A 110545-nucleotide genomic window follows, 5' to 3' on the forward strand; every position below is an offset into this window, starting at 1 on the left:
TTCTTGTTCACTTGTAAAGAAATAATGCGCTGCTTTTACTTTCATTTCACCATGCTGTGTTCTTCTCCTTATTAAAAACGAAGAGAATACGGTAACAACAAGAGAAAAAAATGACGGTCAACCTTGGTGGCCTGAAGCACGCTGAGGTCCGAGCGTAATCGGAGCTGGAAGAATGACGAATTACGGGAAAGGCAAAAGAACAGCCAAATGTTCTGTCAGTGATGTATCTGTAAGGACATGAGATGATGAAAAATGTGAATGATGGAATGATTTGAACACCAACTTTTTTCCTCAAATGCACACACCCTGTATATGGAGATGATGTTTATAGATTTAGTCATGCAGTAATGCATGTCTGAAATAATTTTATTAAACCATTACCCTGACTGTGTAAACACACACTTGCACAAGAGATCAAACAACGTATCAGTTTCATACTAAGTTTTTCCTTTATCCAATGACCTATCATATGCTTAGCATTAGCTTAAAATTCTGTATAATATTTCCAGACAATATAACAAAGCATTCTGGCCTGACTTCTAAGTACTTTGTAAGGGATTTTACTGCAAAATGATGTTTTAAATCTTAAAAACAATATTAGAGAGGCGTTTCAGTCTTAGCAGTGGAGTTAGTTCTAAATGCATTAATTTATTTCCTAAATATGTTGGTGATGAATGTACACCACACCATCTTTTGATTTCTCTAGTCTACAGCCACCTTAAATTACAAACCTGCATTTGTTTGGCTGTGGCCACGGGCGCTGAATGTGACATTTGCTTTGAACACGAGCGTGACCGTTCTTCAGCTGAACTGACAGGTGGGCGGGGTCTGCCCCGCCCGTCTTGCATCCTATTGGCTACGGGCATGCAAATTACAAGGGCTCGGAAAGGATTCGCGCAACCTGATTGGACTAGAACACGTCAGTCACTTGGGGTGACGTCATTCTGAAGTTAGATACAAGGCACACACGTGTGAGCTACTAGTGCTTTGAAAGTTATCAGAATTTCACAAATCATTTGATGCAAACGCTGGATTATAATATGCATTTTTCAATTTTGGACAAAAGGGGCTCAGATATTTTCTTTCTATAAACGTGGATTAAAACTGTTAAATAATTCAAATTAACTCGTATAGTAGGTAATTTAAAATTCGCACTGAACTAATTCTCAGACTAGCAACTGTTTACATAACGACAAGGAGCTTTACATATGCGCAAGGATTTTTGGAGAGCTGCGAGTGCGAACTCTAATCCACCTTTGATGCACTCCAGCTCCAAACTCTGCCTTATTTTTGATGGCAAGACTGAATAATGCCAGTCTAGCATGGCTGTCTTTCCATCTCATGCCACCCGTGGACCGACATGGCATATAGCCGCGTCTTTTCGGACCCTCCGTCCAAGAGCATCTTTAAGACCTTCGCGGTCATGTTGCTGTCTATACTCGCGTCTTTATACTTTCTCCACTGCCTCACGGAGCGATGCGGGACCTGTATACCCACAGAGAAAAGAAACACGGGTCCGGTGGAGGGATTTTACGCCTCGAAACTTAAAGATTTTGAGTCCCTGAGGAGAAAGAGACTTCTTCAGAAATGGACCTCGACGAGACCTCTGGTGATGAGGCACCACAGCTTAATCCGCCGGCTCGAAGAGGATTTACCTGGAATTGAGGCTGACGGACACATTTTCCAGGCAGACGTGAAGCTGTCAAACTCTTTGGATGTAGATTTGGAGACGGGAGGCTCGTATTTTGATACAGGTAAACTGAGTGCGTTAGGTGAGGGCAGTAAGAAGCTGCCTCAGGCGATCATCATCGGCGTGAAAAAAGGCGGGACGCGCGCGTTGCTGGAGTTTCTGCGCGTGCATCCAGATATTCGCGCGGTGGGAGCGGAGCCGCACTTCTTCGACCGTAACTATGACAACGGAATGGACTGGTACAGGTAAGTTACCTATGATCTACTTTTGATGTTGATGATGTGCCCTGCAATAAGACAGCTTGAAAAGACGTGCGTTATGATTATTAGATATCTAAAATGTATATATTCATATACATTTTTTAATATATTAATATTAACATAATCTCAATTAATTATCTTTAAATATAATTTAGTTTAATGTAAAATATATAATTTTGTTCAATAAAATTAATAAAAATAATTTATTAGAAGTAGTATAATTAGTAGTGTTAATTAGTAGTGTTTATTTATTTATTTTGTAGCGCCGGTGTATAGTTTTGTCAGTTGTTGTGGAAGGTCAACAAGTGTTTTCCAAAAATAAAAATTAAATTAAAAAACCAAAAGCAAACACAAGCCAAATCTAACAGTTACTGTGTAAATATTGTAGTATTTATAATAAAATATATTTGATAAGATTAATAATACGTTTATTTTAGTAGAAGAAAAAACTATTTGTGGAGTTCACTGTTGTGTTCATTTAAATAAATGTAAATTTATGTTATATATATATATATAAAACATGCAAATTAAACCATCTCTTAAAATTATATAATCCTGTATTAACAGTATTATCATTAATAATTAGTGCTCTCATATGATTAATCTCGATTAATCCTATCCAAAATAAAAGTTTTTATTTACATAATATATGTGTGTACATAAACACATACACACACACACACACACACACACACACACACACATTTAAGTAAAATATGTTGTTTATATATTCAAATATTTATATCAATTATATGAATTTAAATATATACATATAAATACATATAAATATTTTTTTAAATAAATACTGTATGTGTGTGTACTTATATATACATAATAAATTTACAGAGTATACGCGCATATATTATGTAAATAAAACTTTTATTTTGAATGCGATTAATTGCGATTAATCATTTGACGGCAGTAATAATAATCTAAATATTTTTAAAATAAATACTGTATGTGTGTGTACTTATATATACATAATAAATTTATAGAGTATACACACATATATTATGTAAATAAAACTTTTATTTTGGATGCGATTAATTGCGATTAATCATTTGACAGCACTATTAATAATATAAATGCTTCATACCTATCCCCATATCTTTTTCCTAACAAATTGGTAGATCAGATTAAATATGTAAAAACAACCTAGATTTAATTTGTTCATTTTCTTATCCATAAAAATCTAATACACAGTGTCATTAGGAAACCTTCTCATGAAACTTTTTAGTATTTTGAACATGAATTTAAAGAGAGAACATAAGCTAAAATGCATACTCACAATATTATAATGCACAGAGCTGTTTGAGGTCAATATTTTTATTAATTATAAAAATTAAATAAAAAGTGCTCACTAGAGCGTTAAAGAAATATATGCTTTTTATAATTGTTTTATGATTTTATCAGCTTATCCTAACTTTTTAACTAAGAGATTAAGATTTAATGAGACTGGAAGTGTGAGACACTAAGGGAAAGTGTATTTTGTGGTATTTTATTACACTTATACTTACTAAAACAATATAAGAGAAAATGTTTTCTTGTATTTTTGTTGTGCTTTTATATGCATCTGTATATTTTCTGCAGCTATATGGTGAGTGTGTGTGTAGTTCATTCACATATCTTCAGGCTGCTGTTAGAGTTTAACAGCAGCTTGTCTTTTGCTGCTCAGTGTAATGGGGCATATCAGACATCACAGCTCTGTTATTAAGAGGGATTACGGCCGTAATGAAAGGTTACCTGTCTGTCTCCGCAGGTATATTTCACCACCAGATTTAGTTAACATACCGGGTCATGCAAAAGTGCAAAAGTGCAAAAATCTTTCCCACCCCTTTCTTTTCCTCTGATGGATTTCTGGACTGCCTTTTGCTGAAAGTACAGATAAAAAGAAACACATAAATACAGTAATCCTTTAAAAACACTTACAAGGAGTCTCTTTTTTCAGCATCACTCTTTCACACCATTCTATTCATTCTTTGTGCTTTGTTATATCCATGAGGATCCCATCCATCCAAAAGAGTTGCCAGGATTCTTGGGAATGCAACACGAGGGTTGAAAAACAAGCCTGGTAGTCGTAAACCCCCTGTTTTTTAGAAAATAAAGGCCCTTAATTTAAAATGACACAAGAAAATACAATAACTGCTTTGCAACATCAAAATTATTTGGTTGAATAACAGAATGTGTCAGATTACTCATCCATTTACAGTAAGTAGGCGTGTTTACTTTTTTAAACACGGCAAATGAACAAAAAATGAGTGGAATAACTAAGCTGGCAGAAGATGTTAGTAAATGTGCTTTATTTAAACTAAATCACAACTGTGGAAGGGTGTCAACTTTCTAGAAGACAGGAAAAAATAAAGAAATAAACTAAGCGGCCAATGTTTTTCTCTCACTCTCTTTTCTCAAATGAGCTGAAAGACATTTCCTGAATATATGCACGAGGCGTGACAGTTTGATGGATCTGTGCAAATGTCTTAAAAATAAAGAAAACAAACATAAAATTACTTTTGCGGCATAAATTCTCACCCTTTGTCAAACCCTTTGGGAATAATTGCGTTTCTCCCGACCGCTGAAGTTATGAATGGGCTCTGTTTTTTTCTCTCCCTGCACTAATCACTGTGTCCAATTTGCTGGAATTATGTGACTCTTTTCAGGCTAGGCTGTGAATGTTTAAACGCAGAGACTTCCATCTGCAGGAATGAAGGTCTTTTGTATATCGTAATGGCTGATATGGAGACTGTGAAGGAATCACACAACTTTGCTTCTCTGTGGGAATGTGAGACGTGTGTGTGTTTTGTCAATTAAGTTGCTCGTGTCCAGTTGGTCACACTGGTGGTGCAAAAAGTCAAAGCCCATATATGCTGAGCATTTTCTATACTGTTTTCGGCAGTTTGTCAAAGAACAAAATGAAGAAGTAATTGTGGTGTTGCCAGACTGCATCTGTGCTACTACAAATATCCGTGTTGTGGTTGCTTGTCAAAACATTACTCACCCATCTGCAGTCAACATCGCAACAGTGAAATCAGACACGTAGCCAGAACATCTGTGAGAGGTAAAACACAGAGTATTAGATTATATAATATTATGAAAAGCAGGCTTTTATTTGGGCTACCAATAAAACCCTTCTTTTAAATTATTGACAGTTCATCGGCTCACTGTCAGCTTGAACAAAAAGTTTCTCTGTTTTGTGCTGAGACAATGCCACTTAAACCCCATTGCTTTTCTTATGGAAATCTGTTTCTGAGTCCAAAAACAGATCGTTTAAAAGGCTTGATGTAATGAGAGGCCTTTGCTTAAATGAAAGTCTGAAATGAAAATTAGCCTTCCAGAAACTTCTTGTGTCAGTGGTGTGTTTTATTGATTACGCTGTTAGTTGCAGTACATCTCAGAATTGGACGGTCATCTGCCATAAAAACATGAGACTTATCTAGTAGATTCACTCTAAAAAAATGCTGGGCCCAACCCAGCTCTGGGTGAAATATGGACAAACTCAGTGATTTGGTTGTTTTGACACAGCAGTTGGGTTAAATGTTTAACCCAACCTTCTGGGTAGTTTTATTTAACTCAACTATTGCTTTAAAAATGTGCTTAAAAAACTACATTTCTTGCGTAAAATAAACCCAAAATAGGTTGGATCTAAACATTAATTAATATGTTCAATAAATTAACATTTGTTAATAAGTTAACAACTAAATAATAAACTTTTTTTTTATTGCTTATTAATAAATGTTCACCTTTCGATTATTGCTGATGCCTCTAGTACTTATGTGCCTGATTTGTAATTTACAACCTATTTTGGGTTCATTTTAAGAAGCCATATAATAATTTTTAAACAATAGTTGAATTAAATAAAACTACCCAGAAGTTTGGGTTAAACATTTACCCCAACCACTAGGTTAAAACAACCCAATTGCTGTCTTTGTCCATATTTCACCCAACGCTGGGTTGTTTTTAACCCAGTATTTTTTAGAGTGTACTGTATCCCATAATTCCTGTGAGTGGTAGAGGAGACACTTTAAAGAGTGTGTGTAATATAGTAAACTTTCCGGTCACATTTTACCTTAGTGTGCCCTTTAAAAGTTTTAGGTTGGTAAGATTTTTCAGAATTTTTAGAAAGAATATCTTTTATGCTCACCAAGGCTGCATTTATTTGAACAAAAAGAGTAATATTGTGAAATGTATTATTCAAATCTAAATGAACAGTTTTCTATTTGAATATATTTAAAAATGTCATTTATTCCTGTGATGGAATTTTCTGTAACCAATTTTTATCAGTGTTGTGCTACTTAATATTTTCAATGGAAACTGATAATTTTTAAGGATTCTTTGAGAAATAGAAAGTAACAAAACAGTAACATCATGTAAAAGTCTTTACTGCCATTTTTGATAAACTGAATCCATCCTTTCTAAATAAATGTATTAAAAAAAAAAAAAACTTTTGAATGGTAGTGCATTTATTGAGCTTTTCAGTGTATTGACAACTAATGCAAGGCCCAAAACCATATGTGACCCTGGACCAAAAAAACAGTCATAAGGGTCAATTTTTTGAAATTGAGATTTTTACATCATCAGGCATAATAAATAAAGAATAAATACGCTTTCCATTGATGTATGGTTTGATAGGATAGGACAATATTTGGCTGAGATACAGCTATTTGAAAATCTAGAATCTAAGCGTGCAAAAAAATAAAATATTGAGAAAATCGCCTTTAAAGTTGTTCAAATTAAGTTCTTAGCACTGCATATTACTCATCAAAAATTAAGTTTTGATATATTTATGGTAGGAAATTTACAAAATATCTTCATGGAACATGATCTTTGCTTAATATCCTAATGATTTTTGGCATAAAATAAAAATCTATCATTTTGATCTATACGGTGTACATTTTGCTATTGCTACAAATACACCCGTGCTACTTAAGACTGGTTTTGTGGTCCAGGGTCACATATGAACAATTACACCACATTCAAAGTGTGCAAGATGCATTGCAACATCACCAAATAAAATGGTGATGCAACATCTTTAATATTATTTTGTTTTTGGCTGGCGTTAATAGTCATACGCACTGAATTAGTTTTGTTCATAAATTATTCAGGCCACTTTACTTGTGGTAAATTGCATACTTCCTTTTAATTATAGCATTGTTTTATATGCAAGGAAATTAAGTAATTACACATCTGGCAAGCCTGTGCACTTATGTTTCTTTGCACTCTTCCCCCTTGGTAGCCCCTGCGGTGAGGGCTTCTCTCAAGTGGATTCAAGGAACGCATATCAAAGCGCAGCCACTCAAACTACATTAAAACCTCTTTAAAATTCAGGTTAGAAAATGTGGAAAAAACACATCTGAAGAAGTGTCTTCTTGCTTTTTCACCTTAAACTATCCTAAGCTGAAGTTTGCATTGTACAAATAAGGTAGTTAGCAAAAGATCCAAATGTCTCTGAACTTTAATAGTATTCAAAGCAACAGAGTTTGACTTGTAAAGCTAGTTTGTGATTAAGCAGGCTCTAAAACATGGCTCTATTTGGAGCTGGTAGACACATCTTTCATCACAGGTGTTGTGGAGAAGTTTTTGGAGGACCTGTGGAGACGCTGGCTGGCCATTTGGCAGATGGTAGTGTGAACTTCGTTGGAATAAGGGGAATGTTCTTGAGCGGTGCATGGCACAGACCCCGTTTCTTGTACACAGGACATGGTGTTCGCTTCACACTGGCAGACGCAGCCTGTGGTTTATAGTGGAGTGGCAAAGTTCCTGGGAAAATAAAACCCCTGTGTTAGTGAAAATACGGACAGATTCACATGAGTACAGTAAAAACTGACAGTCAGTAACATCTATTTCACATTTGTGAGCCCGGACCACAAAACCAGTCATAAGGGTCAATTTTGTGAAATTGAGATTTACACATCAACTGAACGTTGAGTAAACAGACCTTCCTTTGATGTATGGTTTGTTAGGATAGGACAATATTTGACTGAGACAACTATTTGAAAATCTGTAATCTGAGGATACAAAAAAAAAATCAAAACACTGAGAAAATAGCCCTTAAAGTTGTCCAAATGAAGATCTTAGCAATGCATGTAACTAATCAAAAATTACGTTTTGATATATTTACAGTGGGAAATTTACAAAAAATCTTCATGGAGTACAATGATTTTTAGCATAAAAGAAAAATTGCTCATTTTGACCCATACAGTGTATTTTTGCCTATTGCTACAAATATATCCGTGCTACTCTTGACTGTTTTTGTCGTCCAGGGTCACATTTGGGCTGGTGGTTTGAATATATCAAAGAGTTGTCTGAACTCAGCATATTAGCATTCAGATATCTGTATGTAAACCTTTATTAAAAAATAAAAAGGTTTATTGGTGTTTATTGGCCTCAAAGCTTTGTGCTTTGTTACTTTTGATGAAACAATAAATGCAGTTTTGGAGCTGGTTATTATGGAGTGAAAGACTCAGGAAAAGCATGAATAAACATGAATGAACATCCAAAGATATGGTAAAAGAAAGAGTACAACTTACCAAAATCGTATACTGTCTCATGTAATCACTCAATCAGTGTTTCAACTGTGCAAAGATGCTTGTAAAGAATGTCACATAATGTCACATTTACCTCAGAAAACATATTTGGTGACCACAAACATGTTAGTCAGCTAAAAAAAATGAGCTCTAGAGATGAGCATTTTACTAAATATATGCACCATTTAACATATTCATTAGAATCTTGTACTGTTCTTCAATGTTTAATTTATGTTTAAATAAACAGCCACCATTTAAATGTTTATATTTAAAAAAATGAACTGAGGAAGAAATAAAATTATGTCATTTATTATTATAAAAACTTCATTGAGTGTAATTTAGGCATTTAGGCAAATAAGTTCATTTTAAACTTCAGTATCATAGTAATGTAATACCAATTGATCATGTATTACATGTATTACAGCAATAGTTGAGAGATTTTTTATTCCTTGAGAAGATTTGGCATGTACTTTGCCTTCTATATATCCAAAATCAGATCAAATTGAATCAAAAATCAAATTGCATTGCAAGCTTGTGAATCAGAATCGAATCGTGAAATTTGTGTCAAAACCCAGCCCTAATGATAACTACTGAAAAAATATTGGCTAAATATCAATATGCTACTAATATATTTCTAAAAAATGTATTAAAAATGAAATCAAGAGTCATTGTTTGCAAGGAATTTAATTATCATTAAAACCTAACAAGTGAATGATAATTAAATAATTTAACTGTATAAATTCTATATCTAATAACCCAAATAGAACATTAATTTGAAACACTGATAAGTTGGCCAAAAGTTGTATGGATGTAAGAAGGTTAAAAATACATAAATGAAAAAATGCACACACTCAAATCTGCTAGTGTGCTAGTTCTGCACTTTATATACTAATGAGATCAAAAATGTTTTTCGCTGAACTTACGATGCGAGAAAAACACAATGGGCCTTTATTATTAGAACCTTTATTATTAGGAATCCTATGCAGAGCTCGCTCACCTGCTCGCGCACACACCTGCATGTGCTTTAATAGACCATTATACTGTTTTCTACCTGAGCCAGCCTTGGGGCAGGTTGTACTGTAATGTTGTAGCACTAGGATGACATAAGCCAGCTGGGACATGAGATCACACCGAACAAAGAGACCCCTGTGCGTGTGTAGAGGCCTTTGATCTGGTTTGGCTAGGGGCACGGCTGTGACATGTTCGCTCAAGTTACCGCAAATACACTGAGAAACACTATCATCTCTTTGCAATTCTTACTTAGTAGACAGTTAAACAGCATTATTACAATCTTCTTGAACACTTTTCGATAACTGCAGGTATGCCGATCACATTTCGCTTAAAGCGTTTATGACTTTTCCTCGATAACGACACTGTACAATTGCGTGTGTAATCATACTCCTTGACTAAAATGGACTAAAAGTGGCCTTTGTAGAGCAAGATGCCAAGGACTAAAGCTCAAGCCAAGTTAGAGCCTTGTGATTTACAACAAGACGCTGAGAGTATAAATGTGCTTGTTTGCGTGTGTACGGACGTGGGTCACAGGAGGGTTCAGACCTTTTATGTAGGTCATGTTTGGAGGTGAGAGAGGTCAGTAACTGGATCTGTAAAGTGAAGGACTTCAGGAGGGTGAAAATTAACGTCGGTGTGAGGGAACTCGAGAGGTCTCTTAACTCTTGTTGAAGGAATGTGTGAGCATGCAATCTGATAGACTATGGCTGGGTACGGCCAACTACCTCATGATGCAATAGACATTGCGATATATATGTCACAGTGAATCATAATGTCATAATTGGGCTGTGATTAAAACTGCCAAGCGAGAGAAAGCCTCTCATGCATTTTGCTTCAACTTTTGTATGCTAATTACAATATGGACACTTGATGAGATGATTCTTTATTAGCTGAACTGTAGGAAAATATTTATTTAAAAATTGTTTCAAACTAAAAAACAACCATATTTACATGAGACTGTGAAATTGAGATTTTGGGTTTTTTCCTCACAGACATAAACATATTGAAAAGACATGATAAAAATGTTTGCAAGCCAAGTGAAGTCTTGGAAATGGACAAAAATGAGTAAGTGGGTTTTGTTTAAATTGTAAAAAAACTTTTCACTAATTACACAGAAGAATTTAAGAGGTTTAATTAAAAACTGTTGCCCATTAAGCATAAACGGCATAAGGTTGTTCGTGTTTACACACTTCTTAACAAATATTTTACTTTATTATTATAATACGTAGTTTTGTCATTACTTGAACTCTAGAAAATTATATAAAATAAAATATACAATTATATATAATTATATATCGTGTTTATATTATATTATGTTGGAAACTATCAAGGTAATATAGGTCAGAAAATAAAAATAAGAAATAAAATACAACATAATTACTTAATAAGTTAGATCCTTTGTGTGTGTTTTATTTTTTGTACATTGTACACACATATATTATAATATATAATAATTAAAAATGTAATAATATAATATAATATACACTACCAGTCAAAAGTTTTTGAACAGTAAGATTTTTAATGTTTTTAAAGTTCTCTCTTCTGCTCACCAAGCCTGCATTTATTTGATCCAAAGTACAGAAAAAACTGTAAAAATTTGAAATATTTTTAATATTTAAAATAACTGTTTTCTATTTGAATATATTTTAAAATGTAATTTATTTCTGTAATCAAATGTAAATTTTCAGCATCATTTCAGTCACATGATTCTTCAGAAATCATTTGCTGATTTGCCGTTCAAGAAACATTTTTTATTACTATTATTATCAAAATTTGCTACATTTTTAAGGATTCTTTGATGAATAGAAAGATCCAAAGATCAGCATTTATCTGAAATAAAAAACTTTGGAACATTATACACAATACCATTCAAAAGCTTGGAGTCAAAAAGTGATCAAAAGTAATGATAAAGACATTTATAATGTTATAGAAGATTTCTATTTTAGATAAATGCTGTTCTTTTGAACTTTATAATCATCAAAGAAACCTGATAATTTGATATTCGAATGATTTCTTAAGGATCATGTAACTGGAGTAATGATGCTTTGAAGTCACAGGAATAAATTACATTTTAAAATATATTAAAATAGAAAACAGTTCTTTAAAATAGTAAAAACATTTTTCTTACTGTTTTTTTTTTTTTATTGAAATTGTTTTCTTACAAAAACTTTTGACTGGTAGTGTATAATATAAAATACTATACTATATGTTAATGTACACAAAAATATAAACATACAGATACAAATACCTAAAGTATAAATGAAATTAAAAAATACACACACATTGCCTTATATGTATTTTTTACGATAGTCCTAATACACAAAGTATAGACACATATTTCATACCCTCACGCACACAAACATGGAAATTTGTAATAGAAATATAATTATGTAATTATAACTTATTTATTATTATAAAAACTTCATTAAGTGTAATTTAAGCATTTGTATACAAATCAGTTCACTTTAACTTTCAGTATCATATGTAAAAACCAATTGACTCTCATGTATATTTTACAGCATTAGTTGAGAGAGAGAAAATTTGGCATGTACTGTAGCTGATATATATCCAAAACAATTGGTATTGAACTGAATCGCAAATCAAATGGAATCACAAGCTCGGACACTTACATGCACACAAACAAGGACACTACATACTTACAAACAAGTGTCTTATGACTTTCTCTTCAGAACACACATTGTGTTAACCCCCTCAAACACACACACGCAAACACTCTTAAGCAGCTGATCCCCAGAGCCGTTTGGGGGGCCAGGGCACAGTGCTGGCTGTCAACAGCTGCCTGAAAGGCATTCTGGGAATCCAGCCCCCAGTGGGCACTGAAGAGAGCGAGCAGGTGTAGACTGCTCCCCAGACACCTTCATACACACACAAACACACACACACACATACCCACCTGATGCCATTATCTGCTACAGCTCCCTCACAACCTGAACACAGCTCAGCAGGACACACATTTCCAACTTTGGCACTGAGATGAGAGCAAGCAGGTTTTGATGAGGAGTGGGAAATGGGATTGACGATTTGCAAGTTACAGGTCACAGAGAGCAAGTCTAAAAGGCGAGAGATGTCAGCCGTGAGAGTGACCCGCGTGCAGACACAGATGGGAATGCAAGGGATCGGTTACTCACAAGTCGGGTGTCACCACTTGTTTATGTTGTTCGATTCGTGCAAGCTTTGATCCCGAGAAAACAGTTAGGGACTATTTTTAACTACAGAGATGGTGTCTTGGCGATTTTTTTTGCTGTATGTAAGTCCATAAAGATGCTTACATGTCTAAAAGCTTCATCCATGTCACCTCAAGACCAGCCTGTAACAAGTGACTAATCTTTTAGAAGAAAACTTTGGGATAGTTGACACAAATGAAAAAGAATCATTATTTACCCACCCTCAAGTCATTTTTAACCCTACTGACTTTAATTATTCTGTGAAGAACAAAAGGTGATTTTTAATATTCTGGTCATTCTTTTCAATATAATAAAAGTGAATTAGGACTAAGGCTGTCAAACTGCAATGTGACAAAGAAAAAGCATCATAAAGTATCTTAAGCCTTTTATTAAGCTAGTGGATTCAATAAAATACACCAAAAATCAATCTAAAAATAATTAGGTAAAAACAAAAGAAGATATGATTTAAAACTGCATTTGATTTTTTTTATTGTATAAATATATATACATATATATATATATATATATATATATATATATATATATATAAAATATTATTATTATTATTATTTATTTATTTATTTTTTTTACAAATTAAACAGAAGTAGTGTGGAAAAACACTTCTTCTGCATGCAGTAAAGTGGCACTTTAAGGCATCTAAACCATCTTTATTTCTCAGTTTCATTCAGATGGTTTTTGAGAAACTGAGAAATAAAGTACATAAAACAAGCTTTTATTTAGAGTCTGTGCTGCTGCCTATAACCGTGAAAGTATGTGGATCAAATTAACCTGCAAACATTGAAACTGTAATAGATTTTTTGTGAACACAACACATTAGTGTGTCGACAATTCATGTGCATTTTTATAACCCTAAATGTGGAAAAGGTCACACAATTTTAAGGAGAACATTATAGTTTTCCCCACTAAATAAAAAATAAAAATGGTAATTGCAAGTTTTTATCTCGCAATTCTGATTTTTTTTTCTCACAATTGCAAGTTTACATTCTCAGAACTGTGTGATAGAAACTCACAGTTCTGACTTTTTTTCTCAAAATTGTGATATAAACTCGCAATTGCAAGTTATAAAGTCAGAACTGCAGTTCTGACTTTTTTCCAAAAGCTGCATTATATAAACTTGCAGTTGCAAGTTATAATGTCAGTATTGTGTGATATAAACTCACAATTCTGAGAAAGACAGTTGCAATTCTGACTTTTTTTCTCAGAATTGTGTGATACAAACTCACAATTCTATTTTTTTTCTCAGAATTGATATAAACTCGCAATTCTAAATAAGAAAGTCGCAATTCTGACTTTTTTTCTCAAAATTGTGTGATACAAACTCACAATTCTGTTTTCTCAGAATTGATATAAACCTGCAATTGCAAGTCATAAAGTCAGAATTGTGAGATATAAACTCGCAATTCTGAGTAAGAAAGTCGCAATTCTGACTTTTTTTTCTCAGAATTGATAAAAACTCCCAATAGTGTGTCATAAAGTCAGAATTGTGAGATATAAACTTGCAATTCTGAGTAAGAAAGTTGCAATTCTGAGATAATAAAGTCAGAGTTGCAAGTTATAAACTCGCAGTTCTGACTTTTTTTCTAAGAATTGTGCAATATATATACGCAGTTGTGAGTTATAAAGTCAGTATTGTGTGAAATAAGCTCGCAATTCTGAGAAAGAAGTCAGAATTACAAGATATAAACTCTATATATATCACAATGCCTGAGAAAAGTCAGAATTGCAAGAAAAAAGTCAGTATTGTGAGATATAATCTCTGAATTGTGAGAAAAAAGTCAGAATTGCGTTTTTTCTTTATTTCTCGCAACTGCAAGCTTATATCCTGCTATTTTGACCTAATAACTCGCAATTCTGAGTTTATATCACACAATTTCTGACTTTTTTTTTGCAAGTTTATATCTCATAATTCTGAGAAAAAAGTCAGAATTGCGAGTTTATATCACGCAACACTGACTTTATAACTCACAAGTGCAAGTTTATGTCACAGTTTTGAGAAAAAACGTCAGAACTGTTCTGACTTTATTTCTCAGAATTGCAATTTTATTTCTCAGAATTGAGTTTATATCTCGTAAGTCTGACTAGCTTGCAGTTACAAGTTTAAATATCACAGTGGCAGAAACAGGCTTCCATACTACACAGTATTTCAAATAACTCAAAAAAAAACAAAAATCGAAATCGCAATGGGTCAAACAGACTTACAAACTAATGTAAGGGTTAAAAGTGGTTCATATCACTCATGCACTATATTCTACGTCTTCTAAAGTGGTACAGGTTTGGAACAGCATGAGACTGAGTAAATGACAATAGAAATTTAAATCTGGGGTAAATCATCTGTTTAAGTGTTTACATCTGCAGTGATTCAACATTTCACAGTGACTGTTTTCAGTAAAAGATGGTCGTTTTATGTGACTTACTCATGTGATCTACCTTCTAAAAACAGTTGGATACAGAGAAACCTGTAGCCAGCTAAAACAACTAAAAGACAAACACCTGTACTGATTCTTCAACACATGCAAATTACTGCATTGCCATTCAAAAGCTACAGGAAAAAACAAGTCTTGATAGCGTACGTTAACAGCAACTGTCTTTGCTCAATCTTGTTTTGCCAATAAAGAGGTCCCTTGAATATTTTCATCTAAGTGGAGGCGTTTTATTGCCACAAAATCATGAAAACCTCCACAGATAAACACAGCAATTTATTCAACAAGCTCTTAAGGCCATGTCTGTGAATGTAAATTTTTGTTTATTCGCTCTGGGCATTGTGGAACTACACTGGTTGATGTTTTTGTATATTTTAAAGCAAACTAACCCAGGGCGGTTCTCAATGCATCAACCGAAGCAGCTCAAAACTTTAACGCTCGCAGCAATTTAGTGTCATTTCACCTTCCTTTTCATGGATTCCTCGCTCTTTCCCTAGAAAAACCTCGAAAGTGGTAGCAAAGTGTTATCCTGTCATAAAAAAGTTGAAATAGTACACCAAGCACTTGGCAGTAGAAGTGCATGTGGGTTTATGTCCGTGCAGAGCCTGCAGGAACAATGCAAAAGGAGTCTGACAATATAAAGAAGCCGCTGATGTCTGTGAACTAGACCCAACAGCGCTGAACAAAACTACCCGCAAAAAACAACAACTACAATAGATCAATCCTGCATGTGAGCAAAGCTGTCGCTACAGCGAGCCAAAAGACGGTACAGAGAGCCGACACAAAGATGGGTGTTGTGGGTAAATGATGCATGGCAAGAGCACATACGTGTTACGGGCCTCAATGGGGCGGAATGGTGGAATAAACCCTCTCCGTCGCATGATGGATTTCACTTTCCCGGCGCACGGGCAACAGCTTTATCACAGGAAACGGAGACAGCAATTTTCCACCCTAAGATAGACATGAGAGAGACAAACTGTAAAATAGAGCAGGACTTGCTCTTTCATTCTGAAAAAAACTGATTTTAAATGAGCAAAATCAACACTTTTCAAGCATTAATTTGTAACTTATTATTTATCAACTTAATCGTCTGCTGAAAATGAACTGGAAACCCATTATAAGCACTTATTCCATTCATGAATCCTGTTTTAAAATACACAAGTCTTGCGTTTTTGGCATACTTTGTTCACTTTTGAAATATTACAAGAGCTCTTTTAAATTATACGTTTGCACTAGTGTTGATGTGGTTCCTATTGTTAGGTCTTTAACGCTGTGGGTGTCCTGAGAGCTGCTGTGTGTAATGTGTGTGTTATCTTTCCATGTGACCCATGCCAGCAGTATAAACCATGCCAGTCCTGTGGTGTCCCTATGCCACTGTGAATCAGAGAGAAAACAAGACAGAGAGAGGGGGAGAGAGAAATGCCAAGTGAAAAATGTAATTGTGTGTGTGTCAGCCTAGTTTAACCCATTCTGTCTTCTTGTGTGCTTCTGCCAGGCCTGCAAGCTGCAAGAAAATTTGAGAAACCAAACACATCTAGAACAATCTATTCACAGCTTCTTTGTGGTTCATATAATATCAGAATTACTGTAATTATGACTTTCCAAACCATACAAAAAAGGTAACACTTTACAATAAGGTCTTATTTGTCAACATTAGTTGATGCTTTAAATAACATTAACTAACAATGAACAATACATGTGACCCTGGACCACAAAACCAGTCATAAGTAGCACAGGTATATTTGTAGCAATAGCCAATAATACATTATATAGGTCAAAATTATCAATTTTTCTTTTATGCCAAAATCATTAGGATATTATGTAAAGATCATGTTCCATGAAGATTTCTTGTAAATTTCCTACCGTAAATATATCAAAACTTAAATTGCTTAGAACTTTATTTGGACAACTTTAAAGGCGATTTTCTTAATATTTAGGTTTTTTGCACCCTCAGATTCCAAATTTTCAAATAGTTTCAAATAGAAATCTCAATTTAAAAAAAAAAAAAAAAAGACCTTATGACTGGTTTCATGGTCCATGGTCACATATTTTTACTGCATTTAGTTCTTTTTTTTTTTTTAATTTTAGTTAATAAAAATGAAATAAAAGCCACATTAACTAATGTTAACAGATACAACTTTAAATTTTAATAATGTAGTGGTAGGTTTTGAACTTAATATACACTAAGATTAAGAAATGCTATAAAAATATGTTAACAAATGAAACCTTATTGTAAAGTGTTACCAAAAAAAAAAAAAAAAAAAAAAAAAAAAAAAATCTTTAATGTTTTCTGTAATTTTCTACTTCACAGTTTATCATATAAACAATTAAAATTGCAGCAGTTTTAAAAGATGAAGAAAGATATGTAGCAACCTCTACATTTATTATAATATTTTATTATAGCTTCTTAGTTCTTCAATATTTTAAAAGTGAATATATCTCTGTGCCAGTAGCCTCACGGTTAGTGCAACTGCACTTACGGCAACCGAGTTCGAATCCCGGCCCGTGGTCCTTTGCCGATCTCAGTCCCCTCTCTCTTTACCCAATGCTCTACACTGTCCTGTCCAAATAAAGGCATAAAAAGCCCATAAATAAATCTTAAAAAAAAGTGAATATATCTAATTAATGTTTTTATTTTTAATTAATTTATTTATTTTCATTTATATATTTAGCAGACATTTTAACAGAGTGACTAATAAAAGAAAAACCCAAGTCATTCATCTCAAAGGCAACAATGCTTCTTGTATACAATGCCAGATTTACAAAAAAAAAAAAAAAGCTAGATTAGGAAACACTGAAATAAAATAAAATTAATTTAAATTATTATTATTATTATTATTATTATTTATTTTTTTTATTTTTTTTTTATAAAATAAATCTCTCTTAATTTAAGGTTTATTAGTTTTTATTAAAAAGCATTTGTGACCCTGGACTACAAAACCAGTCATAAGGGTCAATGTTTCAATCAAAATATTGAGAAAAAAAAGTTGTCCAAATGAAATTCTTAGCAATGCATATTACTAATCAAACATTAGGTTTTGATATATTTACAGTAGGAAATTTACAAAATATCTTCATGGAACATGATCTTTACTTAATGTCCATAATGAATTTTAGCATTAAAAAAATCTATAATTTTGAACCCTACAATGTATTTTTGGCTATTGCTACAAATATATCCATGCTACTTAAGACTGTTTTTGTGGTCCAGGGTCACATTTAGTGATTAAGTTCCCATAATTCTGACAAGCTTTGAACACTGAATTCAGTAGTAGACAGTGCTATCAAATAACACAAGTTTGCTAAGTCTGACCTCCGTAAGTCAAGCCTTGTCATAATTTTACTGTATTTCCCAATCACAGGCTATGTGCACATTTTAGTTTTATTCTTAGCCGCTGGTGTGTTCGTGTACAAGGCATATTGTTTTGACTTCAGAAATGAATTTGGGAAATGTATCATGGCATTTGCTGTCTAATCCAGTGTTACAGAAACATGCAAGAAGACCCGCGTACACCACAGCCCCAGTAACAGACACTTGAGGGTTGGCAGTCTTCGCACAACTGGGCTGATCTCCCACACAAACACACAAAACAGAGAAAAAGAGAGATGTCTGTGGTAAAGAAAGACATCATACCTCACATACGAATGCTAGACTCTCCATATTAATCCTTATTCTTGCAGTTAAATCTCTCAGGTGGCCACAGTCACTGTAAACATACAAGCGTTGTTAAAGACTGCACATAGCGTTTACGTGTTTAAGGTGTTAGTCTGAATATCTTATAATCCTTACCACAATATCCGTAGATTTATGACACTAAATTAGCAGGTTGGGATGTTCCAACATTCTTTCCTTTGTTCTTGCGTATTTCAAAAGACGATCCCTGTTGTGATTTAAAGTCTTATAATTCCCTACACACTTTTTGCTGGACTTGATTCAGAATTCAGTAGATGTTCTTTTGTGTGTAATTCACCATCTAGACATATAACATGAGCCGTCTATGTGCTTAGCATATGTTTGTTGAATTCATTCATCCTCTATATGCGTTCAGCCAGATGTAAGCTCGCCCTTACTCGTCGGTATGGCAAGCAGACAAATCAGTCATCAGGAGAAAGTGACCCACTCTGGCACCGGAGCGCTGACGAATGAAGCCCGCTGGCAGAGCTTGGCTCTTTTGCATAAAGAGAGAGTGTAGGCCTCTGAACGGTCTGTGATGGATACTGTAACCACAGACTCCTCTGAAGAGGTCCAGTAATTTAATGAGTCCCAAACTGAACACTTCTAATTGCCAGTGGAACCAGCCTTGACTCGCCATTAAACAGTCTGGAGGAACTTTGACAGAACGCAGTGTCTAAGTGATAGAGGAGAAACACTTCTTCGCTTGTTTTTCTTTCTTGTTCATGAAAAATGAAGCATTTGTGGTGCATCGATTAGGCTCGGAATAAAGTGAAAAAAGGTGCTTTATTTATTGAAAAACAGACCTGGCAGGACAATACCAAAGGGAAGGATTTAACACTAAGACTGATTTCTGCTTACTTTAGTTACAGGGTTTCCACATTTTCTGACCAGTGAGTTTTCCAGTCATTTCTTAGTCATTTTTAGATATACTTTTTTTTGGAGATCATGCTTACAGTCTAAAAGAGTTAGAAAAATGCATATTGAGTACAGACATTTACATGGCTTTTCCATTCATTTGTAATGACTAATATAAGTTTTTTAAATACAGATTATTCCACTCACAAAGAGTAATTTCTAGTCTAAGTAACAATTTAGAGCATACCAAGAAAAACATATAGGCTATAGAAATGGCCATGACTTTTCCATAACCTTTTAAGATTTTAGTCATTTCCATGACTTTTCCAGTCACACTTTTGAAATTCTATATTTCCTGGTTTTCCAAATGTAGAATTTCTGTACCACAAACAAAATTGCTCTCTTTATCTTTTCTTTAAATATCCCTACTTTTTTGTGAAATACTATATTACATCAAAATCATTAATGTTGCAAAGTATTATTAGAATTTAAAATAACTATTCTATTTTAATATATACTTTTCCAATTGCACTTTTGAAATTCCATGATATTTCCTGTTTTTCTGACTGTATAATTCTGTACGACAAACAAAATAGCAAACTTATTTTGTTTAAGTATCTCTACTTCTATTGTAATATATATTTTAATATATACTTTTCCAATTACACTTTTGAAATTCCATGATATTTCCTGGTTTTCCGACTGTATAATTCCGTACGACAAACAAAATAGCAAACTTATTTTGTTTAAGTATCTCTGCTTCTATTGTAATATATATTTTAATATATACTTTTCCAATTACACTTTTGAAATTCCATGATATTTCCTGGTTTTCCGACTGTATAATTTCTGTACCACAAACAAAATTCCAATATATATATTTCTTATCCGTACTTATATTTTTTTTAAGTATCCCTACCTCTATTTTAATATATATTTCAAAAAAATACTTTTCCAATTGCACTTTTGAAATTCCATGATTTTTCTGGATTTCCCAGGTGTATCATTTCTGTACCACAAACAAAATTGCAATATATATATTTTTTAAGTATCCGTACTTATATTTTTTACGTATCCCTGCCTCTGTTTTAATATACATTTTAAAATATACTTTTCCAATTGCACTTTTGAAATTCCATGATATTTCCTGGATTTCCGAGTGTATAATTTCTGTACCACAAACAAAACTGCAATTTTTTAAAGTATCCCTACTTCTCTTATAATATATATTTTAATACTCTTCCAATCACACTTTTGAAATTCCATGATATTTCCTGGTTTTCCGAGTGTATAATTTTTGCACCACAAACAAACTTGCAATCTTTTTTTTTTTTTATGATTGTGCTACTTCTTTTTTTTAATTTATATTATTGTGGAAACCTTGATGTATTTTTATTTATTTTTTAGAATTCAAAATAACCGTTACTGTCTCTTTTTGATCAATTTAATGTTTCCTTAATGAGTAAAAGAGAGAAAAAATCTCACCAGCCCTAAACTAAACTGCGTCTAAACCCAACTCAATTGAAATGAATCAATTGTCCAGCAGGGTCAATTAAAAAGCAAACGAAAGCCACTACTTGTACGACCTCTTCACAACCTCGCCTACAAGCATTGAACTTTTAATAACACTCAGACTGTGCACTAGTATAGTATATCTATGTCATTCTTTTGAGAGTAAGTGTGACAGCATATTTAAAGAGCTTGGACAGATGAGACAGGAAGAGAGTGTTTTTAATGACATCCTCCCGAAACAGGACACCCTGAGAACCGCGATGCCTCCAAGGTCCTTTAAATCTCTCATTCTTTCATCCTCTTGAGAGACACACCCTTCAGCTACTGTCCCAAGTAATGACGTTTCCACTGTATCTGTATCTTGAAAAACATCTCACTGTTTAAAAGCTGACTGCGATTCACAGTACAAGTGGTCTAACTACTTAAAAAAAAATTTACTTATACCTAAACTTCAAGAAAAATATATATATTAAAAAAAAATCTAATTAATAATTCATTTGATAAATACAAAAATACATCTAAAAAAAAATGAAAAAAAGAAAAAAGAAAAAAATTAATTTATTTTCAGAATCAACTTTCTTTCCTATTTCACTATCTAATGCACTGAAATGCACTGAAGTGTGGTATACAAATACATACAATCACAACAGCAAGTATTACTTTAGAAGGTGAGGAATCATAAGTCAAAAAATGAATCTGTCAGCCACTTGTTGTAAAACATCATGCTCTGCTGCACTGCGGTGAATGATCATTTTCAAGAAGTAATGCTCTTTTCTTATCCGCATTAGTTTATCAAATTCACATAACTTAAGTTATTTTTACCCATAGTCTACTGGAAGTATACATTACTCCTCCTCATTTTATCTCTGAGAAGGAAGTTTCAAATTGTCCTTTTGTTCAGCGCAAGAGACCTTTGGGAAAACAGTTTGTAAAAGCGCTGTACAGTAATACAGAGATTTATGTCTTCTTTTAAAAATCTCTCGTCAGATCACTTCCTGTTTCCTCCCGCTGTTTACTGTACACAGGCGTACCATTGTGGGAAATTTATTTTCATTTGCTTATCACCTTAATTGAGGCCTCCCAGAGTTTCCGCAACAACCATAATTCCATTACACAAACTATTTTCAGACATTTTATTGACACAAATGAGGCTTCAAGCCCTCCCACTATACCTAATGTCACTTTAAGCAGCACACAAACAATCCCACACATCATTGCTCTGACATCCGGACAGATCAGACCATAAGGGCCTAAATAACTTCCGCCACTCAGAGAGGAATGAAGAGCAAATTCAGAAGCCCTGCCTACACTGTAAGAAACAAAACACAATTTGTTGAGTCAACTTAAAATAATTTGTTACCCTGCAGACTTAAAATTCAAAAATCTCAAAAAGTTTAGTCAACTTGAAATGTTAAGTTGTACTTAGATATTAGATTTGGTTTGTTAAACATAAAAGCTGGGCTTGTTGTTGCCTTTTTTTTAAGTTGAATGAACTCAACCATCTAAGTTGTCACTTAGTACAACTTTCAATTTCAAGTTGATTAAACTTTTTTTGAGTTGACTGAACTTAAAATTTTAAGGCAGTTGGGTAACAAATTATTTTAAGTTGAATCAACGAATTGTTTTTTACAAGTGTTTTTATTGATGCATCCAGTCCGTACAACTAGAAAACCTTTGACCTTTGTTTATGCATGGCAGGTAATAAAACGGGTGCAAAAATAAATCGCATAGAGCCAAATCCAGATTGATCTATCCCAGTAAGCAACCACCCAGAATACCCTTGCGATGCCCTCAAAACCATCCAGATTACTTTAGCGACCACATACATCACACTATCATCGTGGTGGTGAGTTTTTCACAGATAAGTAAATCTGTAATACAGAATCTTTCATACCTGCTGCATTTCTTTTAACATCTGGAGAAATTTAAACCTCTCCTGGGGTGTGTGAAGGAAGAAGGCTGCTCCGAACGCATTGTTCGAAAAGCTCAAAATGTGCTTAGCCTACACAACCGTGAGACATGAAGTGATGTATTGTTAATACCGCAGTGTATTTCATTAGAGAGATAAGTGAAATATGTGCTGGGATGGCTGTATTTTTCTGTGTCGATCTTAGAAACGGCACATCTGTTTTCATCAGAGATTCAGTTATTCTGCAATAATCATTGGAATCTTTTTAATCTAATTCTTTTTAATAATTTGGACGGCATAGCTGAGTAATGAATTTCAACTTGAGAAATACAATATCACAGAGGATTAACTGGGTGATTCTTTGATGGAAATGTGCCATCTTATGACATATATATGAACTGTTGATTCAAAGCTGGGTTTTTTGTGATCAGTGCAGTTTTTTTAAAATATACAGTATGCAAACCATAATGTTACAAATGTGTATGGATTATAAGTTACACGTTGTGTAGGACACAGCATTTATAGTTTATGTAGTTTTACAACTAAAACTATAAAATATGAAATAAATCTGAAATAAAATAAAATAAAAAAATATTAGAAAAATGTAAAGAATTAGAAATGCCTTGGCAACTCAAATATTAAAAAATAATAATAATAATTAATAATAATAAATATAAAAGCAAACAAAATATATAAAAACAAAAGCACAATATTACTCAAACTTAAACTGAAATTGAAAATATGAAAATAAAAGCTAATTCAATATAAATAAATACTACAACAGTAAAAAAAAAAAATACTTGATTAAAAAAACTCGGCACCTAAATAAAAAAATAAATATGAAAGCAAATTATATATTTAAAAAAACAAAAGTACATATTACTAAAACTAAAATTGAAAATATAAAAGTAAAAGCTAATTCAATATGAATAAATACTACAACAGTATATAAATAACACTAGAAAATGCCTAAATTTATTCACGCTTAGGTTTTTCTAAACCCAAAGGACTTTCTTCTGTGAAACTATTAAAAATTGCTTTTGTTAACTGAAATAAATCTGAAATAAAATAAAATAATAAAATAAAATATTAGATTAAAAAACTTATGTAACATAATAACATAACTAACATAATAAAAAAGTATATATATATATATATATATATATATATATAAGCATGCTAAATATACAAAAACAAAACGTATACTAAAATTGAAAAATATAAAAATAAAAGCTAATTTAATATGAATAAATACTACAACAGTATATAAACTATAGAAAGACAACAGTATATATAACACTATAGAAAATGACTAAATTTACTCACCTAAATTTACTTTTACAGGACTTTCTTCTGTGAAACTATTAAAAATTGCTGTTGTTGAAACAATAACAGACAAAAATCTGAAATAATTCTTACCAATAAAACTAACTAAAATAATAAATAAATAAATAATCAAAATACACAAAAACAAAAGCACAATATTACTAAAACTTATACTAAAATTGAAAATAGGAAAATAAAAGCTAATTCAATATGAATAAATAATACAACCATACATAAATAAGACCAAAATAACGCTATAGAAAATGTCTAAATGTACCCACTCTTACAGTATGTTTTTCTAAACTCGCAGGATTTTCTTCTGTGAAACTATTTAAAATAGCTTTTGTTAACTGAAATAAATCTGAAGTAAATAATAAAATAAAATAAAATAAAATAAAATAATATATTAAAAAATAGAAATGCCTTTGCAACTAAATAAAATAAAATAATAAAATAAAATAAAAGCAAACAAAATGTACAAAAACAAAAGCATAATATTAATAAATACTACAACAGTATATAAATAACACCAAAATAACACTATAGAAAATGTCTAAACTTACTCACTCTTACAGTATGTTATTCTAAGCCCACAGGATCTCTGTGAAACTATTAAAAATAGCTTTTGTTCAATAAAATAAAATAAAATATAAAATAAAATAAAATAAAATAAAATAAATTAGAAATGCCTTAGCAACTAACTAAAAAAATTAATGAATAGCAAGCAAAAAAACACAACATTACTAAAACCTAAACTAAAATATAAAAATAAAAGTTAATTCAATGTGAATAAATACTACAACAGTGTATAAATAACAACCTTAGCCATTTGAAATCTTAGCCTTGTCTGTGAAAAGTGGCAGCTATCAAATCTCTCAAAATATATCAAAACACTTATGGCAATTCATAACTATTTTAGGCTTTGGCAAACTGGTGACTATGTACAATATGTTTTTATACCTTTTTGTACAAACTGCTTACGGTTAGGTTTGGAGTGGACCTCCATGACCACTTGTTTTCTAAAAAACTGTATGTTTTCATACAGATTCTTGCAAAATCGCCACCTTGTAAAAAGGCTTTCTCATGAGATCGTGTTGCGCGTATTCAAATACGGCACTTTGCAGCAGGCGGCATGTAGCTAATTTAAATATGTGGAAATGTGTTGATGTGGAGGATGTGTAAATGTCAATTTTGGGTGCTCATTTACCTGACACAAATACTGATGGGGAGCTACAGTACTTTAAACTACAGCACTGAGACATTTAGAGCAGGCAGAGTGTTGCTTTTCGGATAATTGCCAAAAAAAATCTCATGGTTTTCTCTAACACACATACACACACTAAATGTTTTTAATCTACTCATTTCTGCTGTCTCAAACTGTGCATAAATGACCAACTGCCTTCTCTGCAATTTTCATACGCCGCACTGCTCGTGATAGCTAATGTATATGCAAATCAGATGGCATTATATATCAGATGTTAAATCGCTACGAATATGAATGCAGCTAATACGCATTTTATTCTTGATATTTTGGCAAATGTTTTTTTCTTGAGCGATGCTCATACAGTGATCCCGTCCTCATTATAATCCATTTCGATCTCTAATCGTTCTTTTCACGCCCCGTTTTTATTCACGGACTCTGTTTGGTATATGTGGGGCATTTGTCTTTCAAGCATGGCCTCCTCACTCAATCTCTCTCTCTCTCGACTCCCCAAAAATTCACGCATTATCTTCCTTCAGCACTCTCCCATTATGCTAATGCGTTTTGAGGAGCGATTGCATCAGTATGAAAAAATAGAGTAAAATCTCTCTGATTGATTAGGTGAGTTATCATATCGGGACGGCCCACCCCAACACCCCCATACGCCATTATGGGCGACACATAGACAACTGTTCATTTATAATCACTGCCATTCAGTGCGTGGAGTTATTTTTTGGAATAAGCACATTAGTTATAAGACGGATAACTGGGATTGAGTATAAATACACCACAGAAAGAAGCACCATCATTCACTTAGACGTCAGTTTGTGTTAAAATTACCAGTCTTTTGTTAAACAGGACCCAACATTCAAAACCTAAGTTCTTCCATTGTTTTTCTTATTTGCAAACGTGGCTTATTTTCCAAACAGCCACTCTATCAAAAACCAATCTTTCCATTTTGTTCCAAGACAAAGGCCGAGTTCTCAATAGGTCTTTTGTTAAAGCATCCTCCTGTAATCCATTCCTCATCTTCTCCCCTTCATTCAAATAACAGCGGCGTACGGAAACCTAACCGTTGTTGACAGCTTTTCACAACACCCTCCGTCACACCTCGAACCATTTCGACTCAGCGGCGTGGATTTACCTTCACCGTAGGAAAAAAGAAAGAGGTATTTCTATTCTCCGAGGACAGATATTTCTTTTTATCGGGGTTCACCGCATATTTTTCGGTTTTGTTGAATCTGGGTTCGAGCCCAGTCCAACCGCTGCTCAGTTCAGACACCGTTACAAACCACAAAGGCTTTCTTCATCGTCCTACTCATCTCTTCCCCTCTTTTTCAATCTTCCTGCATATTAAACACTAACACTAGCTTCGTTCTTTCATTTCATCGTCACGGTCACCTGTACCGCATGATTCGGCCGCTGTTGGATGTGAACGAGGTGCACGCAGCTCCATTTCTTCCTTGGGCTATTTACTTAATGGCTAATGCAAAAAAAGGGCCTCCGAAATGGAAATGGCACATTAACCCACCCCTTTTTTTCCCATTTTCTAGCCCTCCTGCCTTTCTTCGAACTCCTCGTTTGGATAAATTACCGTGCTAACGCATTATTACGAGGCACATTACTTGTTCTGCCCAATATGTAAAAGGAAAGGGGGATGAAATCCCATCAAATATTTAAAGCAACAGACTTCTTATTCGACCTCACAACAGCTTACACAACGCTGGTTGCTTGTTTCTGAACATAGTGCTGAATCCTTGAAGAAATAGGAATAGAAAGCATTTATGTGACCCTGGACCACATAACCTTAAGTCTTAAGTAGCATGGGTATATTTGCAGCAATAGCCAACAATACATTTTCTGGGTCAAAATTATTGATTTTCCGTTTATGCCATAAATCATTAGGATATTAAGTAAAGATCATGTTCCATTAAGATATTTTGTAAATTTACTTCCATAAATATATCAAAACGTAATTGTTTATTAGTAATATGCATTGCTAAGAACTTCATATGGACAACTTTAAAGGTGATGTTCTCAATGTTTTGACTTTTTTGCTCAGATTCCAGATTTCCAAATAGTTGTATCTCTGGCAAATATTGTCCTATCCTAACAAACCATACATCAATGGAAAGATGATGTATAAATCTCAATTTCAAAAAACTGACCCTTATGACTGGTTTTGTGGTTCAAGGTCACATGTAACTATATTTGCATGTTCTGAATGAAATACAAGTGCTTGCAAGGTGTTATTGCTTCAGGCAAGCTTAAACTCATTTAATTAAATAATCAGACTATTCATTTGCTGTGAGCTTTATGTGAGAATCAACATGACCCGACATGTCTTTGCAGATGATTAAATAGATATGTGAAAGAAAAGAGTACTCCTATTTCATTATGCAAATACATGCAAGAAAGAAGCCCAATTGTTCATTCATTATGCAAGCATTATCTATGGCACAGGTTAAAGGGGTCATTGGATGCTAAGTTCACTTTTACATGTTGTTTGAACAATAATGTGTGTTGGTAGTGTATGTACAAATCAACCCTATAATGACAAAAATCCATGCAGTGGTTTTTAATTAATCTGTAAAAATAATATCCCCTTTTTCAAATCGAGCCATTCTCAGATGCCTGTCGTTGTGGTGTCACACCGACAGGCATCTGAGACTGTAAGTTAGACAAGAATTGAGCGATTGAGGTGTTGTGTTGCTGGATGAAATAATGAACGTAGTGGTCGTCATTTACTCCCGACATCTGAGCTGCTAAAGATGCAGTGGATTACATTTGTTTGTGAAGGGAATGCGCCTCCCGATCTACATATATCCATCTATGTTCGCGCAAATCATTCGTGATCCAGCTTCACTTACAGCAGAAGTGAGTATAAGGGTTTTTTTATGAATCTTTGCGATCGCCTTTCCCTTATAATGTGTTAGTTATCAAGTTTAGCAGCTAAATGCAGCTAAAGTAAACATGATCGTCACTCCACAGAGAGAAGAGAGGGGCGGGGTGAGCAGAGCTCATTTGCATTTAAAGCAGCCTCGACCAGAATGAGATGATTTTTGCAGAGCTCATTTTGACAAGGTAAAAAGGGTGTTGTTTTACACAACCATTGAGAATGTTTAACCAAAGTATATTATAGACTTTTCATTAAGACCCTAAAGAATCATGTCAACTTGTGGAAAATGGGCATCCGATGACCCCTTTAAACATTATGACAATTGGTTACTATACACTTAGAGGAGAAGTTCACTTCCAGAACAAAAACGTACATATAATTCACTCACCCCTTGTCATCCAAGATGTTCATGTTTTTTGAGGAGAAAATTTTTACATTTTATGATGTTTTATTAACAAGGATCGGGAGGAGCGCGTCAGATACCTAGCCTAATTAACACAACAGGAGTCCACTCAAGTCAATCAACGCTTGCATTCAAATACAGCTGACTTTTATCCTTTTCGGTTTATCAGCATCCCTCCACCACCCCATCTCCTCATGAGTTCTCACTACACCTAAGGGGGTTCTCTGGGTTCGGGCCATATCCCCGGACAGCACGCCAAACATGCATTACTATACTCCGGCTAATTATATGTAAGCGTGAACTCGTGAATCTTCATATAATGGACTGATATGGTGCCCTGATTTTGAACTTCCAAAATGCAGTTTAAATGCGGCTTCAAACGATCCCAAATGTGGTTGTAAACGATCTCAGCCAAGGAAAAAAAGTCTTATCTAGCAAAACGATTGGTTATTTTCATAAAAATAATACAATTTAAAAACTTTTTAATCTCAAATGCTGCTGTTGTCTTGCTCTGCCTGAACTCTTTGTATTCTGGCTCAAGACAGTTAGGGTATGTCGAAAAACTCAGAACGTATTTTCTCCCTCAACTTCAAAAATCATTTCAAAATCATCCTACATCGCTGCAGAAGTGCCGACCCAGTCTTTGCAAAGTGAACATGCAAAGAAAATCAAACACCTTTACCAAAAAAAGTAAAACAGTGATATAGGATGAAGTTGAGGGAGAACATGAGATGGGAGTTTTTCGACATACCCTAACTGTCTTGAGTCAGAATACACAGAGTTCAGGGAGAGCAAGACAAGATGAGTGTTTGAGATTAAAAAGTATTTTGAGATTAAAAAAATTGTATTTTTTTAAAATGAAAATAACCAATCTTCTCACTAGATAAGACCCCTCTTTCTCAGCTGGGATCGTTTAGAACCGCATTTGGGATCGTTTGAAGCCCCATTTAAACTGCATTTTGGAAGTTCAAAATCGGGGCACCATAGCAGTCCATTATATGGAGAAAAATGCTGAAATATTTTTCTCAAAAAATATAATTTCTTTATGACTTCTTTACGACTTACTACCAACGCAACTACCATGTTTAAAGCCCAGAGAAAGGTAGCAAGGACATCGATAATATAGTCCATGTGACAACCGTAATTGTTAACGCAACACCGAAGAGAAGAAATTGTTCAAAAAAAGTCAATGTGTTTGTTGTCGTAGCTTCATAACATTAAGGTTGAACCACTGATGTCACATGGACTGTTTTAAAAATGTCCTTACTAACTTTCTGGGCCTTGAACGTGTCAGTTGTGTTTCTGTCTATGCAGGGTCAGAAAGCTCTCGGATTTCATCAAAAATATCTTAAGTTGTGCTCCAAAGATGAACAAAGGTCTTACGAGTTTGAAACAACATGAGGGTGAGAAATTACTGTCAGAATTTTCATTTTTGGGTGAGCTATCCCTTTAAGAAATATCAGTCTAGCACTGCCTTGCAAGCGCTGTAATGAGTTTATATGAAGCAAGGGATAAAATGGCATTTTTAAACATGCTAATCTGAGCTGAGAAGTCTGTATGACGGCAGAAGGTAGCAGCGGAGGGAAGAGCTGCGAGCGGACTGCTGCTATGTCTCTCGCAGCTTGGCATCATGACAGCCAGAGCAGGATGGGAGTCTTTTGTGTTAGCAGAGCTCAAAGTATAAGAGTCTTATGGGAAGAGAGAGAGAGAGAGAGAGAGAGAACTGATGAGGAACAGAGACTGAGTGAAGAACAGACTCAAGTATAATCACATGGAAAGAGCTCGGGAAGAGGAGAGAGAGAGAGAGAGTGACAGTGAAGCGCAAGTGAGGCTGATGAAAGAGCAGAAATTAAACGAGGAAGAAATAAAGATTATAGCTTACAGTAAGAGAAGAAAAGTTTAAGACAACCAGAGAGGGACTTAGAGAGAGAGCAGACTCGGTGTAATCAGCTTTGCTCCTCACTCTTCCATAAAGTGCTTGATGGTTCATCCCTAAGCCTGCACGTTTTTTCTTCTTTATCATCTTCCATTTTCCCTACTTTCATCCCTTCCCAAACCACACTGCTCGGCCTCTGCCTTCTTTTAGCTTGTAGTTATTGGCCTAAATAGGTCAATAAAAGTGGTGCAGACACCAAAACGTCTGTATTCTGATATAAAAAGGAATTAAACCTCTGGCTCTTGTAGAAATACCATCACCAGGTCGAGCCTGCACAGCTTCAGATTGTTTAAACAGGTTTTAGTGTTACGCTTTTAGTGTCCAAAATGGGCTAGATGGGAAAAAAAAATGGACCTGAAACAATTTTCACTTGTGAATTGGGGTAAATTTCACAAATGTTAAAGTAAAAAAGACTGAAATGGTATTTTCTTGACTCGCGCTCCAGTAATCTTTGTTTTCTTTAAAACTTTCGAAAATATATTTTTAAAATCTATCATTAAAATGTGCAAGTTTAGGAATAGTGGATGTTAAATTACAGTGTTGACATTGGTATCAGAAGGTGCTGGGGTGGCATATTTGTTGGTGAATTTTTAGAAAACCGTACTATTATTTATTTATTTATTTATTTATTTTTTGGTTAGGCGCCATTTTTTTGGTGATTTTTTTCATGAACATTATCCATGTATGTTTTAGAAAACCTCAATATTATGTTTCTTTATTTTATTTGGTCATGCAGAGCTTTTAGGTGAATTTATGAAGTACGTATCCATGTGTTTTAGAAAACATCACTATTACTTTTGTTAATTTTTTTTTCCTTAGGTGCCAGAATTTTTTGATGAACTTTTAAAGTACATATCCATGTATGTCACTATAATTTTTTTTATTTATTTATCTTTTTTAGGCTTCATAATTTTTGGGTGAATTATTTAAGTACATATCCATGTATGTTTTAGAAAATAACACTATTATTGGTAGTAGTAGTATTAGTATTATTTTTTATGTTTATTTTTCTAAGGCTTCATAATTTTCATAATTTTTTATAAAACATCACAGATTATTTTAGTTTTTTTTTTTTTTTAGGTATTTTAGTAAATTTTTGAAGTAACCATATATGTCTTAGAAAACATTACTATTATTTTTTTTTTTTTTTTTTTTTTTTTTTTTTTGAGTTTTGGTGAGTTTTGAATTTTTGAATTATGTATCCATGTATGTTTTAGAAAACATCACTATTATTATTATTATTTTTAGGCTCCAGAATTTTTTGTTGAATTTTTGAAGTACGTATCCATCTATTATTATTTTCGTTCTTTTTTTTTTTTTTAGGAGGAGCCAAAAAATTTTTTTTTGTTGAGTTTTACATTTTTGAATTATGTATCCATGTATGTTTCATAAAACATGACTATTATCACTAATAATATTATTATGGCTACTTCCCTACTAGTATGTACATTAAATAAGTAGTACTTATAAAACAGGAGGAGAAAAATACCCAAACGACCAGACTGTACTTTTATTCAAACCTGAATACTTGCAGAATGTACTCAGAAAGTAAGTTCTTCTGTTTTAAATGACTGTTTTATATTAGATTATATATAGTTCGTATAACATTTGTTTTATTAACTGGTCTTGAAGACCAGTCATTGTCCCTGTCCTAATTTCAACACAGCCAGACAGGTTTTGTTGCCTTTAGAGCAGAACAATGGCTGCCTTTATACAGCTGCTGTTTGACAGGATCTCATATTGTGGGAGGACCAGGTGCCGGGAATCGAGTTGGGATTTCCCTTTTCCACGGCATTGGCGTGTGTGTGAGCGTGCACCCATGTGCCATGTGCTGGCCCTATTTGCATTCACTCAAGTGTACCCCACATTATTAGTTATTAAGTCATACTTACATCAGCTTTTATTACTTCGCTTTCTCTGAAGCGGCAAACACGAGTGATCCGGGAGTGAACTTAGATGCAAACGGTGACATCAGTCTCTATTTCGACGGATTAAAAAATCCAGATGATGAATGAGCCTCATGCACTGATTTCACAGCCACAGGGCATTGGTTTCAGAACCGCTGGTCCATATTAGACAAGCAATGAGAGCACAATGTCTAATTTATAGCCCTGTTACCAGAACCACACACAAAAGAGGAGAGTTTGAGCACAGAGCAGCTTGTTCATGTCATCTTCACCCCATTTGATTTATAGTGGCTCTGATGATTTTCTCTCTTTGGGAGAACGCTGCTCCGTCTCCAGTGGTCTTCCTCTCAGAACAGGGACTAGAAATGGCGAAATAACCTTTTCGCAAGTTTGGTTCGTGATGTTCGGGATACAAAGCGGGAGTGGTCTTTGCATTGAAACTAATTTTCTACATGGCTACTCTTTCCTAATTGTCGACTGTAGATTAAAGGAATAGTTCAAGCAAAAATAAAAATTCTGTCATCATTTACTCACCCTAATGTCGTTCAAAACCTGTATGATTTTCTTTCTTGTGTGAAATATAAAAGAGAGAAAGTTATGAGAACGAAAATCTATAAAGAAGGCTTTTCCATGCAATTACAATGGGGTGCAAAGCTTTCAAACTTCAAAAAGAACTCATAAAAAATCATATACATTTTTCATTAGTTTTTAGAAGCCATACGATACTGCAAGTAAAGGCCAAAATTGTAGGAAACAATGTAAATGTAAAGTTCATGAACAAATCATTCTTCAGTTGATTCAGTTCACAAAAACAGCCTGAATGATTCAGTGGTTCACAATCATTCACAATGGTTAACAGCTCACTGGAAGTCAATATTATCAGTGAATAATGACATAAATTTAGGTCTGTGTAATTTTTTAGGTGAATTTTTGAAGTACGTATCCATGCACTATGCAACCTCACTATTATTATTTATTTTTTTAAAAGCACCAGAATTTTTGGGTGAATTTTTTTCACTATTATTTTGGTTCTTTGTTTTTTTTTTTTTTCGGCAGCAGAATTTTTGAAGCATGTATCCATGTATGTTTTGTTTAGTTAGTTTTTTTGGAACCAGAATTTTTTGTTGAATTTTTGATAAACATATCCATTGTTCATATCCATAACATATCCATCATCTCACTATTTTTAGAAAATCTCACACTTATTTTTTTTTTTTTTTTTGTAAGACACCAAAATTTCTGGGTGAATTTTTGAAGTATGTATCATTTATGTTTTACAAAACATCACTATTATTTTCGCTTTTTTTTTTTTAGGTGGCAGAATTTTTTTTTTTTTTTACATTTTTTAAAGCATGTATCCATGTATGTTTTAGAAAACATCACTATTATTTCAATTTTTTCAGGCCAGAATGAATTTTTTAAGTACATATTTTAGAAAACATCACTATTATTTTCATTCTTTGTTTGTTTGTTTGCTTTTTTGGCATCAGAATTTTTGGGTGAATTTTTGAAGTACGTATCCACACGTTTTAGAAAACATCACTATTATTTTTATCCTTTTTTTTTTTATTTAGGCGCCAGAATATCATAGACCTGGAAGCCAATATTACCAGTGAATAATGACATAAATTTAGGTCTGTACTTCACAGAAAACTACTGTATGGCTTCAAAATATTAAATTATTATTTGGTCGTTTCATTTCTGCTTAAGGGTACTTTATTTAAATCAAAAACATCAAGAAAGAAGCTTGCAAAGAAGTTTGTAAGCTAAGCTTAGAATCAGAATTTAGAGCTGGAACTCTTATAAAGAAAGAGTCTGATTCTTTACATACTGTATCTACAGAAAAAAGGGTCAAAACCCACCGGCAATGATATTAGAGCCCTCCTGAAGAACACAGAAGGGGTAAAATACCAAGCAAAACTTCACAGTAGTGCCTCGAGCACAACTTGAACTAGCAGTCGGCGCAGGTCTCTCACCCACAGCGTCGCAACTAACAGGAAGAACTCTGACATGTGGAGCGAATCCTCTGAGCCTCTGTTGTAATAGAGAACATATGTGAGCGTACTAGAGGTCTGAAAGTCATTCAAAAGAAGCAAGAACCTGCAGATTTCACTGTAGGAGTGCCAGACTAATGATACAACGAGCATCACCGCAGCATGGCTGCCATATGTGTTGGGTTTTGATCACCTCAGCTGTACAGATACACAAGAACATAATGTGGTCACAGCATGTGTGTTTCTGGTTCCGCATGGTTTCGGTGCAAGGGTAGAATAACAAGAAGCAAGTATGTGGGAATTTGTGAATGTATTTTTGCTAATTAAATCAAAGTTTAGTGTATAGCACACCATTCACAGTAGAACAGTTCATATTGTATAGCAGGCCTAGTATGTAACACTGTCATTTCAAAGCCTTTTCTACATTCTCACAGTCATTGTTTGGAACCAGTGTTCATACAGATACAGATGCACCAAATTTTCGGCTGTTGAAAATTATCAGTCAGAAATGTCATAAAAAAAATAATAATAATGCAGTGATAGTATACTTGTTTCTGTTTGCAATAGTGCTACTGTAAAAACTGAATAAAAGTAATATATTGATATTTAATATTAATATATTTTTTGTCCAGTTTTATTGTTGTACTTTCAATAAATATTTAAAGGTTGTATGGTGGTAAATGTCAGTGGTATTTTTTTTTAATTCAGTATCATTAAAATTAGAGATAAATTAAAAAATATATTTTATATTATGCAGTAAAATAATAAATAATTATTAAAAAGCCGTTTTCAGCCAAGTGCATCCAGAATTTTCATTTCTGTGCTTCCCTAGCTAATATTGTAAACAAAAACACAATTAAAACATTAAAATGCAAACAAAAGTTAACAAAAATGTGGGAAAATGAATTTAAAAAAAAATGCAGAATTCCAAAAAGCAGCAAAAATTGTGGCTAAAAATTGTTTTAAGACTGAAGTTTCAAATTTAACTTACCTTCATTAAACATGAAAATAACACAAGATTGTTTGCAACCAGTGGTAATGTAGTTAAAACAAACAAAACAAAAAAACATTAAAATACAAATAAAAATATATAACTTGAAAACAAATGAATTAAAATGATTTTCATGAATCCATAAAGTTACTACTATAAATATACAAAAATAAATTAATTAAATTAATTAAATACTAAAATGTATTTGAAACACACACTAAAACAGATTTAAAATTTGCTAAATATACTACACATACATATACATATTTATCTGCTTAATAAAAATACTCTGCAATTGTACTTAATGCACTTTAAATGTGTGCAAGTAATGCTGAGGTCCAATTAAAGACATACTTCATATATACTTTATAAGATATACTTTATATATTTAAGTGGAACTATTGCAAGTATACTTTAAGTACACTTTAAATATCTTGCATTTAAAGACTGATATAATACAGAGATCATACAATACTTATTATTTTATATTATAGTGATATTAAAACACATTTTAGGCATAATATTAAGAAACATACATTGTGCATAAAGAAACACTCCAAATAAAGTTACTGATTTTGAAGTATAACTAGTATGAAATAAATGTATTTTAAATAAATTATGGCAGAGTTTTTTTGTTGTTGTTGTTTTGTTGTTGTTGTTGTTGTTTTTTTCATTTTTTACTACACGGTAAAAAAACAATTTGTTGAGTCAACTTAAAATAATTTGTAACCTGGCTGCTTTAAAATTTTAAGTTCAGTCAACTCAAAAAAAGTTTATTCAACTTGAAATGTTAAATTTCAACTATATTTGAGTTGAATCAACTTAAAATATTAAGGCAGCTGGGTTAATTACCCCTCTGTTAAGTTTAGCAAACACAAATATCTAAGTTGTTACTTAGTACTACTTAACATTTCGAGTTGACTAAACTTATTTGAGTTGACTGAACTTAAAATTTTAAGGCAGCAGGGTAAAAAAATTATTTTAAGCTGATTCAACAAATTGTGTTTTTTATTTTTTACAGTGTAGGGTATTAATGTTAGTGATTGTAATGCTACTAATTAAAGTTTTTGAACAAGAATATAAAGGTAAAAATACAAATTATATTTGAATTTTACTGTATCCCCTACTGAAAAATAAGTATACTAAAATGTATTTAAAATACATTTATTTATGCTAAGTATACTACAAATACATTTAAATATTATGTATTTATTTAAAACACCCTGCAGCTGTACATCTAGTATACTAAACTGGAACAACTAATTTTGCACTTAATGGACTTTAATTGTGCGGAAGTCCAAGTATTTTCCAACTAATTGTGCTAAAGTGGAACTAATGCAAGTATACTATAAATATTATTTAAAAATCATACAGTCCTCATCAATAGTGACATTAAAACATGTTTTAGGCTTAGTATTAAAAAATGTGCATTGTGCATAAGTAGTACTTCAATTAAAATTTATTACAATTTCCATATCAGTCAGTTTTAAGCGATATGTCAGCAAATATGTTAATAGCCTTAAACTACACTTAGTATAAAATAAATGCATATTAAATCTATTACTTTTTTACTAGGGTAATTTAACAGTAAGTACAAAAATACTAAAACTATAAAGCACACACACAAAAAAGTTCTGGAGTATAAACACACGCAAAACTACACTTCACTGAAAGGGCAAACTGAACTTAAAATAAAAACTGAATTCTAACCTATAATAACCCTGTTTGGAACTGCGGAGAATACTATTGTGGCCGATTACAGTGCACAAGTTGAGGTTAATAGTTATTGAGCTGCATGTACAAAACAATAACTCAACGGAAGCAGTGAACTTAAGGCCTTCTGTTTGGAGCCAGGACAGACAATCTTTATAGATTTTTCCAGAGGTCGACATAATACAGCGATTCTAGTACAACAAGGAACTGACCTTTCAGTCCAAGATATTCTGCTCCAGCAAAATAATCCCAATGTTCATTCCAAGTCCAAGTCACTAAGCCAAAACAGAGACATTTCCACTTTAAGACATCTGTTCTATAATTATATTTAGATATTATTTAGATATAGCAATTAATATTTTCACTCTCAGTTTATACATACACACCTGGACCTCATTATTAAAGTTAAGGAGTTAAAGATCCAATATACTGTATAACTTTAGTAAGCACTGTGAAATCAAGCAGGCTGTTGCTGCTGATGGAGTGATTGTTGTTTTGCAGAGGTCAAGTTTCTTTGTTATTTTTTTCCTTACCGAGGGATTTTTAATAGGTCTGGAGTAACAGACGTCTAATCGTCCCCAGCTTCCTCCTAAGGGATCGTATCCACGCCTGGCAGAAAGAATGAACCTGGCACAAAATCATTGCCTCTTAGGGCTTAAATGCAAGAGGATATACTGAAGAATAGGCCGTTTAAAGCTAACTAATCTCTGCACAGCTCAGCAATCGAACACACAGCCATTATTTTTTTCATAAACTACTCAGTGCTGACTCTTAATAAACATCTGGAGTACAGCAAGTGAAACTGAGATTAAATAAAACACTGTGTACCTCACAGATGCAGATTTACCCCAAAAAACTGTTCTAGTTACGTTTCTACATGGAGGTGTTGGAAGAACCAAAGTTGTTAGAGCATTAAGCTGATCTTCAGGTAATACAGATAAGCCTTAAAAATGAGCCTGGCATTAAGTTTAGGTGTCTTGTCACTCTCAAGCTCTTGATATCCTCTTGAATTTGCTGAGGAAGAATGTGTAAGACAAGGAGAAAAAGATAAGACTTCGTGAAAAATGTAAAGAGAGAGAGAAATAGGCCTTAACATATTTAGAAGTACTCTTGTCACTGTATGTGGCGTCTGTGAGTCACTGCAACTCAGAAACAAGTGGGTCAGAAAGACATTAAAAAGTAATGCAGATGCCATGTATAGTTTCAAACTTACACTAAAGCCCTTAGCATCAGCCTACAACACACACACACACACACACACACACACTGTATGCACATACCCGGTCACCACAGCCACAATTGGATACACAAATGCAAAAATTCAGTTTGCATCTCATTTGACATATTGACCAGGGGTGTAGAAACCATTGCAATACTAAGGTCACTTAATAAGCACTTTAAAAATAGTAGGACATGATATACATAAATGTACTATCTCTATATATATAGTTTATATATATATATACACTACCGTTCAAAAGTTTGGGGTCAGTAAATCAAGGCTGCATTTATTTGATTAAAAATATAGAAAAAAACCCCAGTAATATTGCAAAATGTTTTTACAATATAAAATAATGTTTTTTATTTTAACATACTTTAAAATAGAATTTATTCCTGTGATGAAAAGCTGAATTTTTATCAGCTGTTACTCCAGTCTTAAGTGTCACATGATCCTTCAGAAATCATTCTAATATGCGGATTTATTATTAGAATGATCAATGTTGGATAATATCAACAGTTGTGCTGCCAAATATTTTTTGGAACCTGTGATTTTTTTTTTTTTTTTTTTTTCAGGATTCTTTCATGAATAACAAGTTTAAAAAGTACAGTGTTTATTCAAAATATAAATATTTTATAACAATGTAAATTATTTATTATTAACTTTTAATAAACTTTTAATTATTAACTTAATACATCCTTGGTGAATAAAAGTATTAATTTCTTAAAAAAAAAAAAAAAAAAGAAAAGAAACAGTAAAAATGTACTGACCCCAAACTTTTGAACGGTAGTGTATATATGTATATATATATATATACATACATACATACATACATACATACCTACATGCATATGAAGAGTTTGGTTCCAAAACACTACAAATCCATTTTGATTATTTAAGTAAAAATGTGCTTTCTTTACCAAGGAAGTGGCTAGATGAAAACCACTATTTTCTGTTTCAAACTTTCACATAGCATCTTTAGGTTATAATAAACATTAAAAATTTAAACCCAGATTTGAATTTTCAGAGATTTACTATAAAAATTGATTATTTTTTCCCCCCAAAATACAATAAATCCATCAGCACTCTACGCTTACTTCTCTTTTTATGAGCACTTGTGCTTCTAACTTAAAAAATTTAGGAGCACAGTCAAAATTTTAGGAGCACCTTCTAATCAATAATCAAAAAATCTGATCAAAAAATAGCCTTCCCATTACGAGGTGATTATGTATCACATTTTGCAGAGAAGGGAGACTGGCGTTTGTCACTTTTTGGAAAAATAGGGAGAAAACATGACAGAATAATCACATTTTTTCCGTAAAATTAAAAACTGCCTTTTCAATACCGACTAGATGCAATACTGATTTTGGCAAGAACTAAATTTTATAAAAAAATGGCATTTATCGTGTTTTGGAACCAAACTCTTCATATATATATATAGTTGTAAACAAAACAAAGATTATTGGAGTACGTTTTAACAAATCATTCTACTTAAAAATTTACATTTCACATACAATTCAATGTGTTACTTGTAATTTCTTTGTAATTATTTGTGAAATTACTGAGTGAAAGTTGTTTAAATATATATATATATATATATATATATATATATATGAAACCATTTTCATTTGAATACATATTTATTTATATATTTATATATATATATATACATGAAGGGCAATCACACTGAGACAAAAAAAAATCAAATCGATTAATTGCAACTAATCGTATTCAAAATAAAAGTGTGTTTATAAATACACACACATCAAGGCTCTGTGCTTACTTTTGTTTTTAGGAGCACTTGTTTTCTTAACTTACAAAATTTAGGAGCACAATCAAAATTTCAAGAGCACCTTCTAATCAATAATCAGAAAATCTGATAAAAAATTAGCCTTCCCAAGGTGATTATGTATCACATTTTGCAGAGAAGGGAGACTAGCGTTTGTCGCAGTTTGGAAAAAGAGATATTTGACTCCTTAAAGTGATTTAGAGGGGAATTTTGTTTTTACCTTTCTAATGGCACTTTATTAAAGGTATGTCATTTTTTATGTCAATTTTTTAAAAAATTATATTTTATAACCTTATTAAAATTTCTAATTTTAGAACAAGTAGAATAAGAATAAATTACCAATCAAATGTAATCAGTATTAACAAAATGAATTTGTACAACAGAGGTGGCACAGAAGAACACAGAAGTGGCTTGTAGGTGTATTTTCATATGTTTAACGAGGCTTAGAGGTGGCATGAGTGCAATCAAATTCATAAATTCATGCTGAGATTAATGTTTTAAATCTAAAATTCTGAATATAGAAATATTAAATGATTTAAATAACTGAAAAGATACTTTAAAAATGAAACTAAAACTGCCAGGTGGTGGCAAGTCACTTAATTACTGAATCATTCATTCATTTGATTTGTTCGAACAGCTGATTCATTCAGGAATAAAGCAAATTACTCTCTTTATGAGTGGGTAATTGATTTATTGACAAAACGCACATTCGTTCATAAATGAAACACTGCTGTGTATGAATGGAGATGCGCAGCGGCTCAATTGTGACTTGTTTCAGACTATTTTTTCACAACGAAATAGAGCAAAATCAGGCAATAGTGTTAAAGTCAGACAATGTAAGTCACTTAATATTAACTTCTTGTTTATTTAACCGTGGCATTAAATCAATATCTCATTTACAAACTCTTTAAAAATCATTAAAAGCTGTCACTCATCTTAGTTCCATTATAATCAATGAATCTCTCATTTACACTCTCTCTACACTTGTGAAACATGTCTGTGATACATTACTCAATGTTGCAAAAACATGTAGAAACGTTTGAAGCTCCCCTTTAGCGCAAACACAGATATGCTGATCAGGTTGCACATGGTGCTCCTAAATATTTTTTCATAGTTGCACACAAGAAGTTTCAGTCGCTAAAAGTTAAAAATTATAGCTGTAATTTATTTGACCACTCAAAGTGAAGCATACAGTATACCAAACAGTGATGTATGCTACTCATTTTAGAAAATGTAGGATATTCTATACATACTTTACAGAGTATGCATGCTATATACTACAGCAATAGTATGAGCAGTATATTAGAACGCTAACCTGAATATAACCCCACACACACACACACACCGACAGTTCTTCAGTGGCACACACTCACACTAATGCGTGAACTGCTTCTCTAGTAACCCGTGTGTTTCTGCGACGGCAGCGGGGTGGGGGATCAAGACTATAAATCCACAAATGTCTTCAGCCACACTCAGCTCATTTCAAGCATTCACTTTTCAATCCACAGCCCAGTTTAGCTGCCAAGAGGATCAGAGGAGCGGTCAGGGTTTTCCCTCAAAGCAAATGCAACATTAAAGTTTCCCATCTCGTAACAGAAGGCCATAAGAAGGGGAAGACGAGGTTCTGGGTATCTGTGTGTGGAATGTAAAAGCATGTTCATCCTCTGTGTGTTTTCTCTCTGTCTTTCATTCCAGCCCATCTTTCTCTGCAGTTCGAGAGGGTGAATTATTCACAAGAAGGTTGCCACAGAGATACTGCTTATTTTTCTTCTCTTACACAATAAACTTGGGAGTTACGTGGACAGAGAGAGCGACAGAGGAAGCTGTGCTGTGCTTAAAATGCTGCTGATATATTTATAAGAACAGACTGTAAAGCTAGCTCTATAAAATTTTTACTAAATTGTGCAAAGGCGGTTGCTATAGAAAGGGAAAAAAGAAATGGAAAAAACACCTGCAACACACCACAACAACAGCCAACCGCACTTCCCGTCGAAAGATTTATTTGTTCAAAATAAGGTTGAATAAATAGCATTCAACTTAGTATTTTTTTGTAGATATACTAAGTGAATTTCCGGCTTGTGGAGCGGCTTGCAGTGAATTTTTTTTTATTTTTATCGGTGTACATTTTCCCCTGCACTGGCCCAGTTTGACTGTGGTTTGCATAAAGTACAGTGAGCGTGTGTGTGTGTGTTTGTCAGGTCTGGAAACTCTGCTTGAATGCCTAAATTAGATTTTATTGGATTATGGCAGGAGTTTAAATCACTGACTGAATTAATACCATAAGGTACCAGTGAAAGCCTTTGTGTGTGTGGATTCTTGAACATGTCATGAAATGAGCTATTTGTTTAAAATTTCATCTCCCATATTTAGTCTCAATGAGAAATATGTCCCTGCAGTTTTGTCCAGTTTATTCGCGTTATGAAATGAAATATAGTAAACCTTTCTGCAGATTTCCCTGCGTGGCCTGCAGCTATAAATCCTAGAGTTTGAATTCCATCGCTTTTTGCTAATTTTGCACTTTCCTAAACTCAGATTGAATTACCTTATTTTTGAACGGGTTGTTCTATTTTATTCTTCATCATTTATTTATTATAATTTACTGTAAATATTCTTTTTTTTTATTAATGTAAAAAGTGTAATGTTTTTTACTTAAGCATTTTATTATTTATTTTATTATAATTTATAATTTAATGTATTTATTTAAATAATATATATTTATATAAGCTAAAACATGTATACATGTAATAAAAAATATGCTTTTTTACATTTTTAATTTAAAAAATTGCAAATGTAAAAAGTGTAAAACTTTTACTATTTTTATTATTACTTATGCATTTTATTATTTATGTTATTAATTACAATTTAATGTATATATTTAAATAATATACATTTATGTAAGCTAAATTTAAAAAGTAAAAGAAAATCTGCTATTTTTTGTTGTAAAAATTCTATCCTTATTTATCATAAAATATTCTGATTTATTATTACTTATGCATTTTATTATTTATTTATTACAATTTATAATTTAATGTATATATTTAAATAAATAATATACATTTATATAAGATAAATTTGAAAAGTAAAAGAAATATGTTTTTTATATTTTGAAAAGTGTAAAAAATTACATAAAATAAATTACATAATAAATTGCATAAAATATTTTGATTTAGTATTACTAATGCATTTTATAATTTAAATAATATATTATTTTAAAAAGTGTAAAATGTAAAAACTTAAAAAAATTACATAATATAAATGACATAATAAATTACATAAAATATTTTGATTTAGTTTTACTAATGCATTTTATAATTTAAATAATATATATTTATATAAGCTAAACTTAAAAAGTAAAAGAAAATGTTTTTTATTTAAAAAGTGCAAATGTAAAAAGTGTAAAAAAAAAAAAGTTAAATTTTTTATCCTAAAATATTTTTAAAAAAATTTAATTACTTCTGCATTTTATTATTTATTTTACTTATTATAATTTATAATTTAATGTATATTTTTAAAATATATATATTTATAAGCAAAATGTAAAATGTAAAAGAAAATGTTTTTTTTATTTAAAAAACTGTAAATGTAAAAATGTAAATAAATAAATAAATAAATGTATTACTTGTCATAAAATATTTTATGATTTATTATTATTTATACATTTTATTATTTATCTTATTATTTTTCAATATTGCTTAGCAACTTTAATTTAAATCATTCGTTAAATAATGTTTAATCATTTAACTTTGTTAAAAAATAAATGCAATATTTTCAATTTAAATAATCAAAATAAAAACATCTTTTTTAATATATTATATATTAATATATTTTTAAATAATAGTGACATGGACCCTGGTACGAAGTGGTCTTGTAACAGTTTTGCAAATAATAGAAAGCTTTTTAGCAAATAAGTGGATAAATATTGAAATATTGATTTAATTACAATTATTTTAGCAGATGCAAATAATGCAAATAAAAACTAGTATGGTTATGTAGGAGATAATGGTCAATTATTTACATTATTTACATTTTGTAATTTAGCTTTTATCCAAAGCAATTTGAGGACAATTTGAGGACAAAAGAAGCAATCAAACCAACAAAAGAGCAATCATATGTAAGTGCTGTGACAAGTCCCGCTTAGTCTGACTAAGTAATGCAATAATGTCATTTATCAGTCATTATATACAAGTACTTGACTGCAGAATGCTGTGATTGACCAGTCAGAATCAAGTGTTAAACGGTAATGATACAACGACTTCTGCATGGCTACAACAGTTTGTTTTTACAGCAAAACGCACACTCTCTTACTCAGATGTCACTCTTCGTCTTGAATGTATGACATGATATTAGTTGAAAAGTGAGGTGAGAAACACTAAAATCGATGACAAAAGACTATCTACACTTGTCTGGCACTAAACTGTGCAGATGACAAATAACAAAAGCTCACACACGATTACAGCTTGCGATGCTTTTGCTGTGGCTTTTCTCAACAGCAAGAGTCTTCTTGATGGTTGAGTGATCTCAGAGTGGAAACAGCACGTATGATTTCCAGCACTCACCTGCTCTGCTGTCCGTCAGCGGTGATTAGCTCTCGCATAACCGTCAGAGACTGCACTTCAGGACAGGTGAACCATCGCAGCTTCGAAAGCACCGCCTGACGGGGGCACAGAGTCAGACAGTTGTAGTTAATTCATGTTGTTTCAAAACACACAGACTCACAGACTGTGGCGGTCGTTGTAAATCACAGACACACTCTTTTGACCTCTGCTGGAGCGGTGAGAAAAAGAGAAAGCATGAGAGAAAGACTGTCTGGCCAAAGGCTGGAAATATTGAGCCAATTAGATGACAATTATCTGCTATGGCTGCCAGCGTGGAGTGGTGGGAGATATTTATGGGTGTTTTACTTCTCTACGGGGAGACATGAATCTAATCCATCTACCTGTACCCTTGTGCTTTTTTGCGATTACCGGCCATTTGACTCGCCGTGCCCCCTGTCTGTCCCTGTGCGCCACACTTGCGCTACAACAGGAAGACGTAAATCTGCTCCGATATGAAGAGAGATGCTTGGCGGCAGTTCATTTGCATTAAACACAAATGGAGCAGAATGCTTTAAGAAAAGGTTGACTGCATTTGTGTAATCTGCCATAGTGGGTTTTCAAAATATTTTTTAAGCTATTTCGATCTACATTTTTCATGAAGGCTTTAATATATGACTATGAAAATGTTGTTTTTTTAATTATTTTGATTTTGGGCATGCATTTCACATCAAGATCCAATATATACATACAGTTTTTACTTATATTTTAAATCACATTTTATTTTATATTTTCCATTTTAGTTTTAATAAAAGGTTTTTTTTTTTTTTGTTTTTTTTTTTTTTTATTGTTGATATTGTTTGTTGTATTAATTTTATTTCAGCTTTTGCTATTTTAGTAGAATAATTTAACCTAAATTTTATTTTATTTTATTCAGTATTTTTTGTCAATATTGTTTATAATAATCTTATTTTAGTTTTATTTTTAGCTATATTTAATACACCAAATAAAAAATATATATATTTTATTTTTGTTTGTTTTTTTGTCTATTGTTTTTTTATTTATTTATTTATTTATTTTTTCAGTTTTAGTTTGAGCTATTTTAGTACACCAAATTAAACAAAATTTTATTTTATTTAGTATTTTTTGTCAATTTTTGTTTGTTTTTTGCTTGTTTTTTTCTATATTGTTTATATTAATTTAATTTCAGTTTTTAGTTTTAACTATTTTAGTACACCAAGGTAAACTAAACTTTATTTTATTTAGTTTTTGTCATTTTTTTAATAGTTTCTTGTCTATATTGTTTAGATTATTTTTGTTTCAGTTTTAGTTTAGGTATTTTAGTACACCATATTAAACTATTTTTTTATTAGTTTGTTTGTTTATTTATTTGTTTTGTCTATATTGTTTATATTAATTTTATTTCAGTTTTGGTTTTAGCTATTTTAGTACACCAAATTAAACTAAATCTTATTTTATTTTATTTAGTTTGTGTCATTTTTATAGTTTTTTGTCTGTATTGTTTATATACATTTTATTTCAGTTTTAGTTTAAGCTATTTTACCAACTTTATTTTATAATTTTATTTTATTTAGTTTTTGTCATTTTTATTAGTTTTTATCTATATTGTTCATTAATTTTATTTATTATTATTTATTATTTATTAGTTTTAGCTATTTTAGTACACCAAATTAAACAGAAGTTTATTTTATTTTGTTTTTGTCATTTTCTGTAGTTTTTTCTGTCTATATTGTTTATATTCATTTCATTTCACCTTTAGTTTTAGCTATTTTAGTACACCAAATTAATTCAATAAATTAAATAAAATTAAATGTTGTTTTATGTTTGTCATTTCTAGTAGTTTTTTGGTTTTTTTTTTTTTTTTTTTGGTCTATAATGTTTATATTAATTTTATTTCAGTTTTAGTTTTAGCTATTTTGGTACACCAAGTTATACTACATTTGATTTGATTTAATTTGTTTTGTTTTCATTTTAGTAAACAGTCTGAATGAATGATTCACACGGTTATGTGAAGCAGATTAAGCGATTATTTAAAAAGATTTGACTCAAGCAATTAAATCATCTCTTAGGAAGTATAATAGTATTAGTATGCCATAATACTTTTATCATCCATTTTGCATTGTTTTTCATATAACTGCATTTAATAGGACATTATTCAAAATGTGTTTTTGTGTTTCACAGTAGAAATATATGTAGATTTGAAGTAAATGATAACAGAATTTCATTTTTGTGCCAAACTGTCCCTTAAAGCACATTGTCTGAATATGAAACAAACACTTGGCTGACATTCTTCAGTTGGATCACTACGTGTCGGACCCTGCAATGAACCGGATGTGTTTAATGGCTGAGGCTTTCTGCCTGTATTAAATGGCTGAATGTGTGTACAGGGAGTCATATTCTTACAGCGTGAAGAAGACATCAAACATTGCTCTGAAAGGACCGTAAATCATTTGTGCTCAGAGGCAAAGCTACTTCAAGTGTTACATCATTTGCGCTGCCAATAAACATCTGTTAGAGAAAGCTTCACTTTCCCTTGCCAAGGAATGGAGGAAAATATTCTTTCACTAGCACCCTCCCTTTTATACTGTCCCTCAGAGAACGGTGAAGCTGTGAAAGCTGTCCATCATATGTTCTCTTTTCTCTTTCGCTCTGTCTTCCCAGATCTCCCTTGAATTCCCTCTCTCTCGCTGATAGCGTTTGAGACTTACAAGCACACAAGAGTTTGTTTAACTTTTAAACTCTCTACGGGATGCGATGTCTGAGAAATGGCCTTGTGCTGTGACAGAAAGAAGATTTATCCTGACTGCTGGTCTATTTCAAACAACAGTTGCATCCCAAAAGAAGATTCCTGTCTTTTTGTACCCATATTTAAAGGGTTACTGCATCCTAAACCCTTCTTTTCCATATAATGAAAGAATTAAACTCAAGTATATATATATATAACTTTACTATTTATGTAACTAATTTGTGGGATGGTGGTACCTGGACTTTCCTTTAGGCTCTTTGTCAAAACACAGCACAACTATTTTGCCTTGACAACAAGAAGATGCAACTTATTAAATATGAATGGCAACTTTGGGCCAAGCTCATGTCAATTTTATAAAAGAGGCAATGTTGTGCATTTTGGCCTGGACGTAGTTTGTCCCTGATGGACCTACAAGCTCACAGGTGGAGCTCACATTGCCTTTGTTTTTTTTAAAAATGTGTTTAATTCTTTAGAACACCCCATGAATTATATATTTTACACATTTGTCTTTTGGTTTTAGAATGTACTGGCATATTTAGAAATATTTAGTAGTAAATTTATGTAGGTCAATAAACCTGTCATAATACGCAATGTAAATTGTGCGTTCGTGTATATATTTACCAATTTGCACATTCTAAAAAATGCTGGGTTAAAAACAACTCAACTTGGGTTATTTGGCAACACAGCACTGGGTAAATATTTTGACCCAGCTGGTTGGGTTAAATGTTTTTACCCAGCATGCTGGGTTGTTTTATTTAAGTCAATTATCGTTTAAAAAGTATCTGTAATTATCTGATTAAAATTCTCCGTAATCACTTTTCATCAAAATAGTGCTAATTCTCATGCTGGTGTGTCACCGAAATCTAAGCCTATTTAATATTTTAAAAAACCCAATAAAATTAACCAAAAAGCTAAACCCAGCATTTGGGTTAAAAAAAACAGCATTTTTTTAGAGCGCAGAAAAACTACCCCGCACCTGGGTAAACAAATTACAAAATAACCAAATAAAATGACCCAAGAAGTTGAACCCAGCATTTGGGTTATAACAAAAATAACCCAGCACTACCCAACACCTGGGTAAAAAGTATTAAAAATAACCCAATAAAATGACCCAACTAGCTGGGTTTAAAAAAATAATAATAATAACCCATCATTTTTTAGAGTGCAGAAAAACTACCCAGCAACTGGGTAAAAGTATTAAAAATAACCCATTAAAATGACCCAACAAGCTGAACCCAACATTTGGGTAAAAATAATAAGAATAAGAATAAGAATAAGAATAAGAACCCATCATTTTTTAGAGTGCAGAACAACTACCCAGCACCTGGGTATAAAATATTAAAAATAACCAAATAAAATGACCCAACAGACTGAACCCAGCTTTTTTTAGAGTGCAGAAAAACTACCCAGCAACTGGGTAAAACTATTAAAAATAACCCAATAAAATGACCCAACAGGCTGAACCCAGCATTTTTTAGAGTGCAGAAAAACTAACCAGCAACTGGGTAAAAGTATTAAAAATAACCCAATAAAATGACCAAACAAGCTGAACCCAGCATTTGGGTTAAAAAAAAATAAGAATAATAACCCATCATTTTTTAGAGTGCAGAAAAACTACCCAGCACCTGGGTCTAAAAATATTAAAAATAACCCAATAAAATGACCCAACAGACTGAACCCAGCATTTTTTAGAGTGCAGAAAAACTAACCAGCAACTGGGTAAAAGTATTAAAAATAACCCATTAAAATGACCCAACAAGCTGAACCCAACATTTGGGTAAAAATAATAAGAAGAATAAGAATAAGAATAATAACCCATCATTTTTTAGAGTGCAGAAAAACTACCCAGCACCTGGGTATAAAATATTAAAAATAACCCAATAAAATGACCCAACAGGCTGAACCCTGCATTTTTTAGAGTGCAGAAAACTAACCAGCAACTGGGTAAAACTATTAAAAATAACCCAATAAAATGACCCAACAAGCTGAACCCAGCATTTGGGTTAAAAAAAAAAAATAAGAATAATAACCCTGCATTTTTTAGAGTGCAGAAAAACTACCCAGCACCTGGGTCTAAAAATATTAAAAATAACCCAATAAAATGACCCAACAGACTGAACCCAGCATTTTTTAGAGTGCAGAAAAACTAACCAGCAACTGGGTAAAAGTATTAAAAATAACCCAATAAAATGACCCAACAGGCTGAACCCTGCATTTTTTAGAGTGCAGAAAACTAACCAGCAACTGGGTAAAACTATTAAAAATAACCCAATAAAATGACCCAACAAGCTGAACCCAGCATTTGGGTTAAAAAAAAATAAGAATAATAACCCTGCATTTTTTAGAGTGCAGAAAAACTACCCAGCACCTGGGTCTAAAAATATTAAAAATAACCCAATAAAATGACCCAACAGACTGAACCCATCATTTTTTAGAGTGCAGAAAAACTACCCAGCACTTGGGTCTAAAAATATTAAAAATAACCCAATAAAATGACCCAACAGACTGAACCCAGCATTTTTTAGAGTGCAGAAAAACTAACCAGCAACTGGGTAAAAGTATTAAAAATAACCCATTAAAATGACCCAACAAGCTGAACCCAACATTTGGGTAAAAATAATAAGAAGAATAAGAATAAGAATAATAACCCATCATTTTTTAGAGTGCAGAAAAACTACCCAGCACCTGGGTATAAAATATTAAAAATAACCCAATAAAATGACCCAACAGGCTGAACCCTGCATTTTTTAGAGTGCAGAAAACTAACCAGCAACTGGGTAAAACTATTAAAAATAACCCAATAAAATGACCCAACAAGCTGAACCCAGCATTTGGGTTAAAAAAAAATAAGAATAATAACCCATCATTTTTTAGAGTGCAGAAAAACTACCCAGCACCTGGGTCTAAAAATATTAAAAATAACCCAATAAAATGACCCAACAGACTGAACCCAGCATTTTTTAGAGTGCAGAAAAACTAACCAGCAACTGGGTAAAAGTATTAAAAATAACCCAATAAAATGACCCAAAAAGCTGAACCCAGCATTTGGGTTAAAAAAAAAATAAGAATAATAACCCATCATTTTTTAGAGTGCAGAAAAACTACCCAGCACCTGGGTCTAAAAATATAAAAAATAACCCAATAAAATGACCCAACAGGCTGAACCCAGCATTTTTTAGAGTGCAGAAAAACTACCCAGCAACTAGGTGAAAAGTATTAAAAATATCCCAATAAAATGGCCCAACAGGCTGAACCCAGCATTTGGGTAAAAAATAAATAAATAAATAAACTAGCATTTTTAAGACACTTTACCCGAGGTTACTTTTGGGGGGCTGATCCTGTTAAAAGCATACTGAAAGTCACTTAAAAAAAATCGGCTACATGGAAAAACAAGCAACTAATATGTGAAAGTTTTGCTGTATGTTACATCAGCAGTTTAATTTGTGCTCCAGAAACTTCTTCCGTCTGTGGGAGTGCTGCAAACCCAACTCAATCAGCAACCTGTGGTGTTCACTTGAGCGAAACGGCCCAGCTGCACAGCACATAAACACTCGCTGCCACATGCTGGAAAGTCACTGGGCTCTTGTTTTTATCAGGAGGCATGAATTTGCAGTGGCATGTGACATGAAACACAATTGCCAATGAAAAATAAGGGCCTTTTCCGAGCGACCCGAAGGGCTATCTAAAGCCGCTGACCCCCGGCCCACTAATGCCATTATGGTCCATAAACCGCCATCGGGGTTGAGGGAGGCCATTTTGTCAGGGCCTAAACCCCCAAGTGGAGGGAGATAAATAATTGAGGGCTGCATTCTGCACTTGGACTGAATTTGAAGCGAACGGGTCTTATGAGGCACTAAATGGTGGAGTGGAGTGCTGTAAATCATTAATCCACTGCTTTTATCCTCTTTGGTTCAGGTCAGTGTCCTGAAGGCACTAGAGAGCAGTGGGAAGAGAGAGTGAGAGCGGCTTGGACAAATAGATTAGACTCTTTTCTTCCTCTTCAAGATACGACAGAGCTAGAATGCAAAGCACAAGAGAAAAATCACGTGAAAAGTATTACAACTGCCCCCACTGGCTTGTAATGGAAACAAAATGAACGGCTATTTTTCTTAATAGTGGACTTAAAAGCAGGCATGAGCAGAAACTTATTTTGGAGTTTTTGTCAGATACGCTGTCTTTTTGCAGTTTTGCTCAATAATTTGTCTTGTCAGTAACTCCGCTACAAAAGAAAAGAAACCTATATTATAGGAGAGATGGTCTATGGTCATGTGATGTTGGGGTCAGTGCTTGATGGTCTAATGGAGCCTTGATTGGCACTAAAAGCCTCTGAGAAAAGCAGTCATCCTCTCAGAAATGAACAGAGGTCAACAATGAGAACAACTCTGAGTTGTTGGATGCTGTTTTGGAGTGAGAGCAAAAAGCTTTAGTTACAGGTTACCAATTAAACTAGTGGTGGACCGATACGTGTTTTTCAGGGCTGATGCCGATTACTACAGATTTTGAACTGAACAGCAGTGGTCAAATGTTTGCATACACGTATAGATGTTAATTACAAAATGCGTGTTATTTTTTATTAAGTACTTACCTGAACAGGGTATTTCACATAAAATATGTTTACATAGAGAAAATATTAGTTGAATTCAGGTCCCACAATGACTGTACGATTTTGAGATCCATCTTTTTACACTGAGGACAACTGAGGGACTCATATGCAACTAATACAGAAGGTTCAAACACTCACTGATGCTCCAGAAAGAAAAATACTGCATTAAGAGCCAGGGTGAAAACTTTTGAACAAAATGAAGACGTGTAATTTTTTTCTTATTTAGCCTAACTATCATATTTTTTTAATTTAGTTCTGCCCTTCAGAAGCTACAGAAGGTACTTACATGTTTCCCAGAAGACAAAATAAGTTAAATTTACCATGATCTTCAAATTCAAAAGTTTTTTACCCTCCCAGCTCTTAATGCATTGTGTTTCCTTTTGAAGCATCAGTGAGCGTTTGAACCTTTTGTAATAGCTGCATATGAGTCCCTCAGTTGTCCTTAGTTTGAAAAGATGGACCTCAAAATCATACAGTCATTGTTGGAAAAATGCTGAAAAAACAAAGAATTTGTGGGACCTGAAGGATTTTTCTGAACAGTTTATCTGTTCCGGACAAACAAGGGATTCATAAACAAAACACACACACAAAAAAACACAGCTGTGGATCATTCAGGTAACAACACAGTATTAAGAATCAAGCGTATGTAAACTTTTATAATTTTTATGAATTAAATTTTTTTAATATGTAGACTTCTTTTAAGTGAAGTATTTTATTTAGGTCAGTACTAAATAAAAAATAACATGCATTTTGTATAATCCATCTTATTTTAGTAAAATAATTATCATTTTGCAGATTTTGCAAGGTGTATGTAAACTTTTGACCTCAACTGCACCTCAATCTGGTGTAAAAATGAAAATTAATGTCAAAATTAAGAATAACAAGGGCTCTGACAAAAAACTTTCTTTAAATGCTTTTCAATGATTTTTTCAGCAAATCGGTTTTAAAAAAAGACAGATGCTGATAACTACCAAAATGCTTAATATCTATTTTAAAATATATTAAAATAGAAAACAGTTCTTTTAAATTGTAAAAATATTTCACAGTATTATTGTTTTTTACTGTATTTATGATCAATAAATGCAGTATTGGTGAGCATAAAGAGACTTATTTCAAAAACATTTAACAAAAATGTTAAATTATAATTTATAATTACATCAACTTATCTTTCTCTCTTCTGTACAGAGACCTGATGCCTAAAACCCTGGAGGGCCAGATCACCATGGAGAAAACACCAAGCTACTTTGTGACCCGCGAGGCTCCGGCCCGGATCTACGCCATGTCCCGCGACACCAAGCTGATCGTGGTGGTCCGGGACCCCGTCACGCGAGCAATCTCTGACTACACGCAAACGCTGTCCAAGAAACCTGACATTCCTACTTTTGAGAGCCTGACGTTTAAAAACAGGACTACAGGGTTGATCGACACCACGTGGAGCGCCATTCAGATCGGCATCTACGCCAAACACCTGGACAACTGGCTGCAGTTCTTCCCCATGAGCCAGATCCTGTTCGTGAGCGGAGAGCGGCTGATCAGCGACCCGGCTGGAGAGCTGGGCCGCGTGCAGGACTTCTTGGGGCTCAAGAGGATCATCACAGACAAACACTTCTACTTCAACCAGACCAAGGGCTTCCCTTGTCTCAAAAAGGCAGAGGGCAGCAGCAAACCCCATTGCCTGGGTAAAACCAAAGGGCGGACCCATCCAAACATTGACCCTGAGGTCGTGCAAAGACTTAGAGACTTCTACAGGCCTTTCAACATGAAGTTCTACCAGATGACAGGCAGGAAATTTGGATGGGATGACTGACAGTAGACAGTGAAATAGACCCTGGATTTTGAAACAAGGGAGAAACAATCTAACTATGACCTCACCAGCAACAAAACTATGATAATCCTAAAAGTGGTCCAGTTTGGTTGTGGAAAAAAGTAAAAGTCCACATCCTCAACTCAAGTTAGGTACAGAAAGCTATGAACACTGTGAACTGATTTTTTTTACCCAATCAGACTTCAGCCATATTTTTAATTTAAACAGCCATATACCATAGTGTAAGAGGACCTAGAAGAGACACCTGAAAGCTAAAGAGATCCACTCTAGAACTATGCATTTGGATGTTGAACTGTGAATTACCCACTGTGTCTGGAGTTGGAGATCAGATTAGTTCTTTTGCCATATTTAATGTAGAAAAAGACTAGCTGCTTATATACCTTTGCAATTATTTGGAAGAAAATATCAAAAGAATAAAAATAAGTGTATTTTTAAAAATTATTTATTAAACCTATACAGTTTAACTATTTTGAATAATCTTCACTAAACACCTCCCTTCACTTTTTTTGCACGTGGAGGGTGGGTGATGTCTTTGTATTTTGAACCATATAACACAATGCCTTTTCTAAAACATTTCATGTGTTTAAATGTGCATTTAAATGTTTACCATCCTGTTGGCTCAGAGTAATGTTATGTCAAAAATGTTTCTTATATTAATGGATCAAAGACAATAAGTCAGCCAAAGTAGTGAACATGCAGAATATGACGTAATTTCCCTCCAGGTCTGGGTTTTCCAATTTGTGATTTGACTGGATGGCAAGCTTTTAAGAGTCCATTTAAAGCTGTGTCTGTATGGTGTGTGTGCGTCAGAGTGTGAGAGTATAAAGAAATTCAATCAGTGTTTCTCCATTTAAAGGTGATCTGTGTAATTGTTTAATTTTAAAACGCTTTAAAATCCCACCTATAAAAGAGCCATCAATAGGTTGGTTTTTGCTCTGAAAGTTTAAGGTGGGTGAACCTGTTTGCAAACTTAAAATCATTCATTTTTCCTTTGCAATATTATCAGTGATATTATGCTTTTATAGTTCTGTTTATTTAATTTAAAAAATTAATTTTATAAATCACATTTTTAATAAAAAAAAAAAAATGTTTTGTAAAAATAACAATTCTCAGGTTGTGATTCTATTTGCATCACCCAAAAATTTGCTTAAAATGTACTCGCCTTCAGGCCATCCAAGATGTAGATGAGTTTGTTTCTTTATCAGAACAGATTTGGGGAAATTTAGCATTACGTCTCTTGCTCACAAATAGATTCTCTGCAGTGAATGGGTGCCATCAGAGTTCAAACTGCTGAAAAAAACATCAAAATAATTCACAAGTAATCCACACCACTCCAGTCCATCAATTAATGTATTTAAAGGAGAAGTTTACTTCCGGAACAAAAATTTACAGATACTCACCCCAAGATGTTCATGTCTTTCTTTCTTCAGTCGTAAAGAAATTATGTTTCTTGAGGAAAACATTTCAGGAATGTTCTCCATATAGTGGACTTCAGAAGCACCGACCCAGTGTTTACAAAGTGAACATGCAAAGAAGGTCAAACGCCCTTTACAAAAAAAAAAAAGGCAAAACAGCAATGTAGGATGATTTAGAACCATTTCTTATCTATCGTTTCGCTAGATAAGATTGTTCACAGCCCTTTAAAGCTGCATTTAAACTGCATTTTGGAAGTTCAAACTCGCAAGCACCATAGAAGATGGAGAACATTCCTGAAATGTTTTCCTCAAGAAACATAATTTCTTTACGACTAAAGAAAGAAAGACATGGACATCTTGGATGGCAAGGGGGTGAGTAAATTATCTGTAAATTTTTGTAAAAGAAGTGAACTTCTTTAAGTAAAAGCTGAGTTTTTGTTAAAAAAAAAAAAAAAGAAAGAAAAGAAAAAGAAATAATGCATGACATTTTTTTTTTTTTTTTACTTAAAACCATTGCTTCTGGCTAAAATTGGCCATAATCCAGAATAACAGTTTCTCCAGTAAGAAAAAAAAATCTCTTGTCCTCTCACATCAAAATCCATCAACATATTTGTTTAGAACTGTTTTTTTGCTTGCAAACAATGCTTGATCTGTGCATATTTCTCTCCTGATCCAGACAAGATTGCTTTTCCATTAGAAATTTTAGCCAGAAGCAATGGTTTGAAGTTCAAGAAGTCTAAACAATGAATTTGTTTATACTGTACATGCAGATTTTACATGTTCAAGTTGTCAGGTGATCTTCTGGTGTCATGTGGATTATTTCATGATGTTTTAATCAGCTGTTTAACTTGATTCTGACGGCATCCATTGACTACAGAGGCTCCACTGGTGAGTAAATGATGTAATGCATGTAAATGTAAAGAAACTCACTTATCTGCATCTTAGATGCAGAATTTTCAGCAAATTTTCATTTTTGGATGAACTATTCCTTACACACAAAGTGTATTAGTCTAGAATTATGGTACTCAGTTCTTAGCTAATGCTACATAAATCAAATTACGAAAAATAATCAAAATGCAGAGTGTTTTGTGGCTCCAGAAAGGCTCAAGACCATGGCAGCAGACAGCAGTCCTCATCCTCCGTTGGATGCAGTCCTATCTGTCCTGCTCCATCCAGCCTCATTGTCTTAGCTTATCTCAGTCTCTCGTCCAAGCCAGGCAGTTGCAGGACGCTCCAAGGCCCCCAGAAGATGGTCCTCATTGTGGGTTTATTATTTTCTGGATTGTGCATAAGCCTGTCGGGAGTTTGCTTTTCTAATTTGGCTGGTTAACGTCCGTTTGTCGAGCACCACTGGAAACGGAGACTGCAAGACATGGACAAAATGGATATTTGGATGGTCCGCGTGCACTGGCAACCACAGAAACCTCTTGAGGAGGAATTGGATTTTTAACCCAACCTTTATCTTTCTCTCTCTCTCAGTTTATCACTTGCAAATGTCTCCCCGCTTTAAGGCTCTCGACAGCCACCAGCTCTCCAGCAATCCCTCGTTCCTTGGCTTTCGTTTGTTTTCGTTTTCATCCCTGGCCTCGGTGCTCCATCGAGACCCGTCGATCCACTTCGTTTGTTTGTTTAAAACGAGACTCTGCAGTCAGGCTGAAATCTGACAGTGTTCATTATGAACTTGAACAGTGTGTTAACCTGACTCGCATCAAAATTAAATTCCACAGGTTGGGTTTCTTACAGACTTTATTGCAGCTGTTCTACTCAACCACATCACAATCCTAATCAAGAGCATCTATATAAAGCTGTCGAATTTAAGAATTGAGAACTCTCTAATGAGCCCATAAGCGCTTAAACACATGCAGTAATCCACACGTCAAAATAATCACCCATCACTCTAAATCTACAATGCTATGCATGATACAAAATCTTCTTAAATACCTCAAGCCACTTACTGATTACATTAAATAAACCGTTTTTAATATTACATTTAATTAGTGGATGTTTTTATCATTAATTCAGTCAAGTGATTTACATTTAGACTTGATCTTTTCAAATTTAATTAAAACATCGATGTTTTGATAATGATCATTTCAGCCTTATTTCAGTTGATGCTAACTTCACACTTTTGAAATTAAAGATCTGAATTGGTTTCAACTGACTTAGGGGTGGAATACACTACAAAAGTCGTTCCGAACACAACACACTCACGCACACTCTCGTGACTAGAAGACGCTTGACAAAATGAAAACAATATGTTTTCTACAACCAGCTCATAATATTAAAAATGCTTGAAATCCTCCAACTGGATGGAATCACAGTCTGAAGCTAAAAAATGAGATGTTGTGCCCATCACACAGTATGCAATTTTTTGGCAGAATCTATTAACCTACTCTAACCGACAAAAATCTGCAGATTGGCTCTGGCTTTCACCAATGCTAGGTGTCCAAACTAAAAAAAACAGGGCAAGAATCTGGGCAAAGGATGTAGGCTATATTCTAACCTTTGCACTGCTGTTTGTCAGATTTAAAATGCTGAATGTTCTAAGAATGATGTCATGTTTGAATTTCAATTGGTCTTTTTGCTTGTATCTATTTGCATCTTGGATTTTGATTGGTGTTTGCTTTCTTGAATCTATTGAACCATCTAAGCCGCATTTACATAAAGACAGTGACACACTGAGGCTCTGAATGTGAAAGCAAAACCTGACCCACAAACACACACACACACGCACAAGAGACCTGTCCCCAGCTGTCAGTGAGGGTCTGGAGGATGAAGACACCTGTGTAGTCACTTGTGCACAATTACCCCTTTCAGTCTTCTGTTAACCCTGATAACACACACAGGATGCCTCAGCAAAAAAAAAAAAAAAATAGAGAGGAAATTGGAAATGTAATATCTAGAAAAGTGTATATATATTTATTATAAATAAAATTAATAGAAAATGTAATCATTTAGTTACATTAATAAATTCTAAAACTGAACAATCAGATTATCTACAAAAAAGCAAATTAATTTAAATAATGCACAAAAATATATACATTCTAGGGTTATTATAATTAACTTAAACTTGTTATTTGAAATAAAATTAGCTTTATCTGAAATAAAATATAAAAAAAGTTCTTGAAAAAATGTTATTTAGTTTAACTTGATGTACTTAAATAGCATAGCATAATATAAAAAAAAATGTATACAAATATATATATTATATATATATAAACATATTTCAGATAAACATTTTTATTATTACTATGTTGAGTAGATTTTTTTTTTTTCAGGTTAGTTTGATGAATAAAAAGTTCCGAAGAACAGCTTTTAACTGAAATAGGAATCTTTTGTAACATTATAAATGTCTTTATCATCATTTTTGATCAATTTAAAGCAACCTTGCAGTGGATCTTTCTATTCATCAAAAAAAAAAAATTACTCAACTGTTTTAAATATTGATTATAATTATAATAAAAAATGTTTCTTGAAAAGCAAGAAATACGGTGAATACAGATATCACAGATCACTACAGCATGCGCAAAGGTAAACCCATCATTAGATGTATCTAGAATTAAATATTCTACAAACATTTTTAAAAAATGCCCCAATGTTTTAAATATCAGGGGTGTTTTTGTTGATCCTGGAAGGTAAGGTAGCAAACGGCTGATAAAAATCTAGGTAAAACAAGAAAAAGGTATTTGAGACAGGTAAAGGCATCCAGCACAGATGTTGCGTGCACGATTCATTAAAAAGGTCATGCAATGTAAATGAGAATATGAATGGGATCAATGGTCACCTTTGATGCTGTAAAGTGATGGTGGTCTCTACCACTCACACATGCAACTTTTCTTAAATTATATCGTGCATAAACGCCGATAGTCGCAGTCGGCCCTGCGGTTGGCGATCAAGGGGATCTGCACTTTGTTTTCGCTGGATCTCAGAAGCTATGCTTAATCTTCATAATCATCTGAGCAAACACAATTCAAAAGCGCAGCCTAAAGCCTATATTAATAAAAGAGCTTTTCAGCCCCGCGTCTCGGATGGGTTTTTAAACGGTTTTGTTTCATCTTCGTGTGGACGTACAGTCCAGACAAAGAGCGAGTGATTTTTAAATGAGGCAGAGCTCAAGGCCAAACGTCCTGGGTAAACATATCAAAATCTGCATTTAATAGACTCATTTGTCGCTGTCATGAAGCAGAGCAGTTCTTTTCATGATCTGATTAAGGGGTATTTTATGAACAGATGTCACTCCGACTCAAAATATGTTGTTTACAGAAGCGAATTCTTTTCAAGTGCCAGTCTGGAAATAAAGAAAATGGACAAAATTGGTCAATTTGAGAACAGGCGACTGTCCCATTATAACACTTGGGATATTAACCCATCTGTTCAGAAGGAAAACAGAAGCACCTCTTCCAACGACTTTAGATTGTTCTTAACTCTCAAAGAAAATTGCAGCTTTTTTTGGAAAAATTAATAAAGATTTCTACCTGAAGCCCAGAAAAACAAGGCAACAGCAACCTCAACAGTCCAGTCCCAGACAGGCTGGAAGTTGGATAAAAACATTCAAAGGCGTCTGGAAGCTGCTTTTGGCTCACAGAGGTTCCTATTTGTGCTGTAGGTTCACCAATGTTCTTATGCATAATTAAAGTCATCATAAAATGGGTTCACAACTCAAGACTTAAATTTGAATCATGAAATAACAGGATCAAGAAACCAGTTCTTTATTTTGTTTTAGGAACATAAACACATGTTATACATACATATATATTAGGGCTGGGTAAAAATATCGATTTCTCAATTTTAATCAATTCTCTTTTTTTACGAAACAATATTGATTCTTAAATCCCAAGAATCGATTAGTCTAGCCCGTTTTCAGTTAATGAATGGAACGGTGCATCTCCTGATTAATCTTAATAAGCTTTGTGCTTGTTGTTGTTACTTTTGATATGAAACAAAGTCTCAGAATTCAAATTCTGTCCATTTCATTACAGTATTCAAATAATAAATGCCATTTTGGCACTGTTTAATGTGGAGTGACAGATCACTAGTAGCCTAATGCCTCAGTTCTACAGAAGCGGCAGTGAACTTAATCATATCCTCCGCAAATAAACATGAATCCAAGGTATGTTAAAAGAGGTAGGTTAAAAATCCTGTTCATGTAACGTCACATTTACCTCCGAAAAAAACATTCTGTGACCATAAACTCGTTAGTCAGCTAGAAAATGAACTGTAGAGAGGAGCATTTTGCTAAATATAGGCACCATATAGCATATTCTTTATATGTTTACTCTATATTTTGAGTTTGAATAATTTTGAACTATCAATATTATGTATATGTAATACAGTACTAATGACTCTCAACTATATTTTACAGCATTAGTTGAGAGATTTTTTTTCCTAGAGAAAATTTGTTATGTACTGTACCTTGAGGTCAAAAGTTTACACCCCCCTTTCAGATTCTGCAAAATGTTCATTATTTTACCCAAAGGTGAGATCATACAAAAAATGGCTGTTCAAAAGTTTACATCTCCTTTTTTTAATATTGTCTTGTTACCTGAATGATCCACAGCTGTGTTTTTTTGTTTAGTGATAGTTGTTCATGAGTCCCTTGTTTGTCCTGAACAGTTAAACTGCCTGCTGTTCTTCAGAAAAATCCTTCAGGTCCCACAGATCTTTGGTTTTCCAGCATTTTTCCCTTTCCAACAATGACTGTATGATTTTGAGATCCATCTTTTCACACCGAGGACGACTGAGGGACTCATATGCAGCTATTACAGAAGGTTCAAAAGCTCAATGATGCTGTAGAAGGAAAAAACATGTATTAAGAGCGGGGGGTGAAAACTTTTGAACAGAATGGAGATGTGCCTACATTTTTCTTATTTTTCCTAAATATCATATTTTCATCATAATCATACAGTACAGTCATTGTTGGAAAGAGTTCAAATACACAAAAATGCTGAAAACCCAAAGAATTTGTGAAGAACAGCAGGCAGTTTAACTGTTCAGAACAAACAAGGGACTCATGAACAACTATCAAAAAAAAAAAAAAAAAAATCAAGGGGATGTAATTTTTATAAATTCTTTTTATTAAAATATAACTATTATTTTCTCTTGTGGACTACATGTAAACATCTTTTATGTGAAATATCTTATTTAGGTCAGTACTAAATAAACAATATGCATTTTGTATGATCCCTCTTATTTTGGCAAAATAATTAACATTTTGCAGCTTCTGAAAGGGGGATGTAAACTTTTGACCTCAACTGTATGCAAAATAATATATCAAACTAGAAATCGAACTGTAAGCTTGTGAATCAGAATCGAATCGTGAAATCTGTGTCAAAACCCAGCCCTTATATGAATGAAAAAAATAAGAAACAAACACGAATGTGCTTTTGATTTCATGTTGACTTGATATGTTGCTCAGTTATAAAAAAAAAAAAAAACTGATCAATTTTTACAGGATTTAAATTAAATCAAGCAAGAAATGTCATTAAAAAGGGACCTTTTAAACCAAATTCTAGTGAAAACCATGTGACACTGATTTATTGCAATAATTGACTTTATCACATTCAGCCGGAGGTCTTCTTACACTTGTGAACACGGTGAAACCGTATCACCCTATTGAAACGGACGAATGCAAAACACTCGGTCAGATACTCCATCAAATATACATGCTGATAAATGGCTCGTCCTTGTGATAGGGACGGTAAGAAAGCGCAGCGTGAGACGAGTGGGACCGTCTTGTTTCTTGGTGGCCCGCAACAAACGGCTCTAAATAAGTAATAAACGAATTTGTCCATTCAGTAAGTTTATAAATTAATGAAAAGCACAGTGTTTACCCTGTCCTCATTATAAAGGGCAGAACGTGAAAACACTGCAACACATAGAGCACATTGAATTCACATACACACACACACAGATGAAACCGCGCACACACACGCTTAAAAATGCACACTCACACACACTTGAACAACACAGCTCAGTCAAGCAAAGCAAGTGATGATGAAGATTATAAATAATTAACGCCGTCCGAGTGCCAAAGTGCCATGCTAAGAGATGACATGCAAACAGACGGGGGGCAAAGTCAGCGACTTGAGCGGGAATTATTCATGACCCCGGCACGCCACGCAGGCGGCTGGATCAAGAAGCAACAGCAGTGATGGACAGGGTGCCACCTAAATAGTGTGCTTGTTTGCCATCCCAGTCAACATCACAAAGGACCACACTCACTGAAGAGCTGAAGAACGGTCTGGAAATGCAGTCTGCTCTGGATTTATTGGGTTCTGTGCGCTGGTGCGCCGACACTTTCTGCCAGGGTGCTGCTGGATAAATCAAGCTGCGCTCGGGAAGCCTGTATGTGGTTAAGATGGAAATTGTGGAGAGTACATAAATTCTGCTCGGGCAAGAAAAGGCCAAAGGGCAGCAATTAACCTCCTTGGGGAAGGTGAAACAGACCACTGGAAAATTTCCGAGAGCGTCAGAGTGAATGAAATACAGAGAAAAAGAAAGAAAGAGAAAGAACAATGCCTGATCGGCTCATAGGGAGTCGGGACGTCAAACAATCTATATTTACTTTCCAGCCTACTCTTATCACAGCACGAGTTTCCTATGCTTATTGCATCCCATAGGAAATACAAAGCACAAATGAGATGTTTCAAATGACTACAGCGGCACGCCGCAACCCAAAGAACACAATTACCTCATTTTAAACAATAGGAAGAAGCAACAGAAATAATAGGAAGTAGCCAACCATCAAGTTACATTAGTGTGATGTATTGCATCGAGAGATTTATATACAAAGTAAATATCTATATGCTAATAAAATCTGATTTATATGCATGTAAGCATGCAAATATGATACAGATCCAGTTATTGATTTCATGCATTTTTGTTAATATCATAAATGTGTACTTTTACACTAGTAAAAATTTGATGAGCGCTTACTTAAAATTAATTATTAGCAATTTAAAGGCAATTTACTGATATCTAATACTAAATTTAAAGATTTATGAAGTCAAGTGACATTGAAGACTTGAGTAATGCTTGCTGAAAATTCAGCTTTGCCATCACACAAATAAATAACATTTTTAATTTACAAGAGAAAACAGAAAAAGTTATTTCAGATTGTAATAATATGTTTTTACTGTATTTTTAATGAAATAAAGGAAAGGAAAGGAAGGAAAAGACGTGACGTGTGGCCAAGTATAGTAACCCATACTCGGAATTTGTGCTCTGCATTTAACTCATCCAAGTGCACACACACAGTAGTGAGAAGTGATCAAACACCCACACACCCACCCAGAGCAGTGGGCAGCCATATTGCTATTGCTGCAGCACCCGGGGAGCAGTTGGGGGATCGGTGCCTTGCTCAAGGGACTCACCTCAGTCATGGTACTGAGGGTGGAGAGAGTGCTGGATATTCACTCCCACCACCTTCAATCCCTGCCGGACCTGGGACTCGAACCCGCTTGTCGGTTACAAGCCCGACTCCCTAACCATTAGGCCACGGCTGCCCCTGTGCAGCCTTGGTAAGCATAAGCATTTTTAATAAGTGTACATCAAGGTGTTAATAACTCAGAGCTATGCTGTTCACATTTATTTTGCAACCATCTTATTTGTTTCTATATTATTATTTCTACCTTTATTCCTAAGAGAAATAAAGGTGGACGATATAACAAAAAATCTTATATCACGATATGGGTAAATTTATTCCATGGTAACAATATATATAACAACATGCTTATTTTTAAATTAGATCTTTATGATATAAAAATGTTTGGTCCCACAGAAGAAATAAAGAATTGCGTCAGAACTGCGAGATATAAAGCTTATTTCTCGGAAATGTGAGTTTATATCTTCTGACTTTATATCACACAATTGTGAGTTAAGTCAGAAATGTGAGCTATAAACTCGCAATTCTAAGAACATATCAGTCTTCTTTTTCCTCAAAATTAGACTTTATTACTCACAATTGCGAGTTTATATCACAGTTCTGAGAAGTCAGAATTGTGAGAAAAAAATCAGAATTGCATGTTTTTTTCTCACAATTCTCACTTCTTTTCTCGCAATTCTAAGTTTATATCATGCAATTCTGAGAAAAAAGGCAGAATTGTGACTGCATCGCAGTTCTGACTTTATAGCTCACAACTGTGAGTTTATATCATGCAATCCTGACTTTATTTCTCAGAAACTGCAATTATTTCTCAGAATTGCGCCCAATTCTCAGAAGTGCACGTTTATATCTCACAATTCTGACTTTATAAAAAAAGTCAGAATTGAGATAAAAACTTGCAATTAATTTTTTATTTAACAGACTTCCATAAATAACTAATACTAGCCTTAAAAAAAAAAAAAAAAAAAAAAAAAAAAAAAAAAAACACTAAAGCTTACTGAACACAAGTAAACAGTCAGAGATTTAAAAGAAAATAAGAAACTAATTACAACAGGACAAAAAACAACAGTAGAAAAAATAAAAGTATTCAAATGTATAAAAACACTGGATATATTCCTAACTGTGTAAATTTTAACCGCAATGCTTGAAAACACATGTAAAGTTGTAGCACAACAACATCTCATGAGCCTGTAACCGCGATTGAGACGATCGTCAATAATCTCTACCGGTTGACAAATTTCTACCAGTTAATATTGTCTACCGGAATGTTGCCCACCCACAAGGAGAAACATCTGAGGAAAAACATAATTGAAAAAAATACCAATAATAATTGAAGAAAATCACACTTTTCTCCATGGTGTGTCATGCAATAACTTCCTTGTTTATTTTTTGTGTCTTCAGCTATGACAAATGTTCTGCTGTGAGTCTATAAGACCCAGTTACAGCCTTATAAATATGCAGTTTGTTATTTTTCACAGTAGTGGGTTTTCTCAAGGTCTCACTATATGATTAATGCATCTTAAACCTGACGACAGTGTAAACAGGTTATGTTACGTCTGAGCCAGACAAGTCCACGCAGACATTCCATGTTTGACTTTAGTATGACATGAAATGTGCCTTTGTTTTGCTCCAGGCACCTTTTCCTGAGACATATACATAAGTTACATGTTACTGTACATATTTATGGAATTTATTATGGTATAAGGCCTACAATTACAGACAGGCTGGCAATTTGAAAAATGAAAGAAAGACATCAATTACACAGCTGTATTTGCTCAGGTGACTGACCTCTTGATAAACAAAGTCTATGTTGTAGAACTTAACTAATGTGCTGTATATGAAACAGCATGTTAAGCTAATTTCTGCTTCATCTGAGAGCATTGCACACAACACTGCATGATTAATTATGTGCAAATGAAATCAAACAAAACAAACGTTTACTGTAGGCCGTTTTTGGCCGAGGGTGGTATAGGGAATATGATCCAGGTGAGTGTGGTGGCATCTATGTGTGTCTACTAGGGTCAGATAACAGAGTCCAGGTGGCAAACCAGGAGCACCCTGAGGACATGCTTGAGAGCTTTGTTTTGCATTTCTAATCCCTCGTTCCCTTTCTCTCTTGTTGGCGTCACCTGATCCAGGGTGAGGTGAAAAGGAGGATTGGATCAACACAATGAAGCCCTTTTAATTAGCAGCAACGCTGGGATTCGCTCGAGAGGAGCCGATGAAAGACGAGCATCACCAGCGCAGGCTGTACAGTAATTGCTCTGTGCTTCACGTTTTATCAGCTGATATCATTGGAGAATTTGGATTCGAGCCACTGGTATCAATTTCTACAGTCAACATGAAATCAAAACGGACCTTATTTACTTAATGTACATTCCTGGCCATTGCTATGTGCAATTCACCTGTGCACATTCTTTCAACTTAATAATTATAATAGGCATTGTTTCTCTCTAAAATATTTTTCCTTTTCACAAACACAAACAGTAGAATCAAGGGGATGTAAACTTTTGAACAGGGTCATTTTTTATAAATTCAGCTATTATTTTCTCTTGTGTACTATGTAAACATCTTTTATGTGAAATATCTTATTCAGGTCAGTACTAAATAAACAATATCATGCAATAATTTACAAACCCCTTTTATTTGTAGCCCCTCTCCTTAAAATACAAAACAGGCCTACATTTCCCCTCAAATACAAAAATGCTTTCCATTATGGATTAAATTTTATATTTTATGGCTCAAGGTGGTGTAAGTGTACAAAAAAGTTTCAAATTAAAGTTAAAATTAAAACATAGCGTGGCAAAATACAATAATATTAAAGGGATAGTTCACCCAAAAATGAAAATTACCCACTCAAGCCATTCTAGGTGTATATGACTTTTTTCATTCAGATAAATACAGTTGGAGATATATCGAAAAATGTTGTGGCTCTTCCAAGCTTTATAATGGCAGTGAATGGGCAATGAGCTTTTGAAGCCCAAAAAGGGATTTCCATTTTAAAAAAAAGTCATATTCAAGTACTTCAAGTACTTTAAGCACCTTGTACAAACCCAAAATATAACTCTGATTGTATTCGTCTGAAAGAAGAAAGTCACATACAACTAGGATGGATTGAGGGTGAGTAAATCATGGGGTAATTTAATTTTGAACTATCTCTTTAAGAATATTTTAGCAATAATATTGAGATTTAAAAAATATGTATCTTAAAGATTATAATAAAATTATAATATTCCTATTAACATTTAAATTGAAATAAAATGCATATACCATGCATTTTTAAATCAGGAGCCTGATGAGATCTAAACTTAAAAAAAGATATATATAAATAAAATAAAATAAAAAACTTTGAAATATATAATTAAAATTATAGTCAAGATATGAAAAATGCTATTTTTATTGAAAAGGCAGATAAAGGCAGTCAGCAGTGTTGGCTGGGTGTGTTCTGTTTCAGAGAAAAGAAATGTTTTGAATCAATTAGTTTGACATTTAGCACGGAGCAGGCATGCCGTCGCTTCTAACCTCCAGGTTATAGAAAGCCTGTATTTGTTTAAGCCCTCTCTCTAGCCCACATTACTGAAATATGGCTTCTCATAATGAGCAACACACCATGGCTTCTTTCAACAGCGGAAGTCTGACACGCCCGCTGGGCCTTTGGCTCTGTATCTCCCCAGTTTAGCAGTCCGACCACACTTACATCCCAAATCCAGCCCCCACTACAGTACACCACAGCACACGGGACCACCATGACAAATGAGTCACTGGAGCAGAAACAAATGCCAGCAAAGTACAAATGAGGCCTCTCTTGAGATTTAGAGGTGAGGTGAGCTCACCTATCATCACACAAATACAGTAGTCCAGAGCGATTTTCTCTTAGCATTAGGTCACCGAACAGACGCAAAGGTTCTCAAAAAAGAGGTTAGAGGTCAAGTTTGTGTTTGGATGGAGTCCTCTCTGGACTTTCTCAGGCAGCAGTTCAGAACTGGAGTTTGACTTTGCTTCAGGGACTGTCTGGGGAACGGCAATCCAGGATGAAGGCCAAACAAGACATCGATAAGAATCATGACAGAAGCAGGGTTGTGTTAAGTCACTTGTTTGAGTCGATTTTAAAGATGAATTATGGTAAAAAACGAGCAATACATCAACACGTTCCTCAATTTGTCCAAAAACATTAAGCAATGTCAGCAGGACATGAACGAAAAGAACTGGACCTTCCTTGGTCCTTGTGGAGCCTGTGGGATGACTATTTCAGCCGCTTCAATCACTGTTATATCTCTTCATGCCAGAGCAGGTTATATGGCCCACATTAAAAGATCTTTATTTCCTGGTTTCAGATGGTGTCCTCTCCAGCACACCATGGAAATCGAGTTTCAGGCCAAAAAAAGGCAGCAGCAGCAAGCCGTTAAAATCTCGACCCAGCCTCCACTGACACACAGACTTCCCTTTGAGGACTAACCAGGCAAAACGAGGGAGGATTGGCTCTTCGTAAGAGTTATGGAAGCCCTGATCCCATTACTCGCCCCTTGAAGAATGTATCTGTGCGGCTCGAGCGCTTTTAACCTTTCGCTGCTCCTGGCTCTGGATCACCAGGGCAGTCCAGCGCCTTTTTAAAGCGTTGCTTTTTGTCAACCTGATGGGCCTTCTTCCTAAAGAGCATCTGTATTTCAGGCGGCTTCGGTTGGGAAGTAGTATATCCTCATTTCAAGAGCACTTGCCTCTGGACACATGAAGCAATCTTCGAGCTGAAGAGCACTGGAAATGGTACAAGTGCTGTCAGTTTGAGTAAAGCAAAGTCGTCAGAAATCATATAAGATGTCGGAAGTAATTACAGTAATAGTAGAGGAAAAAACGTAGGGTTAATCAGTTATTGACAACGGTCTGTACAAGACTTGTGGGAAAAGATGAGCTGCAATAGTCTTGAGTTACATCAAAAGGTTGCATTTGGTTTCAGTGTACAAATACTTTTTTACTTGCAAATGGGTTTGTATGCAAAACGAACAAGGTGAGGAAGAATGGAAAGTGGACACTCCCTGGCTGGTTTATGCTGGTTAGTGCTAGTTAAGAAGTCTTATGAAAACAGCATCTGCAGAACAGCATATTCTGGTCTTTTTAACAGGATTACCAATAGCAATCCAGATCCTAGATCACAGGGATAAGAAAAAAAATTCTGATTATCTATTCACCCTTGTCACCCAAGATGTCTTTCTTTCTTCACTCTGAAAGAAATTAAGGTTTTTGAGGAAAACATTCCAGGATTTTTCTCCATATAGTGGGCTTCAATGGTGGCCAACAGGCTGAAGGTCCAAATTGCAGTTTCAGTGCAGCTTCAAAGAGCTCGACACAATCCCATCTAAGGATTGAGGGTCTTATCTAGTGAAACGAACAGTCATTTTCTAAAAAATTTTTTTAATAAATATACTTTTTAACCACAAATGCTAATCTTGCACTAGCTCGAACTCACGCATTACTTAGTCACGTTGGAAAGTTCTCCCCTGATGTACAATGTAAAAAACTATGTATTAAGTCAACTTAAAATAATTTACCTGGCTGCCTTAAAATTTTAAGTTCAGTCAACTCAAAAACGTTTAGTTAACTTGAATTGTTAAGTTGTACAAAGTGACAAATTAGACATTTGAGTTGATTCAACTTAAAATGTTAAGGCAGCTGGGTACAAGCCCAGATTTTAAGTACAACAAACCAAATCATTTGTTTAAAAACGTTTACGGTAAAAACATTTACTCCTATTTTAAAACTGTCCAACATTGTTGTTTTACCTTTTTTTGTAAAGGGCATTTGACTTTCTTTGTAAGTTCATTGTTGAGTCAACTTAAAATAATTTGTTACTCTGCTGTTAATTTGCTAAGGCAGCAGAGTAACAAATTATTTTAAGTTGACTCAACAAATTGTGTTTTTTTGCTTTTTACAGTGTAGGTGGAAGTACTAACCCAATGTCTACAAAATGCAAGAAAGTCAAATGCCCTTTACAAAAAATGTAAAACAACAATGTTGGACAATTCTGAAGTAGGAGTAAACGTTTTTAACCCTACCCTACCCTTTTGAACCGAAGTACACAGGCAAGGAACTAACCGTGCATGACCTCTCTAACGTGATTACAAAATGCATGAAGACGCGCATCGCAGAGCTAGTGCATTTGTTGTTCAAAAATGCATAAACGTTAATTTTTTTAGAAAACGACCAATAGTTTCGCTAGATAAGACCCATATTCCTTGGCTGGGATCATGTAGAGCTCTTTGAAGCTGCAGTGAAACTGCAATTTGGACCTTCAACCCATTGACCACCATTGAAGTCTGCTATATTGAGAAAAATCTGGAACATTTTCCTCAAAAACCTTTCTTTTCGACTAAAGAAAGAAAGGCATGAACATCTTAAATGACAAAGGGGTGAGTAAATTATCAGGAAATTTTTATTCTGGAAGTGAACTAATCCTTTAATCCAATTAAAAAGTCAAAAACCTGATGTGACCCACTGCTGTAAAAGTTAAAGCTATTAAAGTTTAGAACTTTGAACTTGAGCTCTGAACTAGCACCAAATTTGGACTTATTCTTCATAATGTATCTTTATCCCCCTTTTGATGAGACAGGTGCAAGAGTGATGTGAATGTAAAATACATTCTTAAAACCATGTGCATATGCCAAAAGAACTCAACAGATGCCAAGAAATGGATTCCTGGAGCATGTGAACAACAGATGCTGGATAAGCAATGCTTCAGTAATGTGTCTGTTTTCAGAAAGCCACTAAATGATTAACAGGAGTGGATGAATTGAGGACTTAAACATTGAACGGTACAAAAAAAAATACAAGTGGGATTAAATGCAGGAAAAAATGAAGACCATAAACTTGCAAACATCAAGTAAAAAGTGAATTTAAAATGTACAAATGAAAATGGAAAATGTGACAGAATTCCTTAAAGCACATGAATGGTCACTCAACTATTTGGTGTTGTGAAATATACCGTAAAATATCAAGTTTCCCAAAGTTTAAGGAGAAAAGATGTCTAGACGTGGTGTAATGTGTTAAATTTGGTTTGTTTTTCCATCAGTATAGTGATAAAGACTCTGTGGCTCTGCCTCACTGACATCAACCCTTTAATTCATGAAAAACAAATTGTTGAGTTAATCCCTGTTGTTATGGGATTTTCCAGTCCTGAATATCACAAGTCATCCAAAACAATTTCATCAGGTCAGACTGTCTCCTAAACAGGTTTTGTGGACCAAAGACAGCAGATTTTGTGAACTGGCTAGGTAGGATTGCCTCACAAAATGGCTAATGTGTCACAAAGTTATAGCTTTTTGCATTCAAAAAAGATTCAGTTGCCCAGATAGCAATAAAAAGCTGTATATGGGTTGCAAACTGCCAAATGCATCCTTTTAAAATATAGATCCTGTAACCCTAATGGGTTACAGGAAAACAGAGGGCAAAAAAATCATGGAACATTATATTCAGACACACACATTCTCGTAACACATTCTGCGGTAATGTACGGAAAAACGTCGTAAATTTGTCTCTATAGTTCATGCTCTGGAGGTTCCAGGCCTCAGAACATTTCATGCAGTTCTAGATTGTTAATTTTAATATAGGGAGGTAAAAGACGAAGAGTAAAGTGTGGAACATTATCAAATCTTGGTCAATGAAGCATCAGAATGAATTTTTAAGGAGGACATGCTACTCCAAAGCCCTGGTCGTCCTACACATGAGCTTGAAGAAAATGTCTGCCAAAAGAAGAGTAAATGTAGCGAAATCTGTTAAACCTACGCTGATACAGCTTGGCTGCTCCGATTTCAAAATGCACAAATGACATTTTCAGTTGTTTCGCTTTCCTTGTACCAGTGGTTACAGAAAATCAGAAAGCCATCATGACACTGTATTTTCATCTGAGTGCCGATGTTGTGATACATTCCAACAACTTGTTCAAATCCCTGTATTCTCAGCTCGTAAATCGCAAAGTGTTGACTGGTTTACTGGTAAGGTTTCTGTGGCGACAAGTTCCTAGGTGATGGTTTGGTACTCTTGGGGTATACAGTGTGTTTTATGAATGACCGTGGCTGTTGAGAGTTGATCCAGTGGCTTAGAAAAAGGCCCGGCACACACTAACAGCACAGCTTGGGAACAGCTGTAGAAACATTTTCTCAGCCTGTTTTTTCGCCCGCTGATTCAAAGAGTTATTAGCAGCTCCACGATGAACCTTCAACAGGCGCGGTGGAATGGATTCCTCTGACGGAGACAAAAAGAAATATTTGAAATATAATGAATAGGACTCACAGTAAGAAGCACGTATTCAATCCGCACCAGGGGTTCGGTTTGTCTTCAGATCTCCCCTCCAAAACCGTTCCCCAGTCTCATCATAATGGATTTATGACCGATAATCTCATCAATCTGTTATACATCAACTGCAGTCATGTCTGTGTTCTAAATGCCTAAGATGCTGGGTCAGCTGAAAGACACTGTCAGACATAGTCAGGACAAACTGTTGAAAGAACGCAGATGTTAGTGGTGGGAGCAAATGAATCTTTAACATAGCCAAATGTAAGACTTGCATGCACAAATGGGAAAACACACACACACACAGGGGTATTCTGACTTTTAGCAGACCAATAACAAGTTATTTGCTACAAGCTTATTAGTCAGTACCACAAACGGTATAGGTGGAGACAGACCATTTGCAGAAATACTGTAAGAATGAGTAATGCTGCTGCAGCCTATACAATAAAGTGAGTTGAAATGACTTGTACTTTTAAGTTGACTTGGAAGGTTATTGCTTTATTGCTCGCAATTCTGACTTTTTTCAGAAGTAGTTGTAAAATCAAAATTGACCCTTCGCAAAGATCCGCTCTCCTTAGCAACTATTGCTATGTCCGACAAACAACGCCACTCTCACACTACACATCATGTTTTCACGCAGTGAAAAACACATCGCAAAGCAAAGAGGAAACTGACAACACGCCGACAGACAAGACAGAGCAGGTTACTTCTGGTATGAAACAAGGTCACAGTTTTAAAATGGTGTCATTTTTTAGGAAATTCAAACAATAAATACCGTTTTGTGTCTCTTTTGTGTCGTGACAGATCACTGTATTGCCTTCAATCAAAACGGGAACCGATTGTTATTTCTTCTTTACTTAAAGCAGAAGAAAACATTAATGAACATTAGAACATATTTTATTTCAGCCGCAGAAAGACAAACAATACAAAAAAAATTCTACTCCCCTGTCTGATTTGTTTGTCGGACAGGCGTTATGATTGGTCAGATTCACGCTGTCCGTCGAACTGTTTGCGAATGGCCAATTGCGAGATACAAACTCACAATTGCAAGAAAAAAAGGTCAGAATTCTCACAATTGTGAGAAATAAAGTAAAAATTAAAAGATAAAAACTCGCAGTTCTTTTTTCTCGCAAATACAACTTTTTCTGACTTTTTTCCTCAGAATGGTGAGATATAAACTTGCAATTGCAAGTTATAACGTCCAATTTTGAGGAAAAAAAAAGACGGATATGTTCTTAAAATTGCAAGTTTATATCTCACAATTCTGATATAATAACTTGCAATTGTGTGTTATCAAGTCAGAATTAATTCAGGCTTTATAACTCACGATTTTGAGTTTATATCTCGCAATTCTGAGAAAAAAGTCAAAATTTCTAGTTAGTATCACGCAGTTTTGAGAGAAAAAGTCAGAATTGCAAGATGTAAACTCGCAATTGCGAGAAAAAAGTCAGAATTGTGAGATAAAAAGTTGCAATTAACTTTTTTTTTTAATCAGTGTTGGAAACAGGCTTCCATAGATTGCAACTGTATTAAGGCCTTTTTTTCTTATTCATAGACAAAGTCATTGCTTGTTCAGAATTTAAAGATGTTGTATGTAAATTTTTGACTGTACTAAAGCATAAAAATACCATAGTACATACATTTAGGAAACATGCTAAGTTCACATACTTTTTTCTGAAACACAATGGTACCGCCAGTTACTCTATTTTGAAATATGCATTCTGTGTTGGAATTGGTGTTAATTTTGATGGCAAATTTTGATTAAGTCTTAGTCATAGTCTTGACTAAAATGCCGTTTAGTTTTAGTCATATTTTAGTCGACTAAATATCAGATTTTAGTCGACTAAATCTACAGTAGATTTAAAATATAATGGGTTTAGTTACAGTGTAATTTATTAAGCATTTCTTTGAAATTTCCAAACTCATTATATAGGTTTGATATTAAGGTTTTAACATGATAGAGACAGATTTAACTGCTGAGACATTCAACATGCTCTTATAGTAAAATTAAATGAAACCACTTCTCATAAAGAAACAAGAACATGGTCTTCTTTTCAATGAAATAGCAATGGTTATATAGGCTAATTATGCATTCTTTATAACATCTTGTTTACCACATTCTTCATTCTTTCAAACAGACATATTTATTTATATAAATAAATTTAGATTAATCGTTATTAGGGCTACTAAAGTGAGTCAAGAGCAGTAAGTGATTTTCTGTCTTTCTTTTGTTGCTTGATTAACATCAATGCCACAGACAATAGCAACTAAATTAGGCTGCTGTCCCTTTAAAACTGAATGCACAGATGCAATGTATCGACAGGCTACACTTTTAATATTTTCCCAACTTTTTACGTTCACCTAAGACATAACTAAGTGTGTTCACATGAATACTCGACAAAATGGACAATTCAACATAATTTTGTGCGTATTTCTCCATTCTCCGCGCTGTATGAGAGGTGCTCCTTTGGGTGTGTGCTCAGAAAACCAGACCGAATTGAGTTGTCTTGTGCATCATCAAATTTATCCATGTCTGCTCTTCTCATACGTTTTTTAACGTTTTATAAGACATGCAGCAAATGCTATCTTATGTCCTGCCGGATAGACCAATAGGCTATGATACAGTTCAAATATACACTCCTAACCAAGCAGCAGATTCGTTCTGAAAGAATCTCTTGCCAAATTGTCCCTCCCTACCATTTTCATCTCGTTTTTATTCGTTGACGAAAATGTGAATAGATTTTTGCCATTCAAAACGAGTTTTATTTTGTTATTGTTGGTGAAAAAAATGTCTTTGGTGAAAATTATTTGTCAATGAAATTAACACTGGTCGGAATAACTGTTTTTGTTTTGGTCTGTGTGATTCTGCCCACTGTCAATTTACCCAGTAGTATTCTGACACCCCGGGTTGCCAGTTGGAGGAGAACACAGCGTATTGAAGCCATGGAAGCCAGCAAACGAAGTGGGTCAGAGATTGCAGATTCTACCCAACTTTAAAAGCATATAAATCCATCTAAAAAGCTCTGTGAGCAGAGGAATATTAAAACATGGATAAATCAACTCATCAGCTTACAGTGTAAGGCTCATTGCCTTTCATTGTCATTTACACTTGTTCCTGTTGCATGTCCTCAATCTGGCAACCTGTGAGAGCATTGAGTCTGAGAAGGAGGATAAACAATATTTTAGAATTTGAAGTTCAAACTTACTCAAAAGCATATGAAAAGGCCATGCATCCTCACACAAATTCACATGCACATTCTCTCTGCTTCTGGAAGCTTCGGTGCAGCCGTGATTTATTTTTGGCAGCATTCAACCCTTCAGCAGCAACGCTACAACAGATGTATTAATGCTGATGCTCTCTCTCATTCTCAGTCGTTCTTGTTCTCTCATTTCTCTTTCTCAGAAAAACCCTCTAGAACAGTCCAAGCGACAGGGGGTCTGTGTGCAAATATGATAAGAGCAAACAAAGATTGCCAAGCAAGAAACAAAGAGAAAGAAACAGTCAGAAAGAGAATCATGGGAAAACAAAAGCGAGGAAAAGGAGTTGAATGAAAAGGCGGATTAAGAGACTAAGAGAACGAATAGTGCACCGGATGAAAGGGCAGGCAGCAGCAGAAGTGATGGATGAATGAGTCTGGTTGTGTGGATGAGTGGAAGAGGTCTGGATGTGGGATGGCACGGGAGTGAGCAGCGGATTTTCGAGCAGGTTGCGGGGCTGGTCCTGGCAGCCGAATACAAGCCGTTTGTTAACAGCGAAGCATTAACGACCTCCGCCGCCTGCGCCAAAAAACATGAACAAGCTTTAATCAAACCGTGCCTGTGTTACAGCTGCAGGGGCTCTCCAAAAAAGGAGGAGGAAGAAGGGGGCCGGGCGCAGGTTCGGCCTCGGCCAGTTGTGGTTACTGGGATGCAGAGGTGGGAAGCTGCGAAAACAATTTGGGCATCTGTGTGCGAAGCACATGTGGAGGAAATGGGAGAACATGCTGATTATTTGAAGCGTGGGGAGAGATGGAGAGAGCATAAAGAACAAACATAGACCTGGAATGGATTTTTTGGCTAGTACCGAGCGGATGGCAAATATTAGGAAAGTCATAACATATCGGGCAAAATTTCAGAGTATCTGAACAACAGTGCGATGCTAATGATTAGCCAACATTTGTTTGTTTAAAGGTACACTACGGTGCATTTCTTAAACACACACAAAGAATTTTTGAGACAAATGCATTATAGAAAAAGTGTTAAATGGTCATTATTCAGTTTTATATTCCTTCTTCAACTACTTTTAGCACAAAGGTTACCAGCTAAACTAACTCTTACTAGGAAATTATTGTTTGGAGCTCGTGTTTATGTTTTTAGCAAGGAAACTTTTAGATAAAGAATAATTAATGAATTTTGAATTATTCTTATTATTTTTTAGAATATTTAAGTCATTACAGAAAGTCTAAAATAAATAAATAAATGTTTCTAAATAAATAATTAAAAAAAAAAAAAGTTTAAAAAACATACACTACCACTCAAAAGTTTTGGAACAGTAAAATGTTTAATGTTTTATAAAGTCTCTTCTACTCACCAAGCCTGCATTTATTTGATCCAACGTACAGCAAAAACAGTAATTTTTAAAAAATATTTTTTTACTATTTAAAGTAACTGTTTTTTATTTGTATATATTTTGAAATGTTATTTATTGCTGTGATTTCAAAGCTGAATTTTTAGCATCATTACTCCAGTCACATGATACTTCAAAAATCTAATATTCTGATTTTTTGCTCAAAAAAACATTTAGTATTTTTATGTTGAAAACAGCTGAGTAGATTTTTTTCAAGTTTCTCTGATAAATAAAAAGTTCAGAAGAACAGCATTTATCTGAAATAGAAATCTTTTGTAACATTATAAATGTCTTTATCATCACTTTTGATGAATTTAAAGCATCCTTGCAAAATAAAAGTATTAATTTCTATAATTTCCTTCCCATAGTGACTCCAAGCTTTTAAATGGTATAATGGTTTTAAATGGCATATCAGAATGATTTCTAAAGGTTCATGTGACACTGAAGACTGGAGTAATGCTAAAAAATTTAGCTTTGATCACAGGAATAAACTATATTTTAAAATATATTCAAATAGATGTTAATACATAATACATTTATTTTAAATAGTAAAAAAAAAAATCAAAATTTTACTGATTTTGCTGTATTTTGGATCAAATAAATGCAAGCTTGGTGAGCAGAAGAGACAATAAAAAACACTAAAAACCTTACTGTCCAAAAACTTTTGACTGGTAGTGTACATTTTAAGTTTTATATAAATATACTATATATTTTATGGTTTATTTTCCTTGGTTAACTAGTTTAAGCACAAAGGCCCCCAGATAAACTAGCTCTAACTAGAAAATTAATGCTGTTTTTAAAAAGGAAGGGTAACGCTTTAGATTACAACCCGCAAAGAACTACATTACGGTGTACGTGTCTGTAATTATAGTGTACCTATTAAAGAACGTACATGTAGGTATACGGGAACAATATGTTACGTTTTGGTAATAGAGAGTAACAACCAGATATACAACCTGCAAAGAACTGCGTAAGTAAACTAAAGTTACGGTGAATGTTTCGTATTTATATTGTACCTACGTGTAAGTATAAGGGAACAATAGGTTAAGTTTGGGTAATAACGGGGTAGCAAACAGATATGCAAATAATTTATAATGGATTAATTAAAAAAAAACTTAACAGGTACCTTTTCTATTAAATCGTAAGTTTGGTGTATCTATACGTAAGCTTTTTAAAATTACTGGGAAAATATACTCTTGTTCACCGAAGTTACAGGGTTGGTATAACAACGCGACGTATAATGTGGTTCTACAAAATGTACATTTATTTACATTTTTACAGACACTAAATGTACAATACTGGCATATTTACATCATCTAAACATTTAACGTTTACTTAATATGAAATTATAACATTTCATTCTGTTCTGTGTGATTTCTGTTGCCAGCTCGTTTCCAAGAATAGTTCTTTGCAGGTTGTATATCTGGTTGTTACCCCCGAATTACCAAAACGTAACATAGCCTATTGTTCTCTTATACCTACACATACCTACTAATAGGTACACTATAATTACAGAAACGTACACCGTACATTCAGTATACTTATGTAGTTCTTTGCAGGTTAAATATCTGGTTTGTTATCCCCTTATTACCCAAATATAACATATTGTTCCCTTATACCTACATGTACGTTCTTTATAGGTACACTATAATTACAGAAACATACACCGTAAATTCAGTTTACTTACGTAGTTCTTTGCAGGTTGTAATCTAAAGCGTTACCAAAGGAAGCACTAAGAAAAACAGGAAAATCTAATCCAGTTTTTCCAGTAACTAGCTGATTGTACCCACAAATTAAACTCTGAGTACTGTCATTTCCCTCAATAGTGTATAAAATTTAAAAAAAAGGCCTGCAATGGTTTTAATCGTTGATTAATGAGACCTGCCTGCCGGCTACATCTGTGTCGCATTAACCTGTTTGCTGAATCATACCGGTTCCTGTTTATAGTGACTTGTCTAAATAAACCAGCCAGTGTAGCTAATGAAATCAGTGCTCTTCTGCTCCAGCGGGAGCACGCCTTTACGGCATCCAGAGCAGCTGTTCCCAACGCACTACAGCTATCTCTGCACTACACCTGTTAGTTTAACCTGGATAGAAGTATCTGGGGCAGAGAGGTTTAGTTATTCCGTAAGAGGCCCACAGTGGTCTCACAAAATAAGCATGATTCAGGTTCAAAGTTTGGAAATGTTCTAAGTGCAGGAGAATATTATTAGCAAGGTAAATTCTACAAAAATATATTAGAAAGTATACGAAGGTGGCTTTTCCTCTGAGGAGGCAAGGGAGGCAGTGTCTCCTCAACAAATTGGTTGAGAGAAAAAAAATCATAATACAAAAATAAAACAACGCAAATATTACAAAATACAACATAAAGCACAAAGCACATAAATTGGTTGTTGTACTAAAATAAAACTGTAGAACAGTGACAAAAGCAGGTAAAGTTACAACGGGAGTCCGTGTCTCTTGCCTCCCCTAAGCCCATTGAGTTTTAAGAGACCTCTTCGGTGGGGGGGTAACTGAGAATGAATGGGAGAAAGTTACGTGAGAGGAGGCAATGCCGCTATCTTGATATGATTGGATATGACTGCTTATTTTCAGCTATGATTGGTTCATGTGTTAAATCCCACCCCCTCTGTTCGTGCACGTTCACGAATCAGTCTGAATGAACAACATAATGCAGTTAACTGGAAGACTGATAAAAAAGAAAGTAAACAACTCACATACCTAGATATAACTACTTTGTTAAGTCAAGTCAGACTTGAAAATGGCACGAAAGCATGATCTTTGGGAGTTTTTAGTGAGTAATCAGCTTAAATTTAAAGTAAATCTCCATGTCTGTGACCAGTATTTAACTAGCTTTGATGACTGATGATCTGAAAATGTTAAAAATAGTTAAAAGCTAACTATTCAAAAGAACAGCTGAACATAAATTCACAAATATATATATATATATATATATATACTGCCTTGAGTTATTATTTTAGAATAAATGTAAAATGCTTAAAAACACTAATTTGATGAGATTCATACTTTATAATAAATATAACATTGATTACATTGGTAATGTAAACATATTAAATAGAATTTAACCATGAAAATGTGACTGGGATATAAATTTACATTTGCTTTAAAAAAAAAAATCTTCATTTTAGAAAACCACCGCTACGGATATATATATATATATATATATATATATACACACACACTCATATGCAACTATTACAGAAGGTTCAAAAGCTCACTGATGCTTCAGAAGAAAACACAATGCATTAAGAGCCGGGGGGTGAAAACTTTTGAATTTGAAGATCAGGGTAAATTCAACTTATTTTGTCTTCTGGGAAACATATAAGTATCTTCGGTAGCTTCTGAAGGGCAGAACTTTTTTACTAAATGAAAAAAAAAACATGATGTTTACGCAAAATAAGAAAAATGTATACATCTCCATTCTGTTCAAAATTTTATACCCCTGGCTCTTAATGCATCGTTTTTCCTTTTGGAGCATCAGTGAGCATTTGAACCTTTAATAGCTAGTCCCTCAGTTGTCCTCAGTGTAACTTTTCTTTCATTTGAAATATCTTATTCAGGTCGGTATTGAATAAATATATGTATACGCATACACGCACGCTTAAATGTTTCAGACTGTGTTTAAAGAGAAGGTGACCAGTAAGCATCCAAAGCCTTCATGTCCAGGGTTAAATTTGGCATTGTGGCCACACAATGAGGCCACAACAATAACATAATTATAAAGAAAACCAAAAGAACTCAACAGTCGACTTTGAAAGGTGTCATGGCACCACAACACCCACTGACGACTCAAATAAGAAAACAAAATAAACATAAAAGCAGACAAAGAGTGAAATCATATTCCCACTTTCACCGCAGAGTGGAAAAAACAGCAGCAAATAAGAAAACATCAAAAGGACATGAGAGAAAAATGTGTGTGGAGCTTTCTGCCACCAGTTTTTACAATAACACTCTCTCAGCTTCCAAGGCAGGATGCTGAACTTTATGCTGTACCTCCAAACCAATGCAATAATTAGGTTAATCGCTCATAATTTGCTACTACCGCTCATACTGATCCGGATCCAGGCCAGAATGTCACTCATAAAAAGGTTAAACTGTTGGCCCCCAACCAGTTTTTCTCTGCCAAACAATACACTTATTTTGACCATTTGGGAAATCCGGTTAGTGACTGGTCCGGTCAGTGCTTGGGCACCTTCAGGAGCTCCTTGAGGGAGTATGTCAAGTTCAGTGTTCAGAGGAACATGTTTTCCTCTGCTGACAAGCTGTTTTGTGAATGACGGCAACATCGCTATCTCTTCCCCTCTCCCTATCGTCTCTTTGTCCCTCATCCCCCAACTCTTGTTCCTTCTCTCCCAGCGAGGGGAAGACTTTGGCTCATGAAGAAAGGGAAGCTCCTCAGTTTAATTGGCAAGCTCCCTGCAATGCAGCTCTTTTTCATTACACACTTTCACAACAAGCTGTTAGACAGATATCATACATTATAGAGCCCGCAGAACAGCAAGGCCAGGCAAGGAGCAGGGCATGAGAGGACATAGCTCGCAAAATCACTGACTGTAAATTTGTCACTAAGAGAATTTCCCCTCGAAGTTCAGGAACGGCCGTTCTTCAGTATGAGGTTATGGATGAAAGTTACAGTACAGAACCCAAGGTGTGTGACAGGGTGCCTTCTGATGGAAAAAAATGAGAAAATAAGGGAAAATGGAAACAGTCAGAGGTTCAAGGTGCTGGCTAGCCTCTACTTCACATTATACGGTTTCCGTTGTGGTGGCGGGACTGTCACTCTTAGTGATTGAAAGGTCTAGTACTGTGCTACCAAAGCAAACAGCAATACTAGTCCATGTTCCCATGAGCTTTAAAATAAAGAATGATTTCATTTGCTTCCTTGAATATGACGATAATATAACACTTTGGATAATAATCTCCAGCCTATGTTTACCCTTGATATTGTGTCACACTAATATAAAATCATTCAAAGGCCATGTTCCTTGGTTGTAGTACAATCTTTAGTAAAACTAACCTCAAATCTCTATTTTAATATATATACCAAAAAAAACCCTGAAAATCTTGAGACTGTCAAGACAGTATGTGCCAGTGCTATTATGCAAAATTTTCATTGAATCAATTTCAAAGTACATTTTAACTGATGGATAGTCTCAGAGCTCTTGAAAATCCAAATTATGGCTAATAATAACGTTATTTTACACAGACTTATAAAAACATCTTAAAAAGTAAAAATAATTGCGTGCAAGTTCCTCAAAATTTTTCCTACTATTAAAGCAATTCAAGTTTGAACTACAACCTAAATGCTAAGTATGATTTCTAAAGATGCATTTACATTAAAATTGAAGCAATTATTTTTATGTTAAGGCTGATAACCCAATATTAAAATTCTATACTATTTTGTGTAAATAAAGTTTTCAAACTAAAACTGAAAACAATCATTTTAAACACTATTTATTTCTTTATTTATTTGTGTTTTAATGCCATATCAGCAACAATGGCTATGTTCATGGTAACATTAACAGTAGCATTTTAGTACATTATTTATAATAATATAACATTTTCTTAAGCAATCACTAGACATACAAGTAACAATAGTACTGATAAAAATAATTTAGAATCTTTCAATTAAATCAATGATAAAAATTCTAAAAATTCCTTTCTAAAAATGTATTTTTCTATTGTCTAATATCATTTAAAATTGGACACTCTATTAAAATATGTTTTACACTCAAAAAATTCTCAAATTGGTTTCTCCACCCCTTTCAATAAATATGAATTATGAGTGTTGAATACCCATTCAACTTCTTGTATATACAACCTGGTCATATCTATTTTCAAAACAGTCATTCTAAACAGTAATTTAGTCCTTAAAAAATTATTATGTACAGTATATACAGTACCTTGCAAAAGTATTCATACCCCTTATTTTTTTCACGTTTTATGTTGCTGCCTTATGTTAAACTGCTAAATTACTTTTTTTCCCCACATCAATCTACACTCCATACACCATAATGACAAAGCAAAAAAAAATAGTCACAACTTCATAGATTTATATATTTAAAAAAAAAAAAAAAAAAAAAAACTCAAATAAGCACGTTGCATAAGTATTCATACCCATAACTCAGTACTTAGCTGAAGCACCTTTTCAGCCTCAAGTGTTTTTGGGTATGATGTGACAAGTTTTGCACATCTGCATTTGGCAATTATCTGCCATTCTTCTCCTCACCTCTTCACCTCTCAAGCTCTGTCAGCTTGGATGGGAGCAGACGCACATTTTGTGGCATTTCCAGAAATGTTTGATTGGGTTTAAGTCCAGGCTGTGGCTGGGCCACTCAACAACATTCAAAGAGTTGTCTATAAGCCACTCTTACTGTGTGCTTAGAGTCATTGTTCCGTTGGAAGGTACGGTTCTAAATGCGGTTCTAAATACTCTGGACTGGGTTTTCAGTGCCTCGTTTCCTACAAACATGATGCTTGGAATTGAGGTTCATCAGACCATAGAATCGTCCAAATGTGTTTTCATGTGTCTTCACTGAGGAGAGGATTGAGTTTGCCCACACTGCCATAAAGCCCAGATTGGTGGAGTGTTGCAGTGATGCTTATCTTTCTGTACACTGTAAAAAATAAAAAACACAATTTGTTACGTCAGCTTAAAATAATTTGTTACCCCACTGCCTTAAAATTTTAAGTTCAGTCAACTAAAATAAGTTTAGTCAACTTGAAATGTTAAGCTGTACTAAGTAACAACTTAGATATTTGTGTTTGCTAAGCTTAACAGATGGGTAAGTAACCCAGCTGTCTTAAAATTTTAAGTTGATTCAATTCAAATATCTAAGTTGTCACTTAGTATAATTTAACATTTCAAGTTGAATAAACTTTTTTTGAGTTGACTGAACTTAAAATTTTAAGGCAGCCAGGTTACAAATTATTTTAAGTTGACTCAACAAATTGTTTTTTACAGTGTAGGTTTCTCCTGTCTCCATATATGATCATGGAGCTTAACTAGAGTGACCATCAGCTTCTTGTTTACCACTCTAACCAAAGCTCTTCTCTATCAATTGCTCAGTTTTGCCAGGAGGCCAGCTCTAGGATGAGTCCTGGTTGTTTCAAACTTCTTCCATTAAGGATAATGGAGGCTACATGCTTCTGTGAACCTTCAACGCAGCAGAATTTTTCCTGAACTCTTCCCCAGATGTGTGGCTTACTGCAATCCTGTTTCTGAGCTCTACAAGCAGTTTTTTTTTTTTTAGGGCTTGGTTATTGCACTGATGTGCATTTTCAGCTATTAGACCTTTTATTAATACGTGTGTGCCTTTTCGAATCATGATCATTCAAATGAATTTGCCACAAGTGAACTCCACTCAAAGTGTAGTAACATCTACAAGCTAGATAAGGGTATGAATACTTATGCAATGGAATTATTTATGTTGTTTATTTTTAATAAATTTGTTTTTAAAGAACAGAATGTTAGATGAATGCAAAGATGATCTAAAAAATGTATGGGACTAACCATATAAAATGAAATATTCAATATCGGCCAATATGTATTCAATATTGACACACTGGCACATTATACAGACCAACAATAAAAAAGTCAGAGAGTTGGAACACAAGAATGAATCCTGCGTGAATGACCATCACAGACAGACTGACCAACTAGACTAGAGACAAGTTAAGAAACAGACAGAAAGAGACATAAAAAGTTCTCACACAATTTTAACAATTAAAACCCACTACCTAAAATAAACAAATTAATAAATATAGAAGTTGTTTGCCAGATTGTTATTCACATACTCTTGCTTTTAGAGCTCTAATAACAGTTATCAGGGTTTTTGAACCATTTTACCATGGAGCGGTGGACTTAACAGAAATGTTTGACAGTTGGAGATTTTCAGGTTCATTAGCTTGACCAAGAGCCAGTACTCTTGTGTCAATAACACTGAAAGCTCTATTGATTTGTTAAAAAAAAAAAAAGGGAGCAGGTTTCACAGATATGGTGCTTATAGTTTTAGGGGGCTTTTCTCAGAACTGTCCAGCAAATCTGATGAGCTGTAAGTGCTCTTCACTGAGCAGTAAGTGGTTGCTGCCATTACCTGCAAAAAGTGCTCCTGCTGGGAGATGAAGTGGAAACTCTTTACCTCCGGTCTCTGTTTTGGAAACTTCACAGTGGTAGGATCCATTGCTCAATTAAAGCAACACCAGTATGTCCTGAAAGTGACTCCATCCTGAGATGTAACCTGCAAACACCTGTATACAAAAAGTAAATAAATGCATAAATAACATATATGCATCTTGTACACACAGGACAATTGATATTTAAATTCTGTTTTGTTTCACTGAAGTATCAACACCGTCTTAGATGTTTCTCCTAAAATGTATTATTTTAGCTGAAAACAAACCAGACAGGTACTTTACTATAAAAGTACATAACTATAAAACGTGGAAAGCAAAATTCAGCCCTGGAAAAATTAGTGTGGATTGAAAAAGGCAGACATTTTTCAAAATAACTTCTTTTGGGTTTCACAGAAGAAAGAAGCCATCCAGCTCTAAACTCATTACTGTCTAAAACAATTGAAATATTGTCTGTCATTTTTTGTAGACTCACAGAATTACTGGAATAAATTCACATATTTCATATATTTTTTTCTCTTCTTGTTGATTGACTGAATAAAGTGTTTTGCAGTCTGCTAAATTGAAATTGCAGTTGCTCGTCTAGCCTCTCTGTCTTTAGCCAAACGTTGTGGTTTGTTTATGAGACAGGGGGGAGGAACGAAGGGATGCAGGAAGAGATGGAGATTTGGAATTGTTTGGATGATGAGACTCTCAATCTCAGACTCTGAGCAGAGCTTGAAAGCACACGTTTCCCATGCACAGCATGATCCATGTTCTGTGGTTACGACAGGAAAAGTACAGTCTAAAGGAACACAGTCTAGGAAAGCCAGACCTTTAAATTCTGGTGCACATATTTATTTTATCCAAGATGCACCAAATTAGAAATGAAGGGGCAATCTGACCAACATATTAGTTGATGACACGTCCTCTCGTCTACTGAATATACAGGCATACTCATGGATATCTTATTTACTTGCTGCTGTCTTGAATGTAAGGTTTAATGTCATAAACCTTGCAAACTTTCATTCACCCTGACTCTTAAAATCTGATGTCTTCATTGCTCCTTTTCATTCATACTGACTCCCCAAATCTAATGCCTTTATTGCTCCTTTGGATCAATTTAATGTATCCTTGCGATATACAAGTATTACAAGTATTGACCCTCAATGTGTGGAAAGCAGTGAATAACAAATAAAATCCATAGTGGTTGATTCATATACCAAAACAGAAAGTGCTACAATGAATGCTTTCAGTGACAGCTTCATTGATTGTAATAGATGTTTTAGTTTTCACAGTGTAGACACAGTGAAAGGCCGAGACATATAGTGCATTTGTGAGAGTGTCTCGCTTTAATAGAGGTCTTTGGCGTCAAACTAACAGGTACCTGCAACATAAAACATTCATTTTAGCATTTTGACATTTAGTGTGCTTTGACACTCAGCCATTCAAGCTGCTTTCAAAAGAACAAGTCATTCACGAATATGCAGTGATGGCCGCCAAAGGCTCAGCTACAGCAACCGAGAGTCCTTTCAAGTACTTGAAGATCTCTGTAAAGCTCTAGAGAAGCTCCCAATTGTGTCTTATTCACTGTCTGAGTCCTATGTCATTTTTATTACTCTGCTCTTTCTATGTGAGAACACCTGAAAAACATTAATGCACAGTACTCCATCCCATTCTTTTTCTCTCTCTATGCATAGAAAGCGTTACATAACGCGTCTGCTGACAGTAAGTGGAGCTGTCATGTTGATGTTTTCATGATGGTTAGAGGCTGTATTACCTGAATGTGTGACCATGCAGAGTAAATGCACAGCTTTGGCATTACAGCAGCTGAAAACAGCATTTTGGTGTTGTGCAACTCTTCTGTTTGTTTAATTAACTATTCAATGCAATGTTAAACTTTCACAATATAGCAGAAAGCCCTTAATGTACAGCACATGAATGATATACTAGGGACGTGGCTATAAATCTAAACAAGAGCAATAAAAAACTCATAAAAATACAGAAAGGAAAACCTGTAAAAGTCAAAACGGAATAAATAAAAAACCTAAACTAAAAAGCAGAGGAAGAGCCTTAGACGTCCCCAAAAACATAGTCTAAGATGTTTCCTTTTCTCTTCTTAAATCAAACACACATACTCGAATGTGGTGATTGAAATATATTATTTAGGGAACACAAGCCTGGAAAGGACATTTAGACACATCAAGCTACGCTCTTTTACTTTCAGATGAGTGTAAATGTTTGTGTATAAGAGGGAGATTTTCTTTCGGTTTACAAACCGCTAAGCAGACCAGTAGTTTAATTGAGACAAACCGGAGACTTTGTTTATGTGACAGAAAGTAATATATTGTAAGCCAATTAAGCACCACAACATTACAATCAAAACTGTCTGTGACTAATTACTGGTTATCCCAAAGCACTTTTCTTGCAATAATACATGCCCAACAAACTGAGAAACATACGGATACATCCATTCAAATTGAAGTATGTTCAATTACATGTTTAGACAACCCAGCTACTGTCTTTTAGCTAAACATTTGCCTATTAAGGTATACAGTAATAACGGTAACAAACAGGACATGGTGTCACACTCTGTTTAACAAAATAAAAAATAAATAAAAATAAATCAGTCACCAATAACAAATGATAATAAATGCATGGTTGTGATACCTAAAGTGAATTTTGATATCACAACATTAAATTGTACAATATGACAAATTCATTTTCATTTTGAGATAAAAAATTATATTTAATAGTGTTAGTGTTATTGAAATCTGAAAACAGGAAATTAGCATGCATATAAATAATTAATATAAAAACCTACCATGCTTGCTTGTTTTATTTAAATAACTTTATTATGTTTATAAAGGCTGTATTTATTTGATCCAATATATATATATATATATATATATATATATATATACATATATAAAAATAATAAAATTTGTGGTGTGTTAAAAAAAAACGATTATATGATAAACAGAAAGTTCAAAAGAACAACAGTTATTTGAAATGTAAATCATTTTTAACATTGTAAATTTATAATTGTTTTTTTAAAAAAAAGATTGAGTTTAGGTCAGATGTACACTAGCAGTCAAAAGTTTTTGGACAGTAAGATTTTATTGATTTTTTAAAGAAGTCTCTTCTGCTCATTCCTGCATTTATTTGTTCCAAAGTACAGCAAAAACTGTACAATTTATATTTTTACTTCTTTAAAAAATTGATTTCTATTTGAATACATTTTAAAATGTAATTTATTCATGTGATTTCAAAGTTGACTTTTTAGGACTCATTACTCCAGTCACATGATCTTTCAGAAATCATTATAATATTCTAATGTGCCTCTCAATAAACATTTAATATTATTACTATGTTAAAAACAACCATTTTTTTTTGTTTGTTTGTTTGTTTTTTTGTTTTTTTAGGTTTCTTTGATGAATAGAAAGTTCAGAAGAACAGCATTTATCTGAAATAGAAATCTTTTGTAGCATTACTTCTTTATCATCAATTTTGGTCAATTTAACGCATCCTTGCTAAATAAAAATATTATTTCCCCTCCAAGCTTTTGAATGGTATAGTGTATAATGTTACAAAAGCGTTTTATTTCAGATAAATGCTGATCTTCAAATCTTTCTATTCATCAGAGAACCCTGAAAAAATGTACTCAATTGTTTTGATAATAATAATGATAAAAAATGTTTCTTGAACAGCAAATCGGCATATTAGAATGATTTCTGAAGGATCATGTGACACCACACACTTTGACCACAGGAATAAATTACATTTTAAAATATATTCAAACAGAAAGCAGTTATATTAAATAGTAAAAAAATATTTTACAATATTATGTATATTGTATGTATATTTTGGATCAAATAAATGCAGTCTTGGTGAGCAGAAGAGAAAAATATTAAAAATATTACTGACTAGTAGTGTAGGTAAAAGTAAGTTAAATGTGAAATGAAAATAGAAGTAATTAGCATACATATAAATAACAAAATAAAAACAAACTGGTCAATAACCAACATGATACCAATATATCATGCATCTCTACCATCTAATTCTTTGCATCTCTCACACTTACTAAAGAGACGAATTCTGAATGCAGCTATTTTTATGCAAATAGGACTTTTGGAAAGTGAACTACCCGGTATATACAGTGCAATCCAAACAATGTCATAACGACAAGTATGTGTAAACGCTCCCTTTCCAAACAACACAAACTACAGTAGAAACCACAGATCAGTTCACTACAAGATTAAAAGATAATTATCATCTCTCTAAATGCCACGGATTACTTGAATTACAGAACTGCAGGTGATGAATGGACACATTTAGCTTCGGCGTTGTTTCAACATATTTTCCCCTCCACTCCACTGCACAGTCATTTGCATAGAGCAGGGGGTCTCCGCATAGCTGTGGTCCTGCTGAAAAATACAGGGTGGTGCAGTTCTAAAGCCTTTGGGTTAAAGGTGGCCAAAGGCCAAGCTCAGGGTGGACCTCACGCTGGCACAATGCCTGCGATACACTGCACAGAGCCAGAGCATGTGGAAGCGCTTTAGGCCTGGGGAAGGAGCAGCCAGCCTCGCACAGAATCCCTCACCGCAAAGACAGAGAAGCTGAAAGCAAATTACTCTTCATTAGAGCCACACAGCCCGTTGCCAGGGACCCGAGTGTGGAAAAACAACAGGCCTCAGAATTTATGATGAACGCATCATAAAGGAAGAAGGTTGACATGCAACATGCCACCTGCTGAACGCTCTTCAGTTTTGCTTCGGATGAGAGAACGGTGACCCTCATCACCGAAGACGAAGTGCTTTTGCATCTGTGCGCGAACTGCGCATTCTTCTACTTTATGATTCTGTCTGTTACATCAAGAAACGCCAGTCGTAATTCTGCCGATCTGAATTCATGTATTTCCAGCTCCCTGTGGAGGCTTTTCTTTGAGTTAGCATTCTGTGCTCCTACGCACTGGTATAAGAGCAAGCGAATTTTAATGTGCATATTGAAAGTATTACTCCTTAAACAGAACATCTTGTCCTTCAAGATCAAGTGACAAGACTGGGCCAAAACTGCATAAAAATCCGCTAAGTCCAATTGAAAAGATTTGCCGAAGCTTTCGCAGATGTTCTGAGGAATATTTTTTTTGAGGGTTGCAGTGCTGCGGTAAATTGAATTGCTATAGATATGGTTTCGCAGAGGCCATTACCCTCTGAAATGTTCCAGTCTCGTCCGCGCTAGAGAGCAGGGACCCATTACGTACGCCGGCAGCACCCCTGGCCCTGATGACAGGCCTCAGCCACCCAGGGATATCATCAGCTCTAGTCCAGCATCTCTGCTGTCGTAATATCATCGTCTCGGAGGTGTCATGATAACCATCATTTTCTCCTGCGCAAAAGCCTCCGCCCGGCCTCTAATGAAAACAGCCGTCTCTGAAATCTGTTTTCGCTCTGGTCTGCATTGTCGTCGAAACATTTTCATTATATTACACCCCACAGAGTCATAATGACCCTCACGTAGACAAAACAGGACACAGAGCTATGATGTTGTCTGGAATTGGTTGTTATGGTGCTCAAGAAACTTGGTCCAAGGTGAGGTTGATGGGGCGACTGGCTACCAGCAAAAGCAAGCAGCGGACTCAAGTGCTCCTGAGGGATTGCTCGAATCTTTTCATGTGTTTCACTCGGTTTCTGCAATAAGAAAAATCCCTCAGCTGACCGAGTCGCTCTAATACTTTAAAGATGTCTCCGTTTATGATGTAGTAAAACAAGGAATATATGAGATTGTAGCCTGAGCCAAGGCTGATGTATCTGGAGGACCTCCAGGTACCAAGCTGGACAACTCCAACGCCAAAACACAAAAACTTCCACACCAACAACCTGGAAAAGAAAGAAGGTGAAAGACAAACAGAATAAAAAGCCACCAAAGTGCTTTGTAAAGGATTAGTTCACTTCCAGAATAATCATTTCCTGATAATTTACTCACCCACATGTCATCCAAGATGTTCATGTTTTTCTTTCTTCGGTCAAAAAGAAATTAAGGTTTTTGAGGAAAACATTCCAGGATTTTTCTACATATAGTGGACTTCAATGGTGGCCAACGGGTTCAAGGTCCAAAATGCAGCTTCAATGAGGCTTCAAAGGACGATCCCAGCCAATGAATAAGAGTCATATCTACCAAAACGATTAAAAAAAAAAAATAAAAAAACGCATTACCTAATCTTCGTCTGTGTAGTCCAGTTCAAAAAGGTAGGGTAGGGCAAAAAACTCTGTTCACTCTGTTGAAAAAGCATGTTCACTTTGTTAACACTGGATCAGTACTTCTGACTACACCACATGTGACCTTTTTTAAACATGAGCAAAAAAGGATTTTTGTATTCTGAAAGTGAGCTAAACCTTTACAAATACATAGAAAATACAAACAGTCATTTTATAACTAATTAATTATTGCAATAACATTTTTTATAATCTAAACCCAATGCCCAGGATTGCATTTCCCAAACGCATCATAACCCTAAACAGATCGTATAACCATTGCTGCCAAATGTGTGTGCAAAATTTTCATATTTTCAAAATTCATTTTCTATTTTGGTAATACACACAACACTACTTTAAAGATCAACATTTATTTTAATTATTTAATTACATTGTCATTTAACTGTTAAATCACAGATCTACTGTAGAAATGTTGTCATGTTCTCATCCCAGTACAAAATAAGTTTTGGATCTTTCAGGGCCAATAGTGTGAACAAAGGCACAGCATGCCTGGCTGTCACAGCTAGTATAAGTCTCTTGCCGTCACACTTTTGGATTCAAAGTAAGTGTGAAACTAAGTTGCCGCCACCTCTATCACCAACTGAAATCTCCCATTCTGAGCTAGTCAGTCTGGCCAAGATTCCCATGCTGGGTGTGACTGTCTGTCTGTGTGTCTGCTGTTGTATTGGGATGAATGAGCACCAAAAAGTTTTGGGACAGGGAATGGGCTTTTGTCCCAACCACTGTCTTCCAAGTTTGATATATTTGTTTACATGAACCAAAAAAAAATTAAAGATGAACTCCATAATGAAGATAATAAGGCTGTCTTTGTTCTGACCATCCCACTTTAATAGTACATAATGTGTGGTCACCGACTCAATGATTTTAACTAGCTTTCTAGTAGCAGCTTTGGGGTGACAGGGCCTCGCCTCTGTTTTGTGGCAGCTGAAGTGACAGCGTACTTGTTCGCGACGAGCCTCTCCCTGTAATTATGTCCGCTCATCACCCAACCCTCTCGCCTCTGCCTTCCACATCATTTCCAAATCAAATGTGCAACATGAAGCCAGAGACAGAGTGAAAGCTCGCTCTGTGGTTGACAGTAAACAGCTCCACCGGCTATATTCAGCCTGAGTCGCGAGGTGTTATGTAGAAGCTGTCATTTTGAATTTGTCAGAGAGAACTGACTTAAGATTGCTTTACATTGCTGTTAAGGTCTTCCCCTTTACTCTGTTAGGGATGGTGTATCATTGTTTCTGATTTGTAAAAAATAAAATACATTATGAAAAAAAGTATTTGGCAATCTCGCTGACACCTCACGACGCATCATCAATCGGCCATATTGGTGGCACTGAACGTAAACGATGCCACTGAATCGAACAAAACTCACAAATTTAGCTGATAATTGACTGAAAATGGTCAATTATTGTCATGTTTTGGGCTGAACTAATCAAAAAAACATTTGAAGTACTACAGACTGCCAAAAGTTATAACAAATCAAGGAGAAGAGTGCAAAAAAATTGTCTGAAGAACAAAAGGCGTTTGTGGTTGGCCAAACTGAACCAGGATTTCCAGGGCAAGAATCTTGACAACATTCACGTTTGTTCTTATCATTTTTGGTCAGGTAGGTGAAATATTAGGCTAATATCTTAATTAATACTCCTCGTACATATCTTTACCACCTATCAACTTCAGCTTAGTTTCTTGCTTACTAAGTCCTTCTCTATACAATAGCAGCTTCCATACATTTTTTTTTCTTTCTGTGGTTTAGACAGCATAAATGAGCAGAACAATGTATTTAGTAGTACATTAACCGTGCAATCAATGCTGTGGTTTATATCCGAGTATCTCCAATATGGCCGCGCATCCGAATAACTGATCAAACCATGACGTAAGTGCAAACCCTCTATACAAATACACAAATGACCAAATTATGAACAAATAGCCTTTTACCATTAATTAATGTTTATTTATTTACTCAGAATTTCATTTTACCTAAGTTCATGTTTAAATTTAGACTGAATTAAATAAATGTTTAGGTAAACAATTAAAAACTATTAAAACAATGAAATATTGGGTTTTAAGTTATTTCTTCTTGTGTCACACGCTTCAACAACACGTCATTTACTGTAACCTGGTCAGGTACTGTTCTTACAAGCAAGGCTATCACAACTAAAACTCATTATATATCCGTTTTTATTAAAATGAATTACGTCTTTCTCCACATATGTGACCCTGGACCACAAAACCAGTCATAAGTGTACATTTTTCAAAATTGAGCTTTATACATCATATGAAAGCTGAATAAATAAGCTTTACGTCGATGTATGGTTTGTCAGGATAGAGCAATATTTGGCCGTGATACAGCTATTTCAGTATATAGAATCTGAGGGTGCAAAAAATTAAAATATTGAGAAAATCGCCTTTAAAGTTTTCCAAATTAAGTTCTTTGCAATGCATATTACTAATCAAAAATTAAGTTTTGATATATTTACAGTAGGCAATTTACAAAATATCTTCATGGAACATGATCTTTACTTAATTTCCTAATGATTTTTGGCATAAAAGAAAAATCTATAATTTTGACCCATACAATGTATTTTTGGCTATTGCTACAAATATACCCCAGCGACTTAAGACTGGTTTTGTGGTCCAGGGTCACATATGATTGCAAAAAGCCCGCGATTTAAAATCGTGATGACATCAAGTATATGCAAGACGTATATTTATAATCCAAAATAAATATTTTAACATATTTATTGAAAGTGGACGTAAAAAAAAAAAAAAAAAAAAAAACAAAGAAAGCAAGAATACACATTTATTAAGCAATACATTTTAGAAACAATACATATAAAAACAATTCTTACAATCAACACATATTTACTGGAATGTATGCAAACCTAATGATATTACACACTTAACATCAATTCCCTGCCGTGTTCTGTTGTGTGAGGCACAGCTGTCCCACTCCTGAGTGCACTAGTTGGGCAGCACACCGGGACAGCAGATGCTACACTGGACTACTCATGCACACATTCCTGATCCTACATGATTGTCTGTAATTACCAGCTGTAAGATGATAGCAGGGGGAATAAGGAGTCTATTGAGCTGTCAGTGGAGGCAGGCCGCTGACAAGGACAGGTACAGGCTGAGCGGCAGGAGAGAGGAGAGAGCGTCGTAACCATACACTCACTCTCCACTGGTCAGGCAGTGGATGTAAGTCTTATCGTCTCGTACTGTACAAGACTATTACCATACACTCAGATGGTTAACATACTACAGAGTATATGCAGATAGAGAGATAGATAGATAGATAGATGGTAACCAGGTCTGAGGGAGAGATGGAACAGGATTCTTGGGGCAGGAAGTCAGAGAGCTTGTTGGGGAGGCACCTAATTGTCTACTGCGGCATGTAATTACAAGCTTACTCAACATAAATCTTTCATTATTAAGCGCTATTTCTGTCCTGGAACACTGACGCTGTGCATCCCTCAGAGAGTGAGAGAAACCTCTGATTTTTGCCTAATTCAGAGCGAGAGAAAGATTGTGAGACAGAGAGCTGAAAAACAGTGCTGATTTAATGCCATAAAATAGTGTGGCATTTTAATCTGCAAAGAAAAGAAGTAGATTGAATTAAATCTGTGTCGAAAACAAGAAAACAGGGAATCTTGCTTACATCAGAGCGCAAAGAAGGATCCCTGAGGCCACACATTTCTTCATTTCATATCCTGGCCTTTAAGAGCGAAAGTGGGGAAAAATATCCAATATGATCTTGTTGTGAGATTAGATTTTGCTCAGTGGAGCCAGAAGCGTCTAAGAAAAAAGGTGAACACAATTACGGCATTGTTGTGAAGAATCATGTATAAGTGTTCGACCGCAGACAGATTAAACAGAGAGATATACACTTTATATACGCTTTTTCAGCTTTAGAGTACAGTGATTTTGTAAGATAACCGAAAAATCCTCTTTTACATTATTTAGCGGCTCCTTTACAATCAAAACTTTTGTTAATACACACTTCTGGTCCTAATATAATATTATTGACTCATCAGTGTACATTATTCCAATGAAAAGTGAGATTTGTCTTCATAATCTTTCATCAAAATGTAATCATTTGCTTCACCTCTGACATTACTTTTCAGCTGACCTCACCGAGGCCTCTTATTTTTCAACCACCTGCCATATAGAGACCACTTCTCATCATCCAATCAATTCCCAGTGGACAAACCCAAGCCATTTTTCACTTGGAATTACATCACATTATAAACTCAAATATGTTATGAACAGCATTTTAATGCAGACTTTAAATATCAAATGACGCTGGTGTTGAAAAACAAGCATGTGTATGCATTTACATTACTTTTTAGGATTTAATAATGTATTGTGTTGAGATGGATGCAGTAAATCACTTTTGAATTTGAAATAAGCACACTGTTATGAAATGTAAACACTGCAGTCCAGCTAGCAACATTGTCCTATGCTGATATGTTGCTTTAAAACTGCATTAGATTTGAAAATTCTTCTGTAAGATGCTAGGATCTCCAAGAACTTTGAGAAGGACTCCTATTGTCTCCTATCCACCTTATGTTTGTAGATACTGCCCCCTATGCTTCAAAAATGTAATAGCATTCTCCTTTTTTCACTAGTTCTCACTGATTTTCATTTTAATTTTTGTGAATACATTTTTTATATATATAGTTAACTTAAAGGAGGCTTTTTTACAAAAGGAGAAAAGGTTTTGGTAATAAACAGATGATTGTATCCATGAGCTCTGTGAAAGTCATAGCAAGGCACTCAAAGAACAGAATAAGTGATGCATTAAATGCTTCTCTCTTAAATCCTGTTTTCACTGGCTGATGTTTTCTGCACTTCATTACTCAGTTCATGTGCTGAATCAACAGTAACAGTCAATCCATTCTTAACGCCACAGAATTAGCGTCTGGGCCAAACGCCAGCGAGGAGGAGTTGAGCTAAAGGTCTAAAAAACAGTTTCGCTAATCTCATCTGTCTTCTCGTTTTCAGCTGATTGATCACGTCTGTAGTCTTAAAGAAGTCGTTCAACCAAAAATTAACATTCTGTCATTACACTCATCCTCATGATGGAACTGTTTTCTCCATTTAACTCCAGTTTACTGTAACCAGGTTATGTCGAACTCAAAATCAAAATACAAAACAATACCATAAAAAAGAATAATAAAAGTAGAGCACTATATTCTAAGTCTTCTGAAGCCGTACGGCAGCTTTTGTGTGAGACAAAGATGAAAATTATGTCTTAATTCTCTGACAATCATTACCTCCACTGTCCATTTAAACATGGTACATGTACAATTGACATGATTGGTACCAAAGCATTTTCACTGTGTACCATGGAAAAATCAAACTGCATGATGAACTGGAACAACATGATGGTGAGTAAATAATGCCAGAATTATCATTTTTGGCAGAACTGGTCTTTCAGTGTACCCAGTTACTTCATTATAACGCTGTGTACTTTTCCTCTGTGTCTGTCTCTAGTTTGGTTTCCAAGTAAACATGACTTAAAGGCACCAGTGTAATCACAGTTTGGAGCTACAGCACACAGCAGGACTGAGTTGCTCAATTCAGAAAAGCAGAAATAAATAATTGGATTAGATAAGTTTTAATTTAAAAAGAACATTCTAATATATATAAAACAACATAGATTAATTCTTGTTAGATAAAAAGAAAATGTATATTACACTATGTTTTTTTAATGATTTCTCTTCTGCAGTTTTGAAATATTTTTACTAATTAAAATAACTGTTTTCTATTTAAATATTTTTTTAAAATATAATTTATTCCTGTGATTTAAAGCTGAATTTTTAGCATCATTAATTCAGTCGCATAATAATCCTTTTGAAACAATTTCAATATTCTGATTTACTATTCAAAAAGCATTTATTATTATTATGTTGAAAACAGCTGAGTAGAATTTTTTCAGGTTTCTTTGATGAATAGAAAGTTCAGAAGAACAGCATCTGTATGAAAAAGAAATCTTTTGTAACTTAAATTTAAAGCAAGTAATTTAAAACATCCTTGCTAAATAAAAGTACTAATTTCTATCATTTCTTTCCACACCATAAATAAATAATATCAAAGAATCCTGAAAAAAATAGATCAAAGTCAGCATATTACAATGATTTCTGAAGGATCATGTGACACTGAAGACTGGAGTAATGATGCTAAAAAATTTGCTTTGATCACAGAAATAAATTACATTTTAAAATGTATTCAAATATTATTCAAATATTTTTAAGATTTTTACAAAATTTTACTGTTTTTGCTGTACTTTGGATCAAATAAGTGCAGGCTTGGTGAGTAGAAAAGACTTCTTTAAAAAAAAAACATTCAAAATCTTACTGTTCAAAAACTTTTGACTGGTAGTATAATTTAACTCATACATCATTTATTTACTTAATTGTTTAGATAGAACAAGATAACAATGGCTCTACTTTTAAAACTAAAACTGACTAAGAGCCTCTATTCATCAAAATAACACTACATTACTATAAACCTCTGTATGAACAAGGAGAGTGTTTAACTCCCCCGTAGTCTGCGGATCTTAAATTCCGAACTGCTTTTCCAGCTGTTGAAAGCACGGAAGGCATGAGCGAGATCCACAGAGGAGTAACGGATGTCTGTCCTGTGGGATTATCATGCTGAACAGATCCTGGTGCTGAGCAGCAGCGGATTTAAAAGCACTTTACCGATAATAACGGCACTCCTGACTGAAGAACAAGACCCCTCAGAACAGGGGGAATAAAAAGACACTGTAAGCTAAGCGGAGTGCCGTGGTAAAGAAAACACTGCCTCATCTCTGGACTCTTTGAACTCCCTAACCACCTGCTCTCCACCAGAATAATCCCTTGTTCTTTGCTTTCCTCCGTTTTTTTTCTCCACAGCACTATAACATATGTCGTAGCACAGTGTAAGTTTGTTTCTTCAGCAATTCAAAGGATGGGATCTTCGTCCAGAAGGGTTATTACAGAATAGGAAAGGAATTTCCGAAGTCTTGTTGAAGGCTTCTGCAATGTGAAAATTTTAAGTGCCGTTAACTAATTATTATTTAGTAACTAGTTCCGCAGTTTTTTTAGTTGGCCCAAAATTGACTCCAGCTTTATGAAGCATGTTTGCTTAAGTAGTTTTATAGTTAATTCAATTAAAATGGTTTATTCAGTCAAACATTTAGAAAAATAAGGCTGGGATTTTGTCAGTTAAAATGTAAGCATTTACTCCATGTGTTTTATGTTTCCTAAACTTAGATTTATTATTCAGCCAGCATAACCAGAAATTGCTGTGGGCTGGTGTTGGAGGTGATTGACTGACCTCTGTTAAGTTTTCATCCCGTTTGGATACGATTTAAATCACAGATGTGTAAACTGTTGCATTTTGCGGTACTGGTATTTTGGGGCAAAATTTATAGAGCATTAAAATCCAAATCCAAGAATGAAAAAATTACATTCTGACAAATTTTTGATGGCTAGCTCGTAAAAAACGTACTTGGCTGTGCTAAGGTAGCTTTTAGAGTTTGCAAAACTGTTGGCTTTTCAGCACACCTTTTTAACCTGTCAAAACAATCTTTATAATTGAATTTGCCCACCAGTTCTCGAAATCCTGGCTTTAGGCCTACAGAGTCTGGCTTATAGTAAGGGTGTCCCAACTCGGCTATATGATGCTGTTCGGGCCCGTTTGCACCAAGGTCATAGGCGGAGCGTGTGTAAGGCTGGGGAAAGCTTTATAGGCCACAGGGACTTGGGGCAAAATTGCCACTAAATTGGACAAAAATGCCCCTGCACAGATAAATTAAATCTATTACGTCCGTTGCTAACAAAGTGAAAATGAATAGAAAGTAGGGGTGTACGGTTCAGTTGGATGCAATATTTTAGTTGTTGTCAATTCAATCAATAAACGCGGAATTGCCAATAATTCGAAAGTGAAAGTAAAATGCGCACAGGCATTTACAAGCTATTTAAAAGCGACCCTACTGGAGAAGTGTGGTTTTTCTTTGGGGATGGGAGAGACAGACATCACGTTTGCCTGTTACATCGTTGGGCTGCCACATTATATTTCACACAGTGTAAGCTCTATTATTTTTTTTTTTAATGTAATAGGATTAGTTCAACGAATCGTTCAGTTTGTAATGCGTATTGAGCTTAAACTCACGATAGATCAAAGTTAGTAATAATGTCACTTTCTGTTTGAATAACTGTGGAAATAAAACATTATAATTACCAATTTCTAATGATTTTATTAAACTGTAATCACGTTAAATACAAATTCAGTTCCATTAAAATATTTTATTAGCTTATGACACTCATGTCTGGTTCTTTCCTAAAAAGACGAGTTTATGATGTTTGTAGTTAATAGATTTGGCTGCTTTTTGCCTTACCCTGGAGTTGCTTCACCCTCCGCCTATGACCAAGGTTGATAACTGTAATGATAACAATGAAGATAAAGTTTTAAAAATCATTCTAAATTTAAAAGAACAGCAGAATCCGCACCATAACTATAACAATAAAGGCACAGAGAAACAATCTGATTGGAATCACTTTCAAAACTACTGATAAATAAAAAAACAATGAAAGTCAATCAGAATCCATCCTGCTTTAAAGAGATCAAGCATTTAAATTACCAGACGATGTGTTAATAATGAGATTAAGGCTTTTTCGGAAAACATTCCAGGATTTTTCCCCATATAGTGGACTTCACTGGGAGCCAACATGTTGAAGGTCCAAACTGCAGTTTCAATGCAGCTTCAAATGGTTCTACACAATCCCAGCCGAGGAATAAGGGTCTTATCTAGTGCAACGATTGGTCATTTTCTAAAAAACTGAAAATTGATATAGTTTTTAACCACAAATATTCGTCTTCGGAAGTGTTTACAAAACAAACATGCAAAGAAAGTCAAATGCCCATTACAAAATATGGTAAAACAACAATGTAGGATGATTTTGAAGTTGAAGGAGAAAATGAGATGGAGTTTTTCACCCTACCCTAATTTTCTGAACTAGAGTACACAGACGAAGAAAAAGCCATGCGTGATTTTTCAAGTGTGATTATGTAATGCGTGAAGTTGTGGATGCACATCGCAGAGCTATAGTACAAGATGAGCATTTGTGGTTAAAAAGTATATAAATTGTCTTTTTTTTTTAGAAAATGACCAATCGTTTCACTAGATAAGACCTTTATTCATCAGCTGGGAGTGTAGAGCCCTTTAAAGCTGCATTGAAACTGCAATTTTGGATGTTTAACCCGCTGATCCCCATTGAAGTCCACTATATGGAGAAAAATCCTGGAATGGTTTCCTCAAAAAACTATTTATTTTGGACTGAAGAGAGACATAAACATCTTGGATGACATGGGTTTGAGTAAATTAACATGAAATTTAATTCAGGAGTGAACAAATCCTTTATGCTCTTGAACCTATTGGAAAAAAACAGCCAAATGTACAGCAACAAATATTTAAAATGCAGAATCAAACAGAAATGTGAAACCCACATATATGACTACTAAAAGAAAACATGCTGACTTGTTTTCAGATGTTCACCTATTGTGCCTAGGCGCAGCAGTGTGTTCGAGACAAATCAAAGGTTTGAATCAAAGACGTCACGGGAGCCCTGTTCATCTTAACTGGCTCTTCAAGCAAACCCTTTCATCTTTCTCAGCTGCCATCTTGAAAGGTCATAGGGTTTTGGGCACCATGGGGCAGTGCATGCTGGGATACATAGGCAGCGTGGAGGCCACCCTCCAGTCGTCCTGACCTTCACACGCTTCTGTGCCACTTGTTGCCAGGGTGAGCTGCCAGCTGTCTGGCAACAGAAGCCATTGCCATTTGTTCTGGTTCTTTCAGTCTGAAATTACAACAGCGCTTGCATGTTACCGCCTCACCTATATTCAAATTGAGTTTTGAGGTCAAACTTTATTTGAATCCATCTTGTCAGGCCTATGCAACCTTGAAATTGAATTTAAACTTTTGCACTCAGAACTGACAATAAAGGTGATAATATTCAACAAAAGCTTTGTGAACAATACCATATTATATACAGAAGCATTATTTAATTATCTATTAACATTACAATGAAATGCAGCACTCTTGTTCTGCTTATTGTACTTATAAAGCACATATTAATGCCTTTTTATGCATGACCATATTTTAGATCCCTACCTCAAACCTAAACTTAACAACTACCTTGCTATTAATAAGCAGCAAATTGTGAGTTTATTGAGGAAAAACTCTTAATTAACAGTGAATGTTGCCTATTCTTAAGTGTTACCAAATTATTAAAACAAACTGAAATTTGATCAATGATTGAACATATCGATGAAAATGTAAAATATTAAACAAAATATTTAGAAGGATATATACATAGCAGAGTTATTGTGGTATCGAGATACTACAGATTTGTTGTGTTTTTATTTTTTTATTAATTTTTGATTTTTTAAATTGTGTAAATGTGTGTGTGTGTGTTTAATATATTAAGTATATAATTAATTATTATTAATAATTCATTAAATTATTAATAATTATATATACATTTAACATGTTAATATTACAATTTTTAATTTTTAATTCTCGGTTTTAGTTTAGTTATTAATATATTTTATTTATATATCAGGTTAAACTAAATGTGAATGAGAAATGTTGTCTTGCCAATTGAAACAAAATTAGTTTTTTTTTATGTTATTTTATTTAAGTTAACATAAATTACATAAATATGTGTTCCCTATTCTAAAGTGTTACCAAATTATAAAAAAAAAAAAACTGAAACTTAAACTTAAAACGTAAACTATAAAAAATTTACCTTAGCGATGAAAATTTGAAATATCAACCAAAATATATAACATATTTAATTTATTATTATTATTATTAGTAGTAGTAGTATGTTTATTTAAAAAAAAAAAAAACTTGTCAACTAGCTGAAAAAAAATTATATATATATATATATATATATATATAAATAATGAACATTTTCATGGTTTTAGGATTAATTAAATATAATAATTCTGCAGTTTACTCACATTTCTTAAATTTTTTAGAAAATAAACATAAAAACTGTACATTTAAAGTTAAAATCTATACAAATAAAGTGCAAAAACATGATGTCGATGTGTAGGAGAGTAAAAAAACATCCATAAGATTACAAGAATTAGATGGATCTGTTTCAAATTAAAAGCTCTGTTATATATAAATTGGTGTCAGTGTTGTGTGCTTTGAATAGCATTTTTGTCTAACATGGAATTATCTCTGTCTGACAGTTCTTCAGTCTACAAACCTGGCAAACTAGCATCATTAGCTATAAATGTGCTTGATCCCTATCCTAATCCCTCTGACTAGACATGTTAATGCAGCCTAACACCTTAAGTTCTCCAATTAAAGTGATCAGACAAACAATGTTCTTGTTCATTTTGCTTAATCTGCTCATGCAGAGGGCACAGCAGTGAGGGAACGTGACACTGCCTACATGAAAGTGCTGACAGAAGTGAATACAAGAGCTTTGCAAATGTTTTAGTAAATAAATGAAACTTCATTTTTACTATTCAGCATAATTTAGACAAAAATCACAACATCCTTTTGCAGTCTAAACAAACAGCCTTATAAACCTCAGTCACAAGAAGCACTCTCATGCTATTTGGAGATAAAGACAAATGCTTCTGAATTTTCTGAGCATGGTTTTATGTGTATACATACATACAGTCACATTGTGAATCTGCGGCCCCTAGTTTCCCATGGAAACAATGCAGGAAGGGCTCCTGTAACCGGAGAATGCCGAGCAGTCCACAATGGCACTGCTGAGAGATAAAATGAAATCAAAACAAGCTGATGACAGTGATGGCACTTGTGTCAGAATTTGAGACGAGGTCCACCACTACCCCACAGAGATATTTCAGAACGTCCTTTCCAAACACACACGCACATACTCATGTCCGTTTCATATTTGTAGCCAGTTGACGACTGATAGCTATATCTTTTCATTCACTTTTAATAACCTATATTTCAACACTGGTGTGAAGGTCTAAACAAGTGTATTATGAAATCATATCTGGGATTACAAAGTAAAAGCATTTATGTCAAAAGCAGGGTGAACCTGATTGGTCGGGCCCCCCATCACTCAGCCGTCTATGTATGGTCTGTCCTTTGAGCTTGTCATCTCTGAGGGGGTCTATGTCATTCTGGATCACTATAGGGATCTGTCACACATCTGCCACCATCCTTTGGAGGCCTATAGAGACATGTTCATACTCTGGGATTTCTCTGATGAGATGTGCCATCAGTTCCTCTTTCCTTGATGGTTATAATGACAAGAGTGTCAGGTTCCTTTAAGCATTGGTCAGGGAAAAGCGAGCACACTGAGGCCAAAGCTAGGCTATGAAATTACTAGACTACCCTTTTCCCCTTTAAAATCAACGGCTGTCAAACCACGACAGATACTGTGGTTAATACAGATGATGTAGGCAGTTAAAGCAGGATGGATTCCTATGCAGAACCAGCATTAAAAAAGGTCTTGCACGTGTAATCATTTACCAATGTGTATGAAACTAACAAAACCCTAATAAAAATAATCTAAGGGCTGTTTATACAAAAAGTGTTTTTCAGTTGCATTGTTTTGTATGTAAACACATGCTTGCATCTTGTGCATGACATGGTTTCTAAAAGCAAGCCCTTTCAGTGAAATAAGTTCAACTTTTAAAAAACAAGTCTGAAGACCTTGCATTTTTTTTACCACTTGGGGTCAAATCTTTATCTTTTCCACTGACTTTTAGTTCAACAATAGTGTTGATGTAGCTCAAACAGTAGAGCACTACAACCTCATGAAATAAAGATATACATAATATATAAATGTAAAATGTAATAAAGACATGTTATGTAATATGATTAAAACCACAGTTCAAAGTAGTTAAAACCTTCCAATCCCTATTTAATTTTGAACATAAAACACCAATCAAAAGTTTAAACTAGTGTTGTCAAAAGTACCCGTGTCCTTACTGAAATGTGTAGCATTTTGAGTGCTATTGAGCGAAATCTTAAACACCTCTGATTGGCCATTGTGTTTATGCGCTCAACAGATATGTCTGTGATTGACTGATCAACGCTTTACGCTCTTCAACGCTCTTTTACGCTCTTTACGCTCTTTACGCTCTAATTGTAATGTGCATTTAATGCGTATTATATGTGTTCATATTTAAAGAATTTGCTAATGGCTGTTTAAACACGAGTTTTGATTTTGGTCAGATCACCTGTCAATCAAACTCCCAGCAAAGTGTCAATTGCGTTCTTAGATACCAGTGAAGTGGTCACATTTGAAATACTGCAGCTTTTACATAAAGAATGATTTAATCCAACATATCTATAATTGAATTAAACCAAAATCTTTATCTTTTCCATCGACTTTTACTTCAATAATATGTTCATGTAGCTCAAACAGTAGAGCACTACAACCAATCTAATGAAATATAAGTTACTTTGGATAAACGTATGTAACCTGTAATAAAGATGTGTTATGTAATATGATTAAAACCACAGTTAAAATCAGTTAAAACCTTACGATTCCCATCCCTATTTTTCAAAAGTTTGGACTAGAGTTGTCCAAAGTGCCGACATTCTTACTGAAATTTTTAAAAAAATGTTACGATGCAAACGTGTTGTTTGCGAGTGAAAAATCAGCATGTTAAATATGCACAAACAACACATAGTGCATAACACGTGTTAAATGTGCATATTTTACAGGTTAAAAATTCACGTGTTTTTGAAACATTTGGCTTTCCATGTTTGAAAGTTGCTTTGATAGACAGACTTTCAAAAGCTCCAGTGTGTATCTGTATAAGCACTCGGTGATGAGGGTGAAAGATGTGCATTTACAGCAAGTTATTGAAATAATGATAATTGTAGCCAATCATAGACATCTGTTGAGCGCATGAACACAATGGAAAATCAGAAGTGTTTAAGAATCTGCTCACCAGTGCTCAAAATGCTAGCGGGAAATGCTGGTACGAAATTATGAAGTCATCAAAAAAGTCAAACAAATAAAAACAAACATTTAGCAAATACAAGCTATTCTTTTTCAAAGTGTCAGGGAGCACTTCTGTTTGATTCAGGTCCTCTTAAAATGTTGCTCTCCACCAGGCTTTATAAATCCACCAGTTCTGATTGACTACAGGAGTTTTGCCCATTTTCCTAGTCAGCCTTTACTTTTTTCATTTTGTTTAAGGAAGTCCAGGCTTTACCCCAATTAGACCTGTTCTGGAAACATTACACCATAATGGCAGATCTTGAGCAGCATGTGTTTTTGATTTGAGACGGTTTTTGCAGTCTTGAGCCCTGGCAAAGTGTAATTTTAAAACAATTTCAACAATTGGATGGTTTACATTTTTGGTACTTCATTGGATCTCTCCGCAATTGAGCTCTGTTGTTCATTAACTGTAGACGAGAGCTCGTGTTATCACCTGCTTCGATTCAGAGGCGTACGAGTCAGCATAAATTTCGCATTCATGCCGCTTTGTTGATTTGGAAACGACTAGGCCTTCCAACAAATCAAACTTAAGCATGCTACTTAGTCAGTGTTGCTTTTGGAGCTTTCCAAGTCTAATTTCGCATTGCAAAGGCAGCATAACAACATGCCGTCACTATCAGACTAACTGCATGTGACTTGCATGTTGCATGAAAGGATACCCCTGTGGCTTCCAACCCAATCCCCATTAACGCTTTTTCTAAACTGCCAGGTTTCATGCTTTGTGTATGCCTTTAAACACCTCTGCGCTCCCATACTCGACCCACCACAGACACTGGAGGATCTCATCGAGACTGAGGCAGACAGGGATGAATTGGAGCCCACACTGCTTACATCCAGCTGGGTCATTAAGAACCACATCCTGGGCCAAATCAAACACAGCCCCTGCCCACAGACGGCCAACGGTCCACTTCCTCCAGCTTTATGTTGGAAGGTATTAAACTGAGCACAACATTTTGGAGAAAGATGTTATGAAATATAATCATTAAACTGCACATGTCAAACATATGAACGCTGTCTGTTGTTCAGGGGTTGAGATTTGTGTTGTGGTTCTGATATTCAAATATCTTCCAGGTTTAAAGCTATGTAGTGAAATGTGTAAAGCAGATTATGTGTGATATATTAAAAATAAAGCCTCTTGGGGCCAGAAAACTACATTAACTCTCACTTATGCAGAATTAACTTATTATGAGGTGACATTTAAATATTAGTGTTTACATTCATGCCACCTAACTCTGTTAGTTAGTGTTTCCCCACTAGTCATAACCCTGTTGCTTTTGGATCCGCGGCCTTTACCACAGAACACTGACATTTATACAGCTCCACTATGCCCTGACAGACGACTTCATTCAGAAATTACAAAAATATTACTTTTTAGCATTACCTGTCATTTATTAGAAAGAATTGGAATCGTAAAGAATTTAATGGTGTGGATTCTGCTGAGTCCTCAAACAAGCTCGGCTCCTTAACTGTTACAATAATAATTCTTTTCGCAGGGCTATTTGCAAGGAATAAATATTTGGAAAAAAAGAAATGCAATTTTCATTGCCAAATGAATCGATAATTTCAGTAAGTTTAAAATAATTCTTGCAGAACGTGTTTACACAGACTCTTTTATAGTGTTTTTAATCCAATAACTGGCCTTAACTATATTTGAAAGAAAAAAGCATGAGCCTGCACACAATACCCTTCAAGAAAAAAAAAACATGGACTGAGTGTTCTGTGCATACTAAAAAAAGTGCACTTAACTCAAATGTATTTATCTATTTATTCATTTATTACACTTCTTTTCATTTCATAGTCATGCATACTTAATTACTAAAAGAACCGATTCATGTTTGCGCAAATCGTCCCACACAGGTTGGACTGTATGTTTTTGATTCACTAAAAAGAACCGACTTGTTAGAATCGCTCGTTCTGCGGTAGTAAACAAAGTTGAAAGAGCTTGTCAGAGTATTTTAATATAAGCTCTGGGTTTGCTTCGGCGGAAGAACAAACGTCCGAGAACCGTTAAAGGAACATTCAGTAAAACTTGGACGATATTTTGGTACTTCATTTTCTTGGACCTGCATTTAGTGGCCTTTCTCTGGTAAGTAGAAACAAACCTTTAGTAGGACGTGGCCTTCTTTGCATTAGATGTGCCAGATGTATTTCATAAGTCATTCGTAGCCTGTCTCATAACATTACATTTTCCCAGGATTTATAGTACAGGCACCTCTTACAGGGCATTTTCCCTCCTGTCTTGCAATACTAATCAACCTGTAAAACTCACACTGCTGCACCAGAGTGGCGAAGCAAAAATAAACGGTGATCAGTCGGGCGTCTATAAACTTTGGGCACAATGCCATATGCTCATAAGCGCCACGGTGGTTCTTGAAACAAAACGATGACAAAAGCAAACTGGCTGATGGATGAATAACTAGTTTTGTGCAGAGTAGGACTGACTTGTGTGCTTTATCAGTCCATAAATCGACGTTTGGGTAGTTAGCATGGTCTAGTTAGCCCCTGCTGGCAGACAGTGCAACTACAACAGTTTGTAGGTATTAGCATCTATGGATTGCCATGCATTGATGTTGTTTTTGTTATTTTATGTAGGTATATTACAATTTATAGCAATATTTGACTTTTTTAGGCTGCAGGGAAGTTTACAGAAGCTATATAAAATTTTTTTTTTTATATAAGCTATATAAAATCAGGATAAAATCAAATTAAATTAAATAAATGCAAGATATAAATAAAGCAACAATTCTGAGAAAAAAAAGCCTGGAATTTGAGATATGCAATTGCAAGAAAAAAAGTCAGAATTAGAGGATAGAAAGTCACTTTTTTATTTTTTATTCAAGGACGGAAACAAAATTGCAAGAATTCACAGATAAAAAGTCAAAATGTAAACTCGCAATTCTGAGAAAAAAAATCTCTCACATCTCACAATTGTATTTTTCCCCCAGAACTGTGAGAAAAAATGTCAATTGTGAAATAAACTCAAAATTTCAATAAAAAGTCGCAATTCTGGGGGGAAAACATGTGAAATAAGGGGTCACAGTTAATCATTTTTATTATTATTATTCCTTTTTTATTCTGTGGCTGAAACAACCTTCCATAGTTTAGGGTGAGTTTTTGCGTAATTTATAATAAAGTACATTATTTTATAGTCCCATATTTATATTTCGTTTATACTTTTATATATTTTTTATTTCAATTTATAAAATGAGACCCTGGACCACAAAACCAGTCATAACGGTCAAGTTTTTTAAAATTATTTATAGATTTATAAATTATTAAATTATTAAAGATTTATATATCATGCTATAACATGCAAATAAATAAGCTTTCCATTGATGTATGGTTTATTAGGATAGGACAATATTTGGCTGAGATACAACCGTTTGAAAATCTGGAATCTGAGGGTGCAAAAAAAAAAAAAAAGAAAAAAAAAAAATCAAAAATCAAAATATTAAGCAAATTGCCTTTAAAGTTGTCCAAATAAAGTTCTTAGCAATGCATATTACTAGTCAAAAATTAAGTTTTGATATATTTACAGTAGGAAATTTACAAATCTTCATGGAGCATGATTTTTACTTATATATACGTAATAATTAAAGAAAAATGTATCATTTTTTAATACAATGTCTTTTTGGCTATTGCTACAAATATACCCATGCTGACTGGTTTTGTGGTCCAGGGTCACAAATATAGAAATATTATTTTATATTTTTATTATATATTTATATATTATATATATACTTTTATTCTATGTAAGAGTGCTTGATTTAAAAAAAAAGTCTCTTGTGGGAAATGACCAGTATAGACAGCTGACAGTCATTTTGTGTGAAAAGTGACACCAGCAAATCAGTGTCACATTAAACTCATCTCTTCTCCGGTCTGTAATTATACGTGACAAAATAAAACAAACAGAAGGACAAAAGCAGATCTGTGGCTTTAGCCATGGATCAGCATCCAGCACGTACATTTAAAACCCCACATTGTGGAATCAGGGAAGACTGCACAGAGGCTCTTCTTGTCTGTTTGATTTTCTTTGCATAGGACATGCTTCTCACATGACCAGATAACGTTCTTGTCCTTCAGCAGCTGGGCCAGACAGGTGGGAGCCCTCTGTCTCATTGGACAAATTCAGTAGCCAATGCCTACCTACAGAACTCTGGAGACAAGGGGTCTAATTGGTTTAAGCTGAGGGGTAGATGAAGGAGAACATGTTTCAGAATGAACTTGAGACGTCTACCCAAGGGGCCGACAGACATGTAGGGGGGCGGCTGGCACTTGTAATAATCGACTCATTCGACAAGCTGTGGAAGGCATGAAGGGTTCCATTAGAAATTCGAAAACAGCTTTGTAAAATTGCAACTAATTAGCTACTATTGTGTCTCACAGCTGGTCTGTTTGCAGTCTTTTACTGAAAAACCCTTCTTGAGTTTTATTCTTTTCACACTTTGCGCAGCAGGTTAGTTAAATTGCAGGGTGAGAAAGAACTGTAAGGGTAAATTAGTAATAATAGAAAAATCATTTCTATTTTTTACATACTGCATTTATGTTTCATCCAACCCATTTAGTCTTTCATTTCAAGCAATTAAGATGTGCTCTGATGATCAGTATTGTTTAAAATGTATTTTAGCTCTTAATTTTGTTTTCATTTAGGCTTTGGCTAATTTTGTTTTTTAACTTGTACTTTTTTTTGCTTGTCTGTTTTTGTTTAAATTTGTCTTTATTATCTTGCTCTATATATATATTTTTTTTTAATATTATAATGATTCCTGAAGGATCATGTGACTGGAGTAATGATTTTAAATAGTAACAATATTTTTAAAAAATTACTGTTTTTGCTGTACTTTGGATCAAATAAATGCAGGCTTGGTGAGCAGAAGAGACTTCTTAAAAAATATCAAAAATCTTACTGTTCAAAAACTTTTGACTGGTAGTGTACAGTACAATATTATTTGAAAAAATATACTGTATTATGAATTATTTTCATAATGAACAGGGTTATTTCTCATAAAACTCTCAAACACATACACATATATATATAATGTATTATATATTTATTTTTAACAATAATTTAATGACACACATAATCTGCATTGGCATTATTATTAATATTAATTATAAAAGCCTTTTAAAAATAAGTTTAATTTTTACTATCTGTGTTTGCCTAGATGAATGTGTAACAAGCCAAATAATCAGTTCACATCTTCAAGCAACACTCGGCAGTGGATGGTGTTCCTTAATAAAATCAGTGATTTTGAAAGAATTGATTAAGCAAATGATTCACTGAC

At 34.3% G+C, this 110545-nt stretch overlaps 1 protein-coding gene across 1 annotated transcript; it reads left to right on the top strand.

Moving 5' to 3' along the window:
* Positions 1-999: 999 nt before the first annotated feature.
* Positions 1000-55189, top strand: si:ch211-216b21.2 (heparan sulfate glucosamine 3-O-sulfotransferase 3A1). The gene is made up of 2 exons (XM_051123669.1): positions 1000-1935; positions 53526-55189. The coding sequence occupies exons 1-2, from the start codon at positions 1361-1363 to the stop codon at positions 54145-54147; spliced, it is 1197 nt and encodes a 398-aa protein (XP_050979626.1). The 5' UTR covers positions 1000-1360; the 3' UTR covers positions 54148-55189.
* Positions 55190-110545: the final 55356 nt, after the last annotated feature.

This window comes from Labeo rohita, chromosome 12 (assembly GCF_022985175.1).
Source record: "Labeo rohita strain BAU-BD-2019 chromosome 12, IGBB_LRoh.1.0, whole genome shotgun sequence".
Taxonomy (NCBI): Eukaryota; Metazoa; Chordata; class Actinopteri; order Cypriniformes; family Cyprinidae; genus Labeo; species Labeo rohita.

Coding starts and splice junctions, on each gene's coding strand:
- si:ch211-216b21.2 (XM_051123669.1), top strand. CDS start 1,361: ATGGCATATAGCCGCGTCTTTTCGGACCCTCCGTCCAAGAGCATCTTT. Junction 1,936..53,525: donor AACGGAATGGACTGGTACAG/GTAAGTTACCTA, acceptor TCTTCTGTACAG/AGACCTGATGCCTAAAACCC.